Here is a 144,179-nt window from a genome sequence, read left to right as displayed (position 1 = left end):
TTATTTAGTAACATCCTTAATGTAATTGGGTAATTGCATTTGATAACAGCTCTATGTAGTGTCTTGTTCAAATTATATTTATTGACTAAAAATAAGTAATTTCTCAGGCGGTAATGTGGATCTTTCTGAATTTAAGGAGCGCTGGTCTCGACTTGGTCTCGCCCTGCCTTGGTCTTGTCTTGGTCTCAACCCCTCAAAGTCTTGGTCTTGTCTTGGTCTCAACCCCTCAAAGTCTTGGTCTTGTCTTGGTCTCAACCCCTCAAAGTCTTGGTCTTGTCTTCTCAACCCCTCAAAGTCTTGGTCTTGTCTTGGTCTCAACACACATTGGTCTTGGTCCCGGATTACCCTTACGAAAATGAACCATGGTTTTACTAGAAATAAAATAAAAAATACATGGTTATTGTAGTTAAACCATGGTAACCACAAATTAACCATGGTTTTGCTACTCTAACCATAGTTTAACCATGGTATTTGAGGTAAAACTGTGGTTATATAAATGGTAATCAATTAGCCCAAAAAAACATGGTTACTACACTTTTACTATAATAAAACCGGTTATTTTCAGTAAGGGTATGTGGTCACGACTACAACACTAGGATTTCATTCTACTTTAAGGGTTTAGAAAAACAACTCTTGTTTTTGTATTGTGATGACCATGAGCTGCAGTCCACTGACTCTTTTTTAACCATGCTTACTACAATCCTTCACATCTCTGATGTTCGTTGTCGCACTGATTAATAATTCATGTCTCGTTACCGTCAAATTGTTTTTCCCGAACGCGTCAGGTCACCACAAACCGAGTCAATGAACGTGTCTGGAAATAAACTCGTCTCATGTCATTTGGTTAGGTTTACCAAACCTGTTCCGTACGAAACGTGGACGTGCGACATTCAGAGGTTTTGCATCCATCATGCAAGCGACGCGACAAAACTACTCGGCTCACATTATTGTCATTTTCTTTTATCAATGCATTATTTTCAATCGACATCACACGCTTGCGGTGCACGGTTTGTTAGCAGCGTCGCGTCGCGCGGTGATAAACACATATATGAAGACATTATGAGGCGAACATCAGAGCTCAAACGGATACCGACCTCATCACTTGTCTGGACTTGATGTACCGTGCGAAGAAAACATGTTAAATGTTAAATAAGCTCCAACAATATTGCATGCGCTGCACGCTCCGTCAACTTCAGTCAAATATTGACCATGACTAGAATTCACAAGTTAATGAAACGACCGGTTAAAGAAGGAGCTGGAGGTTGAGCATCAACCACCCCACAATACATTAAAAAGTCCAAAAGACAGACCTTTTAAAACAAAAATTGTACCATGTTCACAGTAGAAGGCAGTTTTAGACATGTACAGACTCACCAGACAGGGAAAAAAAAACAGATCTCACCTGTCATGCAAGAGGTGTCCAGTTTTCCAAATGCCAAATATTTGTGCTCTGGTAACAAAAAGATGGTGTATTTGCTCTAAGTCAACTATTAGGAGTGATTGCTGTCGGTCAGATGGAGAGGGAGGTCTCGCCTGGGAAACTTTGCATGCCCTCTCACGAAGAATCAGTCAACTTTTTGGTAAAGGGCACTCAAGACTCACTTTATATACAAGAAGTGGTGCATGGTGTGTGTGCGTGTGATTAATTGGTCAGCTTTTAAATCCCTGGGGAAGAAGTGCAAAACCTAGCAGTCACATTACAAATGCACAGCACAAATATTAACCCACAAACGAACAATGCATCGTGTCCGTCACTGTCAAACACTTTTGCAAATGTGGAATGAGTTTGTGATTGTTCTAGTGGATCTTGAAGGGGTAGTTCTCTCTAAAAGCAAATGCCATTTCAGACTGTATGGCTTTCTTTTTGCTGCAGCGCACAAAATAAAGTATCTTGTTTTTGTCCCTCCAATGAAAGTCAATGTTGTTTTGGACCCCATTGCCTTTCATTGAATGGACATTCAAAATATCTTGCGTTGTGTTTCACAGAAGGAAGAAAGATGATGAGTGTGTATTTTTGTGGTGTGAACTACCCTTTAATATTTGAGCCTTTCCTGTTACACCTGAAATGCTACATTCCCATTATTAATAAATGATCTAATCTGTTCTTTCTTCCCAACGTTTATCAATGACAAATGATAAACCCAAAGTGTGATCTCCACGTCTGATCTATTGCATATACTGGTGACCAATTGTCCCTTCTTACAAAAAATGCACATGTAGCTCGATTTAAAGGTCAATTTAGTGAACTTTAGTCAAAAAATGTCAGGGGTCAATACTAGTTTGAGTTACTATCAGCGTTCTGCAGTGCCCTTTCAGAATGAACTTATTCTGCTGAGGTACAATTATGATAGCACGCAGTGAACTTAAAACACAACTATGGAAGCGTAACAGTTTGTTTTGCATGAAATCAAGGTCATTTATTTTGATCTAATCACTACGGCAAGAACATGGTTCCCTGTTCTAACTGGCAAATAAACCAAATAAATTGTTTTCCAACACAGAATAATCCTGTGAAAGCAGAGGATAATATATAATTAGGTCTCGCATCTGCAGAATATTGATGAGAGTGAAGCTGAATGAAAAATGACCACCCTTTGTGCAGGTGTTCTGTGGGAACAATCGTCTCTGTGTCCGTGTTGTTAATAATTAGGGATCCCGTGACAGAACAGTGTTATGCAAACCTGTCTCACAAACATCTAGACGATTAAAGGCTTCTGATTCAGCATAAACAATGGCTTTTTTACTCTAAAAGGTGGGGGAAGAAAAACATTCAAGAGAAGCCATTGGTATAATTATATCCAGAATAATAACTAATTTGTTTGAAAGTAAACCAGCAAGTAGCTATTCTGTTTACCCATAGGTTTAACTTAATTGCTCAGTTGTTCCATTTAGCAAGCAATAAAATGTGAGATGCATACTTGATTTATCTTTTAGGGTTTACATAGAATGAAAGACTGAATATTTTAGCAGTAATCACATTATAGGTTACTTAACCCCAGCTTAAAGATGCACTTAAAAAAGAACACAGAATCAATTAAATAAATTAATCTCACAATGAAATAAATGTCTTACTTGCACAAATATACTTGCAAATATGGTATTTCTAATTTTGCATAAGCGAAAACCTTTGATTTAAGGGGGGGGGGGGGCGTTCTGCCTCATGTTAATCTTGAGTATCTATAGAGTAGGATTGCATCCTTCATATCTCCCAAAAGTCTTTAGTTTTATCATATTTATAAAAGACAGATACACTGTACCGATTCTTTCTGAAAACAGACGCATTTTCAGTGTTTAGCTCTTCAGCTCCGCAGTGGGGGGAGCTAAAGAGTCATGAACACACACACACACACACACACACACACACACACACACACACACACACACACACACACACTGCAACATGGCATTATCCCAGGATAACTTTCGATTACATTTGTGTTGTTCACATTAAATGCACTTACGCGCCGATTGCCAACAAAACACACACATTTGATGCAGTTTCATTCACCGCCTGCGGTTTCCACTCATGACCGGGAACAAACACACACACTTGCAGAACTCCGGACACACAAACTGCATCCACTGTTTCCTTAACGCTGGGTTATTTGTGAAGCTGAACAAGGTGATCTTTCCCTCACAACCAGAAACACACTTCTTTAGTGACATTGTTGATTTCGTGGTCTAAAATGACAGCGCTGCCGACGGCTCCTGTGTCCCGCGTTGCTGACGCTCTTGCTCTGGTTGATGTGTGTGTGTGTGTGCGCACGCTCGGGCTCATCCAGGAGAAGTGCCCATACAAGGAATTCCACCCATTTTGACATCATACAGGGCCATAATCAAGGGGGTAATCCTACACCCGGAAAGCGTACCTTCCATAGGGGCAGCCATTGCTAACCAAGCCATCACCTGCTGTTGGCATCCCATTGACTCCCATTCATTTTGGCGTCACTTTGACAGTGAATAACTTTGCGTTTAAAGACTCCATTTGTCCATTGTTTATTTCTAAAGAAACACGACAATGTATAAAAGGCTCCATTACCTTGTATCTTACACTATCACCCTGTAGAAGCCGTTTTTGTAAAAAAATAGGCTAATGATTGCGTCATAACCACGCAACTCTGTCAAGCAGTAGAGAAATTACCGTATATACCCGTATAGACAGGAATCATTAACTTAAAATGGTGTACTGGCGTTAAATTGTAAAATAAATAAATACTATGCAAAATGACAAAATAATTAATCAGAATACTTACCAAAAGTTGCCCCTACTCACGCTCTCCGTCTCTGCAAGATTTGGTGATTCAGATTTCAGTTAGCACAACTACTAGAAGACTTACAACTGTCAGACAGGTTGCTCACGTCACATCCTCAAGCTCAGTCTGAGGCCGCTCAGACATCAGGAAGTGAGTGCTTCTAAATTACTTCAATTTTCTGCATTGAAGTCTGTGGGGTTGCTGTGTCCATTTCTTTTACTGTCTATGGCCATAATCGGAAAAAAACTTGTTTGAATCCTGAAGGAGTGTTTTTGTCACAGGAATAATCCATCATACATCAAACTAATTTTTTTTTTAAATTTGGCCATTTTTAGCATGAGAATCGACTCTTTAACAGTGTAAAGAAGTCAGAATGCATGAAATAGCGACCTTCCCCCCCTCTCCCTTTAATGCTATTCTGCATCCATGCCACTAGGTGTCAGTATAAAATGTGCGATTAACTTTTGAAATGAAATAATTACAACACATTTAATGCTCATACATTTTCTTCTTCCTCTTCCTTATTTAAATCTATATGACCGTAACAAAGTGATCGTAAGATCACTTTACAGTTCTAGTCTTAGTAAAAAAAAAAACAAAAAAAACAAAGATAATAAATGGCAATCAAAATAAGGTCTTATTCCTCCAACAGTGTCTAACAGCAGAGAAAGATGCTTTGTTGAAGCAGATATCATAAGATGTTTTTTTCTTCTTCCATGTGAGAGAACCCCATATTTTACAGAAGCAGTAAGGTATTCATAAAAATTAACCCTGGCTTCACATTGTTCATAATACACATCCAAAAAAGAAAAACAAAAACAGTAAATTCAATAATAACTGAGCATAAAAAAGAATCAGAGGGGCTGTTGGAAAACGACCTGCAGCTTTACTGCACTAACAGGAGCTTTTGCCTGAAGCTACACGCTAACCATGTGTGCATGAGGCAAGAATTCAATAAGCAGAAGACATTATTGTTATAAACCATCATCCAAATAGCTTACATGGTTCTGGGCACCTGGCAGCTTTAAAAGTGAGCACATAGAGAAATAATGAACCAAAAACAGTATAAATACAACATAAAATCCATCATTTTGTGTGAAAGGACTATATACTATAATAATATCTCTTACATACCCCTCTACATGTTCAAGTTAGCATGAAATGGAAGTTTTTAGTCTTTTCTTTCCTATTATGACGTACAGCCAAAACATTATGACCACTCAATGATTTCATTATCTCCTAACAGGGCCACACTGGGTAGATTAGATGGTTAAACAAACAATCATTTCTTGAAGAAAACATGTTGGATGGAGGAGAAATGGGCCAGAATAAAGACCTGAGTAACTTTGACCAAACCAGGGCCAAATATTTATGGTCTGAGACTCTCTGAAAGGGTCTGAGGAGGGACAAACCACAAACCAGTGACAGGGCATTGAGCGAAGCGCTCAAGGCTCATCGATGCACAAGGACAATGAAGGCTATCTGGACCAAACTGTCTGAATACACTCTGTGGCACAAATCACACAGTGAATGTCACAACACAGTGCATTAATGCATGTGGGGTCATGTAGCAGGCACCACAGACCCCTGTCCACAGCCGAAAGCCCCTACAATGGACACATGAGTGTTGGAACTGACCTTGGAGCAGTAGAAGGTCACCTGGTTCAATGTGTCCCATTTTCTTTTACTTCATGTGGACGACCTGTGTATGTGTGCGCTGTTTACCTGGGGGTGTGATGGCACCAGAATGCACTGTGGCCTGTGGGACAATGACAAGCCAGTGGAAGGAGTGTGATGCTCTGGGCAATGTTCTGCTGGGAATCCCAGGGTCCGGCCATTCATGTAGACATCAATTTGACACCTACCTAAACACCATGACCCTGGTTCCCTGTTGAAAGTGGCCTCATTCAGCCGAAAGTTGTGCCCTGCCACACGGCACACATGGTTCAGCGATGGTTTCATGAACATGATGAAGAGTTCAAGGTGTTGCCCTGGCCGCCAAATTTCTCAGATCTCAATCTGATTAAATGTGTGGGATGTACTGGACGAACAAGTCTAATCTATTGCGGCTCCACCTTGGAATAAAGGATCTTCTGCAAATGTCTTAGTGATAGCATAGGACACATTCAGAGAGTAGAGCGTATTCTTTTGTGAGACAACACTGTTTGGCAGGACTCGTAAGCAGGTGGTCATTATGTTTTGGCTTGTCTCCGAGTAAAATGGCTTCTCGAAAAAGGAAAAATGTGCCCAGCATAAACCAGCTCATGACCAACTAAGGACCAGCGTAAACCAGCTCAGGACCAGCGTAAACCAGCTCAGAACCAGCTTAAACCAGTTCATGACCAACTAAGGACCAGCATAAACCAGCTCAGGACCAGCATAAACCAGCTCAGGACCAGCATAAACCAGCTCAGGACCAGCTTAAACCAGCTCATGACCAACTAAGGACCAGCATAAACCAACTCAACCCAGCTCATGACCAACTAAGGACCAGCATAAACCAACTCAGGACCAACTAAGGACCAGCATAAACCAGCTCATGACCAACTAAGGACCAGCATAAACCAGCTCAACCCAGCTCATGACCAACTAAGGACCAGCATAAACCAGCTCATGACCAACTAAGGACCAGCATAAACCAGCTCAACCCAGCTCATGACCAACTAAGGACCAGCATAAACCAGCTCATGACCAACTAGGGACCAGCATAAACCAGCTCATGACCAACTAAGGACCAGCTTAAACCAGCTCATGACCAACTAAGGACCAGCATAAACCAGCTCAACCCAGCTCATGACCAACTAAGGACCAGCATAAACCAGCTCATGACCAACTAAGGACCAGCATAAACCAGCTCATGACCAACTAAAGCCAAGCATAAACCAGCTCATGACCAACTAAAGCCAAACATAAACCAGCTCATGACCAACTAAAGCCAAGCATAAACCAGCTCATGACCAACTAAGGACAAGCATAAACCAACTCATGACCAACTAAGGACAAGCATAAACCAACTCATAGGACGGAGAATACTGATAGCATAGGACACATTCAGAGAGTAGAGTGTATTCCTTTGTGAGACGACACTGTTTGGCAGAACTCGTAGGCAGGTGGTCATTATGTTTTGGCTTGTCGCCGATTGAAATGGCTTCTCGAAAAAGGAAAAATGTGGGGCGGGACTTGATTTTGTTCATCAGGAATTGATTGGATTGTTGTTGGCTATTGCAGTGATCTCGTATCCCTGTTGAAAAAAAAAGCATATGCTGGTTATGTATGTTTTGAAGCATTGCAGCTGGTTTGAACTGGTTTGAGCTGGTTTAAGATGGTCAAAGTGCTGGTCCTAAGAAACTAGCTCCAGCTCAGGACCAGCTTAAACCAGCTCATGACAAACTAAGGATCAGCATAAACCAGTTCAACCCAGCTCATGACCAACTAAGGGCCAGCATGAACCAACTCAGGACCAACTTAAACCAACTCAGGACCAACTAAGGACCAGCATAAACCAGCTCAGGACCAACTTAGGACCAACTAAGGACCAGCATAAACCAGCTCAACCCAGCTCATGACCAACTAAGGACCAGCTCAGGACCAACTCAGGACCAGCATAAACCAACTCAGGACCAACTTAAACCAACTCAGGACCAACTAAGGACTAGCATAAACCAGCTCATGACCAACTAAGGACCAGCTCAGGACCAGCATAAACCAGCTCAACCCAGCTTATGACCAACTAAGGACCAGCTCAGGACCAGCATAAACCAGCTCAACCCAGCTTATGACCAACTAAGGACCAGCATATACCAGCTCATGACCAACTAAGGACCAGCTCAAACCTGCTGCCATGCTTCAACATACCTAACCAGCCTATGCTGTTTTTTTCAACAGGGGTGAGTGACAGGTTGTCCCACCATCACGCAGGTAAAAACATCATAAGACAAGAGAAGAAATGTCGCTGCAAGAGGGAGGGGAAGTTATTTTGATTCAATTGTTCATTTTGATTTCATGATTAAGATGTGAACTGCAAAAACAGATAAGAGTCACTCTCATTCTTGTGTGAGAGGACAGGAAATCATGCGGTGAAAGGAAAGTGATCACAGCACAATGGAGAGCTCATGTAAATCGTCATTTTCCTCCCTTCAGACTCGACTAACTAGCAATTACCGTTTGCCAGAGAGCAAGAGAAGTTATTTTAGTTGCAAAGCGGAATAAAGAAAATGCTCATTGAGAAAATTCAGAGAGGAGGATAAACACAAATGAATGTGTGTATACACAGCGGCCCTAAAAAAGCCTTTGGACAAATTGATGAATGTCATGTCCATGTTAAAATATGATTTATGTGTTATTCCAATTCCCATTGCACCTTCCAAAGGGAGGTTAAAGTCAAATACACCACGAAAGCAACCAGATTTCAGGCCTAGAGGCATTGCACAACACGACTCACAACATTAATTTCAGGGCCAATATAAACGTTTTCTTTCACCCTGTGCACCCACCCCTAAAGTCTGATTTTGAATGAAAATTCGAGCTTATCGAATCTTATCTGATGAGCCACACTCTATGAGATCCGTAATCACCAGTTGAGTCATGTTGATCTCCGCCTCATGATCCCACTGCATCTTTTACCACCCAGGCATCTACAAGACCACACTCAGAGCCCAAACGCACCCCTTCTTCTTTATTAGGACAGCACTCGCTGTTCCCACTATTAATAATTACAGGTTTAAAATACCATGTGTGGATTCCAGTACATTAGTGACATGATGACACGGCATATCTTCTAAAAACATCTTTAGTGAAGCACCAGAGCTGCTGATTTAGATCTTTTAAGGTTTTTTTTTTTACCCTGTAGGAGAGAATATTTAACTCTTTTATTGAGAAAAAGAGCATCTTCTCAGAGAATAACATTTGACTAATGGTTTAAAGAGTAAAAAAGGATCCAAGGCCAGTTATTGAGTAACCGAGTTAATCTAATTTTCCTTTAAATTGACGCACTAAGAATAGCAGAGAAACTTCTAGGCACCAGGCAGCTTCGGTCGCACATTTTTGAACAGCACTTGATATTTTCATTAATTAAAGATATCATCAGCTTAACAGCTGCAATCCTTCTGCATGGAAGTTACATTAGATATTTAAGGGTATATGTATTTTTTTTTTTTAAATTATGTATTGCTTCTAAATGCCGCAACCAAATATCCTTCGGGAAATGAAAGGAACTTAGGTTTCTGCATCTTAATGTTTAAAGACTCCTCAAGTAAACCTTTTAGATGTAGTGAACACTTGGTTTGAACAACTAAAGTCTCCAAAACTTCGGTTTCTTGGATGATCTTTAAAAAAACCTGAACATATACTGACCTCTACAGGGCATTGCTAATGTTACTGATGAAGAAAGCAGGCTTTAGCATGTGGTTCTCACTGCAGAGTCAAATGACGTCCGGCTCCTCCTCTCTGGACGTCTAATGGGGTGGAGGGATAGAGTTGTGTGTGTGGTTGGATATTCCAGCTCCACACATTAGCAGAGGTGGACAGTAACGAAGTACATTTACTTGAGTATTGTACTTAAGTATACTTTTTGAGTATCTGTACTTTGCTCAAGTATTATTTGTTCTGGAAACTTATGACTTTAACTTCACTACATTTGAAAGACAAATATCGTACTTTTCACTCCACTACATTTCTATCAAGGCCCTCGAAGTCGAAAGTCGTTTTTGCAGACAGCCTATCAGTAATAACTGTTGAAGTTCAATGATTTCCCAGCATCTTTTGAACACACTGATCAGCTGATTGCAAAATGGAAGATAGTTCCTCGGCACAGTGCGCACACTCATGGCTACACTTAGAAAGTTTCAGTTTTCTGAAAAATTTAAAATTTGTTTTGTTTTAAAAGTTTGCCTAAAATGAACCATATCACAGCTTTCAAAAACTCGTCGTCCAACCTGTAGAAGAATATTGAGGTGTGATTTCTGGTGAAAGCTGGAAATGGAAATTGACTGTGATTTTTTTAGATCTAAAGTTTCAGTATTGTGATGTTCATTTTGTTGACGAATAAAAAAAATGTAATCGACGAAAACGCGACGACAAGTAAATAAAACCAGTTTTGAATGACAAAAACTATTACAATTTCTATTGAAATTTTCCTCAACAAATAAAAACTAAACGAAAATGTTTGGGAGGGACGATTTGGGGAGAGATCCAGTCAGAGCTGATGTGACAATACACACAAAATGATGTCAAAATGTCAGTTTTGGCGAGTATTACGAATATTTACAGTTGATTTGGGTGAATAGCGGATGTGTATCAGTGTATTGGATCTGTGCATTCGGATTTAAAGTGACAGCAGCTTTGTAACTTTTAATAAAGTATTAAAATGAGTTCAAGATAGTCGTATGCTAGCATGTTGGATGGAGCATCACTGACTAGCTTAAACCACTATGATGGCACAGTGTGTGCATTCATACAACAATGCAACAACAATAAATAATGCGTTGACATAAAAAGGAAATTTACTTTTGATACTTAAAAGTACTTTTAAAAGCAAGTATTTCTGTACTTTTACTTAAGTAAAAATCATTTATGACAACTTTCACTTGTAACAGAGCAATATTTGACCAGTGGTACTTTTACTTTTACTCAAGTAATGGAGTTGTGCACTTCGTCCACCTCTGCAGAGTCTGCACATTAGGTCCAAGTTACAGTTGCTCCTCCTCTCTGGACGTCTAGCGACGAGGAGCTAGATGTAAGCTCCACCCATTTGCTCTGCAGTGAGCAGCCTCTGGGCGTTAGTGTGTCAAAACCAACATAAAGAAAGAAATGAACACCAAACATTTGTTCATATGTTTATCAAATCACTTTTCACATCAAACACATTTAACACAAGATGGCTTTAAATAAGACATGTTTCATTGCACATTATTTCAACAGACCAATGATGAGCTGCCCTGATGTACAGAATATATCATCAGTCCATCATTCGTCTTCCCTGATTCTTTACAGAGAAATCATTACAGTCCAAGAGCAAGTCTAATGGGAGGTAAGATATAAAAAGGGCAGTAGATAATGCATGTTGTGTGCTGTTGAATTAGAAGTGGCTGATAAATTTGTCCTAATGTTGTGTTCTACTGAAGTATACTATCCTCCCAGGAGTGTTTTATTTGGATCATTCTTTGGCCTGTTCATCAGCTTTGCTCTTGGTTTGGCCGTCTCTCCTGTTGTTCAGCTCTTTCAGCCCCTCCTGAAGCTGCTCAACAGCCTCTCCATCTCCTGATGCCTGTGCCAGAGCCAGGGCTTCCTGATACAGTTTAGCAGACTCTTCAAACTCCCCTGGTTAACAAAAGACAAACAACACTGACTATTGTGTATCCCTGAGAATATTAATGATATATTAATATAATACATAATACACACAAGTGTGGATTTCGACAAAAATATTAAGCAGTATTAAACTGTTTTCAACATTTTTTTTAGCACTAGATCATCTTATTAGAATGATTTCTGAAGGATCATGTGACACTGAAGACTGGAGTAATGATGATGAAAATACAGCTTTGCCATCACAGAAATAAATTACCATTTAAAATACATTTAAATCTTCCTGAGTGTGTGAGTGTGTGAGTGAGAGTGTGTGTGAGTGAGAGTGTGTGTGAGTGAGAGTGTGTGTGTGAGAGAGTGTGTGAGAGTGAGTGAGTGTGAGAGTGTGTGTGTGTGCGTGTGTGTGTGAGAGAGTGTGTGAGTGAGTGAGTGAGTGAGTGTGAGAGAGAGAGAGTGTGTGTGTGTGTGTGTGTGTGTGTGTGTGTGTGTGTGTGTGTGTGTGTGTGTGTGTGTGTGTGTGAGTGAGTGAGTGAGTGTGTATTTGTGTGAGTGTAAGACTTTGTGAGTGCGTGTGAGTGAGAGTGTGAGAGTGAGAGAGTGTGTGTGTGTGTGTGGACTGGTAATCCCTACGTTAAAATGTCCCCACAAAGATGGCGATATCCGAAATCCTCGTCCTTGTGGGGGCAGTGTAGGGGGATAGAATATACAGTATGTATATTACGGTATAAAAACCATTACGCCTATGGAAAGTCCCCATAAAACATGAAAACCCAACGTGTGTGTGTGTGTGTGAGTGAGAGTGTGAGTGTGTGTATATGTGTGCGAGTGTGTGTATGTGTGTGTGAGAGAGTGAGTGAGAGTGTGTGTGTGTGAGTGAGAGTGTGTGAGAGTGAGAGTGTGTGAGAGTGAGAGTGTGTGAGTGAGAGTGTGTGAGAGTGTGTGTGTGTGTGTGTGTGTGAGAGAGAGAGAGAGAGAGAGTGTGTGTGTGTGAGCGAGAGTGTAAGAGTGTGAGTGAATTTGAGAGTGTGTGTGTGTGAGTGCGTGTGTGTGAGAGAGAGTGTGTGTGTGTGTGTGTGTGTGTGTGTGTGTGTGAGTGAGTGATTGTGTGAGTGAGTGTGTGTGTGTGTGTGTGTGTGTGTGAGTGAGTGTGTGAGTGAGTGTGTGAGAGAGAGAGAGTGTGTGTGTGTGTGTGTGTGTGTGTGTGTGTGTGTGTGTGTGAGAGAGTGAGTGTGTGTGTGTATGTTTTTCTATTCCGGACTTGTGTCACTGTGAGGACCTAAACCGAGTTCCTCATGAGGAAAAAAAGCTTATAAATTAAAAAATGTGAAATGTAGAAATGCCTGTAGTTTTGTGTGATGGGGAGGTTTATGGGTAGGGTTAGTGTAAGGGGAGAGAATATACAGTTTGTACAGTATAAAAACCATTACGTCTATGGAGAGTCCCCACAAATATAGTAAACCAGACATGTGTGTGCGTGCATGTGTGTGTGTGTGTGTGTGTATGCGTGTGTGTATTAAAACAATTGTAAATGTCAGTGTAACTAAAGCGAGCAGCTGAACCTTTGTGCATCAGAATTCCTGCCATATTCCCAAGCAGCACATGTTGCTCAGGGTGAGCCGCTGCCTGTCCCAGCTCCACGGCCTTCTTTACATGAGCCAGCGCCTCATCGTGCTTCCCCTGCAGGTCCAACACGGTCGCCAGATCATTCATCAGAACCAGCGTCTGAAACACAGCACACAATACCATTCACCTGTACACTTTACACCTGCTGGCCACATTAAATCAGAAGATTCTGTAAAATGACTGGAAATAGAATAAATATGACTATATATATTAGTAGTGGGCCGTTATCGGCATTAACGTGCTGTGTTAACGTGAGACTCTTATCGGTCGATGAAAAAATATCGGCGTTAATCTATTCTCAAAGTTGGGTTGGGAGCTGGGTCTATACTACGCAAGCTATGATTAGAGTTAGTCCGATATATCAGGCCGGATATTTGTGATTTTTACGTGTATCTGCATCGGCCGATATAAGACTGCTGCGTTCGCCGATATTTTTTTTCCTGCATTTTTTACAGACAGGCGTCCACAGGGCAGCTCTCCCTCCCTCGCGCATATTAATCAAAATCAATTGAGAATTGACACAATGGTAAAAGGTCGAAAGTTTCACGTGGAGCATTGAGAGATTTTTTTCCTGAATTACCGCTGGTGTTGCTCTACAAGAGATTAAGTTAAGTGCACCTACACTCTAAAAAATGCTGGGTTAAAAATAACCCAAGTTGGGTTGAAAATGGACTAACCCATCAATTAGGTTGTTTTAACCCAGCAATTGGGTTGTTTTAAGCAAACATTTAACCCAACCGCTGGGTCAAAACAACCCAATTGCTGGGTTAGTCCATATTCAACCCAACTTGGGTTATTTTTAACCCATCATTTTTTAGAGTGTAACCATTAAATGACTAGGTTGTAAATAGTTTTAAAATGAAGTATAGTACAGTCAGTGTGCACTTTATTATGCTGCTTGCTTGTTGATACTGTGTGCAATAGTGTAATTATTTTATTTATGCTTAAATATTTATTTTCAGAATATATTTTCACCACTGAACTCTTTTTTTTCTTGTTCTACCTCACCTGTTTTTACTATTTGTTAAATATTGTTTTTTTTAGTTCAATAAATGTTCCTTTTTTTAAATAGTAAATTTTAAATTGTTATCATCCTGATCATTGTGTCATTTTTATGATGTAAATTGAGGGAGCAAAAACAGTATCGGCTTCAAATATCGGCTCAAGAAAATCGGCAGCCCGTATCGCTCATCAGCTAAGGCTGATGAAAAAAAAATCGGTATCAGCATCGGCACTAAAAAATCCATATCGGTCGATCCCTAGCTATGATGACTTTCACCTTGATATTTTAGCGCGGATGTACACCTAGCCGAATTGCACTGTAGGGGCGAGAGAACGAGTCTTTGAACCTGTGTGTATGCCTACTAGTGTTGTCAAAAATATCCATATTTCGATATGTATCGATACTGAAATATCTGAAACGATACGACACTCATTTTCTATAGTATCGATATCAGCTGCTCTCCTCTCCGACCGACTTGAGTTGACGCACCCATCCTCCTCTCATTCAGTCCGGTTTACCCTCTGAACATGGCGAACGCGTGTTCTGCTGGATTTTTCCTCATGACCGTGTGTTAGTATTGGTGTGACCGGTCTGAATTTCGCGCGGGGTTGCACATAACATTAATTCTACTAATTCCCGCAGATTTCGCGCTTTCATCTGAAGCGCACACACACATACCGTAATAAAGCTGCCTCTGACATACACTGTAAAAAAAAAAATTCGGGAAAAATTGTGACAATTGATCATTATATATTGGCCCAATGAATGACTCCCAAATAATTATCCCCATGCAAAAAGATGCATTGTACTAATCATAGCTTAAAGGGTTAGTTCACCCAAAAATGAAAATTCTGTCATTAATTACTTACCCTCATGTCGTTCGACACCCGTCAGACCTCCGTTCATCTTCAGAACACAAATGAAGATATTTTAGTTGAAATCTGATGCCTCTGAAAGGCCTCCATTGACACAATGGCACTCTTCACTCTCAAGACCCTTAAAAGGCTCTAAAGACGTCGTTACAAAGTCCATCTCACTACAGTGGTTCTACAATAACTTTATGAATCGGCGACAATAGTTTGTGTGCGCAAAAAACCCCTAAATAACGACTTATATAGTGATGACGATTTCAAAACACGGCCTCATGAAGCTTCGAAGCGTTATGAATCACTGAGTCGATTCAGCAGTTTGAATCGCCAAATTTCAGCAGTTTGGCGGTTTGACACACGATCCGAATCATGATTCGACTCAGTGATTCATAACGCTTCGAAGCTTCATGAGGCCGTGTTTTGAAATCGTCATCACTATATAAGTCGTTATTTAGGGGTTTTTTGCGCACAAAAACTATTGTCGCCGATTCATAAAGTTATTGTAGAACCACTGTAGTGAGATGGACTTTGTAACGACGTCTTTAGTGCCTTTTAAGGGTCTTGAGAGTGTAAAGTGCCATTGAGCCAATGGAGGACTTTCAGAGGCATCAGATTTCAACTAAAATATCTTCATTTCTGTTCCGAAGATGAACGGAGGTCTGACGGGTGTCGAACGACATGAGGGTGAGTAATTAATGACAGAATTTTCATTTTTGGGTGAACTAACCCTTTAAGGTCTTAACTCAAAATTAAAATTGTATATTCACCGAACATATTTAATTGTGCTCAGTCAATCTATGAAGTCGAAGTGAAAAATCCATGTTGGCTGAACAAGTCCTACGTCCGAAAAACGGTATACGCATGCGCAAAATGCGCTTGAAGAAAACCGTTCGTGTGGAGATTTCAAATGCGGAGCCGAACCAGCAGGTGCTGAAGACCGAAACAGACATTCCCAAGAGAATAGAGATATTCATCTCACAAGACGTTGGTGAGTATTTAGCACTGAAATTATTCTCCAGAGTTTTGCTTTATGACCCGGTATGAAGTTTAAAGACATTTTGTAGAATCACGAGTTCATGCATTCATTGGTTTCATGCATGTGTTCTCGTTTACTCTAATGGTAGCCAATAGTTTTATTTTCCAATGTCTTATATGTCTAAAATGATATAGGTAATAAGTAAATTAAGTCATTTGTGTGATATATTCGGCATGCGACTGTTGAACACGGTGCCGGAGATTGCATTTGGAGTCGGCCTCTTTCAGGGCTTAAGTTATTGCCTTTTAATATCAAACACGTCAAGCTCGTGATTTTCTTATTCGTCCATTAATTCGTCTCATCCTCATTATATAATGAAGAACTTCTGTTCTGTCATTTGCCAGATGTGATGCAGGGGAGCTTTGTCATTAATGTTATTATTATTAGTAATGTTTTATTTTTATTTGCAAGTTTTTTGCCTATGCAGTGCCGTGATTTCTTCACCACATTAAGACATCCTGTTATGCAAAAGACTTCTTGAATGTATTCAGAGTTTTTCCTTATTGAAAATAAGGTATTTTCACCAAATATCCTGTGTTGGAATTTACTTGTTAATAAAGTAATGTGATAAAATGTCAACCCTGTTGTCTGTGTTCTGTATTTTGCTTAATATATTTATGTTTTTTGTCATTTTTGTCTTTTGGGACAGTGAGAAATAAACAATTGCTACTACAATTAAAAATATTTAATTGGACCAACCACACAGTTTCACTGTAAAACATTTCTCCAATTCAAAATTTTCTAGTGAGCGATCACATCTACATTTTTTAGTTGGCCAAATATAAAAAATTAGATGTGATCGGTCACTAGAAAATTTTAAATTGGAGAGGCCTGACATTTTTTACAGTGTTGGTAAATTAAATTTTTCCATTGGCTCAACATATTTCTAATTGAGCCCATGTTAACAGACTGTTGCCACAATGGATAAAATTCAATTCACAGAAATTCAATTTGGCCAATTGAAAAATTTAGATGTGATCGCTCACTAGATAATTTTGAATTGGAGAGGCCTTACATTTTTTACAGTGTACAAGTGCAGAAATTAGCTCCTTTTTCCAGCTTATATTAATGGTCAAATACACTCAAAAATGTCTCAATGCCCATTTTGGTGAGTTTTAACGTAAACACAGACGAAACCAGCTCACAGGAGCAGTGTTTGGGATCCATGTGCGCCTCAGGTCTTAAAGGGACAGAAGTTATTTATTATTCAAACTACAAAAAGACAAACGATCACTTACGAGCACACATATTCTGAATGCCTTCGGCAGAATTCAAATGAGCCATTTTAATCTAGATTAATTCCAAGATTACAGTGAGATTAATCTAGATTAAAAAAAATAATCTATGCCCACCACTAATACATACACTCACCTAAAGGATTATTAGGAACACATACTAATACTGTGTTTGACCCCCTTTCGCCTTTAGAACTGCCTTAATTCTACGTGGCATTGATTCAACAAGGTGTGAAAGCATTCTTTAGAAATGTTGGCCCATATTGATAGGAGAGCATCTTGCAGTTGATGGAGATTTGTGGGATGCACATCCAGGGCACGAAGCTCCCGTTCCACCACATCCCAAAGATGCTCTATTGGGTTGAGATCTGGTGACTGTGGGGCCATTTTAGTCCAGGAACTCATTGTCATGTTCAAGAAACCAATTTGAAATGATTCGAGCTTTGTGACGGTGCATTATCCTGCTGGAAGTAGCCATCAGAGGATGGGGACATGGTGGTCATAAAGGGATGGACATGGTCAGAAACAATGCTCAGGTTGGCCGTGGCATTTAAACGATGCCCAATTGGCACTAAGGGGCCTAAAGTGTGCCAAGAAAACATCCCCCACACCATTACACCACCACCACCAGCCTGCACAGTGGTAACAAGGCATGATGGATCCATGTTCTCATTCTGTTTACGCCAAATTCTGACTCTACCATCTGAATGTCTCAACAGAAACCGAGACTCATCAGACCAGGCAACATTTTTCCAGTCTTCAACTGTCCAATTTTGGTGAGCTTGTGCAAATTGTAGCCTCTTTTTCCTATTTGTAGTGGAGATGAGTGGTACCCGGTGGGGTCTTCTGCTGTTGTAGCCCATCCGCCTCAAGGTTGTGTGTGTTGTGGCTTCACAAATGCTTTGCTGCATACCTCGGTTGTAACGAGTGGTTATTTCAGTCAAAGTTGCTCTTCTATCAGCTTGAATCAGTCGGCCCATTCTCCTCTGACCTCTAGCATCAACAAGGCATTTTCGCCCACAGGACTGCCGCATACTGGATGTTTTTCCCTTTTCACACCATTCCTTATAAACCCTAGAAATGGTTGTAGGGATGGCTCGATACCACAATTTTGGCTTCGGTACGGTACCACAATCTAATACCGAAGTACCGATATTAAATCGATACCATACAGGGTCTGAATTTTGATGCGGGTATTGCGCATAATTTTACTCACTCTCGCAAGTTTTGGGTTTATGAAGCGGGAAATTACCGCAAATGTTTATTATTAAATTAATCAACAAAGATTATCACATTAATCAGTCATTTGGAAACTTTTTTGTAAGTAATTTCAGCATTACTGCGCGTCTCCATTCTCTCAAAATGAGCAAATTGCTTCTGGCTTCAAAAGACATCATGCATGGACTATAAAAGCATCTGCACGCTCAGATTCAACACTTTCGCTTCCGTTGCGGGACAACTGACGGAAATCACTGCCCACGTCTTTTTAAACCTCGCCAATTTGAACATGCAAGCGATTTTATAGCATTTCGTAATACATATGGGATGAGAGCTCTTTGCGAGAGAGCTTTCTTTGCGCTCATGCCAACAACAAACACACACACACACACACACACACACACACACACACACACACACACACACACACACACACACACACACACACACACACACACACACACACACACACACACACACACACACACACAGGCCTAAAGAGCTCGCGCATTCCAAATTAAATTGCTTTTCTCAGTCAAATACACACAAAATTATGTCAAAAATGTCAATCTTTAGTGAGTAGTCACATAAACAGAGTTGGGTATGTCTTTCGCGGATGTAAATAGTGCAATAGTATGCGTGCAAATATTAGGTCTAAAGTAACGTCACTGGTTGAAACGAACGCTGGAGATTTCATTATATTTAAACGATACGATCTTATGTATGTGCGTTAATCAGTGTTAAAAGAAAAATGTCTAAATTAGATCGTTAGAATTATGCACTCACCTGTCGATCTCATAATGTCTTACAAGTCAGGAATTAAGTGACCGATGCTTGGCAAGGTTTGATGGTTCTTCAGCAGTTTTATAAGCAAAGTAATTCCAAATTTCACGTCTACTCCTCTCTTTTTTAATGAGTTTTGTGCGTGTTGAGTGAGATTCAACTGCTGTATTCATCTTGTTCTGTTGCCACATTTGCCGGTTTCGCGTCAGTTTGGGTAGCGCGCTGCCACCTAGCGGTGGACTTCGGAACAGCAGCATATACCGAAATGAGCAAAATCATGATATCGTACCGTTTGAAATAAAATATATACCGGTATTTTTCCAGTACCGGTATACCGCGCATCCCTAAATGGTTGTGCGTGAAAATCCCAGTAACTGAGCAGATTGTGAAATACTCAGGCCTGTCTGGCACCAACAACCATGCCACGCTCAAAATTGCTTAAATCACCTTTCTTTCCCATTCTGACATTCAGTTTGGAGTTCAGGAGATTGTCTTGACGAGGACCACACCCCTAAATGCATTGAAGCAACTGCCATGTGATTGGTTGATTAGATCATTGCATTAATGAGAAATTGAACAGGTGTTCCTAATAATCCTTTAGGTGAGTGTATACACTAGCAGTGCATTTATACTTGCTAACCAGTGTAATGTCTAACAAAGGGAGCATCACCTGTGGGTGGGACTCTCCCTGCTCCTGCTGGCAGATCTGAAGTGCATTCCGGTAATCCCTGCAAGCCCCTGTGAAACGATGATTGGCTGCCAAATAACGCGCCCTCGCATCCAGACTGAGACCGAGCAGCAGCCTGGTGTCTTTGCGCTCCTCATCTGTTCGAAACAAACGTTTAGTAAGAGCTCAGATAACACACAGGAAGTAAACACAACACACCTGACAGGGTTTCTGGAAGAAGGTCCTTCTGTTTCTCAATCTTGGCCTCTAAAGACTCAGTGCAGAACTGGAAGCCGTGCTCCGCCAACTCGTTCCTGGAAATGCAAAAAGTTAGTGAACAGCGCAGAGGTTAACAGGTCAACCGACTCGGGTGTTTTCCCCGTTTCTTTCAGAACTCACTTGTTTTGAGTGGCGTATATGCTGGCCAGCTTCAGCGACATCTCAATCACTGCGTTGTCATCCTTTAGAGATAACACGGGTACAGGCGGTTTCAAAACACAGACTGAGGCTGATCGCATTTCTCATCGTTTCTGATTTGTTTATAGCAGGGGTGTCCAAAGTCGGTCCTGGAGGGCCACGGTACTGCAGAGTTTAGCTCCAACTTGCCTGTCTGGAAGTTTCTAGTATGCCTAATAAGACCTTGATTAGCTGGTTCAGGTGTGTTTAACCCTCTGGTGCTCTTCGTTCAGGGGTTGCATTGGTTGGCTTCCTGGTCGTCTTCCTGGTCATAAGTGACTGGACACCTAAAAATTAAACCCTGGTAAAACCTATCTTTCTTCAATAATATTTTTTCTTTTTAATGTTGTATTTTGAGATGATTTGATGGTATTTTTTTATATTTATGCAATAATTATGGTCTATTTTTGCCATTGAAAATTATAAATTTTTTATTTTTTGTAATTAATTATTATTATTTTTTAATTATTGTAGTATTTCAGGTTAATATAGAGACTAGGCCTTCAAAATAAAAAAATTTTGAAGGCAGATTAGCCCCTCTTTTGGAATTATTTAAGAAATCATGCAACTATGGGTGTAATCACTAGAGCTCTCTATGGAGAGGCTTGAGAATTCCCTAGTTCTCTTTTGAACACATTTAATGATTTTTTTTTGTTGATTGATTTGAATATATATTTAAAAAATCTCAGACTATTTATTATAAAGTTTTAGATTTTTTTGTTGCTGATAGAAATAGATTTTTTTCAGTGAATTTGTGTTTTTGCAGATTTCCCATTCATTTCCTATGGTGTCATTTTGACCGAAGAGCACAAGTGGGAGTGTTTTTTTACGACCAATTAGCATGCTCGAATCATGCCCTCAATTTTTTTGTGTGTTTACATACCTAATGCTAGAAAAGTCACCATATCATTCTGATGAAGCTGTGATTTAAAAAAATTCAAAATGTGGTTCATAGGTCTAGTTTTTCATAGGTATGTGAGTGTGTATAAGTGTGCGTGTGTGTGTGAGTGGATGTGTCAATATCACACTCTTGATGTTTTAGAGCGTCACCCCTTTACTGCTGTGTACTTTTTTTCAGCATCGTGGCCGATTTGTAGATTGTACACACAAATATTCAGAGAATTTTTGTGTTTTTGACGATTTTCCATTCATTTCCTATGGTTGGTGATTTATGACCGAAGACAATGAACACTACTTTTTTTTTTTACGACCAATTAGCATGCTCAAATCATGACCCCAAATTTTTTGTGTGTTTACATACCCAATGCTAGAAAAGTAACCAAGTTTCATATCATTCCGATGAAGCAGTGATTTTTTTTTAATTTCAAAACCAGAGGGTTAAATGGGGTTGGAGCTAAACTCTGCAGGACAGTGGCCCTCCAGGAGCAGGATTGGACATCCCTGGTTTACAGGATAATTAGTCAGCAAATGTTTATATCAGTAAAGAGCCGTGCATACAAAAGTATATACAGTACATGCAAAATGTCCAGCCTTGAGTGTTTTACCTGTGGCATTCCCCCTGACAGCATGAAACTCATGGCTGCTTTAAACAGCTTCTCAGCCTGCAACAAACAACACCAGAATCACACGCTGACGCTCACTACAGATGTGCAGCACTGAGTCTCCCTCAACCTTACTCACATTCTCCAGCTGACCTTGGACAAAGGCAAGATTCGCCATCTGTGAAGAGACAGGAACGTTAAGCTAAATTATGCTCTCATTTAATCTTTATTTATGTAATATATTGTTTAACAAGGAGAACTCCAGGAACAAATGGACTGGGCTGGACAGGACCATAACCACCATAGACACTGAGGGGGACAAGTTCCCCCAAATAATTAGAAATGGCCAAATTGTCCCCCCCAATATGTGATATTGTTGATGCTGCACTCCATTACACACACCGCTCTGTTTGATGCTAGGATGACAAAAGTGAAATGTTACATTTTTAGGTTTGTTCTGCCTCAGTGGCCTAACATCGCTTGTCACGGTCAGAGATGGCCAATCAAATCAAAGAAGGCGGGGCTTACTGTTAGTGCGAATCCCAACACGACACGTTAATTATAGCAGCGAAAGAGTGCGTCGTAAGATGTAAGTAGCTCAACATTTAATATTTGACATCTGTTTTAATGATTAAAAACATTTAGCAACAAACTACTTGACATTTTTTTATAAAATTTCACCATTTTGAATTGAAAATAAGACATTATTTATGTAACTTATATAACTGAATTTGACGTGACAAGAAACATTTAGCATGTTTACATATTAGCCAGACAAAAATAAGAGTGAATGTGTGCATATATTAAAAAGATCTATATTATTTGCGAATAGTTTACTACATACTTTTACCGTTCTTATTTTGTTTTCTTTATTTCCTTAAAGACGCAGTGTGTGATTTTTAGCGGCATCTAGTGGTGAGGTTGTGAATTGCAATCGACCAGTGCTACGGTGGCTCACACAGGACAAAAATGGCGCCGTCGGAGAGAGCAGAGAGTGACTAGCGCTCCGAATACAAGTTTGTACGTTTAGGGCTACTGTAGAAACATGGCGGTGCAAAATGGCGACGTCACTATAACAGGACCCGCGGTGTGTGTAGATAGAAATGGCTCATTATAAGGTAATAAAAACGTAAACGTGTAAGGTCTTTATACTCCAATGAAAACATAGTTATGTATATTATATTGCATTTCTGTCAATAGATCCTCAGAAATACTACACACTGGTTTAAGTCCTTTAAATAAACAAAAAACGATGGTCCCGCCCAATGTCTGAGACATGGTTACGGCCTGAAAAAGGAGGACAAGATTAAGGACAAAAAAAAATTAAACATACCAGGCTGTACGTGTATATAATGGCATCATTACTGTGCATCTGATGAGCCAGTCTGACGGCTTTGTGTAAGAAAACATTGGCAGCGTCCAGTTCCCCGGTCATCATGCTGTACTGTGAAGAAAGTTAAGTAACATTCAGTCTTCAAAAATAAACATTATTAAAAATATTACGCTACACAATATTTGCCAAGATTTTTGCTCCGTGTTTACAGTCTACAGCCGTGGCCAAAGGTTTTGGCAGTGACATACATTTTATTTTGCTTCATTATTTTTTCACATGTTTTTATGTACACTGGAAAACAAGCATTTCATAAGTTTTAAAAGGCTTTTATTGGCAATAACATTTAATATATGCAAAGAGTCAATGTTTAGAGTGTTGACCCTTTTTCTGTATAGCCTCTGCCATGCTGGATATCGGCTTCTGAGCCAAATCCTGACTGGTGGCGATTACAGCCTTGTAAGTGAAAGTGATCACAAATTGTGAGTTTCTGCTTGTCCACAATACGAGCAATAATTTGAACTGAAATAAATCGTAATATTTTCACATTTTTGTTGTGGTCTCAGACTACGCCTGGATAAAGCAAATGTGGATGCAAATGTCTTGATGTGACACCTGTATGTCTGTAAAGAGAACTCAAAGCGTCCCAGTATACCTTGGCTTTCTTCAAGAGCAGAATAAGCTCATCCTCAAGTTTTTGTTCCTCGGTCTTCTCATCAGAGCTTCCAAAAAGCGAAAAGGCTGATGCAAAAGCAAATCACAGTGTTAGATGATTCGAGGTCATCCTGGGTCGAGGTGGTTTATACTGTACATTACGTTAATATAGTGAAACACTGACTCTTATTCATTCACAGGATATGAATTCTTGATATCAACAATTCAGTTTTCACTAGTTAAAATGCTAATTCTTGATATTAACAATTGAATTTCGACTATCTTGATATCAGTAAATGTATTTTTACCTGTGAAATGTCACCATAGGCTGCCATTGAATTGCTGATATCAAGAATTCAATTCCTGATGTCAATATAACTTCAAATATCTCAAATGGCTCTCTTACTAGTGACATTCTGACAATCACAATCATGATATCAGAAATTAACTTTGTCACTACAACTGTTGATATCAAGAATTAGCATTTTAACTAGTAAAAATTTAATTGATGCTATTGAGAATTAAAGAGGCTTTTACCTCCTAGACTGTAGGGTGGTTAGGCCGGTCTTTTGTGGATTTCTGTTTTTTTCCTTCTCTATTTATTGTTTTTGTTACTCGTTTTGATTAGGTACTGTAATGTTTTTATAATGTTGTGTATTAGTGTTAGAACGATATATCGGCCGGCCGATATTTGTGATTTTTACATGTATCGGCCGATAAAAGGCTGCTGCGTTCGCCAATATTTTTTTCAAGAGATTAAGTTAAGTGCACCTAAGGATTAAATGACTAGGTTGTAAATAGTTTTAAAAGTATAAAAGTTTTAAGTATAGTACAGTTAGTGTGCACTTTATTATGATGCTTGCTTGTTGATACGGTGCGCAATAGTGTAATTATTTTAATTATGCTTAAATATTTATTTTCAGAATTTATTTTCACCACTGAACTCTTTTTTTCTTGTTCTACCTCACCTGTTTTAACTATTTGTTAAATATTGTTTTTTTTAGTTCAATAAATGTTCCTTTTTTAATTTTTAAATTGTTATCATCATGATTATTGTGTCATTTTTATGTTGTAATTAAATTGAGGGAGCAAAAGCAGTATCGGCTCAAGAAAATCGGCAGCCGTATCGGTCATCGGCTAAGGCTGATGAAAAAAAAAATCGGCATCGGCACTAAAAAATCCATATCGGTCGATCCCTATTGTGTATCCCTCCTTTTGTTGTGAATCACTTTGTGATTTTTATCTGTGAAATGTGCTATACAAATACATTTTACTTACTTACTTACTAATTAGCATTTTAACTAGTAAAATTTGTATTTTTGATATCAACAATTCAATTTTCACTAGTTAAAATGCTAACTCTTGATATTAAGAATTGAATTTCAACTATCTTGATATCAGTAAATGTATTTATACCAGTGAAATGTCACCATAGGCTGCCATTGAATTGCTGATATCAAGAATTCAATTCCTGATATCAATATAACTTCAAATATCTCAAATGGCTCTCTTACTAGTGACATTCTGACAATCACATTCATGATATCAGAAATGAACTTTATCACAAGTATTCAACTGTTGATATCAAGAATTAGCATTTTAAATAGTAAAAGTTGTATTTTTGATATCAATAATTCATATCCTGTGACTGAATAAAAGTCTAGACGGCTTGCCATAGAAGCCCTGTAATGTTAGGCCATGTGTGAAATGCAGATGTCTAATTCTTCAGTCCTCCAGGAGTCTGCATGTCCACTCACCCATGACCCCCCACGCGAGAGCCCCTGCCGGCTCCAGGCGATGCTTCTCATTGGTGCTCTGAGAACTGACCCCCAGATGCCATGACCTTCTGTGCCCGCGGCTCGACTGCACAAACACACCCGCAGACTCACGCAGCGATTTAATCCTTGCAAAAGATAAACTGGAACCGGATGCATTTCTCGTACAGTCATTTGCACAGTGTTTCAAACGCGCGACCTGTGCAGCCAGCCGTCGACAGGAAGAGCGCAGCGCCATGTTTGTGATTATGCAATGACGTCAGGCGCGCTGGTCACGTGACCAGCTCATCACTCGCTTCCATCCATTCACTTCTTTCACATTTAATTTTAGATTGATTATATGGGTATTATATGGGTTTTGTGCAATGAATGTGGACGTATTACAGTATTATTAATTTATCTTAATGTCTGGCAGTTCAAATGGCAAACATACGGGTCATTTCGCTAGTCTAGTCCATTATTATTAGAGGCGGGAGTATTTTTACTCTAAATTTTTCATGTGTCTGTACTTTATCAGCAGTGTTGGGGAAAGTTACTTTGAAAAGTAATGCATTACATTATTGCGTTACTCCCTTAAAAAGTAACTAAATGAGTACTTTTTAAGAAAAGTATGCGTTACGTTACTTTTGCGTTACTTTTTCTCACCTGGGCTGGGCTTGTTTTTTTGTTTGTTTGTTTGTTTTTTAGAACAAAAAAGTTATATTTTTGTGCAACGGTAAATACCTCTTCATACCAACATTGAAATAATAAGCCCCAGGCTGAGGTAAAAATGCAGATTCCCGCATGAACAGTAGAGGGCGTACATTCTGGATAATGGTAGAATAGGATGCAGGAGAAAAAAGTTTTACCAATAAAAACAAAAAATCTAGTAATTTTCATCATCAAAGGTCAGCAGCAAGACATTGGTAAATTAAATATAAAGGTAGATTATGCATAAAAATAGTTGTTTTATTTAACATTTAATTATTTGAGGTTTGCATATTACTCTGATTTTGAGGAGTACAGAATCTTTATTGTGCAAGTGAGATAAATAAATGCTCACATTTAGTCTAGAACTACAATAACCATCATGTTCACACACACGCCTCTGCACTTATTTTTCTCAACATGGGGGCAGGAGAGCTGTCAGTCAAATTAATGTGAAAAAGTAACTCAGATATTTTGTTGTAAATTTGAAACTTTACTAGTTACTTGGAAAAAGTAATATTATTACGTAACTCAAGTTACTTGTAATGCGTTCCCCCCAACACTGCTTTATCAGAGTGTTTTTCTTTGGAAAACTTTTACTTCACAACATTCCAAAGCATAATATTGCCTACGTTTCATATGGAATATCATTTAATACTTAAAGGTGCACAATGTAACATTTTTTCAGTAACATATCCAAAAACCACTCGGCCAGTGTTATATATTTTGTTTAGTTGAGTACTTACAATATCCCAAATGTTTCCAACTATTTGTAAATCGTGAGAAAATTGCTAGGGAGTCGCCTGTCATTGGCGTCATATCTGCGTTATCCTCAGTTTCCGCTTTTATTCTGCAGAAACGCTTTACTCTCACTGCAGTGTGAACAAGTGTCATAGCAGCTGCTGAGAGAACACACAGAGTAACGTCATAACATCATTAACACACACTCAGATGTGTCTAATATGATCAACAGAGCTGCGTTACCTTATGACCGGAAAAGCGGAAGTGGCGCCGGCGACTGTGGCATAATTAAAGTCCCGTCGGCGACTGTGGCATAATTAAAGTCCCGTCGGCGACTGTTTCATAATAAAAGTCCCGCTGCTCGCGAGGCGTGTGTTGCGTTCATCTTATTATCAATCGCTCCAGCGGTTCCTCAGCTCCACAACACTCGCTCCTGCTTCTGCTTCACTACAGTAACGTTAATAATCGCATCCATCAACATGATTTCTGCCCGAGTCCTGTCCCGATTCTTTCCCACCGGCTGTGAGGTGAAGACCACATGTCCCAAGATTCTGCGCTCAAACGTGGCGTCATCAAACTACGCCTTTGTTTTGAATAGGCGACCTCGACCTAAAAGTTACATAGTGCAGCTTTAAAAATGTAGTACTTTCTTACTTTTACTCAAGAAATTCAAAGTTTTACTTGAGTACAAGTAAGAAAGTACTACATTTGAATGTAATTAAGAATTAAAGGTAAAAAAAACTTTTATTTATGAAATGTAGTGCAGTAAAAAGTATGACATTATGCTTTAGAATGTAGTGAAGTAAAAATTTCCCAAAGAAAAACACTGATAAAGCTTGAAAAATGTACTTGAGTAGAAAGTAAAAACACCTCACTAATGTCCACCTCTAATTATTATTAAATTTAAAAAAGCCATTAAAATGTTAAAATCATATTAGTTTCATTGCATCATAATATGATAATTTAGAAAATATTAAAACAGATACATTTTTCGCATTTCTAACATGAAATATGGGTTTATTTTTTTATTCGGAATACTGTTTCAATTGTTAAAACCACATTTTTGCTTTATAAAACAACAGCACAAACATAAGTAGTTGAACATAAGTAGTTGAAAATAGTCCTAAAACATCATTTATAAGAAAGAGTCAGGTCTACAGATAATATTCTGGACCTTGTACTAAAACACTTATATTAATAAGTTATTGAATAATAGGAATAAAGCATACAAAAGACACATCAACTTATGATTCACTGTCCTGTTTATTTATTTTACTAAAGCACAGATGAGGTTACAAAACAACACAATATCCCCGTTCACCCACTGGGCTTTTGTTTTTTAACAGGAAAAAGAGGGAATGCTTTGTAATAATCTCTTTTCAGTTGTAGGTTAGCACACAGCGGGTCTCTGTACCACAGATCATGCAGTAATTTTAGGTTAAACTTATTCATTTGTAGACACAGAAGTGCACAGAAAGAGAGAGATAGGAAAGGCATAGGGTGATCCATATGCACACGGTCACTCACACGTAATATTCACATGAACAATAATCATTTCACACAAAAAATACCTCATATTTCAATCCTTCCTCTGAGAAAAAATGCTTTAAATGCCTGTAATATACATTTCATCTTGAAAAGGGAACAAAGTTGCACATGTGAAAAGCAAAAACACATCTAAAAGCAAAACCTTTATTTAAACAACAATATTGTAGGTTAGCTTAGCCTTTAATCAAGAAATAAAATGGCTTTCTACCTTAATCTCGTATAACCCACAGCGACAAAGGAAACATATGCATCAAAAAGATGAATATGAGGTTTACAGAATCAAAATTGCAAGCGAAGAGGAATGTCGATCGAGTGTAAATGACTTTAAAAACAACTGAGGTTTTCAGATTAAGATGTTAGCACACTCTTACACTTACAAGTTCTTAAGAAACAAGAGAGGTATATTAAAGCCCATGAAAAATAAGCCCTATGTGCTTGAAACAAATCATACATTAGATCATCTTTTGTCTCTTCTGAATGCAATAAGTGAAGTCAGCACCTGATAATTCAGTCTCTAAAACACTTTACTCGAAGGTGAAGGCGAATTAAGAGGCTTGAAAATAACAGGGTTCCCACACACCTTGGTTAACGTCAAATTCAAGGACCTTTCAAGGACTTTCCAGGTCCAATACCCTCAAATTCAAGGACTTCATGTGGAGACACATTTCAAGTGAGAGCAAGGTTGTCGTGTTTCCTTGTAAGAGACATCGTTACAGTTTTCATGTGTCAAACACAACTATGCGTTCATTTTTGGCCATTTGACACAGATCTGATATTTGTCGTATTTCTGTTTTGCATAATATTCGTAAACTGTATTCTAAAATGATCTGATATTAACATTTGCAAGGATTGTATTATAAAGAGCTCAGGCTCGTGTAATCAGAAGTTTGAAGATATATGAATATGCTTTTGAGTGTTTCTTGCCTTATGGGTTTACATTATCTTAACAAGCAAAGCAATTCAACAAAGAAATTCTGTTTTATGTTTATGGAACACAATATACAGTCATTGAATGCACATATTTGGGTTCGGTGTAAACATTGAAAACGTTGAGGTACCATCGAAGTGGTTTTGTGTGTGTGTGTGTGTGTGTGTGCGTATGTGAACTTTGCGGTGAAACACTTAACGTAACGCGTAAATGTGTGTACACTGCAAAAAATAAATCTTATTTAGTATTTTTTTCTTGTTTCCAGTCCAAATATCTAAAAATATTGAAATCAAGATGCATTTACAAGATAAGTAAAATGACATTTTTTCTTGTTTTCTGGGGCAATAAAATCAAAAAGTGAGTTTTTGCTTAAAACAAGCAAAATGATCTGCCAATGGGGTGAGTGTTTGGGACAAAAACAAAATTATTTTTCTCACCCCATTGGCAGATAATTTTGCTCGTTTTAAACAAAAACTCACTTCATTTTGATTTTATTTTCAAGAAAACAAGAAAAAATATCATGTCATTTTACTTATCTACTAAATGCATCTTGATTTAAGAATTTTTTGATATTTAGACTAGAAACAAGACAAATATACTAAGAAAGAAGAGCATTTTTTGCAGTGTAAGAGACATCGTTATAGTTTTCATGTGTCAAACACAACTATGTGTTCATTTTTGGCCATTTGACACAGATCTGATATTCTATTTGTCGTATTTCGGTTTTGCATAAAACTGAAGAATATTCGTAAACTGTATTCTAAAATGATCTGATATTAACATTGGCATGGATTTTATTATAAAGAGCTCAGGCTCGTGTAATCAGAAGTTTGAAGATATATGAATATGCTTTTGAGTGTTTCTTGCCTTATGGGTTTACATTATCTTAACAAGCAAAGCAATTCAACAAAGAAATTCTGTTTTATGTTTATGGAACACAATATACAGTCATTGAATGAACATATTTGGGTTCGGTGTAAACACTGAAAACGTTGAGGTACCATTGAAGTGGTTTCGTGTGTGTGTGTGTGAACGTTGCGGTGAAACACTTAACGTAACGCGTAAATGTTGTGTACACTGCAAAAAAAAAATCTTATTTAGTATTTTTTTCTTGTTTCCAGTCCAAATATCTATAAATATTGAAATCAAGATGCATTTACTAGATAAGTAAAATGACATAAGATATTTTTTCTTGTTTTCTGGGGGAATAAAATCAAAACAAAGTGAGTTTTTGCTTAAAACAAGCAAAATGATCTGCCAATGGGGTGAGTGTTTGGGACAAAAACAAGATTATTTTTCTCACCCCATTGGCAGATAATTTTGCTCATTTTAAGCAAAAACTCACAATATTTTTTCTTGTTTTCTTGAAAATAAAATCAAAATGAAGTATGTCATTTTACTTATCTAGTAAATGCATCTTGACTTAAGAATTTTTAGATATTTAGACCAGAAACAAGACAAGAATACTAAGTAAGAAGAGCATTTTTGCAGTGTAACTAACGTAAATCAAGCAAGCTTAGTATGGGTAGGCCACCAAGTGTTGGTGAAATAACACATTAGCGGACCGGAAGGGAATAATATGGATTTTTTTCCAGAAAACGTAATATATTCAAGCACTTTCAAGGACTTGTATCTATGTGTTTATTTTCAAAAACTTTCCAGTGCCTTTGTTTTTTTCAGATTCACAAACTTTCAAGGATTTCAAGGACCCGTGGGAACCCTGAAATAAGTAAAAACTCCCAAGCATCACACACACTTGTGAGTTAAAGAGTTTAAAGACATACACAGCAGACCTCACAACTGACCTGTTGGACCAAGAGCCATCATCTCATGACAGTCACGAGTTATATTTGGCACACAGTAGATTTTTTATAAATCTGCACTGGCTGCATACAACACCACTGAAACGTCATTATCAACCAGCATTCAGAGGCACAAAACATTTACTGACCGCAACAAGTTCCTGTAAGGTCCAGCTTCAGTCCCCTAGTCAAGAGCAGGTTATTGCACAAGAGGAAATCAAAGTGCCTCTCCGGCTCTGGTGTAATCTCACTGCACAATGTTGCCGATTGATTTTGAAAGGACTGTTACACATTTAGTGACTGCCAGCAAGATTTAAGATTCATTTCAACTATACAACGTGCAAACCAAGGGATAATAATCATTGACAAGAACTGTCACTAATTCCCCACTAAAAACACACATTGATTTTTTTTCTCATTGTCGAATGCTGGAATCCTAAAAAAAAAAAAAAAATGTATGCAGATGACCTAGGGCATTTCCAAATCACACAAATGATGTGCAGTGATTGTCTACCCTGAACAGCATGTGTATATCTGATCGGTAGTATGGTTATCTCGCAGCAAGGGTGCATACTAAGTGTGCAAAGAGCTGCCTAACCACGACCAGAAGACAGAAAACAACAGCACACATCAAACTTCAACTGCCACACAGAATGAAGGAAGACTGCTCACTCCTCACCAAACCTTGGAGTAACTGAGAAGGGTGGGTGTGTGTATGTGTGTGTGTGTGTGTGTGTGACAGAGGACAAAGGCTCAAGCCCAGGCATAGCACGAACACCTCACTCACGGCTCCCAAAGAGCTGAAGGAAAAAGAGGAATATGTAGACCACATCCATGTAGAGGCAGATGGCTCCAAACACATGCTCCTCTGGGTTCAGAGAGTACCGCCTGTTGCCAATCAGCAGCTGCATGTCGAACGCCAGGAACTAAAGCGCGACAAAAGGAAGATTGTTATTAGATCTCGAATGAAACGCATACACATGACGATGTTGTATAGTCAAAGGGTACTAACCAGAGTGAAAACCAGAGCACCAAATCCAGCATAAGCAGTATGCAACCAGGGTATCTAAAAGACACAAAGTAAACACTGTACAGTTGGAATGATATCAAAATTAAGGCTTCAGTATGATTTCAATATATTGCGTGATTATAGCCTCGTTCATAGTTTCAGTCCAAATCCGATTTTTGTGTATATGCGATTGGGATATGATCCTCTTTTGTGACCCTGGAGCTCAAAACCTGCGTCTCACGGGTATATTTGTGGCAATAGCCAACAATACATTGTATGGGTCAAAATTATCCATTTTTCTTTTATGCCAAAAATCATTAGGATATTAACCCCTTAACTGTCACCCCCCTTTTTGAGAATCCACATGAAAATGCACTATCCAAACTTAAAGGGCTTTAATTCAAGAATATAGACCTAAGTTTGGTCTTGTTTTAAAGCAGACACTCCGCAGATTAAGCAATTCAAAATATGAACGTATGAAAAAGTTATGGAAGTTTAAATTTACTGTAAATAAAAAATACTGTACTAAATATTTTTTTATTTTATATAAAATATATATTTTACAAAAATGTTTTAATCCAAAATTACTATAAAATCAAAGCCATATGTCTAACCAAGTTGTGTTCCAAATTTGAAGTTGATATCACAAAAATTGAAGTTCCTATGAGATTTTGTTTAGGCGCTGTACCACAAATAGCCACTGGGTGTCATTTAAATTCCATTGATTGGTTTTTTTCCTGTAAATTTCTGTCCAAATGTCACTTCCATCACAAAACGGTCACCAAATATGGAACCTTGAGACTCAGACCTTTCTGACGATATGCGTTTTGTCAAGATTAGAAAAGATTTTGATTATAAAGTAGTTAAAATAAATGTTGTAATATGAAACATGACACCGCCCACTAGGGGAAGAGCCGGCTAGAAGAATTTAAAGTACCATTTCCATGGTACCGCAACGTTCAATTTCAAAACGGTTTTCACAGGATGAATTTTGAGTTTGTAAGCTTTCGAATGATACCGAATTTATGATAATTACTAAAATATATGATACGAAAAAAAGGCGATCAAAAAAAGAGTGCCAGGTGTCCCGCCAGCAGGACGGTGACAGTTTAAGATCATGTTCCATGAAGATATTTTGTAAATTTCCTACCATAAATATATCAAATATGTATTATTAGTAGGGATATGCATTGCTAAGGCCTTCATTTGGACAACTTTAAAGGTGATTTTCAAAATTTATAGGACAATATTTGGCAGAGATACAACTATCCTAACAGACCTAAAATGGTCCTATCCTTATTTATTCAGCTTTCACATGATCTCAATTAAAAAAAAGACTGGTTTCGTGGTCCAGGGTCACATTTAGCAAGTAGACCATTAAAAAAATATGGACGTAGTGTCCGTGACGTCACCGATAGGATTCTGAAGAGCAGTTTTGAAGTGTAAAGGTCAAGCTGGCCGTCACCATCTTGGCATCGCTCCCAGATAATAGAAAAAGGCGGGATGTGGGCGGAGCTGAGGTGACGTGATGACTAACAGACAGCAGACAAATGGCAATCCCTCTGACACTTAAAGTGGCCACGCCCTAAATTATGCAGAACTTTAAGGCTTTATATAATGTAAACGAATGAGTTATAAAAAATGCACCCCCTCACAGTCGTCATGAAGGGCAAAATTAGCCGTATAGACCAAAACCACAATTTGTCCCAGAATGTAAACATGTGTTCTTCTGCTGTAAAGTTGGCCATTTTAACATGAGCTCAATGAGATTCTGCTCCTTCTGGAGTCTGTCTCTAGTGGCCAGTCCATGAATTACAGTTTAAGTCACTTCCGTATTGTCTTCAAGAGAAACTGGTGGAGGTGCCGCTTGGTGTGAACAGCAAAAAATCTAATGAAATCCGTTTTGAGCCACATACAAATAACTTCACACCAACTACATAAATTCACAAATTAACCATTCAGAAATTTCATGTTGCATTCTACATGTTGTCACTTCTTCTTGAATCTCTCCATCATTAGGTGCGTTTACATGGAGCACTGTAATCGGTTTAAAAGTCCAATCCGAATAAAAATACTCCATATAAACACCTCAAACGGAATAAAAATGGCCAAACCGAATGAAATTGTAATCGGTTTGAGAGGGGTGGGATAAACCTTTTCATGAACCGATCAAACGAAAAATTCCACCATGTAAACGATCTGATCCGATTACTTTGAGTGCACGTCTTTCTGTGACGTGATATACAGCGCGTGCCTCCACAACTGAAGAGCGCGCGCCGCGCTCACACCAGGCTAATGTTGACAAGAAAGGAAAGTTCATTTTTCTGAGGTATTAAACTTTTTATTTCGTAACATGTTATGAACATGATGTTGGAATAATGACACAGACATAGCCTGGCTACACAATCTCATCTTGACAGCGTTTGTCCGAGGCTTCAACTGCGCCTGACAGAATACATTTTTTTTCTGAGGTGATTCTTACACTTTACGACAAATAATAAATAGCTTTTATAAAACTCTACAAGTCCTGGTGGCCGTTGAGAGCTGCCATTTCAACGGGGAACATTCAAGCTGCTCTCTGTTTCTCGTTAGTTAAGTTAGCTATAAAAAAAAATTTGAATCAACAACTGCTTCAAATTGGTTAAGTAACATTACCCACAGTCTACTTTAATTACTTTTGTTAATATTTATACCTTTGTGATTATGGTATCTTTCCTTAATCATCTGAAATATATATGTTTAGTACTACTAGTAATGATGCTGAGCACGTCTTTAATGCTTCATTCATGTTTCACCGTATATCCTATGTTTTTATTAATAATTTGAGTGCATTTTATTGTTAATTTTGTGTTTTTCAAAATAAATGAATTGAATTAATTTTTGATTCCGCATTCATCATTCACAGCTGTTGAAATAGCCATTGTATAGGACATAAATTAGGTTAAACTACTGCATGTCCGCCCACAGAAAAATAAATAAATATAAAAATTACCAACACAGAACTATTGATCCACGATACGTAACGAATCTGAGGCGGCAGACAAACTGTGTGCGCATGTCACAAAATGATCCCGACTGAAAGTCAGCACATGTAAACACCAGATCGGTTTAGATAACGTCTCATGTAAACAGTCCACCGAATCTTTCAATCAGAATGATTTTAATCGGAATGACAAAAAAGTGTGCATGTAAACGTGGCTATTGTCCGACTCCGGTTTGAACATCAGTTTCTGACATCAATGCGTGAGATTGTCCTGTTTTGTTGTTGCCGGTATGGCAGCCGGAGCATGAGCTCTTGAAACTCCACCCTCTTCTTGAAAGGGGGCTGGGAGCACCAGCTCATTTGCATTTACAGGGACAATGTTTTTGCTTGCCTCCAAAAAGTGCCAATTTTAACATGCTATTAAAATAATCTGTGAGTTAAAATGTTACATACAAACTCTAGGATATCAGAGACTTATTTTAGATTTTGTAAAAAGGGGCATAATAGGTCCCCTTTAAAGGAAACATGTCGAAAGTCGCTTCAGAAACAAGGTTGTGTAGTTGTGCCAGTTGAGCAAAAAAATATTCCTGAAAACGAAAGACCACCACAGGACACTCAAATCACATCTGAACATTTGCAATACACACTTAAGTTTAGCTCAGATTCCAATCAGATACTCAAATAATCAGATTCGGACTGAAAGTGTGAACATAGCCATTGACACATCATAACAGTGACCGCTTCAAAGTGATCTCGTATATTTAAATATCTCTTAAGCAGCTTACATATCCAAATGGTGCAGTGAAGAACAGCAGAAGCCCGGTTATCATCAGCACCATCATGAGAGAGAAAAGTAATCCGTGACAGGTGGTGAAGTCAACCTAGATGACAGAAGACAATGCTCTATCAAATGGCACATAAATCAAGCACTTGACAGAAGCCGTTTAAGATTGAATGAGCTCACCCTGGACTGGAAACAGAAGAGTGTTATGGCCAGACACACCAGTGCTGTGATGCCCACACTCAACATCACCACTTTGGTGTTATGGTAGCTGTATATGGAAAGAGAGTTAGAATAAAAACATGAAAGTAGTGCTTCAAATTAGACACACACATACATGTGTGAGGACCTTCATTGACACAATGCAATCTCTAGCTCCTAACCCATCACAACTAAGTGCCTAACCCAAACCCTTACCCCAAACCTAATTATAACCACATCTAGGGTGGCCCAGTAGTGCACAACACAACGCAATATAAAAAGCAAACATAAGTTCACAACACAACGGAAATGCTCCCAACCACTCAGGGGCACTCTGAGCGCGGTAAAGTTGCTATAAAATCGGCAATCTTACAAAGATATACCACAATTAGTTTTAACAGTATGTAGGCTAACCATTGTTTATCGACATTAAATATTAATTCAAAATCACCTACATGCATTATGGCTGCATATTTATGCTCAGGAATGCTTTGACCCCGATACCACAGCGCTAAGGGAACGTCTGCCAATCCCACCAAGTGGTTGAAACGTATAATTTATATTAAATAAAATTACTAACATTTAAAAACAGACATGTTGAAATTCCCCAGCTTGATTGTATTGGTAAAACTGACTCAGTAACGCACAACACAACATTGGAATTTGAACAAAAATTTAATTCATACAAATTGTGTTTCAACTTGGTGGAAATGGCAGACGTTCCCTTAGTGTGTGGTAGTGGGTAAAAGCGTTCTCAAGTATAAAAATGCAGCTATAATGCACATAGGTGATTTTGAATTGATATTACATGTCGATATAAAATTGCACTTAAAACTGATTGTAGTGTTTAAATATTTGTAAGACTGGCGAATCTATAGAACAATGGCAAGGAAACCGCACTCCAAGAGCCCCCTAGTGGTCTGGAGCATTTTCGTTGTGTTGTGGCTTGATTTCGTTGTGTTGTGGCTTTTTTGTTGTGTTGTGGCTTGATTTCGTGGCTTGATTTCGTTGTGTAGTGGCTTAATTTTGTGGCTTGATTTCGTTGTGTTGTGGCTTTTTTGTTGTGTTGTGGCTTGATTTCGTTGTGTTGTGGCTTTTTTGTTGTGTTGTGGCTTGATTTCGTTGTGTTGTGGCTTGATTTAGTTGTGTTGTGGCTTGATTTCGTTGTGTTATGGCTTGATTTCGTTGTGTTGTGGCTTTTTTGTTGTGTAGTGGCTTGATTTTGTTGTGTTGTGGCTTGATTTCGTTGTGTTGTGGCTTTTTTGTTGTGTTGTGGCTTGATTTAGTTGTGTTGTGGCTTGATTTCGTTGTGTTGTGGCTTGATTTCGTTGTGTTGTGGCTTTTTTGTTGTGTAGTGGCTTGATTTTGTTGTGTTGTGGCTTGATTTCGTTGTGTTGCGGCTTTTTTGTTGTGTAGTGGCTTGATTTTGTTGTGTTGTGGCTTTTTTGTTGTGTTGTGGCTTGATTTTGTTGTGTTGTGGCTTTTTAGTTGTGTTGTGGCTTGATTTCGTTCTGTTGTGGCTTGATTTCGTTCTGTTGTGGCTTGATTTCGTTCTGTTGTGGCTTGATTTCGTTCTGTTGTGGCTTGATTTCGTTCTGTTGTGTTGTGGCTTGCTTTTGTTGTGTTGTGGCTTGATTTCGTTGTGGCTTTTTTGTTGTGTAGTGGCTTGATTTCGATGCGTTTTGGCTTAATTTCGTTGTGTTGTGTCTTTTTTGTTGTGTTGTGGCTTGATTTAGTTGTGTTGTGGCTTGATTTCGTTGTGTTGTGGCTTGATTTCGTTGTGTTGTGGCTTTTTTGTTGTGTAGTGGCTTGATTTTGTTGTGTTGTGGCTTGATTTCGTTGTGTTGCGGCTTTTTTGTTGTGTAGTGGCTTGATTTTGTTGTGTTGTGGCTTTTTTGTTGTGTTGTGGCTTGATTTTGTTGTGTTGTGGCTTTTTAGTTGTGTTGTGGCTTGATTTCGTTCTGTTGTGGCTTGATTTCGTTCTGTTGTGGCTTGATTTCGTTCTGTTGTGTTGTGGCTTGCTTTTGTTGTGTTGTGGCTTGATTTCGTTGTGGCTTTTTTGTTGTGTAGTGGCTTGATTTCGATGCGTTTTGGCTTAATTTCGTTGTGTTGTGTCTTGATTTCGTTGTGGCTTAATTTCGTTGTGTTGTGGTTTGATTTTGTTGTGTTGTGGTTTGATTTTGTTGTGTTGTGGCTTGCTTTCGTTGTGTTGTGGCTTGATTTCGTTGTGTTATGAACTTATGAATATTTCACCTCTAATTTTTTATATTAATATAACATAATTAAATGTTGTCTTACCTGGCAAGCATGCCAGCCATATAGGACATTGCCAAAGTCTGAAAATATAAAGCAAGATTATTCATCCATTTATTTTTCTGGCTGTTAATAAAGTTAAATGATAGTGAATACTGTTTATAATATTAACTATCATTTAATCAGCATATTAATACGACAATGAGATTACTTACAAAAATGGCTAGAAGGATCATATTGGTAGGGTATCTTCGTCTGCAGATGAAACACAAACATGTCAGCCAGAAGGTGAACTCAAAAACAAGAACTATATATATAATAAACAGTATCTGTTTACCGTGCGTTTGTGCTGCACACAAGCATCAGGTACGTTCCCATGAAAGTCATGCTGGAGAAAACATAGCAGTGTCACTCACAGGGTAATAAACATAATTCATATAAAAGTCCTAAAGCCTCTAAAGAGAAAAGAGCACAGTGTGTAGTTCACTTACTATGAGGTCAGATAGAAAACCCGGTTGTACTGTACAAACTTCCGGACTGGCTCACTGTGAAAGACAGGACAGTCTTCAGTGACAGTGCTTTCTTTTAAACATGGAATAAATGGATAAAAAGGATTTGTGCGTTACCAAATTACCAAAATGTGAAGAGCGACACCACACTAAATGTGACCATGAGCTGAACCATGAGGATACAGAAGACCTGCAAAGAAAATATACGCATTTATAACTAGAATGTTCGTACACTGTTGTTCAAACGTTTGGGGTCATTAAGATTTTAAAACAAAAAATATCTCATGCTCACCAATGCTGCATTTATTTGATCAAACATACCGTAATATTTTGAAATATTACTACAACTTGAAACAGCCGTTTTCTATATTTAAATATTTGTAAATATATTTTAATCCAAAGCTGTATTTTCAGCATCATTACTCCAGTCTTCAGAGTCACATGATCCTTCAGAAATCATTCTAATATGATGATAAATGATAAAAACAGTTTCTGCTTAATATTTTTGTGGAAACAGTGACAATTTTTAACATTATAAATGTCTTGAAGGTGCAGTGTGTAGTATTTATGAGGATCTATTGACAGAAATGCAGTATTATATACATAACTATGTTTTCAGTGGTGTATAAAGACCTTACATAATGAACCGTTATGTTTTTGTTACCTTAGAATGAGCCATTTCTCTCTACACACACCGCGGGTCCCCTTACAGTGAAGCCGCCATTTTGTGCCGTCATGTTTCTACAGTGGCCCTAAACGGACAAACTTCTCTACAGAGCGCTAGTCACTCTCGGCTGTCTCAGACGACGGCATTTTTGTCCTGTGCTGGCCACCATAGCTTCTCTATGTGCTTTGAAAGGGAGGGGTGAGCATTGAGTGATTGCAGTTCATAACCTCACCACTAGATGCCGCTAAAACTTACACACTGCACCTTTAACTGACACTTCATTTAATTGACAATTTTTTTAAAAATACAAATATTGACAAACTTTTAAATGGTTGTATTTAAATATACATAATTACATTTAAAATGTAATATTTTAATAATATTTACATATACATGTAAGCAACAAAAAAGCTGCTATGAAAACAATGCATATTGTTTTTTGTGAGACCAGTATAAATGTTGGCAGGGCAAGTAAAAATCTCAAATAAGAGCCTGACGAGCCCTGTTTAAAGCTGCACTATGTAACTTTTCCGTCCGGTAGAGGTCGCCTATTCAAAATAAAGGCGTAGTTTGATGACGCCACGTTTGAGCGCAGAATCTTGGGACATGTGGTCTTCACCTCACAGCCGGAGGGAAAGAATCGGGATAGGACTCGGGCACAAATCATGTTGATGGATGTGATTATTAACGTTACTGTAGCAGAAGCAGAAGCAACACACGCCTCGCGAGCAGCGGGACTTTTATTATGCCACAGTCGCCGCCACCACTTCTGCTTTTCTGGTCATGAGTGTGAGGTAACGCAGCTCTGATGATCATATTAGACACATCTGAGTGTGTTAATGATGTGATGACGTTACTCTGTGCGTTCTCTCAGACACTTGTTCACACTGCAGTGAGAGGAAAGCATTTCTGCAAAATAAAACCGGAAAACCGAGGACAACGCAGATATGATGTCATCGACAGGCCACGCCCTCACACGTCCCGGTTCCTCGGTTAAAATAGCAATTTCTCACGATTTACAAATAGTTGGAAACATTTGGGATATTGTAAGTACTCAACTGAACAAAATATATAACACTGGCCTGGTGGTGTTTGGATATTTTACTGAAAAAAATTGGGGCTGTCAAAAGATTAATCGCGATTAATCACATCCAAAATAAAAGTTTGTGTTTACATAATATATGTGTGTGTACTCTGTTAATTATTATTTATATATAAATACACACACAAGCATGTATATATTTAAGAAAAAAATATTATTTTTATATATAAAACATTTATATTTATATATTATAGATTGTATATACAGTATATACATGCAAATATTTCTTAAATATATACATGAATGTGTGTGTATTTATATATAAATAATAATTAACAAAGTACACACACATATATTATGTAAACACAAACTTTTATTTTTTATGCGATTAATCGCGATTAATCTTTTGACAGCCCTAAAAAAAATGTTACATAGTGCAGCTTTAACCTGAACATCTGGTTAATCATGACTGAGCAGAGCACATTAAAAGATATAGACTCTCCACTTGCATCCGACCCAATTCATTTCAGTTAATACCTGTTGAACTGTCAAGCAGACTGCAGATGGAAAAACAATTGAATGAGAACTTTCACACCTTCCTGATGAACATGCGGCGGACATTTTTGTCCTCCCAGGTGCTTCCACTGAGGCCGTCGAAGCTGCTGCTGGAGCTCGGGTCAGAGAAGGGCGAGGACATGTCTGCTGCATACGCGTTGGAATATCCTGGACCTAAAGACACATTTTGCACAACTTTCAGAGAAGAAATATCTTATCTTAATAGATTAGATTCAACTTTATTGTCATTACACAAGTACAAGTACAAGTACAAGTACAAGTACAAGTACAAGGCAACGAAATGCAGTTTAGGTCTAACCAAAAGTGCAATAGCAGCAAGTGCAGGATATACAACGTTTGCATAAGTGCAGGACATGGATAGTACTGAATATATATTATATATATATATATATATATATATATATATATATATATATATATATATATATATATATATATATATATATATATATATATATATATATATATATATATATATATATATATATATATATATATATATATATATATATATATATATATATATATATATATATATATATATATAAATATATATATAAATAGAGAGATGGTTATTACTATAAACAAAATTTACAGGTGGATATGTACTATGAATATAATATAATATAATATACAGATGGCTATTACTATAAACAGAATTTTACAATAATGTATTTACGTGTAATAAAATGTCACATACTAGGGCCGGGGTGCACATAAGCCCAGCTGGGGTGCATGGGCATGGTTGGCGGTGGCATTGGGGGTGGATGGGAAGCGTAGGTGAAGCCATCAGCTCCTTGTTCTTTATCTCCTGCTGTAGCTTCAGCATAGCTGGGTGGGGCGGCTGGCAGACTCATGGTCTACTGTAAAACAATAACACTCAAAAATCATCTGAGAACGGAATCAAGCACAAGCAGATCTCATATTCCAGCACCCTGGCTCGCATTAATATTTTATGCCACAAAGCCACTGGAACTTTGCAACTCTTCACCACATGAATTCATTATGAACCTAAAACTTGGATCCAAAGATTTTAAGCCAATGGCAGACCTAAAAGTTAGCCCTATGGTGTTCTTTGAGGGGTGGACCAATAATTTTTTTTTTCAATAAAGGGTTGTGAGGTCCCAGAAATATTTCCAGCCCAATGACAACTCAAAACACGCCCAAATGGAATGAAATAACTAGCCGAAGGGCCTAAAAATAAACGTTATATAAATATATAGTTTGGAATCTGACTGTACTATTGTGATTGTTTTTGAAAGAAGTCATCTCTTCTGCTCACCAAGGCTGCATTTATTTGATCCAAAATACAGCAAAAACAGTAATATTGTGAAATGTTTTTACAATAAAAAAAACTTGAAATTTTAAAATACAATTTATTTCTGTGATTCAAAGCTGTATTTTCAGCATCATTACTCCAGTCTTTAGAGTCACATGATCCTTTAAGAAAATCATTCTAATATGATGATCTGCTGCTCAAGAAACATTTCTGATTATTATCAATGTTGAAAACAAATTTTTTTTCAGGATTATTTAATGAATAGAACGTTAAAAAGCACAGCATTTATCTGAAATAGAAAGCTTTTTCAACATTATAAATGTCTATCACTTGATCAATTTAATGCATCCTTGCTGAATAAATGTATTCATTTCTTTAAGTTCTTAAGTTTTGACACTGAAGACTGGAGTAATGATTCTGAAAATACAGCTTTGATCACAGGAATAAATTACATTACAAAATATACTCAAATAGAAAACAGTTACTTTACATTTGAGTAATATTTCACAATATTACAGCTTTTTTTGCATTTTTAATAACATAAATGCAGCCTTGGTGAGCAGAAGAGACTTCTTTCAAAAACAGTTTCCAAACTTTTGACTGGTATAGCGTATGTTTATATATAACAGAACTATATACAATTTCAGAGCGGTTTACTTTTAGACATTTGTGCTCTCTTCCCCACCCTTCTGAACAGATTTATGCAGTAAAGAGAGAAAGCATTTGTGGTGATATATAGGGATGCACCGATATGAACATTTTGGCCGATACCGATAACCGATAATTCTTAATATTTGAAAGCCGATAACCGATATATTGGCCGATAAATCTAAATACAAATTTTAATAAACTCTGAGAGCCTGATTACAAAAACAAAAGGCTCACCATTAAAAGCCATGTCCCAAACACTTCAACATAAATCAAACCTATACACTACAGTAGCCTATTTGAACCAGTGTGAGATTCCTTACCTTTTCAAATTAATTTTACACTCCTATGGCCAATTTTTTTTTTTAACACTTTACAATAAGGTTTAATTTTTGTTAGTATTAGTTAACCAACAATGAATGAACAATACTTCAACAGGATTTATTAATTTTAGTTCATGTTAATCTCAACATATTCAGACCCAAAGTTGTGTCTTTTAACATTAGGTATGAACTGTGAATGGACTGTTACAAAACACAAACATTTTATTACTAAAAGAAACAAAGGTTATTGCTCTCTGTTTGTTCATGATAGTTAATGCATTAATAAAATGAGACCTTATTTGTAAAATGTTACCAAAAATTATATTGTCTAAAAAATAAAAATAATATACCTAAATAATGCAAACAAGTAATTGAACAGCATTACTTAGGCTGCATAATAAAGAATCAGAATGCAAGTGCATGAAATAACCTCCGCACAGACGATAAAGAAATGGTTTTAATCAAACCATATTGTTGATGGAAATGATACGAGAACAATAAAAGTGCTAATTATAAAAAATAATGCTTCTGTGTTTTTGAAAAAAAAATATGTTTAATATTACAGTAATAGTAAACATCTGTAATATTAGTCTAGTCTATTAGGAATAATGTTGCTGTTTGAGAGCGCGCTGAAGCTGGAGAGAATGAACGAACAACCATAAACTGAAGCGCTTAGAAGTTTAATTAACAACTAAACGCATCATATATGAGAACAATCAGATATTTATACAAAATAAATATAATATTACAACTTATATTAGCACAAAATCACGCATAGGTGAAGGGTTATAACTCCTGTGGATGCTCTTCCCCTGTTTGAGAGCGTGCTGAAACTGAAGATGATCACCGGTACAGTGAAGCACTGCGGGTTATTGACTTAACGAAACACATCCTATATGACTTTAATCAGATGTTTATACTACAAAAACGTAATATTACGACTTACATATGCTTAAAATGACGCGAATGCACAAGCGAACTTGACTGTGCTGGTCAGAATGCGTTGTTGACGATTCCCACAACAGCGCGCTGAAAAACAACTAAACCCAGAGAATTCACTACGTTTTATAACAGAAATATTCTCATCGCAGTGTTATGTATAGGACAGTCCCAGTAGTTATTAATGCTGTGCATTTCTGTTTGAAATGCGCGCGCCGGTACAATGAAGTGCTTTACTGCATCGTTAATTAACTCAACCAAATGCATCCTATATGGGATTATATACACAAAATAATAAATATAATATTACAACTTACAATGGCACAAAAGGCTGTGAATGCACAAGCAAACTTGACTGTGCTCGTCATGAAGGTGTAACTCCGTGGGCGCGCGCTGAAGCTAAAGACCGGTACAATGAAGTGCTTTACTGCATCGTTTATTAACTCAACCAAACGCATCCTATATGATATTACATACACAGAATAATAATAAATATAATATTACAACTTACAATGGCACAAAAGGCTGTGAATGCACAAGCGAACTTGACTGTGCTCGTCATGAAGGTGTAACTCCGTGGGCGCGCTCTTCCCTCAACAAACGCGCTGAAACACAACGCTCTTTTACAGCCTATTCTATTCTCATTATCATTTTATGTAGATTATAGAAGACTTGCGCTGCACATGTTGCACATAACTGTATTTTCCTTTTCGAAGTGATTCCAAACATATTTAGAGCAATTCAAACCCATCATGGTGGACAGCGCGTCCGTCTCAGCTGAAGGAAATAATACATTATCTATCGGCTTGACTATATCGGTCAAATTTTCTTATTGGACCGATAACGATAACATCAAAAATAATCATTTATCGGCCGATAACGATATGTTGCCGATATATCGTGCATCCCTAGTGATATATACAATTTTATTGTTGCGGCCGCGGTACATTATAAAAGTAGCCCAAAAAAAACGCAACCCGTGGCTCCGTAATTTTTCACAAAAAACTTTTCAAAAGTTATAGAATTTTTTGTTGATTGTTCAATCATTATACGATTTTCCAAAACATGCATTACGCTAAAACTGCAAGAAAATCAAAGCCATACAGCCATAAATCGAAACACGTTTTTAATTTGAGCTTGACATCTCCAAAAATTTGCTTTCAATAAGCTTTTGCTTGGGCGCAGTACTAGAGGTCGACCGATTCATCGGTTTTGCCAATTAATCGGCACCAATAGCTAATTGGTGGAACAATCGGTTATCGGTAAAAATCCACACCGATAGATTTTCCGTGTTGCGTCCGTTGCTGGAGCGGCTGAGACAGTTTTGTCCTGTGTCGGCCATAGATATACATAATAAAGGCGGAGTCTCTAATATCATCACCGGCGGCCATCTTGTCACAGGCAAGCTTTCTGGCAGGCTCTGTGGCTCCTGATGTAAGGCGAGTGATCTGAACAAACACAAATACTCTTATCTCGCCGAAATCTTGACGGATTTACAAATGGTTTGGTTTCTTACAAACGTCATTAACATGGCTATAATTATGGATGCTTGAACAAATTTATGAATAATCATTCATAAGTATGCAGTGCCATAACTACATCTCTGACGTTTATAACAAACCAGTTTGAAAATCGGTAGAAAATCGAGCAAGTTATGGTTATTTAAAAAGTACATGCACCATTAAAACGCAATGTTACAAGTGAGCGAGCTGACTGTGACAAGATGGCCGCCAGGTGCGGATGTTGACCTCCATTGGCCAGCAGCGCGGACGAGACATCTAGCCTTTATTGTGTATATCTATGGTTTCGGCCCCCTTAGCTTCTCTATGTGCTTCAAAATGGAGGGGTGAGCGGTGGGTGATTGCAATTCACAACCTCACCACTAGATGCCACTAAAATGCACCTTTAAGAGGTTAAAAAAGCTGTAAATCAGAGGAGAGAAGGCACATAACGTTATTGTGCACAACATGTTTTCAAGTTGTTATCATACTGATCATTTAGAGGCACGTACATCACATATGATACAGTACAGTTATACAGTATAAGTAGTAAAGTAACCATCAGTTTAGACGCATCTGGCTAGTGTCTGTACAGCTGTCAAACACACAGCACAAATATCCTTTATCCTAAACTATTAGTCTTAACGAGTGGAGTACTAACTGTTCACTGCTATACTAACATCAGATGCAACAGATACTGATATAAACGATGACCGCGCTTAGCTTAGCTAGCACATCGATGACACTTTTCAAGCCCATTCTGTCGTGAAGGAGACGACAAATGATTTGCGCATATCAAAATAACGTTGTTAGATCCTACTTCAAAATGTCGTTTCTGACACATTAGTTGTAGAGTAAGCGCTGTGTTTTAACTTACCTTACTGTAACTGCTAATGTGACACTCGAGATCCCCAAGTAAAAACAATGAACTCAATCGTGCAATGACGTCCATCCGGTGTTTCCGGACATGACAGACGCGACGCGACGCGGAATAATATTCTATAACGCACAATAATGGTTTACATGTTGAAACATTTGATCATTTTTCCTTATTCCGTTTGTTTTTGGTCCTTTTTTTAAGGCTCACGTTATTCCCAGCTTTCAAATATGCTTTAAAAATGTTTTATTTGGGGTTTTTTCCTACGACAAATCTTATCATAAGGAATATTACTTTAATCTGCTGCTACTTTTAGCTAAATTCAGTATCCATAAATGTACATTTGGGGGAAATAAGCCTTTATTTTTAATTCTAAAATCAGAAGTGCAACAATACATAAACACAATATTATATAAAAAAAAATAAGAAAGCTCTAAGATGTATTTCGACTTGTAAACATTTCCATATTTTTATTTAACTTTTAAGTTTGGCACTATTTATGTATTTATGTTTTACTCTGTTTATTCAATGTACCCCTGACTGTTTTTATATTTGTATTTCTTTAAAACCAATACAAAAATAAAAATGTTATGTAAATGATAGAATGATATTAAGTTTCACATTCATCGGTGTAAATTTAATCATCAGAAACCTCTTTTTTCTGTGGCATTGAAAGAATTAGAAAATTATTGGTTTCCCTTAAGGACAGTACAAACAAAAAAGCTGATAAAAACATCCATTTATTGAATACATTTAAGATTTTGTGAAATATCAAAGCCTATTATTGTTTGTTTGGTCTATTGTGTTTTTATTCACTTTCTTGTATTTTATATTTTTGTATCCTTAAACCTGGCATTTTTTTCTTGTTTTATTTTATTTGTTCCTGTTCTGTAACTGTTGTTCAATCAAAAAAATGATGGAAATGTATTAACATATAGAGAATTTTTTAATAAATCTCAACACAGAAATTTGCTGTTGTAATGGATGCAATCCCCCGATCACAGGAAGAACATCTAAATTTGACAGATATCAAGAGTACAATATTTATTGGTAATACAAATATTTTACAAGGTAGAGTCTAAAATAACTAAGAAATATACTTAATAATATAGTTTATCCTCCAGCTGTGTTTGGAGATAAAAGCGTAAAGCTTGGCGAACAGTGGATAAATCCCATATTAATAACAAAGTAAAATAAGTCTCTTATAAAATAATGCATATAATATATCCAGTAAAACATATGCTGGAACGTTTTAAATCAGATATTGATGACTCTTGTAATTTCTGTAATGGTGAAAAGGAAACTATTTTTCATTTATTTTTACATTGCATACATACAAAAATATTTTGGATTGATGTGAAGCGTTTAATTAAGGAAAAATTGAACATTGAGTGGATTTGACATAATATACTTATTTATGATTTCTGCCATATCAGCAGCAATGGCTATATTCATTGCAATCAGCAGTATCACTTCAATGCATTGTTTACAATAATTTTGTCTTAAAAACAATCACTGTACAAAATCAGGCATATATAACAATAATAATTAAATATAATCTTTAAATTTAATATTTGACAGATATTCAAAATTTACTCCAGGAGGACATAATATACTTATGATTATGGGAGAGAGAAAGATAATACTGCATACAATTATTAATATGAATAGGAAAGTTTCACATTCATAAAATGAAATGGTCAGACTCCAAACCTGACTTTTCTTGCTTTAAAAATGATTTCAAGCTTTATTGTTCGGTGTTGTGTAATTACACGAGTAATAAGGGAATTAATAACATTGCAAGCAGGTAAGATGTTGTATAAAATAGCTTCCTTTTGTTTTATTTTACTGTAGTTACTTTGTATTTTTGCTTTGAATGAATAGGTCTCGTTGTGTTGTTCTGATTATGGCATTAATAAAAATAAATTTAAAAAATGTAGCAAAATTATGAAAATATGTTTTAAATCTCAATGCAAGTTAGAAAAACAAGTCACAACTCACATATTTGATATTTATCATAGATTTAGAATCAGAAAGAACTTTATTACCAAGCATGTTTGCACACACAAGAATTTGTTTCGTTTTTTTGTGACATAAGACATTTCCAGTACAACAGAGACAACAAAAACAGACAAATTACATTTATTCCCAGGAAAGAAACAATGCCTCTTAGTATTTAAAAAGAATAACATTGAATCTAGCACTCAAAAACAAGCTATCCAGGATATAGACATGCATCTCCTTTTTGTCTGTGTAGTTTAGTCACTCTAGCAAAAGCCTTTTAAGCGAAGACCAGTAAAATGTCCTTATTTCACTTTATAAGGGAGGACATTTGGCCCTCACACATATAGCAGGACTGTGCGCACACACAAATAAATAAAAATTTAAGTGTATTAGAGAATTATAACAAGGGAAGTGTTAATTATTTATATACCCTTTTGTTTTTTCTGTTCTCGAACGTTTTGTAAAATGTAATTTTTTCCCCTTCAGAATTAAGATTTTTGTACATTTATTAATCCAAATTAGATCGCAAAGGTACAGAGGCATATTTCAAAGGAAATAAATCTTGAGCAAACTGTACAAAGACAGATCTTGAACCCAAAGAAAATGCACAAGCCAAATCATTAAATGTACGCTTTTAATTAGACATCATTTTTGCAATACAGCTTTAAACAATATTTGATACAATAAAAAAAAACCTCATGAAGAGTCCTTGAAGTTTACTTTATCGTTCAGCCTTTGTCCTAAAGACCTGCTCTGCACTAGTAAAACAAAAAAATAAGTGCACAACCATGGTTTTTAATAGGTTTTTCAAAAGTAAAGTCCAAATAGTGTGATGCATATTAACACACACACACAAAACATGACAGCTACTTCCCCTTGCAACCCCAGTAACGGACTCAGGTGTCAAAGGAGGAACTGAAACGGCAGTCTAACAAGCATGCTTGTTTATTTTATTTGTGTATTTTTCCTGAAGAGCAATTGTCTGGTTGGCAGAGATGTTGGAAATTGGAACTGTCGTCCTCTTTTGGGGGGGTCCGATTGGCTATAAATCATGCATTTGTTTGTCAATTTTTGATTTCAGATGTTCCTTGTAGGCCAGAATGTCCCTGGTCCATTTTGTGATGGTCTGCTTTTCACAAACCCAGATCTCCTGAGCCACCTGCAAGGAAACAAAGCAATATTACAATGTAGTGAACACGTCAAATCTTGCCTGCCAAAGACAATATCAGAGTGACGTACAACAAGCAAACTTGACATTACCTGCTGAATAAGCCTGAAGTCGTGGCTAACCAGCATCATCCCACCCTCAAATTCGTTGATCGCCTCAGCCAGAGCATCAATGGTTTCAATGTCAAGATGATTGGTCGGCTCATCAAGAAAGAGCATGTGGGGATTCTGCCAGGCCAGCCAGGCAAAGCAGACACGGCACTTCTGCCCATCGGAGAGATTCCTAATAGGGCTGACCTAGTTTAACACAAGAAAACTCGTCATGAATATAGCAGAATTCATTTGCAAGTCGAAAAACAACTTTATCAGCAGCCATATCACCCTGTAGCCCAAGACTGGTTTCCCACTGAAGCTAAGCAGGGCTGAGTCTGGTCAGTATCTGGATGGGAGACCAACTGGGAAAACTATGCTTCTGCTGGTAGAGGTGTTAATGAGGCCAGCAGGGGGCGCTCACCCTGTGCTCTGAGTGGGTCATAACACCCCAGTGTAGTGATGGAGACACTATACTGTCAAAAGAGCACCACACTTCGGAGACGTTAAACCGAGGTCCTGACTCTCTGTGGTCATTAAAAGTCCCAGGATGTCCTTTGATAAAGAGTAGGGGTGTAACCCCGGCATCCTGGCCAAATTTGCCCATTGGCCCCTGTCCATCATGGCTTCATATACGTATACATTAGGGGTGTAACTGTCAGAGATGTATAGTAACGAAGTAGAACTACTTCACTACTGTACTTAAGTACTAAAAGGCAGTATCTGTACTTTACTAGAGTATTATTTTTTTCTCCTACTTCCACTTTTACTTCAGTACATATTTTCGATGAGTTTAATACTTTTACTCCGATATTTTTTTTATGTGCTGCATCGTTACTCGTTACAATTATAAAAATGTTATGAATCATTCCATTCCAAACCCACATTACCGCGCATGAGAGAGAGAGAGCGCGCGCGAGAGTGCGAGAGAGAGAGAGAGTGCGAGAGAGAGAGAGCGAGCGCGAGAGACAGAGCGCGCGAGAGAGAGAGAGCGCGCGAGAGAGCCCCGCGAGCACGCATTCACTGTCTTTAAAACAACACGAGCGTCTTGCGCTCAAATTGCTCTATTTGTTTACATAGTTAATGTGCACTGTGAAGTAACATATACAAACAATGAACAGCTGTATTTTTATTAACTAAGATTAACAAAGATTAATAAATACAGCAACAAATGTATTGATCATGGTTAGTTCATGTTAGTTATTAGTCTACAATAACTAATGTAATGTTAACAAATCAAACCATATTGTAAAGTGTTACAAACAAATCATTTACTCAGAACACCTCTTGAAATGAGAATATAAGTGTGCTTACCCCATTTTTTTTTAGTAAGAGTGGTTATAGTAAGATTTAATCTTAATGAACTACAGTATTTTCAGGTTATTTATATGACAAAGGTAGAAAAATTACCTACCAACATTGTGATTGTCCTTTAGCTTAATCATTTGAAATAATAAAAACAATATAATGTTCAAACTTTTGACTACTTTCTTTAATAACTACATAACACAATACTTGTACTTTTACTTTCAGTACTTGAGTAGTACATTTTTAAATAAACTACTTGCAATACTTAAGTACAAAAAATGTTGAATACTTTAGTACTTCTACTTAAGTGTGGTGCTTAAAGAGCACTTCAACTTCTACTCAAGTCACTTTTTTGATAAGGAACTTGTACTTTTACTCAAGTATGTGTCTCTAGTACTTTATACATCTCTGGTAACTGTACACGCATTCGTACCGAACCGTTTCGGTACAGGGCTTTCGGTTCGTTGCATGCGTGTACTGAACGGTTTCAGAATGCAATCTTTAACAGTCGGCTTGTTTTAAGCGCGGAACACACTTCAATCCGAGTTCCCACACGAACATTAAGTATTCAGTCCGTTTTATCACGAAATTCAACCGATAAATGCCGTTTTGACACTCTTTAATATGGCGGCCACGCACGCATGAACGCGATCACCTGTGACCTGCGATTGATCGTCTCTTCCTAAAGAATAAACATGAATGAACATCTGAAGGTATGTTGAGGATACATTACAACTTACTGAAACACGTCACATGTCGTGTAATCACTCGGTGTTTCAATGGCGGAAAAACGTCAATATAACTGCTTGTAAACTAAAAAATGTCATGTAGCATCACATTTACCTCAGGCAGTGTCCACAGAATTGTATTCACTAGAGAAATCAACTCTTTCACTAAATATATGCACTATATTAGCCTATATATTAAATATATTCTACTTAATCTAGTGATGTCTTGATTATTTCATGCATGTTTAAATAAACCTGTCATGAAAATGACAGACACTGTATAAATTAATATATTTCAATAATGAATTGGAGGGAAAAAAAAAAATTATATATATATATATATATATATATATATAAATAATTAGGATTTAGAAGTTATTGAAAACTTCCTTATGTGAAGTTTACATGTTTGCGTACAATGTGTTATTTGAGTGTTGATTATTATACCTAAAAATAAATAGCAACTGAATTTAGGCTGTTAGTTTGGGCCTTTTATTATAATAGTGTGCAAGTAAGGGCTCCCTTTATAGTTTACAGCCTTATCTTTAAGAAAATTTGTTATAATTTAATTAATTTAAGGACAGAATTTGTTCAGTAAACCAGTTTAATATAAATAAATAAAAAGCTATGTTGTAAAACTGCTGTACCGAACCGTGACTTCAAAACCGAGGTACGTACCGAACCGTCAGTTTTGTGTACCGTTACACCCCTAATATACACACACGATTGGCTTCATCACTGTCTCCTCCACCAATAAGCTGGTGTGTGTGGTGGGTGTTCTGGCGCAATATGGCTGCCGCACATTGGTGGTGGTTGAGGAGATTCCCTCCTTCTATATGTAAAGCGCTTTGAGTGCCTAGAAAAGCGCTATATAAATGTGACAAATGAATTACAAAAGGAGGAAAAACCCACCTGCTGTTTGCCGGTGAGTCCATAGCGACCAATGATTTTCCTCATCTCTTCCTTTTCCTTAATCTCAGGGTAACACTTCATCATGTATTCCAGAGGTGAAAGGTCAAGCTCCAATTGCTCCGTTAGATGCTATAGAAATAACCCAAAAAAGTTAAATACTATTAAAAATCAGTCTGGTGCCTGGTAGTATTTTTTAATAATAGTAATAAGAGATATATATAGATATATATAGAGATATATATAGAGATATATATAGAGAGATATATATATATATAGAGATATATATATATATATATATATATATATATATATATATATATATATATATATATATACACACATACACAAACAAACAAATATTCCTCTTATATAAAAATATCATGACAAATGTTCTGAACGGACCTGATGATATCGCCCAATCTTCACATGGGAGTGTTTTCTAATCATGCCGTCTGAGGGCAGGAGCTGAAAGAAGAGACAAAGCCTTACAAACCACAATACTAAAGTATCCAAACCACAAAATGTGTGAACCTAAAATCATACCATGGGTTGCATGCATTTAAGTTAAAATGTGCCGTACCTCTCCAGTAAGGAGCTTCAGCAAAGTAGATTTGCCAGCCCCATTGGGCCCTACAAGGGCCACACGTGTGTCCAAGTCAATTCCAAACTCCAGGTTCTTGTAAATTATCGGCTGTAGCACACAAACGAGAACCTCAATCCAGAGATGCAACAACAAACGTGTGTAAAATTTGGTATTGGGATTAGATGGTTGTGCGTACCGTATCATCCGAATACCTGAAGCTGACGTTCTGAACCATAATGACAGGAGGAGGGATCTTCCCACAGGGAGGAAAATAAAATGACAGGGTCTAAAAAAGGGGGGGAGAAGAGAAGACTTTTACTATTGACTACACATAATATACAGCATTAAAAGATGCTAAGCTCTTTCCTCACCTTGTCATTCACAACACGCTCAGTAAGACCTGAGGCGACCATCTTCTGTAGAGTCTTCTCTTTGCTCTGAGCTTGTCTGGCCAGCTTGGCAGATCCGTGACCAAACCGGGCAATGTAGTTCTGAGGATCAACAGGAACACTTTAAATAAACACATCGATTACAAGCCGAGTAGTTAGAGAAAGCAGGGCTCGACATTAAGCCTGTTCACATGTAACAAGTAAATCTGTCACTCACTTGTCCGAGAAAAACATTTGCTTGTGCGTGTTAAATTCTATTTAAATAGAATTTATTCTAAAGCAATATTCTGACCAGTGTTCAATCAGCTTTGACATATTTAAATCTGCACAATTGTGATATTTTTACCTTTTTATAAAGGACATTTTTTCCATAGTCTTATTAAATATAGGCTATGCTTCAGCTTTCATTTTATATATTTTTAAATTTAAACTATAAATTAAATTAGAATAAGACACTATAGGGCTGTTACCAATCAAATAAAATAATTTACACTGAAAAATTACAACAGCATTAAATGTTATGAGATTATTTGTAATATTTTTGAATATACAAATAAGAAATGTTGGAAAGAATGTTTAAAAATTAAACTAAACCGCCAGTAGGAGGCGCAGGTCTTAATGAGTGAGTCATTGAGTCGATTCGTTCAAGAATTAGGCGGTTGTTTATGAACAGGTCATTGAATCAACCGATTCATTCAAACGCTGAATCATTCAGTAACACACCGTTGCTGTGACATTCGTTATGTTCTGCTGTGATCTTTGTTCGAAACTATTTTCGCTGCTGAAATAGAAAAAAAAAGTGAATATTGCTTCTAAAATATAAGTGACTTAATGTTAATTAATTGTTTATGGAGCTGGCGTATGAAATTAGTGTCATGTTCAGTCGTGATGGTATTCAGGAAAACAGCATTCTTGCTCGTGTGATGTTGCTTTACTGTATCATATGTTATAAATATAAAAATACAATTAGTCGAGTTTCAGTGTGTGAGCGGGGCTCATTTGTTTTCGATTTTCTCCTTGAGAGGCTGCGCGAGCCTAAACAGCACAACCTTGTTACCGTCAGAACATTATACATTTTATATTATATCCACCATCGATCACCACTTACACTAAGTGAATGCAGAATCATTCTTGCATTGTTATTTTTTGACGTTTTAATCAGGATACTTGTCCATCGGGCAAGTAAAATTCTTTCACTTGCCCCTTCAAAAAAACCCACTTGTCCCAGACAAGCGTTAATGTCGAGCCCTGGAGAAAGGTTTGAAAGTTTACAAAAAATACACGTAGAAGCATTTACCTTCATGTGTGCTATCTGGTCCTGCTCCCAGTTAAACCGCTTCATCTGATTCTCCTCCAGTTCCTCTCTGGTCTTCACATACTGGTCATAATTACCCTTTACACAAGAGGATGAATGATGAAGTTGTGCATTTGTAATTAAAGGAAAACAGCTTTACGGGGGAAGGAATTAGTCTTTACCGTGTAATATTTAAGCTTGCGCTGGTGCAGGTTAATGATGTTGGTACAAACGCCATTGAGGAAGTCCTGGGAATGGGATATTAAAACCAGAATTCTTTTAAACCTGTCGGGGGAAACAGAAACAAATTTGAGCATACAGCTCTCGGCATGGTGTTTGCATCAATAACAGAACAATGCAGTTTGTAATGTGAAGTTAACACTTTATTTAAAGGTGTCCGTTACAGTGTTATTATAAAAGTGAGTAATATTAGTTAAATGCATAATACAGAAATTAAATGTAACGGACACTAAAATAAAGTGTTACCATAACAAAACTGCATCTGGGTTGCGCTGACAGATCAGCTATACGCTTCGGTCTAGTTTTTGTCAAAGCTCTATCCATAAGAAGAATAAACTGCTTGATGGAAGAGCTACAATTCGGCCTTTTGTTAACATCATGTCTTCAGCAACAACCCATAGTAAACAAGTATTTGATTTAATATTCTCGCCCGTTTTAAAAATAAAGACTTACTGACTGAGCTCTTCCTCCAGCCACACACATGCATCCAAGTCCAGGTGGTTTGTTGGCTCATCCAACAGCAGCATGAAAGGCTTGAGGAACAGCGCCCTAAAGATGTCAAAAAACAACCATGAGTGAACTAAAGACTCCAAAGATATGCAAAAGAATTAATTGAAAGAGCTAAAAAGGGATCAGAAAATTCGCTTCGGACTGTTTTTGTCATTGTACAGTTAGCATGAAGCCACTGTGCTATCATTCGGCCTTTTATTACATCATTTCCCAGGAGCTCTGAACTTCGGTAAAGAGATTCTGAAGACTCACCGAGCAAGAGCAACTCGCATCCTCCATCCACCGCTGAAGTCTTTGAGTTTCTTCTGCTGCATGGCCGCAGTAAAGCCCAGACCGTGGAGGATCCGCGAGGCCCTCATCTCGGCTTTATCAGCATCCAGTTCCTCCAAACGCTCGTACAGCTCCATCAGCTTCTCGCATTCAGCTAGAGTTTAACAAACAGAGTTAAATTAAAATTCACACTGTTACAAATATGTGTTTCTCAACAAGGAGATTCCTTAAAAACAGCAGAATTAAGGAGTCTCCTCAAACTGAGATACTCAATATACCACGCCTAGGAAAGGAAGCTGTTACAAAAACAGTTCCTATGAAAACGTGGAAGTTGCATCGACCCGACCAATTAATAGATTTGACAAAATGTTCATTACATATTTATTGACCCTCATGTCTTACCCTCATTGGTTTTTTTGATCTCTGGATCAAACAATTGATGTTGAACAAAGTTGATGGTTTTGAACAAGTAAGTGTCAATTTTCATTTCCAGGTGAACTATTCCTTTCAAACTACACCGTGTGCATTTGATCAGAGCTGTTGAAACTCACAGTCCTCATGAGCTAGTCGTTCAGCCTCTTTCTCCAGCTGGATCCTCGCCTCATCTACCTCCATCACACACTGCAGAGCCGTCTTCTCACTGGGTGCCATCTCACGGGTCAGGTGGTAGATATCAATGTGCTCTGGAATCGGCACCTCCCTGTGACCAATCGCTGACAGCAGCATGGATTTACCTACGCAAGAGTTTAACAAGTCAGTTATTTGTGAGCCTATAAATTGATATGACTTATGGGGTTAGTTCACCCAAAAATGAAAATTCTGTCATTAATTACTTACCCTCATGTCGTTCGACACCTGTCAGACCTCCGTTCATCTTCAGAACACAAATGAAGATATTTTAGTTGAAATCTGATGGCTCTGAAAGGCCTCCATTGGCTCAATGGCACTTTACACTCTCAAGACCCTTAAAAGGCACTAAAGACGTCGTTACAAAGTCCATCTCACTACAGTGGTTCTACAATAACTTTATGAATCGGCGAGAATAGTTTTTGTGCGCAAAACCCCTAAATAACGACTTATATAGTGATGACGATTTCAAAACACGGCATCATGAAGCTTCGAAGCGTTATGAATCAGTGAGTCGATTCATGATTCGGATCGCGTGTCAAACCGCCAAACTGCTGAAATTTGGCGATTCAAACTGCTGAATCGACTCACTGATTCATAACGCTTCGAAGCTTCATGAGGCCGTGATTTGAAATCGTCATCACTATATAAGTCGTTATTTAGGGGTTTTGCGCACAAAAACTATTCTCGCCGATTCATAGTTATTTTAGAACCACTGTAGTGAGATGGACTTTGTAACGACGTCTTTAGTGCCTTTTAAGGGTCTTGAGAGTGAACCGTGCATTGAGCCAATGGAGGACTTTCAGAGCCATCAGATTTCAACTAAAATATCTTCATTTCTGTTCCGAAGATGAACGGAGGTCTGACAGGTGTCGAACGACATGAGGGTAAGTAATTAATGACAGAATTTTCATTTTTGGGTGAACTAACCCTTTATGAGCCCAACATGAACAGATTCTTCATTTACCAGTTCCATTGAGTCCAATAAGGCCATATCGACGGCCAGAGTTGAGCTCCAGACTAGTGTCACTGAGCAGCTCCTGTCCGTGAAAGGTGAGAGACAAGCTGCTGATGTGCACATCTGTGCTGTTGGGATGAGATGCCAACACGCCAGTCACTGCACGGGCCTCGGTTTTCTTCAGCTCAAACTCATCCAGCTCCTTCGTCAAACTGGCAACCCCTGAGATATGGAGAATGGAGGGGATTCAAACGGATTTCAAGGATGATAAAAATCAAGTTGCATTTTACACATGGGGGAAACTCATGGTTAGGGCTGTAACAATTGGACCAAAAATAAAAACCTTGATTAATTGAACATTTTACCTCAATTTTAATGAATGATTATTTTGCTTTTTCTTTCTTTCCATTTTTTGCCCTCATAAGGGTCGAGTAAGTTCCTGATAATGTTTTTACTGTAAATAAAAGAAAAAGAAAACTGCATCTGGGTTGCGCTGACAGATCAGCTATACGCTTCGGTCTAGTTTTTGTCAAAGCTCTATCCATAAGAAGAATAAACTGCTTGATGGAAGAGCTACAATTCGGCCTTTTGTTAACATCATGTCTTCAGCAACAACCCATAGTAAACAAGTATTTGATTTAATATTCTCGCCCGTTTTAAAAATAAAGACTTACTGACTGAGCTCTTCCTCCAGCCACACAAAAAAATGTAGGAGTCCTAAAATTAGGACTGACACGGCCATTATTTTTAAGAGTTTCTCCTAAATCGGCAAGTTAGGAGCTACTTTTAGCCTTAAAGGGATTGTTCGCCCAAAAAAGAAAATGCGGTCATCATTTACTCACCTGTAAGTTGTTCCAAACCTGTATGAGTTTCTTTGTTCTGCTGAACACAATAGATGATATTTAGAAGAATGTTTGTAACCAAGCAGAAAGAGCAACCATAGTATTATTTTCCCTACTAATGGTTGCTCTATCTGCTTGGTTGGAACATTCTTCTAAATATCTTCTCGTGTTCAGCAGAACAAAAACTCATACAGGTTTGGAACAACTTGAGGGCGAGTAAATGACAAATCTCTTTTTTTTGGGTGAGCTATCCCTTTAAGATGTTTTGTGAATACGAAACAATGTACTCATCTCGGTGTGAACAGGTCTGACATCAGTCTTTCATTGGTTGCTCTTACCATTGAACTCAGCTGCTCCATTCTGCTGGTTCTCAGGCTTATCTTCATCACCATTCACTCCATCTTCAGGTTTCTTTGTACGTTGGCGAGCTTTGGCTGCTTCTTTTTTCTTTGCCGCCTTCTTTTTTGCTAAATCGGATGGCATTTTAGCTGCGGATCCCAGGAACAGAGCACTCCTGAAAATCTGAGGGAGAGATAGAAAAAGATTAGTTGGAGGTAAAGATGCTCTCATATGAGTAGAGTAAAAAAAATTACAAGGTACACATTGTTCTCAAACGTACTTCCGGTTTAATCGACTCGTCACTGGCGCGTAGGGTTGTTTTAAGGTCTTGTTTTAAAATAAATCAAGCTTTAGGCACCAGAGGGCAGTGGTTCGGCCCGGCTCACGTGGAGTAACGTTACAGTCGGCCAGTACTTTTCCCTGACGCAGTCTAGGCGAATAACGGCAATGATAAAGCGATACTGGCACAGAAAAGAGCACATTACACGAATCATATCATGATGCGTTCCGAAAGCACAAATGACCGAAGATATCGCGAAATACCAGCGATGCTGCTCTCAAGAGAGAGAAAAAAAGTGTCGGTTAACTCTAAAGGCCCGACCAATGAGCCACTTCACCAAGCATGCTAATTCTAGCCATACCGGTGTATCCCAGATCACTAGTAAATCTTGCTCCCTATACACAAAACAACCGTAAAAAATGTGGTTACATTAGTAAAAGAGGTATTAACCGATAAACAGTGTTAAACTAGCTGAGGGGCGCACGCGAGTCTCTTGTCCCCACGAGCTAGCCGGCGAGCTAACAGCCGGTAAAACTAGCCTGTTAATCCGAAAGAACAAACGCCCAACATAACAAAATTAGTAAATAAGGTATGTTTTTTTTTTGTCATAGACATCGATCGTCACATATATAGCTAACTATCACTAATAAATAACGAACTTTTGTTGAATTAGGCCGTTATCTTACCTAGACCTCTTCCTGACGAAGCGCTACTAGCACCGGAGAAGCGGTCTCATGGCTCGCGCTACAAGCGGTATGAGGCGCGTGTCACCAATACCGGCACGGCAGCCAATCAGATGCCGATACATAATAACTCCCCGCCCACTTATTTGCATAGTAGCAAAGCCGCTCTCTGGTATCAGTTTGAGTCACACAAAACGATCTAAAATGAGTAATTTGGGTCCGTGTACGTTTTGATCTTTTCCTTTCCTGTTGTTGGATTATCTCGCAATCATACAGAATTGACGATTACAAGGTTATGGCTCATGATTTATAGCTCATTTGGTTCATTAGAGGAAAAGATAATTTTACTCGCTCTCATATTTTTCCAATCCTCCATTACTAGGCCTCATCTGTGACCAACTATTCAACTACATATATTCAAATATATTTTTTTTGAGTAATATCTCGCTTTTCTTGTACACTATAATTCCTATGTTTAGTCTTTGATAGGCATAAAAAACTAAAAAAAAAAAATATTTGAAAAATCAAAGATTGCTTAACCTTTTATAATTGTATTTTTATTTGTATGATTTATTTATGATTTAATTTATTGTTCCTGTTGTTATTTGTGTCAATGATAAATAAGAAAAATAATACTTTTTTTTAGGATTAAAAAATAATAATTTTAAGCAAAAGAGTTTTAAAATGCATTTTTATGTCCAAAAAAATGTATGGTGTTGATTCATATTGGTTTTACAGCTTTTAAGACAGCATTATTAAACAAGATTTCTGATTTTACCACCCAGAAAATGTCAGGTGGTGCGACCATATTTTCATTTAAAATAATATACATATACAATATACATATGAATTATTGTAAAATGCATATCACACAGTAAATTCCCTTTTCTATGTTTTGCCCTTTTAGTCCAATTCATATAAACGGACACTTTTCGATGATTCGGTGTTCAGAACACAATTTTCCATAAGGAGTTTTTATTTATTTTTTTGTATACATTATATAATGGTTTACATTTATATCTTACTTCATTTTGCAATTGCAGTGGGAATTGATACTTTTAAATGTAAATTTGCTGGTCGCACCACCTGACATCTTTGAAACCCCACAACGCAAAAAGTCAATTGAATTTAAAAAAATAAAAGAGTATCTTATAAAGGAAGGGAAATTTTATAGGAAAATAATACATTCGGACACAAAATACATGTCACTTATTACATTAAAAAACTATTTAACTAAAAGAAAGACTCATGGAAAATAATTATCATGATTTTGTTTATTGTATTAATCTCGTTCAAAATGTCCTTTACAGACACACTGCACTTTTATTTAAATAAAATACATAACACAGTAAGAATGTCTTGTAAAAAGGTAAAGGGTCAATGCCTCTGAATATGAACACCTTTAGACATTCATGTATACCAGATTTAGTTCTCCTGTTACACTTCCCTTACGAAAATTAACCATGGTTTTATTACAGTAAAAATGAAGTAACCATGGTTTTTTGGCTAATTGATAGCATTTATATAACCAAAAATACCATGGTTAAACTATGGTTGGAGTAGCAAAACCATGGTTAATTTGTGGTTACCATGGTTTAACTACAATAATCATGTATTTTTGGTTTTATTTGTAGTAAAACCATGGTTCAGTTTCATATGGGAATTGTGCATCAAGCACACCTCCGGCCACAGGAATACAACTGATATTCAGAAAAATCAAGTCATTTATTGGCATTCACAAAGATGATGTAACTGTACTCAACCTTTGGTTAATGCTTCCTGTGCATCTCGGTGATTTAATAAGGCAATAAATATCAAAACCATTTCTGAATCATGCTAAAAATGAAACCCCTAAAACAAAAATATTCACATGCAACATGCATTATTGTATTTTATCCAACACACAATACATTTAGAACACATTCTGTTTTATTGGCCTTTAAAGCCTCTGAAAATGAAGACTTTTCAACCACCATTTATAAAGATTGCTTATGAGCAATCATTTTGAGTCTTAAACAATACACAAAAATCTGTATTGTTAAGTGTTCACAAATCAGAATGATTGCGCATATTGTAGCATGAATCTTTAGTGTTAATTTCCACATATAGAACGTATCAAAATTATGACAACAAATGTCAGTTATTGCAAATAAAGTTAGCTGGCTTATTTTAATCCAGTAGATTTCTTCATGATCTCTTTTTGCACAGTGCAAATTTAAAGACAGGGAGAAAAAAAAAAACTGAAGAAAGCTGCAAGCAGAATGTGACGTCATATTCAAACGGGTAGAAAAAACATGACAAATTCAATATCTATACTTACATATTAACATTTAGCATGTCATTAATGGTTACAAAAAGTTTCCCAGGCATCATAAAGTTTCATTAATTGTATTTTTTTACCTTTTCAAGAAGTCACACAGTAGCATATCTGCACTTCATGTGCATCAAAAAACACAATAGCTGCTGTATTTGTGTGTAATCAGTGTGAGAGTGTTGTTCTCGAGCCACATTCTTAAATTCATTGTCCTGTGAGATTATATACATTCAGCTGTACATTAAACATACATCAAATAAGAGTACAATTATACTTTTCATTAGAGATGCACCGATACCATTTTTTATGGACCGAGTACGAGTACCGATATTTGTTTTCTGGTACTCGCCAATACCAATACCTTTATTAAAGGGATAGTTCACCCAAAAAACAATTTTTTTATGTTTATCTGCTTACCCGCAGGGCATCCAAGATGTAGGTGTCTTTGTTTCTTCAGTAGAACACAAATTAAGATTTTTAGCAGTGTGATGGTCGCATAATGCATGTGAATGGGGATATTTTAGAGTATGAGAGCAATGAGAGTAAAAACACAGACATACGAATCCATATTAAACCATGCGGCTCGTGGCGACACATTGATGTCTTAAGACATGAAACGATCGATTTCTGCCAGAAACAAAACAGTATTTTTGTTATTTTTTTACCTCTTATCAGACGAATGTCATCTAGTATTCCCAGCGCCATAACTTCCGGCGAATAAGGTAATACTGGCGCGATCAAATATATATATACATAGATGCCTCATTCGACCGATCCGCGCAGGCACTAATGAGGCATCTGTATATATCTATGATCGCGCCGGTATTTTGACCTTATTCGCCGGAAGTGATGGCGTGGGGACGGCTGATGCAGAGCCATAGAAAAAAATGAAATACATTTTTAAATATGGATATTTTTCTTACACAAACGCATCGATTCGCTTCAGAAGGCCTTTATTAACACCCCAGAGCTGCGTGGAGCAGTTATTTGATGGACAGATGCAGTTTTTATGGACTTCAAAAACAGAGCAACTATTACTGCTATTATAAAGCTTGGATTAGCCAGAACATTTTTAATATAACTCAGATTGTGCTCGTCTGAAAGAAGAGTGTCATATACACCTCGGATGACTTGAGGGCGAGTAAATCATGGGCTAATTTTTATTTTTGAGTGAACTATCCCTTTAATTTCTTTATTAAGTTGTGATGTGGCAGTTTTCCAAGCACAACACAGTGAGACTAATGAATGTAGGACAGCTTTATTATTAAAAAGTATTATTTTTATGTGCTTATCATAAACTTAAAGCACAAATTTCAGTGTCCAATAACCTTCAAAGGGCATAATTACCATTGTCATAATAAAATAATTTTGATAAAAAAGCATGCAGTTCGCAATGTGTGGGTTGTTGTCATTCAATGTAAGTATTTCCACACCCCTGAGGCTGACATTGTGTCTAAATCTGTCAGTTACGTCATGTGAGGTATCGGTCTTTGGGTATTTTTACTAGTACGAGTACATGAGCTTGGTATCGGTGCATCCCTACTTTTCATTGATCCTCATGACAGCCTCATTGATTAAAAACAGTCCAAACCTCAATACTGAGAAGGGGTCTAATACTTTCACATCCACTGAAAACTGCCCATGTGGAGACCGCCAGAATAAAAGTGGCCAAGCCACAGGAGAAACAGACTGGTTGAGTTTTAAGTGGTCCGCATTGCTAAAGCTTGTTCTAGCTCCTGTCTTCGTTGTTGAATCTACATAATAGAAAAAATACATACATTTGTAAATGAAAGAGCAAGTGAAATGATCACTTCTGATACACACACTACCGCTAAAAAGCGAAATATTAATTTAATTAATTTAAAATAGCATTTAACATTAACATCATTACTCCAGTCTTCTATGGAAGCTTGTTTCAGCCACGGAATAAAACATTTAAAAGGTAATTGTGATTTTTTTTTTAGGGTGCTTTCACACTTGGTTCGATTGCCTGGACGAGAAGGTGGCAAAATGCATAGCGTTGCTCACCTCACTTTTATATTTTTGTTTTTGAACCGTTGGTTTTGTTTCTTCAGTACGTAATGGCACTTGAGTCTGTCTGCAGGGAATGTACTGCAAATGCTCTAAAGAACTCTGAAGACGGGCAGAAATGAGATCTACAGCTTGTAGTATATCAGTCACGCTCGCCAAGAAGATGCGTGAAATGCACATAAACACACTTTTTTATCAAATCAGACGTCATTAATAGCGGTTCACTTCCAATTTAGTACGATTGTGTTCACATCAGCAGCGAACCGTATCAGAGTTCACATGAACCGAACCCCAGACCACCTTTTTAAGCGGACTCTGGTACGGTTCAGAGTTCGGAAGACCGCGTTCACATCATCCAAACGAACGTTGCACCTAAAGTGCTAGTTTGAAAGCACCCTAAATCTCAACATTTTTTAAAACTTTTTTTCCCCTCACAATTGCGAGTTTACATCTCACAATTGTGACTTTTCTCAGAATCATAAGGTATAAAGCCGCAATTGCGAGTTCTAAAGTCCAAATCTGAGGGAAAAAGTATTTTTTCCATCAGAATTGACCTTTAGAACTCACAATTGGGACTTTATATCACGCAGTTCTGAGAAAGAAAACGTAATTTATTCAGACACCTTCAACATTTTCTCACATTATCACAGTTTATTCGCTATAGTTTAGAAAATATGTAATAAAATATGACAAGAACCCAAGAGTTAAACTGTCGGAACAAATTCATCTTGATAATGTCAGATAACTTTGATAGAAAGGGATGTAATGGATTACAATCATCCAATCAGCTGTTCGATTTTAACTACACAATTAGATCATACCAATTTAGGTCAACCAATGACCAAGCAATGCTTCATTTTGTTCAGTCAGTGGTGTCAAAGGTCACATTAGTATGACCCCTAATATGACCCCTGACCTGTAAAGTTGCCCGAATAATAATCATACGCTGTTTGTTAATCGGCCAGAGGAGAACTGGCACCCCGACTGAGCCTGGTTTCTCCCAAGGTTTATTTTTCTCCATTAGGTCACCTGATAGGGTTTCGGTTTGCTTGCCACTGTCGCCTTTGGCTTGGCTTGCTTAGTTGGGGACACTAAATTTTCAACTAAATATCCAAATAAATCTAATTATTAAACTAAATCAACCATATACACTAAATTACTGATCTAATTACTGACCTAAAGCCCACATTGTCACTGTATGATAATTGAAATGAACTGATGACGTCACCGTTTTCTCCAGAGCGGCTGTATGGCCGAATAAAATTCTGCTGCATTATTTTCCTGTTTAACACTGTAAAGCTGCTTTGAAACAATCTGCATTGTACAAGCGCTATATAAATAAAGTTGACTTGACTTGATTAGCAATTAAAGAAAAAACACTTCAGCAAAACATGCTCAGGTCAAAGTGTCGGAATCATTTTGCTCCCAAATGTTTATAATTTGTACTGGTAGTCACTGTATGAAGAATTTTTGGGTATAATATGTCACAGTTTACTTTATTTTGCTCTCCTCACTTACATAAATGAACTATAGTGTCCTGCACACACTAGTAAAAGTTTTTTGGTTTGACTGTATATCACGCAATTCTGAGAAACAAAGTCAGAATTATGAGATAAAAAGTTGCAATTACTTTTTTTAATCAATGGTGGAAACAATCTTCCAAAGTCTTCAGTGTCACATGACCGTTCAGAAATCAATCTAATATGAGGATTTGCCTCTCAAGAAACATTTATTACTATTATCAATGTTGAAAACAGTTGTGCTGCTTAATATTTTTGTGGAAACCGGTATACATTTTTCAGGATTATTTGATATAAAAAGAAAAGCCTTTATTTTAAATAAATATGCAATTTAATGCATTCTTACTGAATAAAAGTATTGTTTTCTTTAAAGCAAATCTTACTGAACCCAAACTTTTGTATCTGACATGATTGGTTGTCATGTTTTCCTCACCTTGCAATAGAAGTAGCGACTGACAGCTTCCTGAGACCAGGGCTGGTTATAAAACTCGGCTCTTCTCTCTTCCTCTGGATTTCCAACTGTATCTGTCATCAGCTGTGATAAAAAAAATACAGTCAAGTTCAGTCAAAAAAGACAATTTCTTTAAAAGCAGTTACATCCTTTCCACCACTAGGTAGAGACATTGTTTAAAAAAATGCTCAATGTTTAACTTCATTTGGACATACATAAAGGGTGCATAATGTTTTGATATTTGATATAATAATACGTTACATGACTATGATTAAGAGCAGTACACATGGTTTACATTTACCTTAAGATCCCGGTTCTGGGAGCAGATCCAGTCCTGGATGTAGCCCTTGGGGTCTCTGGAGAAGCTGAGCATGAAATCTCTTTGGATCTTAAGTTGGTTGATGGACTCGATAGTTTCATGGATCTAAAGGAGAAGAGGTGATGATGCAAATTTTAGCTATGAATGTACATAATGTAATGCAGAAACGTTCAAATAAAGCAACACAATGAGGATATTCAAATAATGAATTATAAAGCTCCTTCTAACCTTGTTGTCTAGGGATGCAATCTCTTGTTGATTCGCTGTGGACAGCAGGAATCCATTCATCTGACTCTTAAGAGGATCATCAACTTCTACATCAATGTCATAGCAGGCTGTCTTCTTCTGGTCATTTGGATCCACACTGATAAAATTAAAACCAAAAAGGCATATAAAGGGTACATACACACACAGTTTATCATGTTAATCTTGAGTACCTATAGAGCAGTATTGCATCCTTCATATCTCCGAAGAGTCTTTCGTTTTATCATATTTATAAAAAAACAGATACACTGTACCGATTCTTTCCGAAAACAGCGTGAAGGCGTGCAGTGGGCGGAGCTAAAGAGTCATGAGCGCGTGAGGGCGCACACACACACACACACACACACACACACACACACACACACACTACATCATGGCATTATCCCTGGATAACTTTTCGATTCACTATACATTCGTATTGTTCATATAATATGCACTTACACGCCGATTGCCAACAAAACACACATTTGATGCAGTTTCAGTCACCGCCTGCGGTTTCCACTCATGACCGGGAACAAACACACACACTTGCAGAACTCCGGAAACACAAACTGCATCCACTGTTTAACTCTGGGTTATTTGTGAAGCTGAACAAGGTGATCTTTCCCTCACACACACACACACACACACACACACACACACACACACACACACACACACACACACACACACACACACACACACACACACACACACACACACACACACACACACACACACACACACACACACACACACACACACACACACACACACACACACACACACACACACACACACACACACACACACGTAGTGTTTTCATCTTTTATGGGGACTTTCCATAGGCGTAATGGTTTTTATACCGTACATACCGTATATTATATCCCCCTACACTGCCCCTGCCCCTAAACCTAACCCTCACAGGAGACATTCTGCAATTTTACATTTTCAAAAAACATCACTTAGTCTGATTTATAAGATGTTTTCCTCATGGGGACCTAAAAATGTCCCCACAAGGATGAGGATTTCGGATATTGCTATCTTTGTGGGGACATTTTGTCCCCATAACGTGATGATTACCAGTCCACACACACACACACACACACACACTTCTTTAGTGACATTGTTGATTTTGTGGTCTAAAAACAAAATGGCAGCGCGGCCGACGGCTCCCGTAACCGAACGAAACTCGTTGATGTGCGAGCTCTTGCTCTCGCTCTCGCTCTGGTTGATGTCTGTGTGTGTGTGTGCGCTTATCCGGGAGAAGTGCCCATACAAGGAATTCCGCCCTTTATGAGGGATACAGGGCCATTCTCGGGAAAAAAACTTTCCGAAACTTGTATTTGGCACAGAAATACGCCGTCATTCGTCAAACTCATCCGTTTTGGCCATGTTTATCATGAGAATCAACTCTTTAACAGTGTAAATAAGTCAGAATGCATGAAATAGCATTAGACCCCCCTTTAAAGGAACAGTTTACCTTAAAATCAATATTCTGTCATTAGTTACTCACCCTTATGCCATTTTAAAGCTGTATGCTGTTATTTTTTCAAGTGTAACACAATAATACATGAACTTCTGTTGTAAGGGGAAAAAATCTATTCAAAGTATATTTAAGGGCGTTTTCACACCTGAAAGTCCGCACCAAGGTCCGAACCGAAGTTCATGTTTTGATACATTTCATACATTCGGTTAGTTTTGGTTTGGTTTCACATTGCAATTATGCGAGCGGACTAAAGAACTGTACATGACACACTTGCGTCCACTCGTCTTCATCTATGTGGGCAGCATCTGGACATTGATTGGTTTGTAAACGGACATGCGTCTGACGTCAGCGTCTTTGACAAGCATGAATGAACGGACGCATATTGTTGCCACTATTGAACAGTGCGCATTGCTGGACTATTTTCTTTTCGTTACGTTTAAAAGTGGACATTTCAAGCTTTATATACACATATTTCTCATGTTTGTGAGACGAGTAGCTGCTGAGCTTCGGTTTATTTGAGACGCGCTCCAGTTCATGTGCGAAGCATGTGATCGCTCCCGCGATTATCGTCTGCTATAGACTATTTGCTTCTTATTTATTAAATCCAGGCAATTATCTGATTAAACGTTGATTAAAATTAAGATGCAATTTATACAAAACGAAATTCACATAAAAAAAAGGCAAAATCATGCAAAATTTCTTTCAAAATCATTTCTGACCTTCTGTCTTCTGACATATTGTGCATCTTTTCACTTTTCATAATCAATGTCGCCTAGATGAAATTTAAAAATAACTTTATAATATTTAAACATAAACAGGAACTTCCTGTAAATAGTCTGAAAGTCCGAACCATACAGAAAATGCTTTCACACTAGAAACTAATCGAACCTTTGTTCAGTTTAATCCGGACCGGTAATACCTCTTTTTGTCGGACCAAATTTCGTCTGTTTGGTCCGGACCGTGGAAGGGGGAGGTTTCACACCTGTAATTTTGATTCGGACCAAACTGAAAAGTCAGAAAATCCGGACCAAACAAGGTGGGTGTGAAAGCGCCCTTAGGGTGCGTTCACACTTGTCATGTTTGGTTGGATTAAAACGAACCCTGGTGCGATTGCTCGGTTAGTACGGTTCATTTGAACACATGTGAATGCTGTTATCCGAACCCTGGTGCGGACAAGCGGAACGAGACGCTAAAAAGATGGGTCTCGGCCCGCTTCCAAACCAACTCTGGTGCGGTTCGATTGATATATGAACGCAACACGGACCAAAGACATGTAAACCAACCAAAAACAGGATGTGATGTCACAAGATGCAACGCTACAAGTCAGCTGATTCGAACCAAAATGAATAGAGTAACCAAAACCAAAATGAATAGAGGGCAAACGTGGAGCAACGAGGAGGTCTCTTTGCAGCAGATCTTCGTTTCTGCACAACGGAGGAAATCCTGCTGCTGTTTTGAACATTTTATGAGCTCTTCGTGAGTTCTCAGCTGGTAAAAATAAAACCATATGTACAAGCATAAAATGATGGCTTTTAATCAGCACACAGCATTGTTTTGAATCTTCGGCTCCGTCGCGAAATACACGTCATAAAAGCCGACCAATCAGGTTGTGACCGTATCCCAATGCCATTGGTACGGTAACTTTAGGTTAAAAATGCCAGTGTGAACGCTAAGCGGTTTTTTGGTCCGGACGAAACGAACCGAACTACAAGTGTGAACGCACCCTTAAAATTATGTTGTTGTTGTTTTTTTGTACAGTATCCCATAAAAATACAGATTTGGAACAACAGAATTCGTTTTAAATTCTAACAGAAAACAGCCCTCTAAAAGGTACATTCGGTCACAGGCCTTAAAACTGCTATTGTTTGAATACGGAAATATATTTCTGACGAATTACCTGATAACATGATTGATCACGATAGGATCAGGCGGCAGCAGCAGGTTGGTCAGTCGCTGAGGGATCTCACAGAACTTCAGACGAGGACAGTCGAAAATCTGGAAGCAATAAAATCAGGTATGCTCATCAGGCAAAATGTTAACAGCGAAATGAAGTGAGTATTTTATATGACAAAAGTGTCAGTGCCTGCTGGAAATATTTATCACAGTTGATGTACTCCTTTTCATGAGAATCCTGCAGCTTGTTGGTCTTGACGTACTGCCATAATGCCTGGATGATGCAGGAGCGGGTCTGAGTGTGGATGCCAAGGAGACGTGCGAGGCGAGGATCCAACTTAAACTGAGGAGGCTGAAATGCACAACGGATAAAAGAAATGAAAAAGACACATTCAGAAATATACCGTTATGAAACATCTACATATTAACCACATTATCCCTACTACGATTTAAATCCAGCACACTTGAGTAGCTGACACAACATGTCCATGAACTTTATTTAACAGGCAGGTTTTAGCTTCAAATTTATACTACTGCTCAAGAATCTGGGATCTGGAAGAATTTGAAAGAAAGTAGTATTTTATTCAGAAAGGATGCATTTAATTAATCATAAGTGGCAGTGAAGTCATTTATCATGTTATAAAAGATTTCTATTTCAAATGAATGCTTTCTATTCATCAAAGAATCACAGTTTTTAATGTTGATAATAACAAGAAATGCTTTTTAAACATGGATAATAACAAAAATGCAACAAATCATCATATTGAATGATTTCTGAAGGATCATGTGACATTGAAAACTGTAGTAATGATGCTGAAAATACAGCTTTTTTAAAATACAGTACATTTTTAAATAAATTACATTTGTAATTGTTCAGGAATAAATTATTTCTTTCCAGATTTTGATCAAATAAATGCAGCCTTGGTGAACATAAGAGACTTCTTTCATAAACATGAAACCTTTGAGAAGTCGTGTATATACAGTATAAGGGAAAGTGTACATCTTAGCTGCTGTAAACGGTCACAATTTCTTTTAAAATGCCTTCAATAGTTCATTTAAATGCTTCTGTGCAGTGACGAAATCTTGTTTAAAAATACAAATATGCCATTTAATTTATTTTCACTTGTTATAATCTCACAAAAACTTCATGTATAATAATTATAAAAGATTTAAGAAAAATGTAAACTAGTTTTAGGTGGTTATGCAAGCGGTTCAGCTGGAAATGTCATGTCAACGAGCCATTTGCAAATCTATTCCATTGTCTTTTTCACACTTTTAAACTCATTGTTTAAAAACATAGCTTTAGTTTTCAGACAGACTGAGCTTCTTCCTCTCAGGATGTAGTTAGCAATGTGAAAACTGCTGTAATTAAAAGAGCCGTTTACTCACTAGCAACTGTATGGCTACTTTGGTTAACATAGAAGGGCAATCAAACTTTTAGGTATTAATGGCTCGACTGTTAACAAACAGTGCTTTTCAAGATGGAAAAGACACCTAAGCTAAAGCTATCATTATGCAGATTCATTTCTAATTGGTGTCTTCTTACTACATTTATTTGGTGCAACACATTTTGTAAAGTAATTGCTACAGTAACTTTTATTTCTTTAAAAAAATTGTGCTGGCCAATTGATTAATCGCATCCAAAATAAAAGTTTGTGTTTACATAATATATGTGCGTGTACTGTGTATAAGTATTATCTATATATAAATACACACACATGCATGTTTAATAATGTTTAAGAAATATTTGCATGTGTATATATTTATATAATTGATATTATATATAAATATAAAATGTTTCTTAAATATATACATGCATGTGTGTGTATTTATATATACATAATAGTTATACACAGTACACACACATATACAGTGGCAAGAAAAAGTGTGTGAACCGCTTGCAGAATCTGTGAAAATGGGAATAATTTTAACTAAATAAGAGAGATCATACAAAATGCATGTTGTTTTTTATTTAGTGCTGTTCTGAATAAGATATTTTACATAAAAAAGGTTTACATATAGTCCATAAGACAAAACAAACAGCTACATTTATTAAAGTGACCCCGATCAAAAGTTTGTGAACCATTGATTCTCAATCCTGTGTGTGTCGTTCCCTGATGATCCACGGCTGTGTGTGTGTGTGTGTGTAGTTTCCTGATGATCCACGGCTGTGTGTGTTTTGTGATGGTTGTTCTTGAGTCTCTTGTTTGTCCTGAGCATGTAAACTGACCAGCGTGTGTGTGTGTGAGAGAGAGAGTGTGTGTGTGTGTGTGTGTGTGTGTGTGAGAGAGTGTGTCATTCCCTGATGATCTACGGCTGTGTGTGTGTGTGTGTAGTTTCCTGATGATCTACGGCTGTGTGTGTGTGTGTGTGTGTGTAGTTTCCTGATGATCCACGGCTGTGTGTGTGTCGTCCCCTGATGATCCACGGCTGTGTGTGTGTGTGTGTGTGTGTTGTGTGATGGTTGTTCTTGAGTCTCTTGTTTGTCCTGAGCAGTTAAACTGACCAGCGTTCTTCAGAAAAATCCTCCAGCTCCTGCACATTCTTCAGTTTTCCAGCATCTTTTTCATATTTGAACCCTCTCCAGCAGGTACTGTGTGATTTTAATATCCATCTTTTCACACTGAAGACGATTGAGGGACTCAAACACAACTATTACAAAAGCTTCACACATTCACTGATGCTCCAGAAGGAAACACAACGCATTAAGAGGGTTAAAATATGCTAAAGACGCTGGAAAACTGAAGAATGTGCAGGAGCTATCACTCGATTCATTTTCTGTTTGTCTATTTATTAATAAAATAAATAAATAAATAAAAATAAATAAGAAGTTCTGTCCTTTGGGTTTTGTGCTACATTAACTGAGACATATTGTTGCCCTTGACTGTTTTAGTTGCTTCTATTGCTCTCATTTGTAAGTCGCTTTGGATAAAAGCGTCTGCTAAATGACTAAATGTGACCTGGAGGATTTTTCTGAAGAACGCTGGTCAGTTCAACTTCTCAGGACAAACAAGAGACTCAAGAACAACCATCACAAAACACACACAGCCGTGGATCATCAGGGAACGACACACACCCACACACTCTCACACACGCACACACACACACACACACGTTTGTTTTTGTGAAATGTGAGGACATTCCATAGGCGTAATGGTTTTTATACCGTACAAACCGTATTTTCTATCCCCTTACACTGCCCCTGCCCCTAAACCTACCCATCACACACACACACACACACACACACACACACACACACACACACACACACACACACACACACACACACACACACACACACACACACACACACACACACACACACACACACACACACACACACACACACACACACACACACACACACACACACACACACACACACACACACACACACACACACACACACACACACTGCCCCTAAACCTACACATCACAGGAGACTGTGCAGTTCACTTTCTGTGAAAAAACCTTGTTCTGTGTGATTTATAAGCATTTGTGAGGACATGGGGAACGTCCTCATATTTCACCCTCTTTTTGTAATACCTATATCATACCCATGTCATTATACACATTTGTGTCCTGATATTTCACAAAAACATGCCCACACACACACACACACACAGCCATGGATCATAAGGGAACGACACACACACACACACACACACACACAGCCATGGATCATAAGGGAACTACACACACACACACACACACACACACACACACACACAGCCGTGGATCATCAGGGAACGACACACACACACACACACACACAGCCGTGGATCATCAGGGAACGACACACACACACAGCCGTGGATCATCAAGGAACGACAAACAGGATTGAGAATCAATGGTTCATAAACTTTTGATCGGGGTCACTTTAATAAATTCAGCTTTTGTTTTGTCTTGTGGACTATATGTAAACATCTTTTATGTAAAATATCTTATTCAGGACAGCACTAAATAAAAAATAACATGCATTTTGTATGATCTCTCTTATTTAGTTAAAATTATTCCCATTTTCACAGATTCTGCAAGCGGTTCACACACTTTTTCTTGCCACTGTATATGTGTGTGTACTGTGTAACTATTATGTATATATACACACACAAGCATGTATATATTTAAGAAATATTTGCATGTATATATATTTATATAATTGATCTTATATATAAATAAAACACTTTTTCTTAAATATATACATGCATGAGTGTGTATTTATCATTATTATACACAGTACACACATATATTATGTAAACACAAACTTTTATTTTGGATGTGATTAAACACGATTAATCGTTTGCCCAGCATAGAAAAAAAAAAAAATCTATCTTTATTTTGAACTATTCCAAGGTTTAAATTAGATTTTGAATCCCAGATTTTCTTGACTTTTAGACCCCAGTGTAGATTTTCACAAAGTTATAATTGTTTTTTTTAAACACAAAAACAACAGTGAAACAGCAGTAATAATAACAGCAATGAAAAATAAGCAGAAATGACAGATAATAATAGTAATAGTGGAAGTATTTAAATAGTAATAGCATGTATAAAAATAATGATAATAATATTTTGTGATGGCGGCAACAGTAATATCAGTAATAATAATAACAGTAATAATACAACCCCAAATCAGAAAAAGTTGGGACAGTATGGAAAACGCAAAAAAAAAAAAAAAGAAGTGATTTCTAAATTTACTTTGACTTGTATTTCATTGCAGACAATATGAACACAAAATATTTCATGTTTTGTCTGGTCAACTTCATGTCATTTTTAAATATGCATCCTTTCCTGTCAATAATGATGTGATCTGAAACAGGTGATGTCAACAGGTGATTGTAATTATGATTTGGTACAAAAGCAGCATCCAAGAAAGGTTTAATCCTTTAGGAGCAAAGATGGGCCGAGGATCGCCAGTTTGCCAACAAATACGTGATAAAATGATTGAAATGTTTAAAAACAATGTTCCTCAAAGAAAGATAGGAAGAGATTTGGATATTTCACATTCAACAGTGCATAACATAATTAAAAGATTCAAGGAATCTGGAGGAATTTCAGTGCGTAAAGGACAAGGGCTCAAGCCAAAGCTGAACAACCGTGATCTCCGATCCCTCAGGCGGCACTGCATCAAGAATCGTCATTCATCTAGAAGCGATACCACCAAATGGGCTCAGGACTACTTTGGCAAACCTTTGTCAAGTACCACAATGCGTACTTACATCCACAAATGCCAGTTAAAACTGTACTGTGCCAAAATGAAGCCCTATGTTAACAGTGTCCAGAAGCGCCGTCGACTTCTCTGGGCTCGGAGGCATCTGGGATGGACCATCACACAGTGGAAACGTGTACTGTGGTCAGATGAAGCAGTATTTCAGGTATTTTTTGGGAGGAATGGACGCCGTGTGCTCCGGACCAAAGAAGAAAAGGATCATCCAGACTGTTACCAGCAACAAGTCCAAAAGCCAGGGTCTGTCATGGTATGGGGTTGTGTCAGTGCCCTTGGCAAAGGTAACTTGCACTTCTGTGAAGGCACCATTAATGCTGAAAAGCACATAGAGATTTTGGATATGCTGCCTTCAAGAAGACATCTTTTCCAGGGACGTCCATGCATATTTCAACAAGACAATGTAAAACCACATTCTGCACACATTACAAAGTCCTGGCTGCGGAGGAAGAGGGTACGGGTACTTGACTGGCCTGCCTGCAGTCCCGACCTGTCTCCAATAGAGAATGTGTGGACAACGAAGACCCCGTACTGTTGCCCACCTTAAGACTTGTTTGCAGGAAGAATGGGACAAAATTACACCTGAAACACTTCATCACTTGGTGTCTTCAGTCCCTAAATGTCTTTTAAGTGTTGTGAAAAGGAATGGCAACATTACAAAGTGGTAAATGCTTTACTGTCCCACCTTTTTTTTTAAATGTGTTGCAGGTCTGAATGACAGGAAAGGATGCATATTTACAAATGACATGAAGTTGACCAGACAAAACATGAAATATTTTGTGTTCATATTGTCTGCAATGAAATACAAGTCAAAGTAAATTTAGAAATCACTTCTTTTTTTTTTTTTTTTGCGTTTTCCATACTGTCCCAACTTTTTCTGATTTGGGGTTGTACAATAATGATACTAAAGATGGTGATAAGTTGTGTTGACGGAAATAGTAATATCAATAATAATAATAGATAACATTGATAATAATGATATATATAATACATAATAAAAAGTTATTACACACATAGTTATTATTTAAAGAATTTGATGTCATGCACATAAAACCAACTACACACATGCTACACTGGCACACACACACACACACACACACACACACACACACACACACACACACACACTCTCTAGTAATAATTCAGCCTTTCCTGCACACACCTGGTAATCCAGCATGAGCAGGAGTGTACAGCGCACGTTCACATCGCCGGGCCGCTTCACCTGGAAGCCGTCTGTCTCCTGGGTTGTAGGGGTGCGGTGCCACTGTTGCGATTAAACATACTCAGTCCAAACAAAAGGTCTTTGATTTATAACTGCGCTACAAGAAGTACAGAACTAGATTTTGATATTTCGTCTGTGTTGAGAGTGTTTGTCAGGGCATGCCGTTGCTAAGATGTTCTCAGTGGTTGTTAGAGTGTTGCTATGGTGTTCAGAGTGGTTTTTATCAGGTTGCTATGCATTTGCTAGGTTGCTGGGTGGTTTCTAGCTTGTCTCTGTGATATTCTGGTGTCCTTTCTTTTGTGTTTTCTTCAGTCTGTGGGATTTTTTTCCTGTTTTATTGCCCACCAGGCCATAATCGTTAAACTGACTTCTCAATAGGCAGAGCTACATACCAAAACTGAAAGGAATAGTGGACCCACGTTTCATTAGGTGGTCTTAACTACTATGTAGTAACATTTAAATGAATAATTTGATAGAGTGCATTTATGTGTACATACATGTTTTTACATTATAATTACATAAAAAAATCACCTGCATGTAATTACATCTGTAATTAATTACATTTATAATTACACTGTTGACCCTTCCCTTACACCTTACCCACACCACCACACCTGTCCCTAACTTTCCCATTAAACTGACCCACACCACCACACCTGTCCCTAACTTTACCATTAAACTGACCCACACCACCACACCTGTCCCTAACTTTACCCTTAAACTTACCCACACCGCCACACCTGACCCTAACTTTACCCTTAAACTGACCCACACCACCACACCTGACCCTAACTTTACCATTAAACTGACCCACACCACCACACCTGTCCCTAACTTTACCCTTAAACTTACCCACACCACCACACCTGTCCCTAACTTTACCATTAAACTGACCCACACCACCACACCTGACCCTAACTTTACCCTTAAACTTACCCACACCACCACACCTGACCCTAACTTTACCCTTAAACTTACCCACACCACCACACCTGACCCTAACTTTACCCTTAAACTTACTCACACCACCACACCTGACCCTAACTTTACCCTTAAACTGACCCACACCACCACACCTGACCCTAACTTTACCCTTAAACTTACCCACACCGCCACACCTGACCCTAACTTTACCCTTAAACTTACCCACACCCCCACACCTGACCCTAACTTTACCCTTAAACTTACCCACACCACCACACCTGACCCTAACTTTACCATTAAACTTACCCACACCCCCACACCTATCCCTAACTTTACCCTTAAACTTACCCACACCACCACACCTGTCCCTAACTTTACCCTTAAACTTACCCACACCGCCACACCTGACCCTAACTTTACCCTTAAACTTACCCACACCACCACACCTGACCCTAACTTTACCATTAAACTTACCCACACCCCCACACCTATCCCTAACTTTACCCTTAAACTTACCCACACCACCACACCTGACCCTAACTTAACCCTTAAACTGACCCACACCCCCACACCTGTCCCTAACTTTACCATTAAACTTACCCACACCACCACACCTGACCCTAACTTTACCATTAAACTTACCCACACCACCACACCTGTCCCTAACTTTACCCTTAAAGGGGCTATATGCAACTTTTTCCCCAAAATAAACGTAACAATAGCCTTTTTATTTTACCATTTATGACACAAACATCTCCTGATGAGCATACTGACACCTTGTCCGCTCACAGTGGGTGCACCTATAAGCCTGTCTCCTATTTTTCCTATTTTCTGGCGGGTCGTCTTTTCCCGCGCTGTCTGCGGATGTGACGTCACCACCGCTGCGAGAGCGAGCAGAAAATGAGAGCAGTTCTGTTTTTTGGCCACAAGTGTCAGTCGCGAGTTTAAATTTCAGAAAAACGCATATAGCCCCTTTAAACTGACCCACACCCCCACACCTGTCCCTAACTTTACCCTTAAACTTACCCACACCCCCACACCTGACCCTAACTTTACCATTAAATTGACCCACACCACCACACCTGTCCCTAACTTTACCATTAAACTGACCCACACCACCACACCTGACCCTAACTTTACCATTAAACTGACCCACACCACCACACCTGTCCCTAACTTTACCCTTAAACTGACCCACACCACCACACCTGTCCCTAACTTTACCATTAAATTGACCCACACCACCACACCTGACCCTAACTTTACCATTAAACTGACCCACACCACCACACCTGTCCCTAACTTTACCATTAAACTGACCCACACCACCACACCTGTCCCTAACTTTACCATTAAACTGACCCACACCACCACACCTGTCCCTAACTTTACCATTAAACTGACCCACACCACCACACCTGTCCACTACTTTACCATTAAACTGACCCACACCACCACACCTGTCCCTAACTTTACCATTAAACTGACCCACACCACCACACCTGTCCCTAACTTTACCCTTACACCTTACCCACACCACCACACCTGACCCTAACTTTACCATTAAACTGACCCACACCACCACACCTGTCCCTAACTTTACCATTAAACTGACCCACACCACCACACCTGACCCTAACTTTACCCTTAAACTGACCCACACCACCACACCTGAACCTAACTTTACCATTAAACTGACCCACACCACCACACCTGACCCTAACTTTACCATTAAACTGACCCACACCACCACACCTGTCCCTAACTTTACCATTAAACTTACCCACACCACCACACCTGTCCCTAACTTTACCATTAAACTTACCCACACCACCACACCTGTCCATAACTTTACCATTAAACTGACCCACACCACCACACCTGTCCCTAACTTTACCATTAAACTGACCCACACCACCACACCTGTCCACTACTTTACCATTAAACTGACCCACACCACCACACCTGTCCCTAACTTTACCATTAAACTGACCCACACCCCCACACCTGTCCCTAACTTTACCCTTACACCTTACCCACACCACCACACCTGACCCTAACTTTACCATTAAACTGACCCACACCACCACACCTGTCCCTAACTTTACCATTAAACTGACCCACACCACCACACCTGACCCTAACTTTACCCTTAAACTGACCCACACCACCACACCACCACACCTGACCCTAACTTTACCATTAAACTGACCCACACCACCACACCTGACCCTAACTTTACCATTAAACTGACCCACACCACCACACCTGTCCATAACTTTACCATTAAACTGACCCACACCACCACACCTGACCCTAACTTTACTATTAAACTGACCCACACCACCACACCTGTCCCTAACTTTACCATTAAACTGACCCACACCACCACACCTGTCCATAACTTTACCATTAAACTGACCCACACCACCACACCTGTCCCTAACTTTACCATTAAACTGACCCACACCACCACACCTGTCCATAACTTTACCCTTAAACTGACCCACACCACCACACCTGTCCCTAACTTTACCATTAAACTGACCCACACCATCACACCTGTCCCTAACTTTACCCTTAAACTTACCCACACCACCACACCTGTCCCTAACTTTACCCTTAAACTGACCCACACCACCACACCTGTCCCTAACTTTACCCTTAAACTAACCCACACCGCCACACCTGTCCCTAACTTTACCCTTAAACTTACCCACACCCCCACACCTGTCCCTAACTTTACCCTTTAACTGACCCACACCACCACACCTGTCCCTAACTTTACCCTTAAACTGACCCACACCCCCACACCTGTCCATAACTTTACCATTAAACTGACCCACACCACCACACCTGACCCTAACTTTACCATTAAACTGACCCACACCACCACACATGTCCATAACTTTACCATTAAACTGACCCACACCACCACACCTGTCCCTAACTTTACCATTAAACTGACCCACACCATCACACCTGTCCCTAACTTTACCCTTAAACTGACCCACACCACCACACCTGTCCCTAACTTTACCCTTTAACTGACCCACACCACCACACCTGTCCCTAACTTTACCCTTAAACTTACCCACACCACCACACCTGTCCCTAATTTTACTCTAAATATAACCCGCACCACCACACCTGTCCCTAACTTTACCCTTAAACTTACCCGCACCCCCACACCTGTCCCTAACTTTACCCTTAAACTGACCCACACCGCCACACCTGTCCCTAACTTTACCATTAAACTTACCCACACCGCCACACCTGTCCCTATCTTTACCCTTAAACTGACCCACACCACCACACCTGTCCCTAACTTTACCATTAAACTTACCCACACCACCACACCTGTCCCTAACTTTACCATTAAACTTACCCACACCGCCACACCTGTCCCTATCTTTACCCTTAAACTGACCCACACCACCACACCTGTCCCTAACTTTACCATTAAACTTACCCACACCACCACACCTGTCCCTAACTTTACCATTAAACTAACCCACACCGCCACACCTGTCCCTATCTTTATCCTTAAACTGACCCACACCACCACACCTGTCCCTAACTTTACCATTAAACTTACCCACACCACCACACCTGTCCCTAACTTTACCATTAAACTAACCCACACCACCACACCTGTCCCTAACTTTACCCTTAAACTTACCCACACCACCACACCTGTCCCTAACTTTACCATTAAACTAACCCACACCACCACACCTGTCCCTAACTTTACCCTTAAACTTACCCACACCACCACACCTGTCCCTAACTTTACCATTAAACTAACCCACACCACCACACCTGTCCCTAACTTTACCATTAAACTTACCCACACCACCACACCTGTCCCTAACTTTACCCTTAAACTGACCCACACCACCACACCTGTCCCTAACTTTACCCTTAAACTAACCCACACCACCACACCTGTCCCTAACTTTACCCTTAAACTGACCCACACCACCACACCCGTCCCTAACTTTACCCTTAAACTGACCCACACCACCACACCTGTCCCTAACTTTACCCTTAAACTGACCCACACCACCACACCTGTCCCTAACTTTACCATCAAACTTACCCACACCATCACATCTCTCCCTAACTTTACCCTTAAACTTACCCACACCACCACACCTGTCCCTAACTTTACCCTTAAACTTACCCACACCACCACACCTGTCCCTAACTTTACCATTAAACTTACCCACACCACCACACCTGTCCCTAACTTTACCATTAAACTGACCCACACCACCACACCTGTCCCTAACTTTACCCTTAAACTTACCCACACCATCACATCTCTCCCTAACTTTACCCTTAAACTTACCCACACCATCACATCTCTCCCTAACTTTACCCTTAAACTTACCCACACCACCACACCTGTCCCTAACTTTACCATTAAACTAACCCACACCACCACACCTGTCCTTAACTTTACCCTTAAACTGACCCACACCACCACACCTGTCCCTAACTTAACCCTTAAACTGACCCACACCACCACACCTGTCCCTAACTTTACCCTTAAACTTACCCACACCACCACACCTGTCCCTAACTTTACCCTTAAACTTACCCACACCACCACACCTGTCCCTAACTTTACCATTAAACTTACCCACACCACCACACCTGTCCCTAACTTTACCCTTAAACTTACCCACACCACCACACCTGTCCCTAACTTTACCATTAAACTAACCCACACCACCACACCTGTCCCTAACTTTACCCTTAAACTTACCCGCACCACCACACCTGTCCCTAACTTTACCATTAAACTTACCCACACCACCACACCTGTCCCTAACTTTACCCTTAAACTTACCCGCACCACCACACCTGTCCCTAACTTTACCATTAAACTTACCCACACCACCACACCTGTCCCTAACTTTACCCTTAAACTTACCCACACCACCACACCTGTCCCTAACTTTACCATTAAACTAACCCACACCACCACACCTGTCCCTAACTTTACCATTAAACTAACCCACACCACCACACCTGTCCCTAACTTTACCATTAAACTAACCCACACCACCACACCTGTCCCTAACTTTACCATTAAACTAACCCACACCACCACACCTGTCCCTAACTTTACCATTAAACTTACCCACACCACCACACCTGTCCCTAACTTTACCCTTAAACTGACCCACACCACCACACCTGTCCCTAACTTTACCCTTAAACTAACCCACACCACCACACCTGTCCCTAATTTTACCCTTAAACTGACCCACACCACCACACCCGTCCCTAACTTTACCCTTAAACTGACCCACACCACCACACCTGTCCCTAACTTTACCCTTAAACTGACCCACACCACCACACCTGTCCCTAACTTTACCATCAAACTTACCCACACCATCACATCTCTCCCTAACTTTACCCTTAAACTTACCCACACCACCACACCTGTCCCTAACTTTACCCTTAAACTTACCCACACCACCACACCTGTCCCTAACTTTACCATTAAACTTACCCACACCACCACACCTGTCCCTAACTTTACCATTAAACTGACCCACACCACCACACCTGTCCCTAACTTTACCCTTAAACTTACCCACACCATCACATCTCTCCCTAACTTTACCCTTAAACTTACCCACACCATCACATCTCTCCCTAACTTTACCCTTAAACTTACCCACACCACCACACCTGTCCCTAACTTTACCATTAAACTAACCCACACCACCACACCTGTCCTTAACTTTACCCTTAAACTGACCCACACCACCACACCTGTCCCTAACTTAACCCTTAAACTTACCCGCACCACCACACCTGTCCCTAACTTTACCATTAAACTTACCCACACCACCACACCTGTCCCTAACTTTACCCTTAAACTTACCCGCACCACCACACCTGTCCCTAACTTTACCATTAAACTTACCCACACCACCACACCTGTCCCTAACTTTACCCTTAAACTTACCCACACCACCACACCTGTCCCTAACTTTACCATTAAACTAACCCACACCACCACACCTGTCCCTAACTTTACCATTAAACTAACCCACACCACCACACCTGTCCCTAACTTTACCATTAAACTAACCCACACCACCACACCTGTCCCTAACTTTACCATTAAACTAACCCACACCACCACACCTGTCCCTAACTTTACCCTTAAACTGACCCACACCACCACACCTGTCCCTAACTTTACCCTTAAACTTACCCATACCACCACACCTGTCCCTAACTTTACCCTTAAACTTACCCACACCACCACACCTGTCCCTTTACCCTTAAACTGACCCACACCACCACACCTGTCCCTAACTTTACCCTTAAACTTACCTACACCACCACACCTGTCCATAACTTTACCCTTAAACTTACCCACACCACCACAACTTTACCAGTATCCCTCCTCAATATCAGCAAAAGTGTTTTGTAATATGAACACAATAAGTACATTGTAGTTAAGGCCATCTAATATAAAGTTGGACTGGAATAGTTCACCTGAAAATGAAAATTAGCCCATGATTTACTCACCCTGAAGTCATCCTAGGTGTATATGACATTCTTCTTTCAGACGAATACAATAATGTTATATTAAATAACATCCTGGCTCTTACCAGCTTTGTAATTACATTTGAAGCACAAAAAAGTGCATCCATTTATCATAGAAGTACTCCATACAGCTCTGGGGGTTAATAAAGGCCTTCTGAAGCGATGCATTTTTGTAAGAAAAATATAGCAACAGCTGTACGTGCATTCATGAGAGCGTCTAGTTCCAGCGGAAGGGTGACCTCTGACCCAATGTAGGACCCAAAGCTTAGGTGAGAATAGAATAGCCTCTCGCGAAAACCACGTAAATCACAAAGCAAGTGATTTTAGTAATAGATTATAGTACAGTTAAATATGGATATTTTTATTACAAAAACCCTTCACTTCAGAAGGCCTTTATTAACCCACTGGAATTGTTTGGATTACTTTATTTGATGGATGGATGCACTTTTTGTAGCTTAAAAAACACAATTCAATGTCATTTCAAAGCTGGGAAGAGCCAGGATATTATTTAATACAACTCTGATTGTGTTCGGCTGAAAGAAGAAAGTCATATACAGGATGGCTTGAGAGGAAATTATGGGATAATTTTCATTTTTGGGTGAACTATTTCTTTAATACTTATGGTTATGTGTTTGTTCAAATGTGCATCCCTGATTATGAGTGACAGTGTTTCATTACAGTGCCCGTATATTATTATTGGGGCACATTATCCATTAAAATAGTGACAAACCTTAACCCCCCCCCCAACAGCTTAAGAGGGAATAAAATGATTAGGCTCTTTATGCGATCTCACTTGCATTTTCCCTAAACCATCGCATGTTTTAGCGCTATTTGAAAGAGACAACATAATGGCAGTGACTCACAGCTCAACTCAATTAGCTTTGCTTGACATTGGAGGGTTTTTTTCAATGCCATCCTTCTACGCAGGTAAATCACTCTTTTTATCGCCCGCCTCAATCTGGTGTGTGCTGTGATGAAAACCCACAGTCACCAAGGACAATTTAAAGAGCTGCCGAATGAATAAACTCAAATGCGGTGCGTACACCCACTTCCAATGGGGCCTGAGGCATGAGGGTCACTCCTTGAGAGCCGCAGACCTTCCCTAATCCTGAATGTACCTTACAAAGTGCATATAAATATTAAGTGCGTGAGGCAGATGGGAAGATTCCCTTGTGTAATGTAAATGCCTGAGTGTGCCTGAATAGCACCTGTGCACAATGGTTCCCCCACTAAAATAGAGTAAAACACACTCGCTGAATACAAAGCCTCTCAGAGTTCAGGGTGCTTTAAAGGTTTTATAAGTGTCTGTCTTCAGAAATGCATTTCTTTTTCCCGTTAATGCGGCCCAAAGCTCTGTGCTGGCTGCAGTGTCATCCCTCCACAGTGTCATGGGCAACTTCCTTATGTAACCCGTTGCTATGGAAACCACAAAGGCATGTCTTACACGAAGAATGGTTAACTGAACTTTTCATTATGACATTGACTTTTCTATTGCATTCCGATCCCATCCGTCACACAGGAGAAGCCAAAAGATGCTCGTGGACACATATTGAAATGTGACAGCTTCACCCTGTGTGACTGTCCTCAGCCTTGTTTGAAACGTAAAGAGGACACTTGAGATTCTCCCATATTAAATGCTTTAAACTTTTGTTAAGATTGAATATCAAATACGGTTCGATTATGTTTTTTTGTCGTATGTCGAGTGAGTAAAGGCTCACCTCCACTAAGTGGTTGTCAGGGCCGTACAGATCCTTGTCCAGCTCAATAACAAGGCTCTTGAAGAAAGACGAAAACTTCCTCTTTTGTTTTCCAGGCTAAAGTGCACAGAGAATAAAAATAAAACTTTAAAATAAAAAAAAAAGGACTTGAAATGCAATGAAGCCTAAACAAAGATTAGCGTCAGCAGAACAGCATCTAAAATAAACAACATTAAATTGTTCCATGCAGTTAAAGGAAGTCTTTTCATGAAAATAAATGAATTTGAATAGATTTGTTCTAGCCTACAAACTTTATGTCGCCTGCTAGATGCAATAACAGGGTTTCTGCAGGTTTCACCAAGTCAAATTTAAGACTTTTTGAGACCTTTTTAAGACCATTATGAATGAAATTCAAGACCTATAAAGGAAATGCAGTCACAAATTTACTTGCAAAGTAAATTAATTTATTCAAATTGAACAAATCGATAAACTTGCATTTCCTCATAGCTCAATCCCACCAGGATTTCGTAACTTTTTTTTTTGTTGGTGATTTTTGAGATCAAAATGACTGATTTTGTGGTGGTAATTTCCAGAAATTATCATTTGCAGGTTTTTTTTCATAATTAGGAAACTACATTTACCGTATTATGTATTATGTTAAATGCACAATAGCTACACATGACAGTAATAAAAAACTAAATACATAAATCTTGTTTATTTTGGTTTAAAAATAATGCAGGATCTCAAAAAAATGCATGTTGATTTTTCATTATATTTAGTAATCACAGAAACACGAAAAACTGGAGGACTATTAGCTGAAGAATAAAATCTGTTTTATGTGTCTGTGGTACAATCTGAAAGAGACTCCAATAACACTAAAGCTGATTGGCTGCAATATAAGCTGCATGTTGGTCTCATTTGTAGTCGTATTACAGCGAATTATATTTGGACTATTTGAAGTGCTGCAGGATTTCAATGAGCATTAGAGGTAACGTTACATGGACGTAGGAAAATTAAGACCTGTTTAAAATTATTTAAGACCTAGAACAGAATACTTCAGCGAATTTAAGACTTTTTAAGACCTAAAATTTCGATTTCGAAATTCTAGACTTTTTTTGACCCCGTGGATTCTAAATTGGCTAAATTGGATTTGGTTATAGTCAATGAAAATGATTCATGCATGGATTAAATAACCGATTATACACAATGGTCAGGAATTGAAGCATTCGCTAAATGAAACAAGCAGCAAAGAAACTTTTTTTTTGACTGACATTTAAAAAAAATAACACCAACGATCATGACAAATGAATTCAACACTGCATTACAGAACAGATGGTAAGATTATGAATGCAACCTTACATCATCCAACAACTTGCCCTCTACACGCAGCTCCCAGGATGCAATGCTGCCCTCCGAGTCCTCTGCGTCAGGTTTGGCAGGGTTGAAAGTGTTGGAAATGTACAGTCGCAGCTTCCGCTTTTGCTAGAACAGAAGAGCACATTTTTCATGTCATAGGTAACTGTGAGTTAGTAAAAGTACTCTAAGTGAACTCGCATACCTTCATTGGTCTTTTGAGGGCTTCCTGTATATCCACCCTCTTCCTCATGATGGTTTGGTCAAGTTTGCGCTCAAAAGCCAGGAGGTCCATGTACGCCTGGGACTCTGGCACCAGCTCACGGATCTAATGAAAAGGCATTGAATGCATCACTCAATTTAAATGTTTTCTAAGCAGTGTGATGATATTTAACACATATAGTGTGTGGTATAGTATGGTTCATTATCAATCTCGGTTATGATAGGAGATCAATTACTTAGGGCAGTGGTTTTCAACTGGTATTTCCCAGATTTTTAGTTGGACATCAAAACAGTATCAAAATGTTTTATTGTGCAGCAATACAACGAAAAAGCATGGGTATATTACTAAAATTACTATATTTATATATAATACACCGATCAGGCATGTGTTGGTCCCCCTTTTGCTGCCAAAACAGCCCTGACCCATCGAGGCATGGACTCCACTAGACCCCTGAAGGTGTGCTGTGGTATCTGGCACCAATATGTTAGCAGCAGATCCTTTAAGTCCTGTAAGTTGCAAGGCGTTTCCCGGCAGAACATTGCCCAAAGCATCACACTGCCTCTGCCGGCTTGCCTTCTTCTCATAGTGCATCCTGGTGCCATGTGTTCCCCAGGTAAGCCACACACACACACCCTTGTCAAACTCACTCAAATCCTTACGCTTGCCCATTTTTCCTGCTTCTAACACATCAACTCTGAGGACAAAATGTTCACTTGCTGCCTAATATATCCCACCCACTAACAGGCAGTGTTGGGGGTAATGCATTACAAGTAACTTGAGTTACGTAATAATATTACTTTTTCTAAGTAACTAGTAAAGTAACGCATTACTTTTCAAATTTACAACAAAATATCTGAGTTACTTTTTCACATTAATTTGACTGACAGCTCTCCTGCCCCCATGTTGAGAAACATAAGTGCAGAGGCGTGTGTGTGTTTGTGTGTGTGTGAACATGATGGTTATTGTAGTTCTAGACTAAATGTGAGCATTTATTTATCTCACTTGCACAATAAAGATTCTGTACTCCTCAAAATTAATAAAATCAGTCAAATGCAAAATGCAAACCTCCAATAATGAAATGTTAAATAAAACAACTATTTTTATGCATAATCTACCTTTATATTTAATTTACCAATGTCTTGCTGCTGACCTTTGATGATGAAAATTACTAGATTTTTTGTTTTTATTGGTAACTTTTTTCTCCTGCATCCTATTCTCCCATTATCCAGAGCTGCGCCCTCTACTGTTCATGCGTGAATTTGCATTTTTACCTCAGCCTGGGGCTTATTATTTCAATTTTGGTATGAAGAGGTCTTTATCGTTGCACAAAAATATAACTTTTTTGTTATAAAAAAAAACAAAAACAAGCCCAGCCCAGGTGAGAAAAGTAACGCAAAAGTAACGTAACGCATTACTTTTCTTAAAAAGTACTCAATTAGTTACTTTTTAAGGGAGTAATGCAATATTGTAATGCATTACTTTTCAAAGTAACTTTCCCCAACACTGCTAACAGGTGATGAAGAGATCATCAGTTTTATTCACTTCACCTGTCATAATGTTATGCCTGATCGGTGTATATTATATTAATTAATTTTTTATGATGTTATTTGTTATTTTTATGATGTCAATGTATATTATGAATTATTTTAAATTATTATAAATAATATTTATGTCATTTATAATAAAATATAACATTAAATTATTTTTATAGTATTTATGTAATTAAATTATAATAAATATAGTATATGCAAAATTATTAACATAGCTGACAATTGGAAATTTGGGTTTCTAAAATTTGAATTTCAATGGTTTCATGCTCTCAGCAGGCGAAAATCCACTGCCTTGAATACATACTGTTCCTCACAAGCCATTTTTATCCTCAATGCAAGAGAACCCATATTTACTATCATCTTTTTTCTTACCTTAGAATGAGGAAATGATTTGAGGTAAAACTCCATTAGCATTATGAATAGACAGTAATTATTCACACCCTGACCATTAAAGATACCCTGGTCTATATTTATCAAAATTCAAGGCCTGAATTAAAACCACACAGGTATTAGAACATCAAAGTACGATTATGATTGTCCCATACATTTGCACCGCTTTCTGATTCTCATTTGTTACTTATTAGTAAAACGAATCATGTGTGTCCTTGCGTGATACACAGCTAAATTGTAACTTGACTCTCTCCTGATTTTCACAGTGTTGCATCATTCTCTCCATCCCATGTGACCTCCAGCATTTTACAAACCCCATCACAATAAATTAAGGGTTAGCCCGTAAAGAAAGTCCTACAAAGACATTAGGCGAATTGGCCATTTCAAGAACCAACATCCCCTCAGCTTCCAGCTATTGTGGCGTATTACAGTCACATCCCGATGGAGACATTTTACCTAATCAGTGGTGCGCCTGCACTCTCCACGCAACCACACGCCATCAAATCGCTTGGGAATCAAACCCTTTTCCACCGACAGAAAACACCAAATACACAAGAGAAGTCTTCGTGACACCTTGGACTCCTCTTACCCACCCCTCTCACTTTTTTACCCCCGAAAAACAGAAAAGAAAGCAGCACAATTACCTGTACCACGCGATCACTCTTGACTGGGCACTGAAAATTAAGAGATGAATAAACACACACAGACAAACAGATAAAAGCCACAGTGATGGACCTCACCCTCTGAGGGAGAATCTTGTCTGCCATTTTTCTTCTCTTGGCACTATGGATGGGGGAAAACAGAGAGAAAGAAAGAAAGAAAGAGAGAGAGAGAGAGAGAGAGAGAGAGAGAGAGAGTGTGTTACTATGGTGACTGATAGCAGAGTCCACAGGCCATCTGCTGAATAACTGGGACCCATCCAGACGTTTTTCCAGCTGTGTGTGTGTGTGTGTGTGTGTGTGTGTGTGTGTGTGTGTGTGTGTGTGTGTGTGTGTGTGTAAGTGTGTGTGTGTGATCAGAGAGAGAGAGTATAAGAGGGGATAAGAAAAACAGAAAATATGAAAATAACACTATTGTAATTATGTTGATATTTAAATATTGATATTTTAAATGCACATTTTGTGTGTCTAGGAGAGGTTTCTTGCTGCTTTAACATCTGGCTGTCTCAGTTATTGTAAAGGGAACATGTTTCACACAGGACACGTTCTTGCATTCAAAAGATGTGACAATGTCTCGAAAGCTCTTCATCTCACAAGATGCTGAAAAAAGCGAACAGTCAAATCTCAAATGCATCCCTCTTGCCTTTACTTACCACAAAAAAATTTTGACTGTAAGATGCGACATAAAACCCTTTTTGACTGCAAGTTACCTTACCATACACAGTTAAAAAGTGTAAATGGTTTAATATGGCAGTATATGTAAAATACTGTCTTTGGAAATAAAAACTATGAGGTACCATATAATTTAACGGAGTGTCTATTTACACCAGGTGCAAATAGCCTGCCTTGTTGGCAAGTGTTATATGCACTAACTCAGCCTAACAATGCCTGTTTGGGAAAAACAAGATTTTAAAAATAACGTATTTCAACGTTTTCAGTGGCATAGTCAGTAAATCGTAAGGCCTGTTCACACCAGGACGATTTTCGTGCCGTGACTAAACAAACGGCGCCAATGTGTGTGTGCACACCGACGCACAAAAAAACGGCAGGCGTAAAAGCGTCATTTAAATAAAAAAAACGCTGTGGGTTTGTTTTTTTTGTTTTGATGCGGCGCGTTAAAAACTGGCCGACCAATGAGATCAGCGCTTTTGTTCACATGCCTGGAGCTGCTGAAGTGACAGTAAAACACCACTTGGTGGCGCTCAAGCACAAAACGGTCTTGCCGAGCACACACTGATACGACGAAGAAGATGAGCTGCTAATGCTGCTTGCCAGTTAGCAAAAAGTGTGTGAATGGTTTTTGCAAGCACGTAAATACCATAGACCGTAAAAAAATATGGACGACGCGGCTTCATTGGCTTCCGCTGACCAGAGTTGAAGCTTTCGGAGGCGCTGACATCTTGCGCAGATTTGGGATTGAGTCTGCGCAGTAGCGATCTCGGGACCGGAGTTGCGCAGTAGAGAACAGGAAGTAGAGGCGCGATTATCAAAAGCCCGCACACACTCTCACAGATGCAAACAATTCATTATGTTGGTGTGAAATAAACAGTTATGGAAATGTAGAAATTAAAGCTAAAGCTCCAATCTCCTCCCGAAAAACCAGAAAAACGTCCGTTAGTGGCTCAGTGACAAGTTCACTCAGAGAAGCCGTCAATCTCAGCTGTCAATCATGACGTCACACCCCCCGTTTTATAGCATCAAATAACTAACTAAAACTAAACTTATTTAAAAAACGAACACTTGAAATGAAATTATCGTCATAAATACGGCCTAAAATGACAGAAACCATCTTTAGGAAACAATTATTTGAAGTGTAATTTGATTGTTTAGTTTGTCTCGCATCCATTGTAATAAATGGAGAGGTGGGGTTTATGAGCTATACTGGGACCGGCCACCAGGGGGCGATAGAGGTTTGGAGGCTTCAGTTTCTGAGAGGTGTGCTGCAGGCTTGGTGAAGACTGTCTCTCTTCTTCTTCTGCGTGACAAGCGAGTGTCAGAAGCGTAAAGTGCCGCAGCACCACCTTATGTCCCGGGAGCGCCATCTACTGAATTTGCATGTTCACTCGGCGCATCGCCAGTGAAAATCGTTTGGGTGAGAACACTCAATACGCACCAAAAACATCTAAAAAAACGCTGGCAATAAGCGCGTGCGATATCCATCCCGGTGTGTACAGGCCTTAAGGATTAAGGATCTAAGTTGACGCGATCAACCCGGGTTCGAATCCGCCTTTTGCAGAGCTCGTTCTTCTCCCTTTTCCCATCACATATCAGAAAGGCATTTACTTTCAATAAAAATTAAGAAATTGTTCTAAAAGTGGAAATAATGTGCCTAACGGAATGTTTAATAATAATAATAAAAGCATTTATTGGGTAGGGTTAGGGGTCGGTGTAGGGAGGGCTTTTATTGTCCCATTAAGGCGGCATCCATTTAAATAATTAATAAATATAATCTGTGAATGTACAACAATACTGAGGTGCAAATAATGTGTATCTGTCAAAATAAAGTATAAATAGCATCAAATTACTATTTACACATATATTGCAAAGAACTACTTTTACATGGTGTAAATAGAATACATCACTATTTTCAAATAGAATCTAGTTGCTATTTGCAATTGGTGTAAATAGCATCTATAGTTTTGTTGTTGTTATTAGTACTGTTCATTACAGTGATTTGTGTCACAATGTATGTTACTTAGTTAATATGTATTGCATTATTTTATTGTCATGTGTTACCCTGATGGTGTTTAGTCCTTGTGTGTATGACCCTGTGCACTATTATCATGTGGCTCTCTGTTTTACTTCCTGTATTATCATGGTGGTTATCACTAGATTTGAAGGTAAAAAGCTGTTTTTGGTATCACTTATACCAGGGGTTTTCAAACTGGGGTGTCCTTCAGAAGGTCCTAAGGGGTCCCCAGAACATTTCAGAGAACATAAAGACAAAGCAAAAGTCCTATCTTGTTGTATACATAATTTCCAGAATTGTATATGTTTGCTTTGTATCTTTAGTGAGTTTTTCTCACTATATTCCCTTTTATCTCTCTCACTGGGGTTGTAAGGCAGTTTTCTTAAAGCAGTATGTAAGCTGCTCACATACATTTATTGTGAAAGATGCTTATACAAATCATTTTTAATTGAAAAAGTTCTTCTTCAGGTTTATACATTCAACATTAAGTATAGCCAATTTAAGTTTGGAAACAATATGTTGTATTTATAATGTCATACTTACTATTTATCTAACTTTTAGGAAGGGGGTCCTTCATAAAGGGTTCATCATATTTGGGGGTCATTGGCGTCATAAAGTTTGAAAACCCCTGACTTATACCCATTTACCATTATAAGTTGAAAAATATACAGGCACCAATGTCATCTCGTAATACTGGAAACATTGTCACAGTGCAATTTTTTAAAACTGTAAATTTAATGAGATATTTCTTATAGTGTAGAAAACAATGAACAAACAGTGCAGATCAACATAAGAACATGTCCTGTGTGAACCAGATCTTATGGTCCAAATGTCTGAAAATACAAACAATTTGGACGACAAAATCTGAGTTGCATGTTTTCAGAAAGCCGTTCCCAAACTTAAAGTTTTTCCACTGACAGACGTGCCACACTCCTACTACGGACACCGAGAGCTCCTCAGGTCCAGAGCCGAGGATCACATGACCCGGTCAGAGCAGGAAATGTCTGACCACATTCACATCCACACCCCCTCTGGAGTATAAACTTTCTCATGGTCCGACTCTTCCACCCCAAGCCACACGGCTCCTCCGGGAGAGGCTGAGAAGCGGAGACCGAGATGGGGTGGGGGGGGTGAGAGCGAATGCCTCGTCACATTTTCATGATCTACAATTAATAATTAATGCATTTAGGTGGAAAAAATGGGTGTTTAGTACTGAACGTAGGGCAGAGATCAGAGAGAGAATGAACAGAAGGGTCATGCAGTCCGCATACACCGCTAACTGACCGCATGTTCTACTTCACATGCACTGGAGCAGGACATTGATCCTCAGGTCATGTTGACTATTGCGTGCGTCCATTTAGTGAATGTCATTTTTTATTGGTTTTTACTTTAATCTGTTACCTTCAGTGCACACATGCATTGGGGGAAATAAGTCAAGTTTGATGCTGCAAACGGGAACAAACCAATCAGGCAGCGACATGTCCATCACAAACTGTCAAACTAACATGCAGCAGAATAAACGGCCTACTTGGATCCAATTGCAGGATCTGACTGGGCTTCTCTCATGTCCATCTGTCTCGCAGATATCTCATTTGTTGCTGGAAATCCAAGTGGTTTCCTATAGGTTGATTTGGGGTACCTCTAGTTAGTTACTTGAACAGCAGAGATGCATTATATAGATGTAATAATATTGGCCGATATTAAGAGTTTTTTTTTTCCTGGTAACAAATGTACACGTGTATATCTATTATACACAATATCTGAATATATTCAAAGGTTTTTTTTTTTTTTTTTTAGGAATTAATGCAAGGATATATTAAATTGATCCAAAGTGACAGTAAAGACACTTAAAAAAAATATATATTTAAAAAAAAATCTGTTTTTTTTTACTTTAGAATAATCCTGAAAAAAAGTATCAAATATATCACAAACGTATTAAGCAGCACAACAGGTTTTCCACATTGATAATATTAAGAAATGTTGCTTTAGCACCAAATCATCATATTAGAATGATTTCTGAAGACTGGAGTAATGATGCTGAAAATTCAGCTTTGCCATCACAGGAATGAATTACATTTTGAAACATATTATAATAGAGTTCCACAATATTACTGTTTTTACAGTATCTTTGCTCAGCCTCAGATGAATGCCTTGGGGAGTTTAAGAAAATTATTTCAAAAACATTAAAAAGGTTTTACCGTCCCAAAGCTTTTGATATATTTGATATATATTTGGAATAAGCATGCACAATTAAATATTCAGTATCTGTAAAAAAAATGATATTATATAATATAAAAATATATATATATTTTTTTACAGATACTGAATATTTAATTGTGCATGCTCATTCCCTTTTTTTTACATTTAAAGGACTTTTACCATCATCTATTGTTCACTTAAAGTTAGTCTTTAAAAACAATAATAATTTAATAATGACAAAAATGTAATTTTTATCTCAATATCCACAGAATGAATATAAATGAAAATCCATTTTTCATACTGTACACTACAATGTTTTGAGGCCTCACTTGTAGCATTGAAAATTATTAAAGTATATATATATATATATATATATATATATATATATATATATATATATATATATATATATATATATATATATATATATATATATATATATATATATATATATATATATATATATATATATATATATATATATATATATATATATATACTTTTTTTTTTTTATATATATTTTTTTTTTTTTTTGGACAAAATAGTAGGTTTATTAATATACTTAATAAGGGCCATAACATTAAAAGAAATTATCATTAAAATCAAATTATCTTTATCGAGCATAGAATGTGTGACCCTGGGCCACAAAACCAGTCATAAGCATACATTTTTTTAAATTGAGATTCATAGATCATCTGAAATCTGAATAAATAAGCTTCCCATCGAAGTATGGTTTGTTAGGATAGGACAATATTTGGCCGAGATACAATTTACCTTTAATACTATTTGAAAATCTGCAAAAAAAATCTAAATATTGAGAAAATCGCCTTTAAAGTTGTCCAAATGAAGTCCTTAGCAATGCACATTACTACTAATAATACATTTTTTATATATTTACGGTAGGACATTTACAAAATATCTTCATGGAACATGATCTTTACTTAATATCCTAATGATTTTTGGCATAAAATAAAAAATCACAATTTTGACCCATACGATGTATAGTTGGCTATTGCCACAAATATACCCGTGAGACTTATTATGGTCCAGGCCGGGTCATATGTGCATCCCTATTATATAGTATTGCAAGCTGATGCAACTCTAGCTCAGAATGCATCAGGATTAATGAATGAATGAATGTTTCGCATTTTCATAATTTCAGTTAAACAATTTGAATTTTCTGTCATGATGTGTATTCAGTAAGCTGGTCAGCCGTGATCACCCTTACAAGCATAAACAGTTGAAATGAAAACACAAGGGCAATTACAGTACGGCATCAAGACACCTGAGGATAACAGCGAATTCCAAACGTCGCTTTCGTGCCCTTGGGAAGGGAATGCCATTAGCAGGGTTGTATCAAATGAAAATGAGCGATGGAATCCCTTCACGAAGGTCCCTACCGCAAGGATGTCAGTGAAGTTTAGAGGCGATCGTGACTTTAAGGACACAATTTTGATCTTGATGCAAATTTAAAATGTTTTTGAAGCAAATTCCACAAAGAGCGCGGTGTGAATCAAACAAGACATAAAGATTCAATATACACTCACCTAAAGGATTATTAGGAACACCACACTAATACTGTGTTTGATCCCCTTTCGCCTTCAGAACTGCCTTAATTCTACGTGGCATTGATTCAACAAGGTGCTGAAAGCATTCTTTAGAAATGTTGGCCCATATTGATAGTAGAGCATCTTGCAGTTGATGGAGATTTGTGGGATGCACATCCAGGGCACGAAGCTCCCGTTCCACCACATCCCAAAGATGCTCTATTGAGTTGAGATCTGGTGACTGTGGGGGCCATTTTAGTTCAGTGAACTCATTGTCATGTTCAAGAAACCAATTTGAAATGATTGGAGCTTTGTGACGGTGCATTATCCTGCTGGAAGTAGCCATCAGAGGATGGGGACATGGTGGTCATAAAGGGATGGACATGGTCAGAAACAATGCTCAGGTAGGCCGTGGCATTTAAACGATGCCCAATTGGCACTAAGGGGCCTAAAGTGTGCCAAGAAAACATCCCCCACACCATTACACCACCACCACCAGCCTGCACAGTGGTAACAAGGCATGATGGATCCATGTTCTCATTCTGTTTACGCCAAATTCTGAGTCTACCATCTGAATGTCTCAACAGAAATCGAGACTCATCAGACCAGGCAACATTTTTCCAGTCTTCAACTGTCCAATTTTGGTGAGCTCGTGCAAATTGTAGCCTCTTTTTCCTATTTGTAGTGGAGATGAGTGGTACCCGGTGGGGTCTTCTGCTGTTGTAGCCCATCCGCCTCAAGGTTGTGTGTGTTGTGGCTTCACAAATGCTTTGCTGCATACCTCGGTTGTAATGAGTGGTTATTTCAGTCAAAGTTGCTCTTCTATCAGCTTGAATCAGTCGGCCCATTCTCCTCTGACCTCTAGCATCAACAAGGCATTTTCGCCCACAGGACTGCCGCATACTGGATGTTTTTCCCTTTTCACACCATTCTTTGTAAACCCTAGAAATGGTTGTGCATGAAAATCCCAGTAACTGAGCAGATTGGGAAATACTCAGGCCCGTCTGGCACCAACAACCATGCCACGCTCAAAATTGCTTAAATCCCCTTTCTTTCCCATTCCGACATTCAGTTTGGAGTTCAGGAGATTGTCTTGACCAGGACCACACCCCTAAATGCATTGAAGCAACTGCCATGTGATTGGTTGATTAGATAATTACATTAATGAGAAATTGAACAGGTGTTCCTAATAATCCTTTAGGTGAGTGTATGATGCTAGGTCTTATTGGCCACAACTCTATGTCAAGCTAACTAACAGTCCAGTTCTGATTATAAAGTGTCAGTGACATATGTGCCGTTTAGTACAGCCTGTGCTGTACTTAGGACACACGAGACCGTAATGCACTGCACACTTCAGACTTCATTTCAAGTGCTCTGCACTTCTGAGTAGGAAAGGCACTGTGATAGTCACTTTTAAAAGGCTTTAGCTGATTATTATGATAACTGTGGTACTATTAATATTCACCAAGAAATATTTTGGCATTTAATAGCGATCAACATGTTAGTGTCTAAAGTTAGAGTACCTGAACTAGCCAAACATAAGATATTCCAGTCACTAGAGAGAGCTATACTTGGCAAGGGCTCCCTGGAGAATTGTCAAGTCAAGTCAAGTCAACTTTATTTATATAGTGCTTTTAACAATGCTGATTGTTTCAAAGCAGCTTTACGGTGTTAAACAGGAAAATAATGCAGCATAATTTTATTCAGCCGTATAGCCATTCTGGAGAAAACGGTGATGTCATCAGTTCATTTAAATTATCATACAGTGACAATGTGGGCTTTAGATCAGTAATTTAGTTTATATGGTTAATTTAGTTTAATAATTAGATTTATTTCGATATTTAGTTGAAAAATTTTGAAAAATGTTGTGTCCCCAACTGAGCAAGCCAAGCCAGAGGCAACAGTGGCAAGCAAACCGAAACCCCATCAGGGGCATAATGGTGAAAAATAAACCTTGGGAGAAACCAGGCTCAGTCGGGGTGCCAGTTCTCCTCTGGCCGATTAACAAACAGCGTATGATTATTATTCTGGCAACTTTACAAGTCAGAGGTCATAGTAGATCGGAATATTCGAAGGATCGGAGGCAACACACTGGAGACGGGTTTATTGAGGATGGCATATCGATTTAAGTATTATTAAATTGTAATATTCGAACAATCGGTATCATCACGCCGGAGACGGGTAAAAGCAAATAAAAAGCGCATATAAACCAATACGCCCAATACGAACACATTTTTTCTCATCTGTTGTGTGCACAGATCTAAAATCAACAGAGAAAGTGAGAGGACACTCACTTTCTGGAGCGGTTCTGGACAGGGGGAGGTTGCACGGGCTGGGTCGGGGCAGGACGTTTTCGGTTGGGGTCTAGCGCTGGGTTAGGGATCCCCGGTCGAATAGGCGGTGTTCCACCATATGGAGGTCCAGGAGGCCCCATGGGAGCTCCTTGATGGGGCATCCGTGCCCCTGAGGTCATCCCCGGACGCTGTGGGGACAACAAAAAAAGAAGTAGAGTAAAGGTCAGGTACCAAAACACGTCTTTGTTGAACTCATTTAACATCAGCGTTATAGGAGGTTTACCCCAAATATCTCTGACACACAATGCGTGTGAAGCATTTATTCACAAACTTCATTACAGCAAGCTCACATAATACACAAAGAGCCTTTTAAGCTAAGGCACTACACGGGGCTATAATGAAGTCCTCCTCCAGTATGCCAAGCTGAATTAGGCCAGGGCCTCTCGCACCTGTGCCTGTCATTTCTGAAGAGACAGCTGCTCGCCCTCCACCCAAACACAGAGGTGCTGGGACGGGCAGTCAAACGCAAAACTGTGCACACTGTGATGCCAAATAACTCATTGCATTTAGCTCACATACATAGTCCTTTCTGGAATTAGAAATTAAACATGTTTTGCGGAATTTTCTATTTTTCCAATATATAAACCTGGACTGATTTTTATTGTGAAAAGTGCTGTATAAATAAATCTGAATCTTTCAATTTTTTAATTAAAAATGTAAATTATATTTAATAAATTCCTAGACATCAGTTAATGCAATAGCCTAAATTAAATATGCATAATAATACTTCTATTATGTTATTGCTAATTTTTGCATGCACAAATATTACTCATTAACACATCAATTTAAATTAAACTAGAGCAGATTATATTATAACATGCTGTGAAATGTTGTTCACTGTTAGGTCATGGCGTCTAATGAATCAATTAAAGGGGTGGTTGCATGCGATTTCACTTTTTCAACTTTAGTTAGTGTGTAATGTTGCTGCTTGAGCATAAACAGTATCTGCAAAGTTACAGCGCTGAACGTTCAATGCAAACGGAGATATTGTCTTTTAAAGTTATGGCCGTTTATTGCCTACAAAAACGGCCGGTTTGGACTACAACAAGCTTCTTCCCGGGTTGGTGACATCATAAACACCTGCTATTAACAAACACTGCCCCCGCGAACACGCAACAAAGTGGGCGAGGTCACGTCGCCGTCATTATGAAAGAGAGAGAGCTGTTGCAGAGCTACAAACTACATCTGGCCATCCAACCAATCTGAGACCATTGCGTTTTTCGGAGGGATGGGCTTCACAGAAGCAAGAAGCAAATTAAACGTTCAAAGGACAGTGGAGACAGCAGTGTGGAATAAAGGTAAAATATAAGAAAAATACAGCGTTTAAAAAAAAAAGAAGTATTAAGACATGTTATACTGCGCCCCATAAACACAACCAAGCCTAGAAAAAAAACACAGAACCACCCCTTTAATGTTAACTAACTGTAAAGCGTTCCCCGATTGAAAGAGCAATTTTATCTTTGGGTTTATTTAGTGTGTGAGATTTGAGGTGACTCATAAAGTCCCTGCCACTCTCTGGACGTGCACCAAAGTTGTGGAAACATCCAGAATGTGAGCCAACGTCCCCAGCTCCAGCCTACAGCACGGGTACAGTACATCCCAGCCGGAGATGATCCCGTATGGTGCGGTGACCCTCACGACCCGATCATCGCTTTTCCAAAAGTAGGCCAAGCTCCAGGGGTGTCCAGGCCTGGTCCAATCTCAGAACATCTGAGTGAAGAGGCAGTGGGATGTGAACATGTGGACGCAGCGGGAACTGGTGCAGGTCTCGGCACGCCTCTGCCAATCCCTCGCTCTCAAGGTCGCAATGGAGGAGGAGTACAGGGCACAGGAGGGATCATGGAGGATACGTTCCAGAAGAACACTTTCCTGATGCTGCCATGACAGACTTATACTCAAGTTTGGAGATAGCAATACACTCTAAAAAAAAAAGTCTCGTAATCATAGGGGAACCTTTTTTAGTGCTATATAGCACCAATTTTGGTGCTTCAGTGGTTCTTCAGAGGTGCTATATAGCACCTTAGTCAAAGAACCGGTGAAGAACCTCTGAAGAACCGGTGAAGAACCACTGAAGAACCCAAGAACTATTTTTGGTGCCATATAGAACCTTTTTTTTTTTAGAGTGTATCATTATCAATATGAAGCTATACTAAAAGGGAAACAATATCAATGGGCTTGCACAACATGTTAAAAAGTTAGTGGTAACACTTTGGGGAACACATATTCACTATTAACTACACTACACAAAACAACTACAAAACAATTAACAACTACACAAAAAAAAAGGTTCTATATGGCACCAAAAATGGTTCTTGGCTCGTAATCATAGGGGAACCTTTTTTAGTGCTGCTTTTGGTGCTTCAGTGGTTCTTCAGAGGTGCTATATAGCACCTTAGTCAAAGAACCGCTGAAGAACCACTGAAGAACCGCTGAAGAACCTCTGAAGAACCTCTGAAGAACCGCTGAAGAACCTCTGAAGAACCGCTGAAGAACCGCTGAAGAACCACTGAAGCACCAAAATTGGTGCTATATAGCACTAAAAAAGGTTCCCCTATGATTACGAGCCAAGAACCATTTTTGGTGCAATATAGAACCTTTTTTTTTTAGAGTGTATGCTTCAATAACCTCCTAATTTACTGCTTATTAATAGTTAGTAGCGTTTAAGTTTAGGTATTAAGGGATGTAGAAAAAGGCATTAACATGTGCTTTATAAGTACAGCCTAGTAATATGCACACTTATAAGCAACTAGCGAGAATTGAACCCTAAAATAAAGTGTTAGCAATCATAGACCAAGTGATCTTTATTTATAAACCATGGAGATCAAGCATTCAAACCCAATCCATCAATTGTGCTTTCAAATTCATAAATAGCTTTTTCTGGAATAATAATAATACATACTACTAATAGAGGTTGTGTTAGCAAAAAGCCTCTAGAAATAATGGTCAGATTTGACCACCAAAAGTTCTCAAAAGTCTAAATCTAAGACATATACAATCAAGTTAGCTTCCACTACATGTCCAGGACTGAATACTATAACACAGTAGGGTTTTTCTCCTGATACACACCCTCATCTGCCTGCACACACACCAAAAGAGCATCCTTAATTTCATACTACTACTCGTCCCTCAAAATATAAGAATCTCTCATACTTCCACTCTTTCCTTGCTGATCCTCCTCCATTTATTAAACACAATGACCTTACACCCTTTCTCCTACACTCTGTCCTCCTCGGCTGTTCCTGTTTTCTAAAAAAAAATTATCTAGATAGAAATGTAACAACCGCCGCATCTTAGTTCTCCCGTGAGCAGAGCCCCAGAGCCACACGCGTACACATGCACAAACACACACACACACTCACTCACCACTCCATGGACGAGAAACTCAAACAGTTTACTCTTGGTGGCTTTACGAGCTCCTCCAGCAGAATCCTCCATGTCCATTTATAAAAACCCCAGTCCCTCTTTTGTTTCCTCTATTCCTGGGTACCTCTGCCACTGTGCGCTTCCCTCACTTTTCCTCTCCTCCAAAAGAGAGTGCTCCCTCCCTCCTTCTCCGCACTCTGACGTTCCCTTTCTCCACTCTCTCTCTCTTTTTAAAGCATGTCAGCGTGTGGCCAGAGTGGAGTCTCTCTCTCTCTCTCTCTCTCTCTCGCTCGCTCTGTTTCAGCGTAGCTTCCCTCACAGACTGTGGGTTGGGAAGGATGGGGGTCTGTGAAGGGGGCTGTCGCTGGACCACCAATGTGTTGAGGAATGCCACTGAAAATAGAGACACGGCAAGCAGGACTACCAAAACACAGCCACTGTGCTGTTCCAATGGACAGTAAATGACCTGTGTGTTCTCAAAGCCGGTTATTAAGTCTGAGAATTACACCAGGGTAAAGTCTGAATGACTAACCTCTGAAGGAGGCTAGCAGGGTTTTCTGTGAACTGCAGTAATGGGACCTCTTAGATTTTGCTTCAGAATTTGTCTAGTAAGCAATTAAAGGGATAGGACACCCAGAAATTAAATTTGTCGTTTCAAATCTGTACGACATTCTTTCTTCTGTGGAACACCAAATATAATTTGAAAAACAAATTGAACTGCGACACAATAAATACTGCGACATATAAAGTGAGTATAAATGATGACAGAATTTTCATTTTTTGCATGAACTATCCCTTTAAAGGTGCACTATGTAACATTTTTTTCAGTAAAATATCCAAAGTGTTGTATATTTGTTCAGTTGAGTACTTACAATATCCCAAATGTTTCCAACTATTTGTAAATCGTGAGAAATTGCTATTTTAACCGAGAAACCGGGACGTGTGAGGGCGTGGCCTGTCGATGACATCATATCTGCCTTAGCCTCGGTTTCCGGTTTTATTTTGCAGAAACGCTTTCCTCTCACTGCAGTGTGAACAAGTGTCTGAGAGAACGCACAGAGTAACGTCATCACATCATTAACACACTCAGATGTGTCTAATATGATCAACAGAGCTGCGTTACCTCACACTCATGAGCGGAAAAGGGGAAGTGGCGACTGTGTCATAATAAAAGTCCCGCTGCTCGCGAGGCGTGTGTTGCGTTCATCTTATTAACAATCGCTCCAGCGGTTCCTCAGCTCCACAACACTCGCTCCTGCTTCTGCTTCAGACTACAGTAATGTTAATAATCACATCCATCAACATGATTTCTGCCCGAGTCCTATCCTTATTCTTTTCCTCCGGCTGTGAGGTGAAGACCACATGTCCCAAGATTCTGCGCTCAAACGTGGCGTCATCAAACTACGCCTTTGTTTTGAATAGGCGACCTCTAGCGGACGGAAAAGTTACATAAACCAAAGCACATATAAAGCCCTATTCGCACGGGATTAGTATTATCTTGGGACCTCTGGTGATTTGTAATAATTGCAGAGAATGTCTGTGATCTTAATCCCGTGCGAATCGGCCATGTCTGTAATTTGTAAAGTAAAAATTCCCCCGCAAATTACCTACCATATTTCGCCGAACACCGAGGTCCTGTGATAATATTAGTCCCGCGAATCGGCATCTCTGTGATTTGGCCGGAATTAGGCGGATCATATATAATTTTTGCAAGGTTTTTGTTTCCTATGCGCATTTTTATCTTAATCTTTCACAAAGAATGGAGCTAGGCTGCATATAATGCGCAGCGTTATGAATTCCTGTGCGGCCGCGCGGATTTCACTTTCACTTTAGAATGATCAATTTGGGAGTAAATTGCTTGAATGGTGTGTTTAATATTATTCTTACTGAAAAACACAAAAACAGAAAAGGACAATGACAAACTCGCTTAAATGGGCGCTTTTACATTTAGCTTTGAAACTGAATCTTCCGCAGTATATTGTTATTTTTGCTCAGTTAAGTTTTTAAGTGTTGCGTCTGTTCTCTAACTGAACTAAATTATTTGTATTACTATAAAACAATCAAAATGATATCGATACGACTGTTTATAATTTCATACAGCTATATCTATAACGAAAAAACATTTACAAGTCTTGACATCATATCCGGGAGATAAGTCAGTAAATTCGAGTAAAATCACAGGCTTTATCCCGTGCGAATGCGCCACGCAAAATTCAGATGTTGGGGAGTAATTTCTAAATCACACGAGGTCCCCAGATACAACTAATCCTGTGCGAATAGGGCTTATGAGACTATGGTGGATGTAAATGTGCTGATAAATCTTTCAGATGGTCCAAACATTAAAATTATGAGATATTATTGTTGGTCAACTAATATATTACATTTTATTTCTGAAAGATTTGTTCAAAGCTTGTAGGTTTGGGAAGTTGTTCAACCGGAAAAAAAAAAATCTAACGTAATTATAAATCATTGAAATGTAAGATTAAAGGATTTCTCAGCGATTAAAATATGTGACCCTGGAACACAAAAACAGTCATATGGGTCAATTTTAATAAACGTTCCACTGATGTATGGTTTGTTATGATAGGACAATATTTGGATGAGATACAACTATTTGAAAATCTGGAATCTGAGGGTGCAAAATAATCTAAATATTGAGAAAATCACCTTTAAAGTAGTCCAAATGAAGTCAATGCATATTACTAGTAATAATACATTTTTAATGTATTTACAGTAGGACATTTACAAAATATCTTCATGGAACATGATCTTTACTTAATATCCTAATGATTTTTGGCATAAAATAAAAATCAATAATTTTGACGAAATGCACAATGGCCACAAATACACCCATGCGACTTATGACTGGTTTTGTGCTCCAGGGTCACGTTTTAATTTAGAAAAAACACTGAAAAGGAGGATTTTAATTTATGTAAATTAATTATATTACCTAAATACGTAAATTGTCATAATTAGAATTATCATAACGTTGATTTGCACCAACTAAGCACTATAAAAAAAATTGAAATACAGAAGAGGAAGACATCTTCCTATAGTAGAAGACCCCCTTTAAGGACCCCCATAAAGGCTAATACAGAAGAGTGGCAATGTCCCATTCAATCGGAGTGAAGGGGGTGCTGGAGGGGACAAACACAGGTTTTGGGAAAACATGAGCAGTTGTCCAAGTGCACACACACAGAAAAGGTGATTCAACGCCCAATCATTCTCCTATTAATAATTGTATATTTTTCAGTACTGTTAGATACACATTTTCTAGTCATATGGTCTCTTTATGAGAAGTGAATAGCTCAGTACTTGCGGTAAAGGAGTATATGTGATGTGGTATCGGTATTGCAGGCCTGCATTGGAATTACAAACTTCAGTATTGCAAAACAACACAGTCTGGAAGCACAGACACAATGCAGCAGCAGATGTGCTCAACAAGGACCTTCATCATCAGTGCCATAAGTTGCATGATACATCAGCATCAAAGCAGCTGGAAGAAGTTTTGAGACAGACTATTATTGGTCAAAGCCAGATATGATATTTCTAGGCTATTCAAAACTGTGCAGTCATACACATGCAAATAAAAAATGATGCATTCCCTAAATAACAACTGAATGAGAAGAGCAATAGTTCAATTGACAGGTGTCAATTAAGCGCGCGGGACTGCTAGTCAAATAAAATGGTCAATTAGTATAAATGCATGATAAATTACAATAGTATAACGTCTGAATAGCACTCTTGAAATAATGCATGCTGAAAACGCATTTGAGACTGAAGCGCGTAATGACGCGGTGATGCGATGGCGTTGCATTCCTACCTTTCTTTCCATTGCTGCAAGTTTGATGCTCCCAGTTCAGCTGAAGAGGTGAAACCCCTGAAATGCACGCGGTCGATGCCAGGGAACTTCTTCGTTGTTCCAGACAGATCCTCGGCTACTCCCCCCTCCCCTGGGAATCAGCGCTGGATGGAGGGATGCAGGCGAGGAAGGCCCCGCGTCTGTGATTTCCGTCGGGCTCTGGCGGCGGCGAGTGCGGCAGACGCAGCGGCGCAGGCGCGGGGATCGTCCAACACAAGCCATTCAATGAAGGTTTAAGGGAACGTCGCAAAATTATGGACGCAATCTGTACATCACATAACTAATGTACTTTATTGTGTTAAGAATAAAGGACATTTTCTCTAGTCACCGAGGTTAATTAAAATGCGCACCGCAACAAAAGAGAATTTTTCCTGCGTAAATACTACAAGGATTTTTCTAAGACTCAAATGTGAAGGCCAAAGAAACCTGAATGCCTATTTACCTTAACATCAATGTACCCGAATTTACATCCTATTTTACATTTACATACATATTTACATTGCACACTCACATATAGCCTACATACACACATACACTATATTGCCAAAAGATTTGGGACGCCTGCCTTTACATGCACATGAACATCCCATTTTTAATCCGTAGAGTTTATTATGGATTTGGCCCACTCTTTGCATCTATAACAGATCAAGTCTTCTGGGAAGGCTTTCCACAAGGTTTAGGAGTGTGTTTATGGGAATTCTGTAAGAAGCGCATTTGTGAGGTCAGGCACTGACGAGAAGGCCTGGCTCTCAGTCTCCGCTCTAATTCATCCCAAAGCTGTTCTATCGGGTTGAGGTCAGGACTCTGTGCAGGCCAGTCCAGTTCCTCCACACCAAACTCGCTCATCCATGTCTTTATGGAGCGACGCTTTGTGCACTGGTCAGTCATGTTGGGACAGGAAGGGGCCGTCCCCAAACTGTTCCCACAAAGTTGGGAGCATGAAATTGTCTGAAATGTCTTGCTGAAGCATTAAGAGTTCCTTTCACTGGAACTAAGGGGCCAACGCCTGAAAAACAACCCCACACCATAATCCCCCCTCCACCAAACTTTACACTTGGCACAATGCAGTCAGGCAAGTCCCGTTCTCCTGGCAACTTCCAAATGCAAATCCAAACTCGACCATGGGATCGCCAGACAGAGAAGCGTGATTGGTCACTCCAGAGAACACGTCTCACTGCTCTAGAGTCCAGTGGCGGCGTGCTTTACCCCACTGCATCCCACGCTTTGCATTGCACTTGGTGATGTAAGGCTTGGATGAGCAGCTCGGCCATGGAAACCCATTCCCTGAAGCTCTACACACTGTTCTTGAGCTCATCTGAAGGCCACACGAAGTTTGGAGGTCTGTGGCTATTGATCTGCAGAAAGTTGGCGACTTCTGTGTCCCTCAGCATGCGCTGACCCCGCTCTGTGACTTTACGTGGCCTATCACTTCGTGGCTGAGTTGCTGTTGTTCCCAATCGCTTCCACTTTGTTATAACACCACTAACAGTTGAGCGTGGAATATTTAGTAGTGAGGAAATGTCCCGAATGGACTTATTGCACAGGTGTCCACCGATCACGGCCCCACGCTTGAGATCTCTGAGCTCCTGAGAGCGGCCCATTCTCTCACTAATGTGTGTAGAAGCGAACACACACACACACACACACACACACACACACACACACTCCTGAGAGCGGCCCATTCTCTCACTAATGTGTGTAGAAGCGTCTGCAGGCCTAGAGCTTGATTTATACACCTGTGGCCATGAAGTGATTGGAACACCAATTCAATGATTTGGAGGCGTGTCCCAATACTTTTGCCAATATAGTGTATGTGTAGTGGCCCCAAAAGCTATTCGGATACTTAAAACGCACATGATTCACAAATAATATCTAAATGTCTTTGCAATATGTGACAAAACATCATACCAAGTGGCATTTATTTGTAAGAAATTAAGCACAATCACATTTTTTTCCCAGCAAATATTCTACAAAAATATATAAATGTTCAAAATGAAGACAGAAGCTTTTTTGGTAGTTGACATTTTCTTGTCATACTTTGAATCATGTCCATGTAAATGCAATGAATTACACTTGTACTTACTCTGCAAGGACCCCAGTGCGAACTTGATGGGATGTCATTTGAAACATCCAATAAAAAAATATTCTGACATCAGTCAGTTAAAAGTAATTGGAGAGATGGCTCAGTTCTGAGAAAAACTGATAATTTGTTTGCAGATGCCATTTGGTGTGATATTTTGTTTTTTATTTAATGATATTTTTAAGTATGACTTTAGAAGTGTCTTGGGGCTATAGTATACACTAACATCTGCACCATTTTCCTAAAATTGACAAAGCGGTAAAGCATTTCAGAAATGACAAGTCACCAGTAAATAAAAGAATGATTTAATAGATTATATCTCATTTCAAAAGCCTTATTGTACACAAATTATTTGAATTGTCCCAACATATAAGAGCAGCTCTACCGACCTGCTTTACTACAGTTTGAGTCCGGCGGACAGACAGCCAGACGAGCTTCTGTTTGAAACTCGAACACCATCATTTCATACACCCTCTTACAAGCAGGCCCCAGTTTCACACTGGCAGCAGGCATACGAAAAACAAAAGAAAAAGAGGACAGGCACAATAAACATCTCTAGTTTTCTTTAAAAAAAAAATCAAATATATAGCATATTCCTATCTGTGAGACAAGCATAAACTCGGTGCAGATGATAAATGGCAAAAGTGAACGAAAAATAAAACTAATGAAGAAAAAAAAGGTGACCTCAGAGATGTTTCTCCGAAATCACAGCCTTCAGCAAAACGGCAAAGTCCAGAAATCCCAGAAGACATTGCCACTGGTGCGTGAGCAAGTGCAAAGAATGAGTTTCTGTATGTGCGCAAACACGTATATACTGAATATAATAGGACAGAGACAGCCATCAACGGCGGTATACCCCAAACGCAACAAAACTAAAGAAGATGGTGATGCCCACGAGTGAGGCGGTGGCAGGGGCAGTGAAGAACTGGCGGTACTGGATCTGGAAGTACCAGAGCACGGACAGCATGAGCACGAACAGAGGCAACATGAGGCTGCCCACATTGAGCGCCACATGCACCTGGTCCGCAGCCCGTGCCCCGGCTGGCATGGCCCGCGTGGCATGCTGGGAGATGTGGCAGTGCAGGACACTGTTGTCAGCCAGGTTGAGAGAGGCCAGTGTCTGGGCATCGTCCTGAAGGAGCTGGCCCTGGTAAATCAGACGGACCTGGTGCTCCTGTCCAGCAAAGTACGTCCTGAAAATGCAATCAAACAGACGTTTATATTAGGGGTGTAACGATTCATCTACTACATCGATGAATTGATTTATATTCCTATGATCTAACTACATCGATCTGTGCTTGGCAAGTTGGCCTTCCGGACGACATATATCGATCTAACATCGTTTTAAAAGATAATCAATTGATTGTATCGATAATAGATCCGATCATTTCGGACTTATAACAAAACACAGAACAATGTCTAAAAGCTGATATGTGACCAGGTGTACAGCAAACAAGCTAAAAAAACACAGAAATACGTTTTTTAAGCTGTCGACCCAAAAAAAACGAGCGTTTAAGAAGATAAAAGTGGATACAGGTAATACGAAGTGAAGCTTCAGCAGGAAGAATGGGGCAATTTTGGGATCCTGACACTCAGTATGCCTCAATATGTCTATGTGTGCAGTAAACATTTTGTCACTGTTAAGTCAAATATCCAAATGTCAGTTTTATATATTATATATCCTGTCTCTGATGATGTTCCCCTCTAGTGTGTGTAGTTCTCAGGTGTAATATAACGTGTCACGCTCTGTCTCAATGGCCTGAATCCACTTTTTTGTCCTTAAACGCTCGTTTTTTGGGTCAACAGATATAAAAACATCTGGGTTTTTGCTTCTGGGTTTTGTTTAGCTTGTTTGCTGTACACTTTGTCACATATCAGCTTTTATACATTGTTCAGTTTTTTGTTATAAGTCCGAAATGCGGAGGCAGCCTCACGCAATGCAAAGTCAATGGAGAGCGTTTGATTGTTTCCCCCCCGGTGGGCGTGGCCTTCAGATTATGACGCGTGTCGCTCTGTCTCTATTGTGATTTATGAGTTATGTAGAATAGATGACTGCTGCACTTGGGTTAACTGAGTGAGAGAGAGAACAATCAGAGAGCTCCTTCCTCTCTCTGTCTTCAAAATAAGCATTCTTAGCTTTCTAATATTTCACATATTACGTTAATAAAAAATCAAAAGGTCGGAAGACCGAATCCATGTTGCACGTGGCGCAATCAGACGATGTTTTCCTTTAATAACCACTGGGTGGGAATTGCGCTCAAAAAACGTTGACTCTTCTCTGACCAGCTGACATAAACCGTTCTTTCAATAAACGGGAAACAAATCCGATCCGGTTATGAAGTGTTTTCTATGTGTTGACAAATCTTTTGCGATGTTCTAACAGACGGGATTCGAACACAACGTGTCTGCTAATGTCCAATTCGCCACCTAATGACTCCTTTGAACCGAATCATTTTAACGATCAGAACAACTGATCAGTCCAACACTGAACTCACCAATCAGTTTAATCATTTACTCAAAACATCTGAAATGAGAACACAAGTGTGCTTACCCACTTTAGCAAGAGTGGGTGTAAGAGTTGGTTTTAATTATCCACAGTCTTTCAGCTTATTTAGTTCACAAGGTGTAGAAAAATAAATAGCCTATAAATCATTTAGTTTAGACTGGAGTGAGGTGAACCCAGAACAAAGTTGTTATTAGCTAGCTGATAATTTTATGAAATTGTATATGACAGAAAATTTGTCTATTTGTTCATTTTTTTTAATACTACTTTTTAATATTGATTTGATTATATACCAACCCAATTATCAGTAAATAGTGTAAAAATGAGGAACAAAAACAAACATCAAGGTATCAAAATAAGAAGCAAAAATTACAAACTTTCTTTGAATTTATTTACAATTTATTGTCAGTATTGCGCTTGCAGATCACGTGGGTAGGGTACTTTTTACTGTGTGTGTGTGTGTGTGTGTGTATGGATGACCATGTCTGTCAGCCACCATCGAAGACCATTTTTGACCCAGGAAAAACCCTGCACACACCTATACATAGTGGTCTGCTTGAATCTGCACCCACAACAATGCTGTTCGACTCGTTTAAGCGTATTTATAATAATTAATGTATAACTACACACAAAAACTGAAGGTCTTCCTTCAGTTTTCTAAACAAAGACATGAGGGTTTAAGCAGACCGCCTTGCAACACTGTATGAAGGTGATTTTTTATTCCAGAAATATAGAGAGAAACCGCATTTAGGCCACGCCCACACCAGGGGGATAACAATCCAGCCGTCTCCATTGACTTTGAGCAATGTCTGAAACCTGCTATGTGACAGGGTGTACAGCAAACAAGCTAATAAACCCAGAACTACGTTTTTATAAGCGACGGAACCGTAAAAGCCAGCCTTTAAGGAGAAAAAAGTGGATACAGGCACTAAGACGTGAAGCTTCAGCAGGAAGAATAGGTGCATTTTGGGATCCTGACACTCAGTGTGTCCTGGTGTGCAGTAAACACTGTCACTGTTAAAGGTTTAGTTCACCCAAAAATGAAAATTAGCTCATGATTTACTCACCCTCAAGTCATCCGAGGTGTGTATGATATTCTTCTTTCAGACGAATACAATCTGAGTTATATTAAAAATGTTCTGGCTAATCCAAGCATTCTAATAGCAGTAATAGTTGCTGTTTTTGAAGTCCATAAAAACTGCATCTGTCCATCATATAACTGCTCCACGTGGCTCCGGGGTGTTAATAAAGGCCTTCTGAAGCAAATCGATGCGTTTGTGTAAGAAAAATATCCATATTTAAAACTATTTCAATTTTTTCTATGGCTCTGCATCAGCCGTCCCCGCACCATCACTTCTGGCAAATAAGGTCAAAATACATGCAAAATACTGACGTGATCATAGATCTATACATAGATTCCTCATTAGTGCCTGTGCACTAATGACCAAAGTCTTGGTCTCAACCCCTCAAAGTCTTGGTCTTGTTTTGGTCTCAACCCCTCAAAGTCTTGGTCTCAGACCCTCAAAGTCTTGGTCTCAGACCCTCAAAGTCTTGGTCTTGTTTTGGTCTCAACCCCTCAAAGTCTTGGTCTTGTCTTGGTCTCAGACCCTCAAAGTCTTGGTCTTGTTTTGGTCTCAACCCCTCAAAGTCTTGGTCTTGTCTTGGTCTCAGACCCTCAAAGTCTTGGTCTCAGACCCTCAAAGTCTTGGTCTCAGCCCCTCAAAGTCTTGGTCTCAGCCCCTCAAAGTCTTGGTCTTGTCTTGGTCTCAGCCCCTCAAAGTCTTGGTCTTGTCTTGGTCTCAGCCCCTCAAAGTCTTGGTCTTGTCTTGGACTCAGCCCCTCAAAGTCTTGGTCTTGTCTTGGTCTCAGCCCCTCAAAGTCTTGGTCTTGGTCTCAGCCCCTCAAAGTCTTGGTCTTGGTCTCAGCCCCTCAAAGTCTTGGTCTTGGTCTCAGCCCCTCAAAGTCTTGGTCTTGTCTTGGTCTCAGCCCCTCAAAGTCTTGGTCTTGGTCTCAGCCCCTCAAAGTCTTGGTCTTGGTCTCAGCCCCTCAAAGTCTTGGTCTTGGTCTCAGCCCCTCAAAGTCTTGGTCTTGGTCTCAGCCCCTCAAAGTCTTGGTCTTGTCTTGGTCTCAGCCCCTCAAAGTCTTGGATGATGTTCCCCTCCAGTGGGTGTAGTTCTCAGTGTAATATGACCCGTTGCGCTCTGTCTCAATTGCCTGTATCCACTTTTGTCTCCTTAAACGCTCGTTTTGTGGGTCAACAGCTTATAAAAACTTCTGGGTTCTTGGTTCCGGGTTTATTAGCTTGTTTGCTGTACACCCTGTCATATATCAGCTTTTAGACATTGTTCTGTGTTTTGTTATAAGTCAGAAATGTCAAAGAGGCGCCCTCACGCAATACAAAGTCAAAGGTTGGTTTGCGCGCTTTCCTCTCAATAACAAAATAAACAAAAAAATGACGTGTTGAGTTGCAGTTAAAGGAATAGTTCACCCTAAAATTAGTTTCTTTCTTCTGCTGAACGATAACCAGACAATTGATGGTCCCAATTGACTTCAATAGTAGGAAAAAAAAATACTATGGAAGTCAATGGGGACCATCAACTGTCTGGTTACCGACATTCTTTAAATTATCTTCTATTGTGATCAACACAAGATAGAAACTCATACAGGTTTGGAAGTTGAGGGAGAGTAAATGACGACAATTTTTATTTTAGGGTGAACTACTCCTTCTGAAAGCATCTAATCACAGTGATGTCGACAGATGAGGCAATTAAAATGACACTCTTATGATAGTTTGATTATAATGTATTGGCCTATTTGAGACTATATAGATCTGTATAGACTCATGCGTCACAAAATGGAAGAGAGGCTCTCAGGAGCGCACGTACACATCACAACCTCTTGATTTTCCTTTTGAGAGTCCTTGACATATAAAGAGTCCACAGCCTTTCATAGACAACCTATTCAATATGGGAAGGTCTCATTTTTTAAGTTTCACTACAAGTGTTTAACACATTAGCAATTAAAAAGTGACTAATTAAAATCTTGCACATGATATAGCCCCTTTAAATAATGGAGCTGCTCTTTCATTCCAATTTTATTTTAGCTTTGCTATCCAAGCAGATTCAGATTATTTTATTTAATGCCATGTGAGCATTCAAAGCTATTTTCATGGCAAAAATTCAACTACAAAAATACAAATATCATATAAATGCAATAAAAAACAAAACAGCAAGTCATATTATACAAGATGTTTTAAATTAACATATGATAAAAAATCCAAAACCTTTTCAGGCATAATCTCATTAAATACGTCCTTAAGTGAAGTAACTTCATAAAAGAGCATTCTGCTTGTAATAATTCCAGGACAATCCAATAAAATATGTTTAACAGATAAAGGAATTTTACAAAACATGCATAAAATTGGTTCTTCACCCTTAAGCAAAAAAGCATGGGTCAAACTTGTGTGATCCATACGACATCTGGTATAAACCACTTGATCAAGTCTAGTTTTAAAATTTTGAAAAAATCTGTTTGTAATTTCTGGATGAATTCCATACAATTTATTAGTCTTGTACATATTCTATCCAAGCAGAATGAGACGAGATGTTAAAATTGACCATATAAAAGCTCAAATCACAAAATAGTCGTAATATGATTATTTTTGGGGTCAAATTGTGTAGCTCCAGACAAACAAACTACAAAGAACCATAATAACAAAAGATCTCAGCCTTCAGAAATCTTATAAAGCCTTCAGAAAAGTTCACAAAAATGCAAAATGCAGGCACAAATTAAATAGTCATCTAAAGATGCTGTGCTGAAGCATTTAAACTATTTTAAAATGGAGCATTCTACGGTAGTTCGGAAAAAACTGAATTAAACCATTTTACTTTCAAAAATGTAGTTATTTTGTAAAGCTGCTCAGCAATGTTTAAATTCCATTCATAACAGAAGAAAAACTGTTTCCCTGCAAACACACAAACTGAAACTCTCCAATCTGACCAATGGTAAGGATGCGTTCATCTACTGCAAACATGATGTGATGTGAACTCCCACACACTCAATGCCTCAAGTTTCCAGTAGATGTTGAAGGACACCTCTGCCTGATTTTAATAGAACGGTTACTGCTTGTAAGAATGGATAATTGTGTCCCATGAGGCTCAAGGAGGTCTCTTTTTTTGGTTCACTCCTCTGGCTGGTGCTACACACTGCATAGGAAAGAGAAGTGGTGTTGGAACAGAAGGTCTCTGGCCGGTAACTGTGTGTGGGCTGTTGTTGTTGCAGACATTTTCTTGGCAGAATCGTTCTTATTGACTGACAAAAATGTATATGTTGCCTGGTGACAGTTAGCACAGGTAGCCGAGGACACGACTGGCGCTCCAGTGTATGACGTGTAGCGCTCCGATGAGAATATGCTAGTTCTCGCGAGAACCACGTTTTGTTTTGCTCTATCCTCTGCGCTTCTGCGTTCGTCACTGGAACTTACGCTACGCCTGCTTCCTCCGTCATACACTGGAACGCAGTCTCTCGTGAACGTGTGTAGCACAGTTAGCGGAAGTTCGAGATTACAGTTTGTAAAGTTTTAAATATGGATATTTTTCCTACACAAACGCTTCGCTTCAGAAGGCCTTTATTAACCCCTGGAGCCGTGTGGAGCAGTTTTATGATGGATAGATGCACGTTTATGATGGATAGGCACTTTAATGATGGATAGATGCACTTTTATGATGGATAGATGCACGTTTATGATGGATAGATGCACTTTTATGATGGATAGATGCACTTTATGATGGACAGATGCACTTTTATGATGGACAGATTCACTTTTATGATGGATAGATGCACTTTAATGATGGATAGAGGCACTTTATGATGGATAGAGGCACTTTTATGATGGATAGATGCACTTTAATGATGGATAGATGCACTTTAATGATGGATAGATGCACTTTATGATGGATAGAGGCACTTTATGATGGATAGAGGCACTTTTATGATGGATAGATGCACTTTAATGATGGATAGATGCACTTTAATGATGGATAGATGCACTTTTATGATGGATAGATGCACTTTTATGATGATAGATGCACGTTTATGATGGATAGAGGCACTTTTATGATGGATAGATGCACGTTTATGATGGATAGATGCACGTTTATGATGGATAGATGCACGTTTATGATGGATAGAGGCACTTTAATGATGGATAGATGCACTTTATGATGGATAGAGGCACTTTTATGATGGATAGAGGCACTTTTATGATGGATAGATGCACGTTTATGATGGATAGAGGCACTTTTATGATGGATAGATGCACTTTTATGATGGATAGATGCACTTTTATGATGGATAGATGCACGTTTATGATGGATAGATGCACGTTTATGATGGATAGAGGCACTTTTATGATGGATAGATGCACTTTTATGATGGATAGATGCACTTTTATGATGGATAGATGCACGTTTATGATGGATAGAGGCACTTTTATGATGGATAGATGGACTTTTATGATGGATAGATGCACGTTTATGATGGATAGAGGCACTTTTATGATGGATAGATGCACTTTTATGATGGATAGATGCACTTTTATGATGATAGATGCACGTTTATGATGGATAGAGGCACTTTTATGATGGATAGATGCACGTTTATGATGGATAGATGCACGTTTATGATGGATAGATGCACGTTTATGATGGATAGAGGCACTTTTATGATGGATAGATGCACGTTTATGATGGATAGATGCACGTTTATGATGGATAGAGGCACTTTTATGATGGATAGAGGCACTTTTATGATGGATAGATGCACGTTTATGATGGATAGAGGCACTTTTATGATGGATAGATGCACGTTTATGATGGATAGAGGCACTTTTATGATGGATAGAGGCACTTTTATGATGGATAGATGCACTTTTATGATGGATAGATGCACGTTTATGATGGATAGAGGCACTTTTATGATGGATAGATGCACGTTTATGATGGATAGGCACTTTAATGATGGATAGATGCACTTTTATGATAGATGCACGTTTATGATGGATAGATGCACTTTTATGATGGATAGATGCACTTTATGATGGATAGATGCACTTTATGATGGATAGATGCACTTTTATGATGGATAGATGCACTTTAATGATGGATAGAGGCACTTTATGATGGATAGAGGCACTTTTATGATGGATAGATGCACTTTTATGATGGATAGAGGCACTTTTATGATGGATAGAGGCACTTTTATGATCCATCACTATCCATCACTTTTATGATGGATAGATGCACTTTTATGATCCATCACTATCCATCACTTTTATGATGGATAGATGCACTTTAATGATGGATAGAGGCACTTTATGATGGATAGAGGCACTTTTATGATCCATCACTATCCATCACTTTTATGATGGATAGATGCACTTTAATGATGGATAGAGGCACTTTATGATGGATAGAGGCACTTTTATGATGGATAGATGCACTTTTATGATGGATAGATGCACTTTAATGATGGATAGATGCACTTTTATGATGGATAGATGCACTTTAATGATGGATAGATGCACTTTAATGATGGATAGAGGCACTTTATGATGGATAGAGGCACTTTTATGATGGATAGATGCACTTTTATGATGGATAGATGCACTTTTATGATGGATAGATGCACTTTAATGATGGATAGATGCACTTTATGATGGATAGAGGCACTTTTATGATGGATAGAGGCACTTTTATGATGGATAGATGCACGTTTATGATGGATAGAGGCACTTTTATGATGGATAGATGCACTTTTATGATGGATAGATGCACTTTTATGATGGATAGATGCACGTTTATGATGGATAGATGCACGTTTATGATGGATAGAGGCACTTTTATGATGGATAGATGCACGTTTATGATGGATAGAGGCACTTTTATGATGGATAGAGGCACTTTTATGATGGATAGATGCACTTTTATGATGGATAGATGCACGTTTATGATGGATAGAGGCACTTTTATGATGGATAGATGCACTTTTATGATGGATAGATGCACGTTTATGATGGATAGATGCACTTTTATGATGGATAGATGCACGTTTATGATGGATAGAGGCACTTTTATGATGGATAGAGGCACTTTTATGATGGATAGATGCACTTTTATGATGGATAGATGCACGTTTATGATGGATAGATGCACTTTTATGATGATAGATGCACGTTTATGATGGATAGAGGCACTTTTATGATGGATAGATGCACGTTTATGATGGATAGATGCACGTTTATGATGGATAGAGGCACTTTTATGATGGATAGAGGCACTTTTATGATGGATAGATGCACGTTTATGATGGATAGAGGCACTTTTATGATGGATAGATGCACTTTTATGATGGATAGATGCACGTTTATGATGGATAGAGGCACTTTTATGATGGATAGATGCACTTTTATGATGGATAGATGCACGTTTATGATGGATAGATGCACTTTATGATGGATAGAGGCACTTTAATGATGGATAGATGCACTTTTATGATGAATAGATGCACGTTTATGATGGATAGAGGCACTTTAATGATGGATAGAGGCACTTTTATGATGAATAGATGCACGTTTATGATGGATAGATGCACTTTTATGATGCATAGATGCACGTTTATGATGGATAGATGCACTTTTATGATGCATAGATGCACGTTTATGATGGATAGATGCACGTTTATGATGGATAGAGGCACTTTTATGATGCATAGATGCACGTTTATGATGGATAGATGCACGTTTATGATGGATAGAGGCACTTTTATGATGGATAGATGCACTTTTATGATGGATAGATGCACGTTTATGATGGATAGATGCACTTTATGATGGATAGAGGCACTTTAATGATGGATAGATGCACTTTTATGATGAATAGATGCACGTTTATGATGGATAGAGGCACTTTAATGATGGATAGAGGCACTTTTATGATGGATAGATGCACGTTTATGATGGACAGATGCACTTTTATGATGGACAGATGCACTTTTATGATGGACAGATGCACTTTTATGATGCATAGATGCACTTTTATGATGGATAGATGCACGTTTATGATGGATAGATGCACGTTTATGATGCATAGATGCACTTTTATGATGGATAGATGCACGTTTATGATGGACAGATGCACTTTTATGATGGATAGATACACTTTTATGATGAATAGATGCACGTTTATGATGGATAGAGGCACTTTAATGATGGATAGAGGCACTTTTATGATGGATAGATGCACGTTTATGATGGACAGATGCACTTTTATGATGGACAGATGCACTTTTATGATGGACAGATGCACTTTTATGATGCATAGATGCACTTTTATGATGGATAGATGCACGTTTATGATGGATAGATGCACGTTTATGATGCATAGATGCACTTTTATGATGGATAGATGCACGTTTATGATGGACAGATGCACTTTTATGATGGACAGATGCACTTTTATGGGACAGATACACTTTTATGATGGACAGATGCACTTTTATGATGGACAAATGCACTTTTATAATGGATAGATGCACTTTTATGATGGACAGATGCACTTTTATGATGGACAAATGCACTTTTATAATGGATAGATGCACTTTTATGATGGATAGATGCAATTTTATGACGAATAGATGCACTTTTATGATGGACAGATGCACTTTTATGATGGACAGATGCACTTTTATGATGGACAAATGCACTTTTATAATGGATAGATGCACTTTTATGATGGACAGATGCACTTTTATGATGGACAAATGCACTTTTATAATGGATAGATGCACTTTTATGATGGATAGATGCAATTTTATGATGGATAACCCTTAAAGGTTACTATACATCAATAATCTTGTCTTGTCGTGTGAAAACAGAAGACAAACAGAGGCAGGGTTGTGCACCATTTAGAACTGAATTGAAAACACCAGTTAAAGAACAACTGAATTTTAATTGAATTGAATTAAATATATATATGTTTTTTTTTTTTTTTTAAGATAAATGGTGGAAGAACAAGTTTCTAGTCTCCAATTTTCTTCATTTTAAATTAATTCGGAACAACATGAGGGCGAGTAAAGCCAGGCTCAGACTACAGGAGTTTCAGGCTGATTTACCCCTCCCAACATTTGCAGAAAATATTGTGTCCAGGGCACTGTTAGTTCTGATGTTCGGCCCAGATTATCTGGGAATGTGAGGCTTTTTTTAAATCTGGTTGCATCATGCACATAAGGAGAATCTTCACAGATTTTTTTCTCTTAAAATCTCAAGCATGCACAACTACAAGAGTTGAAAATTCTAGCGCATCGCACACTATAAGATATTAAGATTATCATGCCAGGAACAGCACCTCACATGATCTCATGGGGAAGTGGATGTAAAGATCGTCATGGATCTCTCAACAGGGAATGTTTACATTTGCTAGCAGCTTTCTACACTCACCCGGTGTGCTCAAAACCAAGGCGATTTCTCCCCAGCGCTTCTCTTTCAAAGTGTTGTTGCAACACTTCCCCATCTCCGCTGTTCAAGACCCGCACAGCAGCTTTTTTCGTGGTCGCGATTTCAAAAGTGCTTTCATTCACTTGTGAAATAACTGATGTAAATCACAGTTGTAATCATTCCGATTTAAAATCCTAAATATCAAACATGTTTGGTTAAAGATTCGCATTAGCAGATAATCTACGCCAAACATCGGAACCGACCAATGGACAGGATTTTTTTCTTAGATTGTCGGGAGGGGTAAATCAGCCTAAAACTCCTGTAGTCTGAGCCTGGCTTTAAAGGGTTACTTCAGACTTAATTCGCCTCAATTGAAAACATATTTACACTGTCTGAATCGTTTCCTATCGCATATATAGTGCGCTATGTGCCGTTGTAGAAAATAGTAAATGCGTGAACAACTGACCGTTTTCAGAGTTTTCAAAAGTTATATCTTTGTGCAAGGGTAAAGACCTCTTCATACCAAAATTGAAATAATAAGCCCCAGGCGGAGGTAAAAATGCAAATTCACGCATGAACAGTCGCGGGCGCAGCTCTGCTGCCATTCTGGATAAAGTTTTACCAATAAAAACAAAAAATCTAGTAATTTTCATCATCAAAGGTCAGCAGCAAGACATTGGTAAATTAAATATAAAGGTAGATTATGCATAAAAATTGTTGTTTTATTTAACATTTAATTATTTGAGGTTTGCATAGTACTCTGATTTTGCATTTGACTGATTTTATTAATTTTGAGGAGTACAGAATCTTTATTGTGCAAGTGAGATAAATAAATGCCCACATTTAGTCTAGAACTACAATAACCATCATGTTCACACACACGCCTCTGCACTTATTTTCCTCAACATGGGGGCAGGAGAGCTGTCAGTCAAATTAATGTGAAAAAGTAACTCAGATATTTTGTTTTAAATTTGAAAAGTAATGCGTTACTTTACTAGTTACTTGGAAAAAGTAATAATATTACGTAACTCAAGTTACTTGTAATGCGTTCCCCCCAACCAGTGTTAATTTTGACAGCAAATTTTGATTTAGTTTTAGTCATAGTCTTTTGACTAAAATGCCATTTAGTTTTAGTCATATTTTAGTCACCTGAATTGTTTTTAGTTTTAGTCGACTAAATATACTGTAGATTTAGTCTCCTAAAATCTAATGAGTTTAGTTAAATTGTAATAGTACAATTCAAGCTCCATTTAATTTTGACATCATTTTGTTTTTGACATTAAAATACACGTAAGAGAGCTCAATTCACTTTTTTGTTTGTTTTTTTAAAATACATCTATATAGTTTTTATAACTTAATTTCTTTTAGTTAGTAGGCCATATCAGGTAAAGCTAAAGCTTCAAATACGTTTGTTTATTTATTTATTTATTTTTAATTTCAGTTAACATTTATTTGATTTCAAGTAATGATTTTTTTTAAACGGTTTTAGTTAACTATTATAACCCTGATACTTTATTGAATACGTGTCAAATACTGGTCTTTCCTCCTGACTAAGAATTAAATGGGAATTAAATGAAATACAGTTTATTGTGTAACCAAATACGAATATACTGTATAATGAGTGACTTTTAAATTATAAACAAGCTCGAAATACACCGGGACTCTTATTTTGAAATGTCTGCTGCGCATCTGTTGCAGTTGCAGCTGCTTATTCAAGTTCAAGAGATAAAATATGCATTGTTACAACCGTCTAAAACATATAACTATATAATCATCATAAAGTAAACATTGTCATTATTCATCAGCATTAGATCATATACAATTGCGTGGCATAAATGTGCGCTATTCATTGATTGTGAGCCGCTGGATTGGGGATGCGTGTAGAAGCGCAACAGCGCCATGTTTTCCAGCCGTTAGATCAGCACGTTCGAATCAAATGTGCTGTGACACAGGAAACATCAGCTCTGACTGGATCTCTTCCCTAATCGTCCCTCCCTAACATTTTCGTCTTGTTTTTATTTGTTGACGAAAATTACAGTAAGTTTTCGTCCTAGTTTTAGTCATCGAACACTAGTTTTTGTTAAGTTATCGTCTCGTTTTCGTCAGTGAAAAAAGGTCGTTGACGAAAATTATTCGTCAACGAAATTAACACTGGCCCCAACACTGATCCTAATTATAAAAAAAATACACGTTTGCTGTACCCTGAATGCTGCCTTGAGTATCTTATCTTAAATAGAAAAAACATTTGATACCACACTTATTTTAGGTTGAGTATTCAGTTGCTTACCGTTTAATATAACCAATCGTGTCTTGAAGATTCACTTGCGCCGTCCTCTCTGTATCATTCAGGAACTTCAGCCGGAGCACCATGTTTCTCTGGCTGTCATTCGGTGCATCTTCGGCCGAAGGCTGTGTGGCACTTGGGGCGCTGGCTGGAGGTTGATTCGAGGGACCTGCTGATTCTCGATGCCTCAACCCATCTCTCTCAATCCCTGCTTCATCCAGAAGGCCTCCCTCACCTCCTCCAGCCCTACTATCATCCGAGGATTGTCCAACCGCTCCCGCTTCTGTCCCAGGCTCACTCTTATCCCTCTCCCTGACGCCGCTGGGCGACGAGTCCGTGTTTCCCGAGGGGAGCGGCTCCTGGCTGTCCGTCTCTGTGGAGGGGGAGGCCCCTGGGCTCGGGGACAGGAGGTGTTCAGGGGCTTCAACAGTGTGAGTGGAGGCCCAGGCCAGAACCAGGACGAGCAGCAGGAACACCACTCCAAAGAGCAGGGTGACCTCATCACCCACGCCCTCTATTAGAGCCATCCTGGTCTGCTGAGTCCTGGACTAAGGCAACTTCAGACTAGGCACCTACAGCACATGTACACAATTACTGATCACATTCATGCAAGTTCAACAGTTCTATCAAATGGAAGGTCTGCATTAAAGGGTTAGTTCACCCAAAAATGAAAATTCTGTCATTAATTACTTACCCTCATGTCGTTCGACACCCGTCAGACCTCCGTTCATCTTCAGACACAAATGAAGATATTTTAGTGTAAATCTGATGGCTCTGAAAGGCCTCCATTGGCACTTTACACTCTCAAGACCCTTAAAATCCACTAAAGACGTCGTTACAAAGTCCATCTCACTACAGTGGTTCTACAATAACTTTATGAATCGGCGAGAATAGTTTTTGTGCGCAGAAAAACCCGAAATAACGACTTGTATAGTGATGACGATTTCAAAACAAGGCATCATGAAGCTTCGAAGCGTTATGAATCAGTGAGTCGATTCAGCAGTTTGAATCGCCAAATTTCATTAGTTTGGCGGTTTGACACGCGATCCGAATCATGAATCGACTCACTGATTCATAACGCTTCAAAGCTTCATGATGTCGTGTTTTGAAATCGTCATCACTATATAAGTCGTTATTTAGGGGTTTTTTGCGCACAAAAACTATTCTCGCCGATTCATAAAGTTATTGTAGAACCGCTGTAGTGAGATGGACTTTGTAACGACGTCTTTAGTGCCTTTTAAGGGTCTTGAGAGTGAACCGTGCATTGTGCCAATGGAGGCCTTTCAGAGCCATCAGATTTCAACTAAAATATCTTCATTTGTGTCTGAAGATGAACGGAGGTCTGACGGGTGTCGAACGACATGAGGGTAAGTAATTAATGACAGAATTTTCATTTTTGGGTGAACTAACCCTATAACAGATGAGGCTTTTTTTAAATCACACATTGATATTCACAGATTTTCATCACAGTGATTGCACAAGCATATTTCCATTTATATGACTGATATCAATCGTTTGAGATTTTAGGACTGTTTAATCGCGACTAATCGCATCCAAAATAAACGTTTGTGTTTACATAATATATCTGTGTGTGCTGTGTTTAATCATTATGTATATATTAGGGCTGTCAAAAGATTAATCGCGATTAATCGCATCCAAAATAAAAGTTTGTGTTTACATAATATATGTGTGTGTACTGTGTTAATTATTATTTATATATAAAAACACACACAAGCATGTATATATTTAAGAAAAATTTATTATATTTATATATAAAATATTTATATTTATATATATAATAAATTATATAAATGTATATACAGTATATACATGCAAATATTTCTTAAATATATACATGAATGTGTTTGTATTTATATATACATAATAATTATACAGAGTACACACAAATATATTATGTAAACACAAACTTTTATTTTGGATGCGATTAATCTTTTGACAGCCCTAGTATATACAAATTCACACGCATGCATGTGTATATTTAAAAGGCTCTTTCACACCGGACGCATAACGGAAAAGCGAAGCGGAAAAACTAATATTTCGTGTGCGAATAGTTTGCGTCAAAACCATTCACATCAGCCGCGACGCGAGTTTGCGACGTCTGTGACGTTTCAGAGCTCCAATATTCCCAAAACATTTGCGGCGACAGCTGAGAAAACATGAAAACTTCATCATCCAGTGAAGACGAGCTTTTCATTTTATTTATTTATCCCCCTGATATGAGAGAATTATGTATTTTATTTCTGGAAAAATTCCTCCGATGATGCAAATATCGTCATTTTGCGTCATCAGAGAATTTTTTGGCCAGAGGCTAAAGACTACAGCCACTAGATGGAGCTGTTCCGCATGTTATCAACCCATAGTGGAGAGATCTCACACACAGAATGTAAGACACAGACGGCCGCACGGACATTAATAATGGAGCGATGCAGAGCAAAGGGAGTGTTTAAACTTTTCAATTAATTCCTGTGATAGTTTAGCTTCCATATGCAATCTGAAAACGTGCCAGACTGGCGCTTAACGTTACCTCAGATCTTCGTGTGAATGAAATCTGACACTGCTGCGTCTGTGATGTGACTTTTGTTCGGCTCACTCCCACTTAATTGAAAAGACACGTTCAGTTTTTAATTGTAGTGTTTATTCTCTAACTGAACGAAATGATTGTATTACTACGAAGATCAAAACGACGGTGTATGGAGTGGCCTCGTAGGGCAGCGAAGCAAGTGCATTCTGGGAGTTGTTGTCTTTCATCCACATGAGACAAATACATTTTCTGTCTTTTCTCAGTCTAGAAGGCACCAAATTCAAAAATAATTTCACATTTCTACTACATAAATGACCCAGTTTAAATACAAAGCTTAATGCTAAATCACTGAAGTTACCCTTTAAAAGACCGAAAAGACGGTATTGGGTGCACCCAGTCTTAAAGAACAGAGAGTCTGAAGGGGAGTATGCTAATCTACATGAGCTAAAACTTTATTATGGCCGGTTCCGCTCTTACTTCCAAATGTCCGTGGGATAATGTGAGGATCTCCTCCAGAGACAGCGACAGCGCATCTGACGAGACACACACACACTTCAGGGAACCAATCGATCCGGAGCAGCTGTTTCCAGTTCAGTCGCAATGTAAACATTTAAGTGCCACAGTCGTACTGACGGAAACACATTCACTTTCTATAGTCGCGGACACAATTAGATTATAAAGAAAATCTGCGAGTTTTAACTCAAAAGGTTATGATATCGTTGTCTGTAGCCTACAGTGGGCAAACACAGCTGTAACTACAACTATAGCTGTAATCTCGTGAGAAATGCGATACCTGGCAAAGGTTAATGGTGATTGAATAGCTAATGACATCAACTGGACATTTCGTGACCTTTGTTTCCTTGTATGTGATTGGCTTAAAGCCTTTTCTGTCGCTGGGAGTGTTAAAAAAAATCGACATCGAAACGAAAAAAATAAACATTGTTTTTTCGCATTCGCATTCGGTTTGGAAGCACTCATCACACAAACAGCTGATCAAAAATAAAACCATTGCGCAAATTATTCGCGAGTCAAAATCGCGTCCGGTGTGAAAGGGCCTTAAGGGGGAAAAAGATATTTATATATAATAAATTATATACATATATATACATTACAGTATATACACACGCAACTATTTCTTAAATATATACATGCATGCCTGTGTATTCAAATTAGGGCTGCAACGACGCGTCGACGTCGTCGATGACGTCGACTACGAAAATACTTCGACGTGCGTGAAATGCGTCGACGCGTCGGCGGCACATTATTTACGTTCTAGAATGGAACAGAAGATCTAGAATAATGGCAGCTTCTGCTCCCGGGCATAGTGAAAATTATCATTTATCATATAAAGCCAGACCGCGACATTCAAAAGTGTGGGAGTACTTTAAACAGAAGCCGAATAAAACTGTGCTTTGTTCGCTCTGTAACGCCGGTTTCACACTGCGCGCGCAGGCAGAGCAGAAGCTGTGCGCGTGGAGAGCGGGAGCTTTCACACTGCCAATCAGTGTTGCCAAGTCCGCTTTTTTCCGCGGAATTGGACTACTTCTACACTGTTGCCGCGGGCTGTGTCTCATGTCCGCGGGTTGAAGCAAAAAAACACACATATTTAACACCCCGAACGCGATGTTTACCAGAGAACCTCCCCGAAACGCGATTGGGCTTGTTTTGGGCTTGTTTTGAGTAACGAATGGGTGGGTTTTGTTGTGTAAACCTGGCAACCCTTCCAGTGTTCTCTTGCGCAGCTGAACCGTGGCGCGTGTATTGCAACAGACGGTCACATTTTCCGGTGTTCTTCTCCGACCCCAGTACGTCTCGTGCTTTTATTTATTATGGGCTGCATATATCTCCTGTTAATGCGACCTGGTTCCCCTCTGTCCCAAACACATATGCATAAAACATGCTGTATATAGGTAGTTTACATGATTAAAGTAACATTAAAGTTAAGATATGCCTCTAGCTTTAATCATTTAAATGTGTCTTTGAAGTTTGGGCAAAAACTTCTGGCAGCTTTAGTCGTTGTTTATGCACATGTATCTTCAAAATAGACGACTAGTTATACTATATTAAAACTATGCTGAAAGCTCCTGTATGTGAACCTTTTGCAGATAAATATAAGTGCATTCTCGTTTACTATTGACACAAATCAATAAGTAAATCATACTCAACTACTATAGTAAACAACATTTCCTAATTAGGCCTACTCTGTATACATTTTATGATGAATAGTATCATTATATATTATGTTTAAAAAGCTTCTTGTGTTCATATATTTCATTATAAAATGGCATACTATGTACACTACCTTTCCTGAAATACAATTAATATTGTCATCATTCATTGATTTCATGTTAAAATAATATACAAATTCACTACCCTCTTTGAAATACAATAATCAGTAAAAAAGAATCATAAGATTAATCTGGAAAAATAATCGTTAGATTAGTCGACTAATCGAAAAAATAATCGTTAGATTAGTCGACAGAAAAAATAATCGTTAGTTGCAGCTCTAATTCAAATATACATAATGATTATTCACAGCACACACAGATATATTATGTAAATACAAACTTTTATTTTAAATGCGATTAATCGTTAAACAGCCCTAATAGATTCACAATTATACTTATTACTAGACAATGACTAGCAAAACTAGAACAATCAACGATCACTATAAATATTTAAATAACTTTGAATGATCTGAATCATTAGGAGCTTTTCACATTTTAAATAGTTAACCCTGGGTTATTCTAAACCCTGGGTAAATGTAATCCTGGGTTATCTTTATTCACGTCTCAATGCTCACACTATACCCGGGGTTAACAGTTAATCCTGGATATTCATAAGCTGCTGTTTCACACTGCACATTCCTAAACCTAAAGTCCTTATTTGTATATTTGCGGTGTCAGTGTTACTGACTGGAAAAACGCAGTGACCCGTTTACATAAATGCTCTAGCATTGCTCGTCCTCATATGTGACACTGGACCACAAAACCAGTCATAAGGGTCAATAAATAAGCTTTCCATTGATGTATGGTTTGTCAGGATAGGACAATATTTGACCGAAATACAACTATTTGAAAATCTGGAATCTGAGGGTGCAAAAAAAAATCGAAATATTGAGAAAATCACCTTAAAATTGTCCAAATGAAGTCCTTAGCAATGCATATTAGCCTACTACTATTACCAGTAATTTTTGATATATTTACGGTAGGAAATTTAAAAAAATTCTTCAAGCAACATGATCTTTACTTAATATCCTAATGACTTTTTGGCATTAAAAAAAATGTATTAAAAAAATGATAATTTTGACCCATACAATGTATTGTTGGCTATTGCCACAAATATACCCGTGAGACGCACGACTGGTTTTGTGGTCCAGGGTCACATATTACACATTGCTGACTGTAATATCACATTTTTTTATGAGTTAACTTTTCGAACTATTAAGGTAAAAATTAAACAGTCTTTTCTCCACAACAATTGCCACCACATTTTCCCAATCATATGAGATGGTGGTCCAGTGGGTTAAACCATGGAACTGATATGCAGATGGTTGCTGGTTTGATCCCAGTGGTCACCACCAGTGTGTCCTTGAACAAGGCACTATACTCCATGACATATTTACTCCATTGTCCCTGTAATAAGGGCACTTTTTTTTTGGATAAAAGCGTAAGCCAAATGCATAAATATATATAAAATATATCATATGCAGAAAGGACTGTTTATATAGCCTACATTGCGCTGTGTTTCAGTGACTGGCCAAAGTGTGGGAATATAAGGCATGCGATTGGTTCTCAGTTTCTAAGCATCTAGTTGTATCCATAGATATACATAATAAAGGCTAGATGTCTTACGGCGGAGTCTCTAACGTCATCACCGGCAGCCATCTTGTCACAGGCAAGCTTTCTGGTGGGCTCTGTGGCTCCTGATGTAAGGCGAGTGATCTGAACACAAATACTCTTATCTCGCCGAAATCTTGACGGATTTACAAATGGTTTGGTTTCTTACAAACGTTATTAACGTGGCTATAATTCTGGATGCTTGAACAAATTATGAATAATTATATACAGTGTCATAACTACATCTCTGACGTTTATAACAAACCAAACAGTTTGAAAATCAGTAGAAAATTGAGAAAGTTATGGTTATTTAAAAAGTACATGCACCATTAAAACAATGTTACGATTGAGCGAGCTGACTGTGACAAGATGGCCGCCAGGTGCGGACGTTGACCTCCATTGGCCAGTGGCGCGGACGAGACATCTAGCCTTTATTATGAATATCTATGGTTGTGTCAGTCATACTGCATTTTGAATAAATTGATTAAAAAACTTTTAAAGGGTGCAAAGAGAATAAAGCGATTTTCTCAGAAGAGAAGAAATATTACAACTGTTGTTTAACAATCTGACTATTCCTTAAAAAAAAAAAACACTTAAAATTCCCAGATATTTACAGGTTTTTCAATGCTGTGGGAACCCTGACCATTTCAATAAGACACGATGAAGAGATTTTAACCTCTCTGTGGTCTTGGGGTCATTTATCATTTTAAACCTGCACAGAATAAACTACAAATACAAATTTTGCAGTCTTTGTTTTCTATTCAAATTAAAGTTCCACCTGTGGTCTATCCAGGTCAAACCATGAAGAATTGGACATGGCCTTTTAGCATTTAAAAGCTTTAGATTTGAATTAGAGCCAGACCCTATTGTGGCATTATTTGGTGTTGCTAATGGCTATCAGCATCATTGTGTGAAGGCCTTGCTTTCTCTTCTTTACAAGTCCGTAGAGCAATACTATTAAAGTGGAATGATCCCTTTCCACCTACTCAAACTCGGCGGATTAAAGATATGATGTCTTGTCTCGGCCTTGAAAAAATTAGGTATTCATTAAGAGGATTGGAAAAACAATTTTTTAAGATGTGGCAACCTTTTGACCCAAGTCTTTCTAAATGATGCCCTATTATTGACTTTTATTATTGCTATTATTTTATTTATTTTTATTGTATTTGTCCATTTTCTTTTCATTTATTTTTCCAAGCGTATGTGATACTCCTATATTGTGTGTTTTTGCTTATCTGTTTCTTTATGTATTATTATTGGACAGTATGGACACTATTGGTTGTTAAATGTGATTTACATTGTAAAAATCAATAAAAAAAACTTTGAAAGAAGATTTGACTCCAAAATATTTTTACATTTACTAGAATTTAGCGCTCACACTCTTATAGTCTTCTTAAAAAAAACATGTAGTGTAATTGAAATCCAGAGACGCAAAATAGATAAAACGTAATAAATGTGTATTTTGAATGTTTTCATTCCACTAATCTGAGAAAGGACATGTTATGGAAACCTCAAAATTGATCAGTGTATGAAAAACATATATTTGTTGATCTTGCCTTAAAAACTAAAGATCATTTCAAGCTAATAAATAGGTCTATAAATGTGATGTTTTCCCAGTGCATGACTGTGTAAGCAAAAATAATCTGTGTGTGTACAGTCCTAGTTTAAACTGTTACACGCATAAGCCGCAACCTTTGAACACAGAAGCAGTGTAAAGCAGATATTTCCCCTCTTTAACGGTGGCGGTTTCAGGCCATATCTCATGCCTCCTGAGCCCTGATGACAGACACCTCCTCTCATTATGCATGCAGACCACTTCACGGTACATTTCTCAAGAGCAAAGAGGGTAAAATGTCATTTAAAACCTCTATGACTTTCTTTTACAGAGGGAACAACAGAGGAAAAGTTAGGCAGAATATCAGGGGCTGACAGCCTCAGTCTTTTCACTTTCATAGCATCTTTTTACATACAATGAAAGTGAAGAGAGGCTGTCATTCTGCGAAAATAGAAATAAAGCCATGACATGAGGGCGAGTAAATGACAGACTTATCGCTTTAAAGGGTCATAACACACACAGTTTCTGCCAGTCTCATGTTAATCTTGAGTATCTATAGAGTAGTGTAGATCCTTCATATCTCCCAAGAGTCTTTAGTTTTATCATATTTATGAAAGACAGATACACTGAACCGATTCTTTCCGAAAACAGCCGAGTCCGTGGAGGCGTGCAGTGGGCGGAGCTAAAGAGAACACACACACACACACACACACACACACACACACACACACACACACACACACACACACACACACACACACACACACACACACACACACACACACACACACACACACACACACACACACACACACACACACACACACACACACACACACACACACACACACACACACACACACACACACACACACACACACACCATTATCCCTGGATAACTTTTGATTGTTCGTGTTGTTTACATTATACACACTTACACTTTTACTCACCGCCTGCGATTTCAACCCGGGAACAAACAAACACACTTGCAGAACGTTTTGCTTCCAACTATTTGTAAAACGTGAGAAAATGACTATTTTAACAAAGAAAACTGGGACGTGTGAGGGAGTCGCCTGTCAATTGACCGTTCGCAAAGACCTGCTGCCTTTAGTTACTGTTGCTATGTCCGACAAGCCATGGCGCTCTCACACCACACACACACCACACACACACACACACACACACACACACACACACACACACACACACACACACACACGTTCTCACGTAGAGAAAATACATCTCGGAGCAAAGAGGACACTGACAACACGCCGACAGACAGGAGAGAGCAAGTTACTTTTGATTTGAAACAAAGTTTCAACTTTGAAATTGTCTTTTTTTTAAAGAAATTTAAACAATAAATAGCGTTTTGTGGCTCTTTAATGTGTCGTGGTCGCTGTAGCGCCTCAGTTAAAGCTGTTCGAGAACCGATTATCTCTCTCTTCTAGTTCATTGATAAGCACGAAATAAACATGAATGAACACTAAAAGAAATGTTGTTTCAACCGCAGAAAGACGTCAGTACACATCGTTTTTCCAAGTTCAAGTCCACCAACGTTAAAATACTAACTCTTCTGACTGCTTTGTCGGACAAAACGGCAGATTGTCAATCAAACTTCCGGCGAAGGGTGACTTGCGTCATATCTGCGTTACCCCCAGTAACAGACTTCACGTTAATAATCTACAGTAATTTTAATAATCACATCCATCAACATGATTTCTGTCCGAGTCCTATCCCGACTCTTTCCCACCGGCTGTGAGGTGAAGACCACATTAGGGCTGTGCGATATTGAAGAAAAATGCGATATCCTAGTTAACGATATTGCTTTAAGTGTGTAAAATCTATTTCTTTCCCCGACTGATATCTTTCACTTAAAGCAACTGACTGTGTTTGCATGAATACTCATCAAGACAGACATTTTGACATAACTGTGTGTGTGTTTGACATTTCGAGTGTGTAACACGACACGAAAAAAAGAACGTCTTGTGCGCACGTTTCGGTGTGTGTGTGTCAGACAGCGCGAGACTGCAAGGAGTTGTTTTTTGCAAGTTATTGCGTTTAATAACTCTTTTTAACGTCAAGCAAGTCACATTAGTAACAGTCGTGTGCTCAGTCTATTCTCTGATATATGCGTCAACCTAAAACGTACACTTTTCAGAATGTTGAAGTAGCTAATTAAAATCATTCAGATATTGCGTGCCCTTGCGATATGCATATTGCGATATGTACATTTGCGATATTTCGATATATTGCGCAACCCTAGTCAGTACACACCGTTTATCCAAGTTCAAGTCCTCCAACGTTAATCTAACAACTCTTCTGACTTGTTTGTCGGACAAAACGGCAGATTCGGCGATGTAATTGGTCAGATCGCCTGTCAATCAAACTTGCGGTGAAGGGTGAATTGCGTCATATCTGCGTTATCCATGGTAACAGACTTCACGTTAATAAGCTTTAACGCTGGGTTATTTGGGAAGCTGAACAAGGTTATCTTTCCCTCACACACACACACTCACTTCTTTAGTGATATTGCTGACCTCGTGTCTAAAAACACAACGCCATCGCTACCGTAACCGAACGAAGCTTGTCGATGTTTGATGTGTGTGTGTGTGTGTGTGTGCGCTCATCAGGGAGAAGTGTCCATACAAGGAATTCCTCCCTTTATGACATCATAAAGGGCCATCCTCGAAAAAAAAAACTTTCCGAAACATGTTTGAGTGTATTAGGCACAGAAATACTCCGTCCAACTCATACGTTTTGGCCATGTTTAGCACGAGAATCAACTCTTTAACAGTGTAAATAAGTCAGAATCGTGAAATAGCATTAGACCATCCGCTTTAAAAGAGATTCAACTAAATATATTCAAATAAACAGGTGTGATGGGCCACATGAAGGACAGGTGTATTTACGCGTCTGGATCATGACACATAATGTAAAGGTATGAATAAGGACAGGAAACGAACAAACAGATGTCAACCGCCACGTAACGTTAACTTAACCAGTACATACAGAAAAAGTTAGGTTAACTCTCTCTTTTACAAAAACGTCGCACTCTCATCTTTTCTAAAGCGAAGGGTTTTGGGGTCAAGAGCATCAGGTGTGTTTATAAGTGAAGATCTGTCTGTGAACGTACAGCCACGAAACAAGCTCGAGAGCCGCTAACACGCGCTCAACACAGCCGTTACGCCTCAACTGAATGTGTCCTGGAAATGAGTAGAATTAAAACTGTGTAAAAACCCTCAATGAGCCTCCGAGAAATGACTTACCGTTGACATATCACATCGTATGATGGTCCATGATCCACACAGTTTAACGTCTGCGCTTCCTGATCACTGGCAGGGCTAGAATGATGCTACAAATACGACTTCCGGTTGGAAAATCCTCCCTTCAAAATAAAAGTCTTTTGGTTTGACACTAATCTCACAAGTGAACTGATAATCTAGTCATACAAAAAAATTAAACCACGAACGTATATGCAAATTGATAAGTAGGGAGGAATAGTTCACCTAAAAATAAAAATGTCAAAATGTACTCACCCACAATTTCTGTCTGCTGTGGAATATAAAAGATGTTTTGAGAACATATAAATCCATACACTAGTACTGAACACTTTACCTGTCAGGTGGGCTGTGCCAAAATTGTTTCCGAGTTACATTCAAATGAACACGCACTGCTCTTAAGCTACTACGAGGTGCATGTATTTTGCATCTGAAGATGTTGTCTTTACTGTCTGTCCTTTCACACACAGATGCTTAGATGTGTCAGACGGTACAAACTCAGAGCTGCCACTGCCATCTGATCAGACTGTGAATGCATTATGTTTAAGCTCATTGCAGAATACCTTTTAAAGCCAATCATTGCAGAATTACATATTCAACTTTTAATGGGGACTTCAATGGGACTTGTCAGCAGTGATCATTGAAAAAAGCTGAAATAACATATTAATATTAAAATACTTAAACTTAATTTTCTAACATAAATTAGAAATGTTGCCTGAAATAAGTGTTAACTGAAATACGTTTCAAGTAGGCATGAAGCAGAAGTTGTGATTGTCTTTTCTTCTCTATTGTGACATACACCCATGCATCAGGTGAAGTGAATAGCACTGATGATCTCCTCATCACCTGTTAGTGGGTGGGATATATTAGATATTAGATATATATTATTATTATATTAGGAAAGAAGGCAAGCTGGCAAACATTGGGTCCTGCCATCCATTACTTTGGCACGTACCACCTACCCTAATTGTTGCATCTCAATCCAATCGAGCATCTGTGGGATGTGCTGAACAAACAAGTCCGATCCATGGAGGCCCCACTTCACAACTTACAGGACTTAAAGGATCTGCTGCTAACATATTGGTGCCAGATACCACAGCACACCTTCAGGGGTCTATTGGAGAATATTAGGTGGTCATGATGTTATGCCTGATCTGTGAATATCTAAGTGAAACAAGAAGCTGCTCACTACCGAGCCAGGGGTGGAGAGTGAAATCTAGCTCCTCCTCTCTAGAGGTAATTTGGGTGTAATGGGAGGAGTTAGGAGGTCCAACCACACCCTAACCCAACCCATAATCTTATCCCTCCACCCATTGAGCTGCACTTAAGCCCTATTTGCACGGGATTAGTATTATCTTGGGACCTCCGGTGATTTGTAATAATCGCAGAGAATGTCTGTGATCTTAATCCCGTGCGAATCGGCCATGTCTGTAATATGTAAAGTAAATATTCCCCCGCAAATTACCTACCATATTTCGCCGAACACAGAGGTCCTGTGATAATATTAGTCCCGCGAATCGGCATCTCTGTGATTTGGCCGGGATTAGGCGGATCGTATATCATTTTTGCAAGGTTTTTGTTTCCTGTGTGCATTTTTATCTTTATCTTTCACGAAGAATAGCGCTAGGCTGCATATAATGCGCACCGTTATGAATTCCCGTGAGGCCGCGCGGATTATACTTTAGAATAAGCACCAATTTGGGAGTAAATTGCTTGAATGGTGTGTTTAATATTATTCTTAATGAAAAACACAAAAACAGAAAAGGACAATGACAAACTCGCTTTAATGGGCGCTTTTACATTTAGCTTTGAAACTGAATCTTCCGCCGTATATTGTTATTTTTGCTCAGTTACGTTTTGAATTGCGTCTGTTCTCTAACTGAACTAAATTATTTTTATTACTATAAAACAATCAAAATGATATCGATACGACTGTTTATAATTTCATACAGCTATATCTATAACGAAAAAACATTTACAAGTCTTGACATCATATCCGGGAGATAAGTCAGTAAATTCGAGTAAAATCACAGCTTATCCCGTGCGAATGCGCCACGCAAAATTCAGATGTTGGGGAGTAATTTCTAAATCACACAAGGTCCCCAGATACAACTAATCCTGTGCGAATAGGGCTTAAGTCAAGCTCAACCCCCGACGTCCAGAGAGGGGGAGCCGGACGTCATTTGGCTCTGCAGTGAGCGCCACTTGAGTGAAATGTCTTCTCGAACAAGACAAAATGCAGGACGGGACTTGATTTTGTCCATCGGGAATTGATTTGATCATATGGTTTGCTATTGCTGTGATCTCATGTGAGTGACAGGTTGTCCCGCCCTCGTGTCATCAGAAGAGATGCCGCTATGGGAGGGGATGGTGTTTTAAAAAAAGAATACGAAAGCACAATCATTTCTAAAAAAATGAAGCATACAGATATAATCTCTGTATCTCTAACCTTGTACGTGGCTTGAATTATGCGAATGCATATCTACCGGATTCTAGCAACCACCAGATCATCACCAATCCTCCACCAAATTACACCGTGTGTGTGAGAGACTGTGGGTTCAAGGCTTCTCCGGGTCTCAGTCTGGAGGACCAGGTGTTGGGAAAAGCTGAAAACTGGACTCATCAGAGAAGATCAGAATCTGGCAGATCTGGCTTTGTGAAGGACGTGTGACTCAAGCCACTTACAAGGTTATCCTGGAAGAAAATATGCTTCCTTAGGCTCTGACAAAGTTAATTTTGGATTTCATGTTGGCTATGTTTCAAGTTAAAACACTACGGCCTGGTTTCACAGACGATTAAGCCAGGATTAGGCCTTAGTTCAATTAAGATATTTAAGTAGCTTTTATAAATGTTCTTTAGAGAAAAACATTACTGGCTTATTAACTCCCCTAGAGTTAGACAGTTGAGTTTTACCGTTTTCGAATCCATTCAGCCGATCTCCGGGTCTGGCGGTAGCACTTTTAGCATAGCTTAGCATAGATCATTGAATCTGATTAGACCGTTAGCATCTCGCTCAAAAATGACCAAAGAGTTTCGATATTTTTCCTATTTAAAACTTGACTCTTCTGTAGTTCGAAGACATCGTGTACGAAGACCGACGGGTTTGGATTGCCAAAGTCACATGATTTCAGCAGTTTGGTGGTTTGACACGCGATCCAAACTATGATTCGACTCACTGATTCGATATGCTCCGAAGCTTCATGAATCAGTGTTTTGAAATCGGTTATCACGAAGTCGTTATTTTAGAGTTTTATTGGCGCACAAAAAAATATTATCGTCGCTTTATAATATTAATATTGAACCACTGTACTCACATAGACTGATTTAAATAAGTTTTTAGTGCATTAATGGATCTTGAGAGTGTAAATTGCTTCGCTCCCTACACTCTAAAAAAAAAAAGGTTCTATATGGCACCAAAAATGGTTCTTCGTCGTAATCATAGAGAAACCACTTTTGGTGCTATATAGCACCATATCTTAACATGTTCTGTATATGGTAGCGATGCTATATAGCACCTTAGTCGAAGAACCGGTGAAGAACCTCTGAAGAACCTCTGAAGAACCACTGAAGCACCTCTGAAGAACCGCTGAAGAACCACTGAAGAACCTCTGAAGAACCGCTGAAGAACCACTGAAGCACCTCTGAAGAACCGCTGAAGAACCACTGAAGCACCTCTGAAGAACCGCTGAAGAACCGCTGAAGAACCGCTGAAGCACCTCTGAAGAACCGCTGAAGAACCACTGAAGAACCTCTGAAGAACCGCTGAAGAACCACTGAAGCACCTCTGAAGAACCGCTGAAGAACCACTGAAGAACCTCTGAAGAACCGCTGAAGAACCGCTGAAGAACCTCTGAAGAACCGCTGAAGAACCACTGAAGAACCGCTGAAGCACCTCTGAAGAACCGCTGAAGAACCGCTGAAGAACCTCTGAAGAACCTCTGAAGAACCGCTGAAGAACCACTGAAGAACCACTGAAGAACCTCTGAAGAACCGCTGAAGAACCGCTGAAGAACCACTGAAGAACCACTGAAGCACCTCTGAAGAACCTCTGAAGAACCGCTGAAGAACCACTGAAGAACCACTGAAGAACCTCTGAAGAACCACTGAAGCACCTCTGAAGAACCGCTGAAGAACCGCTGAAGAACCACTGAAGAACCACTGAAGAACCGCTGAAGAACCACTGAAGAACCACTGAAGAACCGCTGAAGAACCGCTGAAGAACCACTGAAGAACCACTGAAGAACCGCTGAAGAACCGCTGAAGCACCTCTGAAGAACCGCTGAAGAACCGCTGAAGAACCGCTGAAGAACCACTGAAGAACCACTGAAGCACCTCTGAAGAACCACTGAAGAACCGCTGAAGAACCACTGAAGAACCACTGAAGAACCGCTGAAGAACCTCTGAAGAACCGCTGAAGAACCACTGAAGAACCACTGAAGAACCTCTGAAGAACCGCTGAAGAACCGCTGAAGAACCTCTGAAGAACCGCTGAAGAACCACTGAAGCACCAAAATTGGTGCTATATAGCACTTAAAAAGGTTCCCCTATGATTACGAGCCAAGAACCATTTTTTGTGCCACATAGAGCCTTTTTTTTTTTTTTGAGTGGATGGAGCCTATGAGCCTATTTAAAAAAATAGTGGTGTGTTACTTTAACACAGCTCAAACATGCATTTTAGTCTGGGACTATCTTGAGTTTCAATATTTTTTCCTATTTAAAACTTGACTCTTCTGTAGTTCCATCGTGTACTAAGACAGACGGAAAATGAAAAGTTGTGATTTTCTAGACCGATATAAGAACTAGGCTAGGAACTATACTCTTATTCCTGCGTAATAATCAAGGAGTTTTGTGCCGTACCATGAGTGCAGCCACACCTTTTCATTTTCTGTCAGTCTTAGTACACGATGTAACTACAGAAGAGTCAAGTTTTAAATAGGAAAAATATCGAAACTCTTTGCTCATTTTTGAGCAAGATGCTAACGGTCTAATCAGATTCAATGATCTATGCTAAGCTATGCTAAAAGTGCTACCGCCAGACCCAGAGATCGGCTGAATGGATTTGAAAAACGGTAAAACTCAACTGTGAAGCTTCGGAGTGTATCGAATCAGAGGTTTGGATCGCCAAAGTCACGTGATTTCAGCAGTTTGGTGGTTTGACACACGATCCAAATCATGATCTGACTCACTGATTCGATATGCTCCGAATCTTCATGAATCAGTGTTTTGAAATCGGTTATCACTATACAAGTCGTTATTTAGTTTTTTTGGGCGCACGAAAAATATTCTTGTCGCTTTATAATATTAATATTGAACCACTGTACTCACATGGACTGATTTAAATATGTTTTAGCACATTAATGGATCTTGAGAGTGTAAATTACTTTGCTCCCTACACTCTAAAAAAAAAAAGGTTCTATATGGCACCAAAAATGGTTCTTCGTCGTAATCATAGAGAAACCACTTTTGGTGCTATATAGCACCATATCTTAACATGTTCTGTATATGGTAGCGATGCTATATAGCACCTTAGTCGAAGAACCGCTGAAGAACCACCGAAGCACCAAAATTGGTGCTATATAGCACTTAAAAAGGTTCCCCTATGATTACGAGCCAAGAACCATTTTTGGTGCCATATAGAACCTTTTTTTTTTTGAGTGTATGGAGCCTATGAGCCTATTTAAAAAAATAGTGGCGTGTTACTTTAACACAGATCAAACATGCATTTTAGTCTGTGAAACCGGGAAAATGTATATTAAAACAAAAACTTAAATTTTACAAATAAAATAAAATTATACAAATTAAAAAAACAACAACACAAAGCACATAACTAAAACAAACTAAAATAAAAACTGAAACTATAAAAAAAAAGTATAAAAATACTAAAATATCACGGCATATCGGTACCAACTACATATAAGCATAATAGCATATAGACATATAAGTCTATATAAGGATTTGAAAGGAATTCAAGACAAAGTTTTCAGCTTTTTCATTTTTAATAATCTTTTTTTTATATAGACATTTTAATATGTATATATAAACAGACATTTGGATCCATCTCCCCACCTGCTACCTGGCACACAGACATTCACACGCACTTCCATTCACTTCCCAGAATAAATTATCTTTCCCTCTAAAGAAAGAGCAAAGCAAATGCACACAGATAAAGTGGTATATGGTTGACTCGCACAAATAAGATCTGACTTTAGGATCTTTATGCTTTTCATATTCATGTAGATGCAAGCGAGGCCTTGATTTAACAAACCTGCATGGCTTTAGTTAAAATTAACTATGCAAAACTTATTTCGTACTTAGTAAAATAGATTATGGTAATACTTTAATATCACACTTGATTGTTGCCTGTCACGGTGACAAAAAAATGACAAATCCAACCGGATTACCTTCTCTTTAATGATTAAATCAACATAATTGCAGCTAAATTTCACTTGTCTATTCATAAGACTTACATTAAACGTTTTGTTTAGAATTGATCTGAAGATTACACTGAGGACAGATCCATACGCTAAAGGCACAATCTAAAAATGCAACATTCTCCACATGGGAGATGAAAACATTATTTAATAACTATCCTGCAGTCAACTTTGTGCATTGCTTTCCCCCTCACATGACACACCAAAGTGTCATTCGTTTTGAGAAAATAAAATATATAAACAACCCATTCCTGCATATAATAATTCTTGTACATTCCAACGTTTCTATTCTGTAACTCCATACAGTTCACATAAGACTTTTTAAATCAGCATCTCCACTTATTTCGTAATATATACGTCCATATTTCCCCCCGAAACCTCAATTATTTTAGGTTTTAAAACCAGAGCAGCAGTGGCCGTGGTGGCAGCATCTGAAATACAAACATCTGTGGCACATCACCAGACCTCTGCACACATTCAGAGAATATATTATACTCCTTATACTTGCCCCAAAAGACAAACTTATTGCCTACTCCTCCCAAGCCTGCACCCAAACACACCAAAATAACAGTGCGGACACAAAAGTGGATGTGGGAACACCGTCAAAAACAAAAATAAAATGCTGCGGAACATATACTAAACCACCTGCTCCTCTCACCCCCGAATATACACCGAAAACACTCACTCTGGACAAAATATAAAACATTTGAGAAGTGCTGCTGAGTATAGTTCATTGAGAATGCGATGGTCCTTGATCACTCACTGAAGGAAGTTTTGTATGACGTTGAAGAAGCTGTTTTCCAGGCACAGTTAGACTTACTACATTTACCTTTTTGAATTTTGCCCAGAGGAGACCTCTGAATAATTAAAGAATGACAATAACACCCACCCAGATTCCTTGCGTCAACTGATGTTTTGTCCTGAAAACAAGGACTGTTAACATCCTGCGTGTACAAACGCACATACAGACGCTCACATACACACACACAGACACATACGCACAGCATTGTCTTCCTGAAAACAACAAAACCTCTTGCACGTCGCACATGCTCTCTGAAGCACATGAACACACACTCGCTCCGTTTATGTCGTCATAAAGGAACCTCCAGCAGCTTTTTGTGTAGGTACTGCTTCACTTCCTCAATCCCATTCAGCTTCTCCAACTCCAGATAGGGCAACTACAATGAAATAACAGTTAGATAAGACACTGAGGAATTCTGCATGTTGGTTATTCTTTTGGACCATGACATTTACATTTACATTTATGCATTTGGCAGACGCTTTTATCCAAAGCGACTTACAGTGCACTAATTACAGGGACAATCCCCCTGGAGCAACGTGGAGTAAAGCGCCTTGCTCAAGGACACACTGGTGGTGGGATCGAACCAGCAACCTTCTGCATGTCAGTTAAGTGGTTTAACCCACTGGACCACCATCTCTACGTGACCATGACCATGTTGTTTGTATTTTTTTTCTAATACATTAGCAGGGTTCCCACTCTTTTTTAGTAACCATTTTCCAGTACTTTTCCAGGACATTTTCAATTTTACTACGGCGGGAATAAAAGACAAGGATCATGCCAAATACTGCTTTCTAAGTCTTTAAAAGCCGTACAGTTTTTTGCCATTACAATCCAGCATTTTTCAATATGAGCTCTTAATAATAAATTATGACTATGGAAGCTTGTTTACACCACAGAATAGAAAGAAAAGGTAATTGTGACTTTTTATCTCGCTATTCTGACTGACTTTCTCGCAATTGCGAGTTTACATATTTGTGATATAAACGCGAAAATTGTCGCAATTCTTTTTTCCTCAGAATTGGACTTTATAACTTGCAATTGCAGTTTAGATCTCACAATTCTGAGAAAATAAGTCAGAATTGCGAGATATAAACTCGCAACTGCGCAAAAAAGTCAATTGTGAAGAAAAGGTCAGAATTGCGAGTTTATATCACGCAATTCTGACTATGTCTTGCAATTCTGACTTTATAACACACAAATGTGACTTTATATCAAAATTATGTGATTAGGTAGCAGCTTACGAGTTAACATTCACTGCATACATTTGAGCAGTTATAGCATTAGCAAGACTAAACATCATTATTCAAAATACTACTCACATGTATCAAACTCAGCTTTCCTGAACATGTGCTTTCTGCAACTAGCGCTAATTGTTTGGGCCAGCGATAAACTCTTTATACTCGGCTAAAGAAATCACCTTTTTTTAAAGAATTTTCCCAGACAACAACAAGATTTTCCAGGACATTTTACATTTTCTCTAATTTTCCATGTGTTTTCCAGGACTGGAAAATTTGTCATCAATTTTCCAGGTTTTCCAGGACGAGTGGGAACCCTGATTAGTGTACCATGTAAATACAATGGTTTATAAGTGGTAATTGTTCAATACCAGTACCATAACTACAGCATGGTACCTCTATACTAGGTTTCTGTAATTGTTTTCACCAAATTAAAGTTTTATTATGTAACAAGTACAAGTTTGTCATCAGCAAACTGCATATATTTGATCAAAAATACAGTAAAAACAGTAATATTGTGAAATATTACAATTTAAAAGAACTGTTTTGTATTTTAATATATAGGAAGGTGTAATTTATTCCTGTGATCAAAGCTGTATTTTCAGCATTACTCCAGTCTTCACATGATCCTTCAGAAATCACTCTACTATGATGATTTGGTGCTCAAGAAACATTTTTATTAGTATCCATTTTGAAAACATTTGTTCAGCTTAATATCTTTGTGGAAAACTTTTTCAAGATTCATTTATTTGCAATAGAAATCTTCTGTAATATTTTAAATGTCTTTACGGTCACATTTTGACCAATTTAATACATCCTTGCTGAATATAAATATTAATTTCTTTAAAAAAAACAACAACAACAACAACGTAATGATATCTCCCCTATTCATTTTTAGAATAACTAGTTTTAAAGGGTTAATTCACCCAAAAATAAAATTCCCCACCCTCCTGTCGTTCCAAACCCATAAGACCTTTGTTCATCTTCCGAACACAAATTAAGAAATTTCTGATGAAATCTCTGACCCCTCCATAGACAGCAGTTTAATGAACACTTTCAAGGTCCAGAAAGGAAGTAAAGACATCCTTAAAATAGTCCATGTGACTCCAGCGGTTCAACCTTAAAGGAACACTCCACTTTTTTTGAAAATAGGCTCATTTTACAAGTCCCCTAGAGTTAAATAGTTGAGTTTTATCGTTTTTGAATCCATGCAGCCGATCTTTGTATCTGGCTGTAGCACTTTTAGCATAGCTTAGCATACATCATTGATTCTAATCAGACCATTAGCATCTCATTCATAAAATGACCAAAGACACTTTCAATATTTTTCCTATTTAAAACTTGACTCTTCTACAGTTACATCGTGTGCTAAGACCAACTGAAAATGAAAAGTTGCGATTTTCTACACTTATATGGCTAGGAACTACTTTCTCATTCCTGCGTAATAGTCGCGGATCTTCACGGCCGTGCCATGGCTGCAGCGGCGCAATGATATTACAGCGCCTGAAAGTAGTCCAGCTAGGTAACTTTCAATGTGACCGGCTCTAAGTTCGTGTAGTTGCAGAGAAAGTTTCAGGCTTGCTGCCGACAAATTGTGTTGTGGATTTACGTGTGTGATTAGCCATGGTTCTGTGTGTTGTAAAGGGCTGTGATAGTAAGTCGAAGGTGTAACTACCACCATGTTTCACAGAATACCAACCAATCATTGCGCCGCTGCAGCCATGGCACGGCCGAGAAGATCCGCGACTATTACACAGGAATGAGAAAGTAGTTCCTAGCCATATAGGTGCAGAAAATCACAACTTTTCATTTTCAGTTGG

The 144,179-nt window shown here is 38.6% G+C and overlaps 6 protein-coding genes across 10 annotated transcripts in view; all 6 read right to left on the bottom strand.

Moving 5' to 3' along the window:
- Positions 1 to 11,076: 11,076 nt before the first annotated feature.
- On the bottom strand, positions 11,077 to 25,964 carry ttc19 (tetratricopeptide repeat domain 19). The gene is made up of 10 exons (XM_079819924.1): positions 25,692 to 25,964; positions 23,936 to 24,021; positions 23,284 to 23,394; positions 22,090 to 22,128; positions 21,954 to 22,010; positions 20,392 to 20,453; positions 20,212 to 20,306; positions 19,996 to 20,150; positions 13,118 to 13,280; positions 11,077 to 11,570 (listed from the first exon to the last, which is right to left on the bottom strand). Exons 1-10 carry the CDS (start codon positions 25,945 to 25,947, stop codon positions 11,407 to 11,409), a joined length of 1,188 nt encoding a protein of 395 aa, XP_079676050.1. The 5' UTR covers positions 25,948 to 25,964; the 3' UTR covers positions 11,077 to 11,406.
- A 2,419-nt stretch (positions 25,965 to 28,383) lies between these two features.
- On the bottom strand, positions 28,384 to 47,081 carry faim2a (Fas apoptotic inhibitory molecule 2a). The gene is made up of 12 exons (XM_079819607.1): positions 47,002 to 47,081; positions 42,137 to 42,299; positions 41,456 to 41,589; positions 39,277 to 39,341; positions 39,134 to 39,187; positions 38,980 to 39,030; positions 38,858 to 38,897; positions 38,688 to 38,725; positions 36,372 to 36,459; positions 36,193 to 36,288; positions 32,428 to 32,481; positions 28,384 to 32,341 (listed from the first exon to the last, which is right to left on the bottom strand). Exons 2-12 carry the CDS (start codon positions 42,291 to 42,293, stop codon positions 32,195 to 32,197), a joined length of 924 nt encoding a protein of 307 aa, XP_079675733.1. The 5' UTR covers positions 42,294 to 42,299; positions 47,002 to 47,081; the 3' UTR covers positions 28,384 to 32,194.
- A 1,924-nt stretch (positions 47,082 to 49,005) lies between these two features.
- abcf2a (ATP-binding cassette, sub-family F (GCN20), member 2a) lies at positions 49,006 to 60,311 on the bottom strand. 2 transcript variants are annotated; one of them, XM_079820404.1, is made up of 15 exons: positions 60,229 to 60,311; positions 59,262 to 59,445; positions 58,091 to 58,303; positions 57,048 to 57,230; positions 56,479 to 56,650; positions 56,170 to 56,265; positions 55,659 to 55,761; positions 55,480 to 55,575; positions 54,165 to 54,284; positions 53,990 to 54,079; positions 53,791 to 53,901; positions 53,613 to 53,675; positions 53,211 to 53,339; positions 50,266 to 50,469; positions 49,006 to 50,164 (listed from the first exon to the last, which is right to left on the bottom strand). In XM_079820404.1, the coding sequence occupies exons 2-15, from the start codon at positions 59,404 to 59,406 to the stop codon at positions 50,048 to 50,050; spliced, it is 1,842 nt and encodes a 613-aa protein (XP_079676530.1). In that variant the 5' UTR covers positions 59,407 to 59,445; positions 60,229 to 60,311; the 3' UTR covers positions 49,006 to 50,047. The 2 variants fall into 2 exon arrangements, with proteins under 2 accessions (XP_079676530.1, XP_079676531.1); XM_079820405.1 differs by having other exon boundaries at positions 59,543 to 60,297.
- A 1,169-nt stretch (positions 60,312 to 61,480) lies between these two features.
- Positions 61,481 to 106,508, bottom strand: smarcd3a (SWI/SNF related BAF chromatin remodeling complex subunit D3a). 4 transcript variants are annotated; one of them, XM_079819604.1, is made up of 14 exons: positions 102,459 to 102,615; positions 99,036 to 99,223; positions 94,524 to 94,613; positions 90,388 to 90,430; positions 87,690 to 87,812; positions 87,491 to 87,613; positions 86,153 to 86,248; positions 76,869 to 76,946; positions 70,676 to 70,837; positions 70,490 to 70,587; positions 67,089 to 67,224; positions 66,843 to 66,965; positions 66,524 to 66,625; positions 61,481 to 64,293 (listed from the first exon to the last, which is right to left on the bottom strand). In XM_079819604.1, exons 1-14 carry the CDS (start codon positions 102,534 to 102,536, stop codon positions 64,240 to 64,242), a joined length of 1,494 nt encoding a protein of 497 aa, XP_079675730.1. In that variant the 5' UTR covers positions 102,537 to 102,615; the 3' UTR covers positions 61,481 to 64,239. The 4 variants fall into 4 exon arrangements, with proteins under 4 accessions (XP_079675730.1, XP_079675729.1, XP_079675732.1 ...); XM_079819603.1 differs by having other exon boundaries at positions 61,487 to 64,293; positions 76,869 to 76,970; positions 102,459 to 102,662; XM_079819606.1 differs by lacking the exons at positions 94,524 to 94,613; positions 102,459 to 102,615 and adding an exon at positions 106,282 to 106,508 and having other exon boundaries at positions 61,487 to 64,293; positions 76,869 to 76,970.
- Positions 106,509 to 108,209: 1,701 nt separating this feature from the next.
- On the bottom strand, positions 108,210 to 133,969 carry tmub1 (transmembrane and ubiquitin-like domain containing 1). The gene is made up of 3 exons (XM_079819608.1): positions 133,880 to 133,969; positions 122,681 to 123,249; positions 108,210 to 109,593 (listed from the first exon to the last, which is right to left on the bottom strand). Exons 2-3 carry the CDS (start codon positions 123,202 to 123,204, stop codon positions 109,242 to 109,244), a joined length of 876 nt encoding a protein of 291 aa, XP_079675734.1. The 5' UTR covers positions 123,205 to 123,249; positions 133,880 to 133,969; the 3' UTR covers positions 108,210 to 109,241.
- Positions 133,970 to 139,872: 5,903 nt separating this feature from the next.
- fastk (Fas-activated serine/threonine kinase) overlaps positions 139,873 to 144,179 on the bottom strand; it is a 44,164-nt gene continuing 39,857 nt past the window's right edge. Inside the window, exon 10 of the mRNA XM_079819303.1 lies at positions 139,873 to 141,500. Coding sequence (XP_079675429.1) covers positions 141,414 to 141,500 — 87 coding nt within the window. The 3' untranslated portion in view covers positions 139,873 to 141,413. The remainder of the gene's footprint in view (positions 141,501 to 144,179) is intronic.

This window comes from Gobio gobio, assembly GCF_949357685.1.
Source record: "Gobio gobio genome assembly, chromosome: 6".
NCBI lineage: Eukaryota > Metazoa > Chordata > Actinopteri > Cypriniformes > Gobionidae > Gobio > Gobio gobio.
This window is presented reverse-complemented; position numbering and strand designations above follow the sequence as displayed.

What these genes read in the sequence shown, in the direction of transcription:
- faim2a (XM_079819607.1), bottom strand. Translation starts at nt 42,293, where the DNA reads ATGAGTCTGCCAGCCGCCCCACCCAGCTATGCTGAAGCTACAGCAGGA. An exon ending in GCCGCATGTTCATCAGGAAG is followed by an intron (nt 39,342 to 41,455) that starts GTGTGAAAGTTC and finishes TTTTCTTTGCAG; the next exon opens with GTCTTCTGTATCCTCATGGT. An exon ending in TGATCCTTCTAGCCATTTTT is followed by an intron (nt 38,726 to 38,857) that starts GTAAGTAATCTC and finishes TTATATTTTCAG; the next exon opens with ACTTTGGCAATGTCCTATAT.
- abcf2a (XM_079820404.1), bottom strand. Translation starts at nt 59,406, where the DNA reads ATGCCATCCGATTTAGCAAAAAAGAAGGCGGCAAAGAAAAAAGAAGCA. An exon ending in ACGACTAGCTCATGAGGACT is followed by an intron (nt 56,651 to 57,047) that starts GTGAGTTTCAAC and finishes GTTAAACTCTAG; the next exon opens with CTGAATGCGAGAAGCTGATG. An exon ending in GACTCACCGGCAAACAGCAG is followed by an intron (nt 50,470 to 53,210) that starts GTGGGTTTTTCC and finishes GTGTTAAACTAG; the next exon opens with GTCAGCCCTATTAGGAATCT.
- ttc19 (XM_079819924.1), bottom strand. Translation starts at nt 25,947, where the DNA reads ATGGCGCTGCGCTCTTCCTGTCGACGGCTGGCTGCACAGGTCGCGCGT. An exon ending in TCCAAGGTCAGCTGGAGAAT is followed by an intron (nt 22,011 to 22,089) that starts GTGAGTAAGGTT and finishes TGTTTGTTGCAG; the next exon opens with GCTGAGAAGCTGTTTAAAGC. An exon ending in AGGGAGAGTCCCACCCACAG is followed by an intron (nt 13,281 to 19,995) that starts GTGATGCTCCCT and finishes GCTGTGTTTCAG; the next exon opens with ACGCTGGTTCTGATGAATGA.
- smarcd3a (XM_079819603.1), bottom strand. Translation starts at nt 102,536, where the DNA reads ATGGACATGGAGGATTCTGCTGGAGGAGCTCGTAAAGCCACCAAGAGT. An exon ending in CTGACAACCACTTAGTGGAG is followed by an intron (nt 76,971 to 86,152) that starts GTGAGCCTTTAC and finishes TAATCGCAACAG; the next exon opens with TGGCACCGCACCCCTACAAC. An exon ending in GTGATAAATATTTCCAGCAG is followed by an intron (nt 70,588 to 70,675) that starts GCACTGACACTT and finishes TATTGCTTCCAG; the next exon opens with ATTTTCGACTGTCCTCGTCT.
- tmub1 (XM_079819608.1), bottom strand. Translation starts at nt 123,204, where the DNA reads ATGGCTCTAATAGAGGGCGTGGGTGATGAGGTCACCCTGCTCTTTGGA. An exon ending in ACGATTGGTTATATTAAACG is followed by an intron (nt 109,594 to 122,680) that starts GTAAGCAACTGA and finishes TTGCATTTTCAG; the next exon opens with GACGTACTTTGCTGGACAGG.